Genomic DNA, 144,179 nt, shown 5'->3' on the forward strand with positions numbered 1-144,179 from the left:
GCGTACAGTGACAGAGCAGCGGTATATCAGCAGCGTACAGTGACAGAGCAGCGGTATATCAGCAGTGTACAGTGACAGCAGCGGTATATCAGCAGCGTACAGTGACAGTAGCGGTATATCTGCAGCGTACAGTGATAGCAGCGGTATATCTGCAGTGTACAGTGACAGCAGCGGTATATCAGCAGTGTACAGTAACAGCAGCGGTATATCAGCAGTGTACAGTGACAGAGCAGCGGTATATCTGCAGTGTACAGTGACAGAGCAGCGGTATATCAGCAGTGTACAGTGACAGAGCAGCCGTATATCAGCAGCGTACAGTGACAGCAGCGGTATATCAGCAGTGTACAGTGATAGAGCAGCGGTATATCTGCAGCGTACATGACAGAGCAGCTGTATATCAGCAGTGTACAGTGACAGCAGCGGTATATCAGCAGCGTACAGTGACAGAGCAGCGGTATATCAGCAGCGTACAGTGACAGCAGCGGTATATCAGCAGCGTACAGTGACAGCAGCGGTATATCAGCAGCGTACAGTGACAGAGCAGCGGTATATCAGCAGTGTACAGTGACAGAGCAGCGGTATATCTGCAGCATACAGTGACAGCAGCGGTGGTATATCTGCAGTGTACAGTGAGAGAGCAGTGGTATATCTACAGCGTACTGTGACAGAGCAGCGGGTGATGCCCACAAGTCACTCTAAAGGTACCTTCACACTAAGCGACTTTGCAGCGAGAACGATGACGATCCGTGACGTTGCAGCGTCCTGGATAGCGATCTCGTTGTGTTTGACACGCAGCAGCGATCTGGATCCCGCTGTGATAACGTTGGTCGGAGCTAGAAGTCCATTACTTTATTTCGTCGCTGATCACCCGCTGTCATCGCTGGATCGGTGTGTGTGACACCGATCCAGCGATGTGTTCACTTGTAACCAGGGTAAACATCGGGTTACTAAGCGCAGGGCCACGCTTAGTAACCCAATATTTACCCTGGTTACCATTGTAAAAGTTAAAAAATAAACAGTACATACTCACATTCTGATGTCTGTCACGTCCCCCGGCGTCCACAGGGTTACGTGCTGCTGCTCAGAGCTTCCTGCACTGACTGTGTCAGTGCCGGCCATAAAGCAGAGCACAGCGGTGACGTCACCGCTGTGCTCTGCTTTACTGCCGGCGCTGACACAGTCAGTGCAGGAAGCTCTGAGCAGCAGCGCGTAACCCTGTGGACGCCGGCGGACGTGACAGACATCAGAATGTGAGTATGTACTGGTTTTTTTTTTACTTTTACAATGGTAACCAGGGTAAATATCAGGTTACTAAGCGCGGCCCTGCACTTAGTAACCCGATGTTTACCCTGGTTACCCGGGTGCTGCAGGGGGACTTCGGCATCGTTGAAGACAGTTTCAACGATGCCGAAGTCGTTCCCCTGATCGTTGGTCGCTGGAGAGATCAGGTCGTATCGCTGGTCGTGATCGTTGGTAAGTTGTTTAGTGTAACGGTACCTTTACGGTACCTTTAGGGTATGTGTCCACCTTCAGGATGGCCGGCGGTATGGATGGAGCGGCAAACCCGCTCCGTCCTAAGCCCCGCCCCCTTCTGTGACGCGATGATGCCGGATGTGTTCATTGCACACATCCGACATCATCGCACCCCACACATATGGCCCTGTGATATACCTTGCGGCAGCGCAGCGTCGCCGCAAGGTACACAGACATGCTGCGATCTTAAAAGATGCGCAGCATGTCCAGAATCGCAGGGCCGCCGGGTTCGTGTTACCACGCATAGTGGAGACGGGATTTTATAAAATCCCCTGCACTATGCTGTAACATCTGGACGCTGCGTGTTTGACGCTGCGTCTCTGCGCAGCGTCAAACACGCAGCGTTTCCTGCACGTGGACACATACCCTAATGCTGTGGATGTAGGATTTACATGGGTTACCTCATTCATTAAAGGGAACCTGTCACCCCCAAAATGGAAGGTGAGCTAAGCCCACCGGCATCAGGGGCTTATCTACAGCACTCTGTAATGCTGTAGATAAGCCCCCAATGTAACCTGAAAGGTGAGAAAAAGAGGTTAGATTATACTCACCCAGGGGCGGTCCCGCTGCTGGTCCGGTCTGATGGGAGTCGCGGTCCGGTCCCTCCCATCTTGTTACGATGACGTCCTATTCTTGTCTTCACGCTGCAGCTCCGATGCAGGCGTACTTTGTCTAACCTGTTGAGGGCAGAGCAAAGTACTGCAGTGCGCAGGTGTCGGGAAAGGTCCGAGAGGCCCAGCGCCTGCGCACTGCAGTACTTTGCTCTGCCCTCAACAGGGTAGACAAAGTACGCCTGCATCGGAGCTGCAGTGTGAAGACAAGAAGAGGACGTCATCGTAAGAAGATGGGAGGCCCCGGACCGCGACGCCCACCGCCCTGGGACCGCCCCTGGGTGAGTATAATCTAAACTCTTTTTCTCATCTTTCAGGATACATCAGGGGCTTATCTACAGCATACAGCCTCTGATGCTGGTGGGCTTAGCTCACCCTCGATTTTGGGGGTGACAGGTTCCCTTTAAGAACAGATTTACTTTCCAATGATCGGTTCCTTTTCCCCATCATTATTAGTATCTCTGCCTTGTGTACCTGAGGGGATGTGCTGCCGACCAATATCCATGCTTAGGCCTGCCTTTCGGATGGGATCAGGACCATAGTTGCTTGTTTTTTAGCTCATCAATGATCGTTTATACAGGAAAATTATTTGTAACAAGCTTTCTTATAAGGCTATGTGCACACGTTGCCGATTTGCCTCTGGAATTTTTTGTGTGGATTCTGCATCTCTTGGCAGAAAACGCAGGTGCGGATTTGATGCGTTTTTTATGCGGATTTACTGTGGACTTTGTGTGGATTTCATGCGTTTTTACCCCTGCGGATTTCTATAATGGAAAGGGTACAAAAACGCTGCAGATCCGCACAAATAAATTACATGCTCCTTCTTTTAATCCGCAGCGTTTTTCGTGCTGAATTTTCCGCACCATTATCACAGTTTTTTTTTTCCATTGATTTCCATTACCTGGCCCCTTTGCAGAGAAACAGCCCCAAAGCATGATGTTTCCACCACCATGCTTTACAGTAGGTATGGTGTTTGATGGATGCAACTCAGTATTCTTTTTCCTCCAAACACGACAAGTTGTGTTTCTACCAAACAGTTCCAGTTTGGTTTCATCAGACCATAGGACATTCTCCCAAAACTCCTCTGGATCATCCAAATGCTCTCTAGCAAACTTCAGACGGGCCCGGACATGTACTGGCTTAAGCAGTGGGACACGTCTGGCACTGCAGGATCTGAGTCCATGGTGGCGTAGTGTGTTACTTATGGTAGGCCTTGTTACATTGGTCCCAGCTCTCTGCAGTTCATTCACTAGGTCCCCCCGCGTGGTTCTGGGATTTTTGCTCACTGTTCTTGGGGTCATTCTGACCCCACGGGGTGGGATTTTGCGTGGAGCCCCAGATCGAGGGAGATTATCAGTGGTCTTGAATGTCTTCCATTTTCTAATTATTGCTCCCACTGTTGATTTCTTCACTCCAAGCTGGTTGGCTATTGCAGATTCAGTCTTCCCAGCCTGGTGCAGGGCTACAATTTTGTTTCTGGTGTCCTTTGACAGCTCTTTGGTCTTCACCATAGTGGAGTTTGGAGTCAGACTGTTTGAGGGTGTGCACAGGTGTCTTTTTATACTGATAACAAGTTTAAACAGGTGCCATTACTACAGGTAATGAGTGGAGGAAAGAGGAGACTCTTAAAGAAGAAGTTACAGGTCTGTGAGAGCCAGAAATCTTGATTGTTTGTTTCTGACCAAATACTTATTTTCCACCATAATATGCAAATAAAATGATAAAAAAAACAGACAATGTGATTTTCTGGATTTTTTTTTTCTCAGTTTGTCTCCCATAGTTGAGGTCTACCTATGATGTAAATTACAGACGCCTCTCATCTTTTTAAGTGGTGGAACTTGCACTATTGCTGAATGACTAAATACTTTTTTGCCCCACTGTGTATATATATATATATATATATATATATATATATATATATATATATATATATATATTGTGTGTGTGTGTGTGTTAGTATATATATATATGTATGTGTGTATAAACCCTCAAAAACCTGGAGCCACCTGGTGGCTTCACTGATTGGTCACACCCAGCCACGAACAATCAGCGACAGTCGCAGTCCGCCCGCGAATTGGCACGGAATTTGAACCACGCTTCGCTAATTGGTCGTGCCCGGACGGCCGAATCCTGTGTATAAATTGCATTATTCTGAAAACTTCATAAATAAACTACATACATGTTCTAGAATACCTGATGCATTAGAATCGGGCCACCATCTAGTTAAGAATAAGTCAGTAGGCAGGGGATGGAAATTCCAGCAAGACAATGATACTAAGCACACATCCAATTTAGTAAAAAATTGGTTAGCAAAGAAAAATGTTCTTCTGTTGCAACGGCCAAGCCAATCACCTGATTTAAACCCTATAGCGCACGTTTGGGATGAGTTAGGGTGAAGAGTTGGGTCCTGTACCCATTACGATAAAGACGAATTGCTTGCAGATTTGCAAATGGAACGGAGCAAGATCCCTCAGGATGGCTTGAAAACCCCAACAAGAGGTAATGCTACACAATGGTAAGTTATGGCATTGTACACAATGAATTATTCTCAATGTTGTTATCAGTAAATAAACTGTTGGTCGTCAGCTTACTTTCATTAAAGGGAACCTGTCACCCCCAAAATAGTATATGAGCTAAGCCCACCAGCATCAGGGGCTTATCTACAGCATTCTGTAATGCTGTAGATAAGCCCCCGATGTATCCTGAGAGATGAGAAAAAGAGGTTAGATTATACTCACCCAGGGGCGGTCCCGATGCGGTCCGGTCCAATGGGTGTCGCGGTCCGGTCCGGGGCCTCCCATCTTCATAGGATGACGTCCTCTTCTTGTATTCACGCTGCAGCTCCGGCGCAGGCATACTGATTTGCCCTGTTGAGGGCAGAGCAAAGTTCTGCAGTGCGCAGGCGCCGGGAAAGGTCAGAGAGGCCCGGTACCTGCACACTGCAGTACTTTGCTCTGCCCTCAACAGGGCAAATCAGTACGCCTGCGCCGGAGCCACAGTGTGAAGACAAGAAGAGGACGTCATCGTAAGAAGGTAGGAGGCCCCGGACCGGACCGCGACACCCATCGGACCAGAACTGGACCAGAACCGCCCCTGGGTGAGTATAATAAAACCTGTTTTTCTCATCTTTCAGGATACATCGGGGGCTGATCCACAGCATTACAGAATGCTGTAGATAAGCCCCTGATGCTGGTGGGCTTAGCTCATCTTCCATTTTGGAGGTGACAGGTTCCCTTTAAATACCCCAAACTATATTCTGAAGCATTTTGGTTAAAATGAAGGTGTACGATGACAACGTCATGCACTTTTAATTCTTCACCAGGAAAATGGCCTCAGACAGAAGTAATCACACTCTATTAAAAAATGAAAAACTTTTGGTTGCTATTGTATGTGCAAGTATGTGCGTATATATGATACATACATGTGTGTTAGGCTGTGTGCACATGCTGAAGACAATCTCTGCATCTACTGGCAGGAAAAATGCAGTTGCAAAACCATGTGTGAACTTTCTGGTGCGTTTTTAATAATTTGAATGAAGTGAATGGTAAAAAATGCACAGAGCATTGACATGCAGCAGATTATTTTCCAAATGTGCAAGTTAGAAATAAACGTGTGCAATTGTGCATGACTCTTTTCTATAAAATCAGAATGGAAAAACGCACAAAATCTGCAACGTGCTAGTATGTGTGTGTGTATATATATCTGTGCTAGTATGTGTGTATGTTAGATATATATGTGTGCACATCAGGGCCGGACTGGCCATCTGGCCGGTGCCAGTAGTGGGCCGCTGCACTAACCCCCCCCTCCCCCCGCCAGTGCCGCCGCCACCGCCACATTCAACTATGCCAGTTCAATGCAATGATGGAGGAGAGAGCGTCTGCTGATGCTCCCTCTCCTGTTGTGAATTCCGCTCTTTGGCTCCCTCCGGTGGTTGTAAGTGGCACTTTTGTGAGATCTGCTCTTGGGCTCCCTCCGGTGGGTTTAAGTGGAACTGCTGCTTCTTGGATTTAGCATTCAGCAGCTGCTTCCACTGATCATCTATTCTGGCTCGGCTATTTATCCTGGCTCTGTCCTTCAGCCTGTGCCAGTTGTCAATGGTTCCTGGTTGGATTTACATCTCTCTTGGATTTCCCTGATATTCTGTCCAGTTCACCAAAGATAAGTCCTTGCTTTGTTCTTTTGCAGTTCACTTGTTGTGGACTTAATCGTTCAGCACATTCTATGTTTTTTCTAGTCCAGCTTGTCAGTATGTTTTGTTCAGTTAAGCTGGAAGCTCTGGAAAGCAGATTTACCCTCCGCACCTTTAGTCAGGTGTGGAGATTTTTATAAACTCTGTGGTGGATTTTTCTAGTTTTTAATACTGACCGCACAGTATTCTGTCCTGTACTATCTGTCTAGCTAGATTGGCCTCCTTTGCTACATCCTGGTTTCATTCTGTGTATGTCATTTCCCTCTCCACTCACAGTCAATATTTGTGGGGGGCTGTCTGTCCTTTGGGAATTTTCTCTGAGGCAAGATAGCTTTCCTGTTTCTATCTTTAGGGGTAGTTAGTCCTCCGGCTGTGACGAGGTGTCTAGGGAGTGACAGGAACATCCCACGGCTACTTCTAGTGTTGTGTTAAGCTCAGGAACTGCGGTCAGTACAGGTACCACATCCTCCAGAGCACGTCCCATGTTGCTCCTAAACCACCAGTTCATAACAGTACAACTGGCCACAAATGAATTAAATGCATCTCAAAAGAAGGAAAAAAAAGTTCTGAACCATTTTTTTTTTTTTTTCAGTCTGTTTTGTCTTTTTTTTTCCTCTTAATCTCTGGGTGGTTCAGGATTTTGGTGCTGGCATGGATGTTCAGGGTTTGTTTTCTCATGTGGATCAACTTGCTGCAAGAGTACAGAGTATCCAAGATTATGTTGTCCAGACTCCGGCTTTAGAGCCTAAAATTCCTACTCCTGATTTGTTTTTTGGGGATAGATCCAAGTTTTTGAACTTCAAAAATAACTGCAAATTGTTTTTTGCTTTGAAACCCCGTTCCTCTGGTGATCCCATTCAGCAGGTTAAGATTGTCATCTCTCTGCTGCGTGGTGACCCTCAGGACTGGGCATTCTCCCTTGAATCAGGGGATCCGGCATTGCTTAATGTAGACGCATTTTTTCAAGCACTCGGATTATTGTATGACGAACCTAATTCTGTGGATCATGCAGAAAAAACCTTGTTGGCCCTGTGACAGGGTCAGGAAGCGGCAGAAGTATACTGCCAGAAATTTAGAAAATGGTCTGTGCTCACTAAATGGAATGAGGATGCTCTGGCAGCAATTTTCAGAAAGGGTCTTTCTGAAGCCCTTAACCCCTTCACCCCCAAGGGTGGTTTGCATGTTAATGACCGGGCCAATTTTTACAATTCTGACCACTGTCCCTTTATGAGGTTATAACTCTGGAACACTTCAACGGATCTTGGCGATTCTGACATTATTTTCTCGTGACATATTGTACTTCATGATAGTGGTAAAATTTCTTTGATATAACTTGCGTTTATTTGTAAAAAAAACGAATATTTGGCGAAAATTTTGAAAATTTTGCAATTTTCCAACTTTGAATATTTATGCCCTTAAATCACAGACATATGTTGTCACGATTCACACCGTGACTGTCACCAATTGTCAAGGTCCCTTAGCCGCTGCCCACAATATGTCACGGATTGGGGTGACTTTAGACCAGCAGACGGCTATCACATGTGCAGGGGCTTATCCTAGTTATCCCTCCACTGCCACAATGTGATGAAAAAACACCCACGAGGCTATTGACCTCTTAGTTTACAGCAGGGGCTTATTTTAGGTATCCCACTGCTCTTCAATATACCATGAACTGCAGGGATTTGTGTCTATCCCGCTTACAGTTCCACTTAACACTTGCAGCTCTCTGGCGCCCCCCTTTCTCTCAGGTCAGATTAGGTACTGCACCTGGGGTAATTAGTTGCCAGAAAGGCTGCCTGCTATGTACTGGCTATTGGGCGCACTGCAGCAACGCGATAACTACTCACACTCAGGCAGGAACAATAATTATCAAGCCGCAGTCGCTACAGTGACCCCCCCAAAAAGCCGGCACACGGTAAGCTGCCACCAGCGCCGATTAAACGGGTTCGGCTGCTAACCCCCAAAATAGTAGCGTAATTCCCTTCAGAGACAGGGTACGGTTTAGGGCAGGAAGAACGAACTAGTATTCAAGAGTATACCCCATAAATGATTTTTAGGCAGTGTTTATAAAATATTTTACAAAGATGTTACAAATGAGACAATTGCAAATATGTACAAGGTAATTATGAAAATAAAAGGATTAAAGGAAGAAACGGTAACACTCACATATTCTCAGATCATTGCATTGCAGGCTAGGCTAGGAGAGCTTTCCATCTATCCCAGTGCATTGGCACTCGCAGTCTGGTCGCTTCAGGTAAAAACTCCCAACTCTCCTACCTCTTTGGTTTCACTAACTGGGCATTAAATATATCTGATGCCCGTAACTTCGCTACAGAACATAAAATAATCGCACCATACCCATCGTTCATCTCATAGTATCGTGGGCATTCCGATGAGATCAAATATGTCCTATTTGTCACGCACACTGACAGAGAAATCCCTACCTCTGTACCAGATGGAGCTACAAGCCTGTGATTAGAGTGATGCGTAGATCCTCCGAGTGTGATTATGACGATATATTTTGGTGTTCGTAACTTAAACGGTTTGCATAATATCTTCCAAAAACAGAACAAAGACCTTCCATGCGTTCTAGAAGTTTCTCTAACAGTTCCTGCTAACACAAATTTCTCTTGCAGCTATGCTAGTCGTAAATACCTTTCGTCAATAAAACTCCCCCACAAGGCAAGCTCTTCTACACAGACAGATAGAAACACAGGGAAGGAAAGAGAACCAGAGAGAGGGGGGGGGTTTTAGCCCCCGCATGCTAGCAAGAAAACTAACTTATGATATTTCATACCATATCGTGACACCTCCCCCTTTTGGCGTGCGCTACGGCGGCAGGACCTCTCGGTATGCCTCCATGCGCACCTCCGTGGGTTCACCCTGGCGGGAGAGTCCATCTGCATTACCATGCTCTTTGCCCGCTTTGTGTTTAACGGTGAAGTCAAATTGCTGAAGGGCAAGGCTCCAGCGTAGCAACCTGCCATTGGTTCCACACATGGTGCTTAGCCAGCGCAGAGGGTTGTGGTCGGTCACCACCGTGAAGGTGCGACCGTACAAGTAGGGCTGCAAGCGCTGCAGGGCCCAGACTATGGCCAGGCACTCCTTCTCAATGGTGGAGTAGGCCACTTCCCTCGGCAAAAGTTTCCGGCTCAGGTACAACACGGGGTGCTCTTGGTCCTCCGAGTCAACCTGGCTGAGCACAGCACCAAGGCCAAACTCACTGGCGTCAGTCTGTACCAAGAACGGTCGACTGCTGTCGACGGCTTTCAACACAGGGGCGTTGCACAGTGCTGTTTTCAACGCCTGGAAGGCCCCCTCACAGCCATCTGTCCAGTTGACGATGTGGGGTAGCTTCTTCCTGGTGAGGTCCGGCAAAGGTTTTGCCAGGCTACTATAGTGCTGCACGAAGCGCCTATAGTACCCTGCAGTGCCCAGGAAGGACATCACCTGTTTCTTGTTCCTGGGAGTGGGCCAGTTCACGATCACGCCCACTTTGTCAGGCTCTGGCTTTAGGGTGTTTCCACCTACCCGGTGCCCCAGGTAGTGAACCTCCCTCATGCCCATCTGGCACTTTCCCGGCTTGATAGTCAGTCCTGCTCGGTGAATTCGCCCGAGCACCTCTTCGAGATGCTGCAGGTGTTCATCCCAGGAGGGACTGAAGATGGCAATGTCATCTAAGTACGCCACAGCGTACTTCTCCAGTCCCTGAAGCAGGAGATTGACCATCCGCTGGAAAGTGGCAGGGGCATTCTTCATGCCGAAGGGCATGACCGTGGACTCGTACAGTCCAAAGGGTGTGATAAAGGCGGACTTCTCCTGCGCCTCGGGGCTCAGGGGAATCTGCCAGTATCCGCGACTCAGATCCATTATTGTCAGGTATTCTGCGCCAGCTAACTTCTCAAGCAGTTCCTCGATGCGCGGCATTGGGTGCGCGTCAGAGGCTGTAATGGCGTTGAGCCCCCTGTAGTCCACGCAGAACCGGGTGGTCCGGTCCTTCTTTGGCACGAGAACTACAGGTGAGGCCCACGCGCTCTTTGACCGTCGAATCACCCCCAGCTGTAACATCTCATCGATCTCCTGGCGCATAATCTGCTGCACCTGGTCAGAGATTCGATAGGGTGTTGTTCGCCGTAGTGGGGCGTGATTCCCGGTGTCCATCTCGTGGACGGCTAACTCAGTCCGTCCAGGCCGGTTGGAGAACACGACCCGGAAGGGTTCCAGCATGGTTTGCAACTGCAACCGCTGTGGTTCATCTAGCGAGGCGCTTACCTCCACGTCCTCAATGGACCCACGGGCCTTGGCTTGGGCCAGCATGTCCAGGAGGGTGTCTTCCTCCCCGTCCTCGGGTGCGCTGCAGACCGGTAGGATGAAAGGTTCACGTTCGTGATGAGCCTTCATCATGTTGACGTGAAAGGCCTTTCGCCTACCCCGAGTGTGGTCAAGGGTGACCACGTAGGTGACCGGGTTGAGCTGTTGGTGGACAACGTACGGGCCGTCCCAGGCTGCCTGAAGCTTATCCGTTGGTACCGGAACCAGCACCCACACCTTTTGACCCACGTGGTAGGTCCGCTCCCGGGCGTTCTGGTCGTACCAGTGCTTCTGATCAGCCTGAGCCTGCGTCATGTTGTCATGCACCAACTGCGTCAAGGTCTGCATCTTGTCACGGAAGCGCATGACATACTCCACTATGGACACTTCGGAAGGGTTCGGCTCCTCTTCCCAGGATTCTCTTACCAACCCAAGGGGTCCCCGGACTCGCCTGCCGTACAGGAGCTCGAAGGGTGAGAACCCCGTCGAGGCCTGCGGAACCTCTCTGTAAGCGAATAGCAGGTGTGGGAGGTACCGCTCCCAGTCGCGCCCTTGTGTCTCAACCAGCATGCGTAGCATCTGTTTGAGGGTACCATTGAAGCGTTCACACAAGCCATTGGTCTGTGGGTGATACGCACTCGATACCAGGTGCTTCACCTGCATTTTCTTACAGAGAGCCTCCATTAGGTGAGACATAAATTGGGTCCCTCGATCAGTAAGCATTTCCCTGGGAAATCCTACACGTGAAAAGATGGCCAACAGGGCATCCGCCACCTTATCTGCCCTAATTGACGACAGAGCTACTGCCTCTGGGTACCGGGTAGCGTAGTCTACCACAGTAAGAATATATTGCTTTCCAGAGCTGCTGGTGACGGCCAGCGGGCCCACAATGTCCACCGCAATCCTCTGGAAAGGCTCCTCTATCACTGGCAAAGGGATCAGGGGAGCCTTAAGAGCAGGCCCCGCCTTCCCCACTCTTTGGCAGGTGACACAAGAGCGGCAGTAGTTTGACACATCTGTCCCCATCTTAGGCCAATAGAAGTGTTGAGACAGCCGGGCCTTAGTTTTGCTGATCCCCAAGTGTCCAGCTAGCGGGATCTCATGGGCAATCCGCAACAACTCACCCCGGAATTGCTGCGGGACGACCAGCTGTCTTTCCCTCAACCACTCCTTTTGTGATTCTCCGGGTACTGTCTCCCGGTACAACCTTCCTCCTTCCCAGAACACCTTCTCCTTATCAGTCTCGGAGAAGCGCGTCTCGGCGAGTTGTCTCAAACTCTCTAGGCTCGCATCTGTGTGCAGAGCGGCCTGAAACTCCTGGCTAGGGGAAGCCAGAAGCGACGTCAGGGTCCCTTCCCCACGGGAGCCCTCTGGGACCTGCACTGGGTCCACCTCTGGTTCAGTCATACTGATGACTGAGGAGGGTCCGGAAGGCAGACAGGTATCTGTGTTCCGGGCACTCTGACTGCGGGTGACAGCAGCTACGTAGGCTGTCTCCCCGGGGATTTCTACAGACCCAACAGCCGACGCTGCTATGGGCTCTACCTCCCCATCCACCCCCGTTACCTCAGGAGCATTGCTACTTATGGGCCAGTTACCTTCCTCGGTGGCACTGGTCAATTTCATGGCGTCACCTGTCTCACGGTTCCCATGTATCTCCCCATTTCTTGTAGCACCGACACTTGCCCCTGCTAGGGGTTCCTCAGCCGTCTCACTCCGCAGAGCAACGTGGCTGAGCACTCCTGTACCTATGGACACATCAACTTTTACAGAAACATCATTATCAGATACAGTTGGCAGAGGTACAACATTTTCACCATCAATCCTAGGGAAAAAATGGTTAGCAGATGCATCACTACAAGATAAAGCATGGTCAGGTAACACATGCGATTTCCCATCATCATCATCATCATCATCCCCAGGGTTAACTTTACCCTCATTAGTAGATTGGGGAGGAGGGTCATCCACGAAGTATGCAACCAATCTCCCCAAATCAGTCCCCAACAAAACATCAGTGGGCAAATTATCAGACAGCCCCACTTCCTTCACCCCGCTCCCAGCACCCCAATCAATAAAAACCCGGGCCATCGGTAAGGGACAGCTGATGCCCCCAATCCCAGTGACAGTTAGGGTTTTCCCCAGAATGATTTCTTAAGGGGCCGCCAGTTCGGGTCGGATGAGGGTTCGTTCAGCCCCGGTGTCCTTGAGGCCTGTAGCAACACGACCTCCCACAGTGACATGCTGTACGTTATCACACCCCCTCCCAACCACACCACCCACCAAAAGAACGGCTGCATTAGGCCCTGGGGCCTGGGATGAGGGGTTCTTCTGCTTGGCTGGACATTGGTGACTGAGGTGTCCAGTCTGCCTGCAGTGGTAACACTGGCGAAGTTCGGTGGTAGGTCTGGTGCTGTTGGCCACGGGGACAGGACCTCTGGTGTGTTGGCTGGCAGGGGTACTGGCGTTGGATGCAGGCTTACCCCCTCTCCAGCTGGAGGTGACTGGCTTCCGCACTTCCGATCTACGGTTGGCCTCATAGGCATCGGCAATCTGCGCTGCTTTCGTCACGTCTTTGGGTTCTCTGTCCATCACAAACTGTCGCACCTCAGTTGGGCAAAGACGGAAGAACTGGTCTTTGATCATCAGGTCTCGCAGCTGTACAAAGGTGGTCACTGACAGTCCTTGGGTCCACTGGTCAAAGTGGGTCCCCAGTCCATGCACCACATCACTGTAACTGTCGTGTGGGCCACGTAGGAGGGTCCGAAACTTTTTACGGTACACCTCGGGTGTAAGCTGGTACTTAGCTATGAGAGCCTGCTTGATGGCCTCATAGTCACCATCTTGTTCTTGAGGGAGAACAGCAAACGCCTCCAGAGCTTTTCCTCTCAGCCCTGGTGTCAGGTACCGTGCCCATTCTTGTGTAGGCAGCTGGTACTGTCTGCAGGCCTTCTCAAAGGCCCGCAGAAAAGTGTCCAAGTCCCCATCCTTTTCCATAACAGGAAAGTGGTCGGGCCGGGGCTTTGGCGTCTGAGCGCTGCTGGGCTCACGGCTGGACTGGGACGACCCCTGCATTTGCAGTTGGGCCATCTGCAGCTGGTACTCCCGCTCCGCTTGGGCCTCTCGCTCGGCTCGCTGGGCCTCTCTCTCAGCTCTCTCGGCCTCTCGCTGGGCCTCTCGCTCGGCTCGGGCCTCAGCCTCCTGCCGGTATTGCTGAATCAGCTGCCGACGTCCCTCATGGTCGTCAGTGGGGAATTCTTTCAAGGCTGCCTGCAGGTGGGGGTCCAATTCGCCCGGATTGCTAACGGGGCGAGCATTCAGTGGTTGGACCTCTGCTGCAGCACCATGTTCGCTGGTGCTGGCATCTGCGGCTTCTGGGCTCTGTGAGTGGTCTAGCGCGGCTTCCCATTGCATCAGGACTGCGACCAGTTGGCTTTTGTTTTTGTTTGCATAGTCAATGTGCTGTGACTTGCACAAGGCCACAAGGGTGTCTTTGGTCTGCTGCTCATAAAAGGTTTCTCCCAGCACAACCATGGTTGCCAAATAAAAGATAGGATAGAAAAACGAAGAAAAAGGGAAGGGATAATTACCAGTACACAATTGTCTCACAACTAATAAACACTGAGTTCGTTCTCCAAACTTATTTGCGCAGAGTTCTCGCAAGAACTTTCTGCAAGTTTTTAGTGAAAGGAATGATTGCTCAAACCAAATCACTAATGCTCTAATATCCCACCGCCTTGCCACCAATATGTCACGATTCACACCGTGACTGTCACCAATTGTCAAGGTCCCTTAGCCGCTGCCCACAATATGTCACGGATTGGGGTGACTTTAGACCAGCAGACGGCTATCACATGTGCAGGGGCTTATCCTAGTTATCCCTCCACTGCCACAATGTGATGAAAAAACACCCACGAGGCTATTGACCTCTTAGTTTACAGCAGGGGCTTATTTTAGGTATCCCACTGCTCTTCAATATACCATGAACTGCAGGGATTTGTGTCTATCCCGCTTACAGTTCCACTTAACACTTGCAGCTCTCTGGCGCCCCCCTTTCTCTCAGGTCAGATTATGTACTGCACCTGGGGTAATTAGTCGCCAGAAAGGCTGCCTGCTATGTACTGGCTATTGGGCGCACTGCAGCAACGCGATAACTACTCCCACTCAGGCAGGAACAATAATTATCAAGCCGCAGTCGCTACAGTGACCCCCCCAAAAAGCCGGCACACGGTAAGCTGCCACCAGCGCCGATTAAACGGGTTCGGCTGCTAACCCCCAAAATAGTAGCGTAATTCCCTTCAGAGACAGGGTACGGTTTAGGGCAGGAAGAACGAACTAGTATTCAAGAGTATACCCCATAAATGATTTTTAGGCAGTGTTTATAAAATATTTTACAAAGATGTTACAAATGAGACAATTGCAAATATGTACAAGGTAATTATGAAAATAAAAGGATTAAAGGAAGAAACGGTAACACTCACATATTCTCAGATCATTGCATTGCAGGCTAGGCTAGGAGAGCTTTCCATCTATCCCAGTGCATTGGCACTCGCAGTCTGGTCGCTTCAGGTAAAAACTCCCAACTCTCCTACCTCTTTGGTTTCACTAACTGGGCATTAAATATATCTGATGCCCGTAACTTCGCTACAGAACATAAAATAATCGCACCATACCCATCGTTCATCTCATAGTATCGTGGGCATTCCGATGAGATCAAATATGTCCTATTTGTCACGCACACTGACAGAGAAATCCCTACCTCTGTACCAGATGGAGCTACAAGCCTGTGATTAGAGTGATGCGTAGATCCTCCGAGTGTGATTATGACGATATATTTTGGTGTTCGTAACTTAAACGGTTTGCATAATATCTTCCAAAAACAGAACAAAGACCTTCCATGCGTTCTAGAAGTTTCTCTAACAGTTCCTGCTAACACAAATTTCTCTTGCAGCTATGCTAGTCGTAAATACCTTTCGTCAATAAAACTCCCCCACAAGGCAAGCTCTTCTACACAGACAGATAGAAACACAGGGAAGGAAAGAGAACCAGAGAGAGGGGGGGGGTTTTAGCCCCCGCATGCTAGCAAGAAAACTAACTTATGATATTTCATACCATATCGTGACATATGTCATGCAAAATACTTAATAAGTAACATTTCCCACATGTCTACTTTACATCAGCACAATTTTGGAACCAAAATTTTTTTTGTGACGGAGTTATAAGGGTTAAAAGTTGACCAGCAATTTCTCATTTTTACAACACCATTTTTTTTTAGGGACCACATCTCATTTGAAGTCATTTTGAGGGGTCTAAATGATAGAAAATACCCAAGTGTGACACCATTCTAAAAACTGCACCCCTCAAGGTACTCAAAACCACTTTCAAAAAGTTTATTAACCCTTCAGGTGTTTCACAGGAATTTTTGGAATGTTTAAATAAAAATAAACATTTAACTTTTTTTCACACAAAATTTATTTCAGCTCCAATTTGTTTTATTTTACCAAGGGTAACAGGAGAAAATAGACCCCAAAATTTGTTGTACAATTTGTCCTGAGTACGCTGATACCCCATATGTGGGGGTAAACCACTGTTTGGGCGCATGGCAGAGCTCGGAAGGAAAGGAGCGCCATTTGACTTTTCAATGCAAAATTGACTGGAATTGAGATGGGACGCCATGTTGCATTTGGAGAGCCCCTGATGTGCCTAAACATTGAAACCCCCCACAAGTGACACCATTTTGGAAAGTAGACCCCCTAAGGATCTTATCTAGATGTGTGGTGAGCACTTTGACCCAACAAGTGCTTCACAGAAGTTTATAATGCAGAGCCGTAAAAATAAAAAATCATATTTTTTCACAAAAATGATCTTTTCGCCCCCAATTTTTTATTTTCCCAAGGGTAAGAGAAGAAATTGGACCCCAAAAATTGTTGTGCAATTTGTCCTGAGTACGCTGATACCCCATATGTGGGTGTAAACCATTGTTTGGGCGCAGGGCAGAGCTCGGAAGGGAAGGAGCGCCATTTGACTTTTCAATGCAAAATTGACTGGAATTGAGATGGGACGCCATGTTGCGTTTGGAGAGCCCCTGATGTGCCTAAACATTGAAACCCCCCACAAGTGACACCATTTTGGAAAGTAGACCCCTTAAGGAACTTATCTAGATGTGTGTTGAGCACTTTGACCCAACAAGTGCTTCACAGAAGTTTATAATGCAGAGCCGTAAAAATACAAAATCATATTTTTTCACAAAAATGATCTTTTCGCCCCCATTTTTTTATTTCCCCAAGGGTAAGAGAAGAAATTAGACCACAAAAGTTGTTGTGCAATTTGTCCTGAGTACGACGATACCCCATATGTGGGGGTAAAGCACTGTTTGGGCGCATAGCAGAGCTCGGAAGGGAAGGAGCGCTATTTTACTTTTCAATGCAAAATTGACTGGAATTAAGATGGGATGCCATGTTGCGTTTGGAGAGCCCCTGATGTGCCTAAACATTAAAAACCCCCACAAGTGACACCATTTTGGAAAGTAGACCCCCTAAGGAACTTATCTAGATGTGTTTTGAGAGCTTTGAACCCCCAAGTGTTTCACTACAGTTTATAACGCAGAGCCGTGAAAATAAAAATTCTTTTTTTTTTTCACAAAAATGATTTTTAGCCCCCAGTTTTGTATTTTCACAAGGGTATCAGGATAAATTGGACCCCAAAAGTTGTTGTCCAATTTGTCCTGAGTACACTGATACCCCATATGTGGGGGGGAACCACTGTTTGGGCGCATGACAGAGCTTGGAATGGAAGGAGCGCCATTTGGAATGCAGACTTAAATGGATTGGTCTGCAGGCGTCACGTTGCATTTGCAGAGCCCCTGATGTACCCAAACAGTACAAACCCCCCACAAATGACCCCATATCGGAAACTAGACCCAGCAAGGAACTTATCTAGATGTGTTGTGAGAACTTTGAACCCCCAAGTGTTTCACTACAGTTTACAACGCAGAGCCGTGAAAATAAAAAATCCTTTTTTTCCCACAAAACTTATTTTTTGGCCCCCAGTTTTGTATTTTCCCAAGGGTAGCAGGAGAAATTGGACCCCAAAAGATGATGTCCAATTTGTCCTGAGTACGCTGATACCCCATATGTTGGGGTAAACCCCTGTTTGGGCACACGGGAGAGCTCTGAAGGGAAGGAGCACTGTTTTCCTTTTTCAACGCAGAATTGGCTGGAATTCAGATCGGATGCCATGTCCCGTTTGGAGAGCCCCTGATGTGCCTAAACAGTGGAAACCCCCCAATTATAACTGAAACCCTAATCCAAACACACCCCTTACCCTAATCCCAACAGTAAACCTAACCACTCCTCTAACCCAGACACACCCAACCCTATTCCCAACCGTAAATGTAATCCAAACCCTAACCCTATCTTTAGCCCCAACCCTAACTGTAGCCCCAACCCTAGCCCCAACCCTAGCCCTAACCCTAGCAATAACCCTAGCCCTATCACTAGCCCTAACACTAGCCGTAACACTAGCCCTAACCCTAGCCCTAGCCCCAACCCTAGCCCTAACCCTAGCAATAACACTAGCCCTATCACTAGCCCTAACACTAGCCCTAACACTAGCCCTAACCCTAGCCCTAACCCTAGCCCCAACCCTAGCCCTAACCCTAGCCCTAACCCTTGCCCTAACCCTAACCCTAGCCCTAACTCTAGTCCTAACTCTAGCCCTAACCCTAATGGGAAAATGGAAATAAATACATTTTTTAATTTTTTTATTTTTCCCTAACTAAGGGGGTGATGAAGGGGGGTTTGATTTACTTTTATAGCGGGTTTTTTAGCGGGTTTTTATGATTGGCAGCCGTCACACACTGAAAGACGCTTTTCATTGCAAAAAATATTTTTTGCGTTACCACATTTTGAGAGCTGTAATTTTTCCATTTTTGAGTCCACAGAGTCATGTGAGATCTTGTTTTTTGCGGGACGAGTTGACGTTTTTATTGGTAACATTTTCGGACACATGACATTTTTTGGTCGCTTTTTATTCCGATTTTTGTGAGGCAGAGTGATCAAAAACCAGCTATTCATGAATTTCTTTTGGGGGAGGCGTTTATACCGTTCCGCGTTTGGTAAAATTGATAAAGCAGTTTTATTCATCGGGTCAGTACGATTACAGCGATATCTCATTTATATCTTTTTTTTATGTTTTGGCGCTTTTATACGATAAAAAGTATTTTATAGAAAAAATAATTATTTTGGTATCGCTTTATTCTCAGGACTATAACTTTTTTATTTTTTTGCTGATGATGCTGTGTGGCAGCTCGTTTTTTGCGGGACAAGATGACGTTTTCAGCGGTACCATGGTTATTTATATCAGTCTTTTTGATCGCGTGTTATTCCACTTTTTGTTCGGCGGTATGGTAATAAAGCGTTGTTTTTTGCCTCGTTTTTTTTTTTTTTTTTTCTTACGGTGTTTACTGAAGGGGTTAACTAGTGGGGCAGTTTTATAGGTTGGGTCGTTACGGACGCGGCGATACTAAATATGTGTACTTTTATTGTTTTTTTTATCTTATTTAGCTAAAGAAATGTATTTATGGGAATAATATATTTTTTTTTCTTTATTTAGGATATTTTTTTTATTTTTTTTTTACACACATGTGGGGATTTTTTTTTTTACTTTTTTACTTTGTCCCAGGGGGGAACATTACAGATCATTGATCTGACAGTGTGCACAGCACTCTGTCAGATCGACGATCTGCTGTGCAGGGCTGCAGGCTTACCAAGTATCTGCTCTGAGCAGGCACTCGGTAAGCCACCTCCCTCCCTGCAGGACCCGGATGCTGCGGCCATCTTGGATCCGGGACCTGCGGCGAGGAGGGAGGTAGGAGACCCTCGGAGCAACGCGATCACATCGCGTTGCTCCGGGGGTCTCAGGGAAGCCCGCAGGGAGCCCCCTCCCTGCGCGATGCTTCCCTATACCGCCGGTACACCGCGATCATGTTTGATCGCGGTGTTCCAGGGGTTAATGTGCCGGGGGCGGTCCGTGACCGCTCCTGGCACATAGTGCCGGATGTCAGCTGCGATATGCAGCTGACACCCGGCCGCGATCGGCCGCGCTCCCCCCGTGAGCGCGGCCGATCGGCTATGACGTACTATCCCGTCGAGGGTCAGATAGGCTCAGGTCACCTCGACGGGATAGTACGTCTAAGGTCCCAGAGGGGTTAAAGATGTTATGGTGGGGTTCCCCACGCCTGCTGGTTTGAGCGAATCTATGTCTCTAGCCATTCAGATTGATTGGCGCCTGCGCGAGCGCAAAGTTGTGCACCATATGGCAGTGTCCTCTGAGCAGAGTCCTGAGCCTATGCAATGTGATAGGATTTTGACTAGAGCAGAACGGCAGGGATTCAGACATCAGAATAGGCTGTGTTTTTACTGTGGTGATTCTGCTCATGTTATTTCTGATTGCCCTAAGCGTACTAAGAGGGTCGCTAGGTCTGTTACCTTCAGTACTGTACAGCCTAAATTTCTCTTATCGGTGACCCTGATTTGCTCATTATCGTCCTTTTCTGTCATGGCATTTGTGGATTCAGGCGCTGCCCTGAACTTAATGGACTTGGAATTCGCCAGTCGCTGCGGTTTTTCCTTGCAGCCTTTGCAGAGCCCTATTCCTTTGAGGGGCTTTGATGCTACACCGTTGGCCAAGAATAAACCTCAGTATTGGACTCAGCTGACCATGTGCATGGCTCCAGCACATCAGGAAGATTGCCGTTTTCTGGTGTTGCATAACTTGCATGATGTTGTTGTACTGGGTTTTCCATGGTTACAGGAATATAATCCGGTGCTGGATTGGAAATCTATGTCTGTGACTAGTTGGGGTTGTCAAGGGGTACATTGTGACGTTCCTTTGATGTCAATTTCCTCTTTCCCCTCTTCTGAAGTCCCTGAGTTTTTGTCGGATTTCCAGGATGTATTTGATGAGCCCAAGTACAGTTCCCTTCCTCCACATAGGGACTGTGATTGTGCTATTAACTTGATTCCTGGCTGTAAGTTCCCTAAGGGCCGACTTTTCAATCTGTCTGTGCCAGAGCATGCCGCCATGCGGAGTTATGTCAAGGAGTCTTTGGAGAAGGGGCATATTCGGCCGTCTTCGTCACCATTGGGAGCGGGATTCCTTTTTGTTGCCAAGAAGGATGGCTCCTTGAGACCCTGAATTGATTATCGCCTTCTTAATAAGATCACGGTCAAATTCCAATACCCTTTACCTTTGCTCTCTGATTTGTTTGCTCGGATTAAGGGGGCTAGTTGGTTTACTAAGATTGACCTTCGAGGGGCATATAATCTTGTTCGTATTAAACAGGGTGACGAATGAAAAACTGCATTTAATACGCCCGAAGGCCATTTTGAATACCTTGAGATGCCTTTCGGGCTTTCTAATGCTCCTTCTGTATTTCAGTCCTTCATGCATGATATTTTCCGGAATTATCTTGATAAATTCATGATTGTGTATTTGGATGATATTTTGATTTTTTCCGATGAGTGGGAGTCTCATGTGAAGCAGGTCAGGATGGTATTCCAGATCCTTCGTGATAATGCTTTATTTGTGAAGGGGTCTAAGTGCTTATTTGGAGTTCAGAAGGTCTCTTTTTTGGGTTTTATTTTTTCTCCCTCGTCTATAGAAATGGATCCTGTTAAGGTCCAAGCCATTAATGACTGGATTCAACCCACATCGGTGAAGAGCCTTCAGAAATTTTTGGGCTTTGCTAATTTTTATCGCCGTTTCATTGCCAACTTTTCCAGTGTGGTTAAGCCCCTGACCGATTTGACGAAGAAAGGCGCTGATGTGACGAATTGGTCCTCTGCGGCTGTTGAGGCCTTTCAGGAGCTTAAACGCCGATTTACTTCTGCCCCTGTGTTGCGTCAGCCGGATGTTTCTCTTTCTTTTCAGGTTGAGGTTGACGCTTCTGAGATTGGGGCAGGGGCCGTTTTGTCTCAGAGGAATTCTGATGGTTCTTTGATGAAACCGTGTGCTTTTTTTTCCAGAAAGTTTTCGCCTGCGGAGCGCAATTATGACGTTGGCAATCGGGAGTTGTTGGCTATGAAGTGGGCATTTGAGGAGTGGCGACATTGGCTTGAGGGAGCCAAGCACCGCGTTGTGGTCTTGACCAATCATAAGAATCTGATTTACCTCGAGTCGGCCAAGCGGCTGAACCCTAGACAGGCTCGATGGTCCCTGTTTTTCTCCCGTTTTGATTTTGTGGTCTCGTATCTTCCGGGATCTAAGAATGTTAAGGCTGATGCCCTCTCTAGGAGTTTTTTGCCTGATTCTCCTGGAGTCCTTGAGCCGGTTGGCATTCTTAAAGAAGGGGTGATTCTTTCTGCCATCTCCCCTGATTTGCGGCGGGTGCTTCAGGAATTTCAGGCTGATAAACCTGACCTCTCTCCTGTGGGGAAGCTGTTTGTTCCTGATAGATGGACTAGTAAGGTAATTTCTGAGGTTCATTGTTCAGTGTTGGCTGGTCATCCTGGGATTTTTGGTACCAGAGATTTGGTTGCTAGGTCCTTTTGGTGGCCTTCCTTTTCGCGGGATGTGCGTTCTTTTGTGCAGTCCTGTGGGACTTGTGCCCAGGCCAAGCCTTGCTGTTCCCGCGCTAGTGGGTTGCTTTTGCCTTTGCCGGTCCCTGAGAGGCCCTGGACGCATATTTCCATGGATTTTATTTCAGATCTTCCTGTTTCCCAGAAGATGTCTGTTATCTGAGTGGTTTGTGACCGGTTCTCTAAAATGGTCCATTTGATACCTTTGCCTAAATTGCCTTCCTCCTCTGATTTGGTTCCATTGTTTTTTCAGCATGTGGTTTGTTTGCATGGCATTCTGGAGAATATTGTGTCTGACAGAGGTTCCCAGTTTGTTTCTAGGTTTTGGCGGGCCTTTTGTGCTAGGATGGGCATTGATTTGTCTTTTTCTTCGGCGTTCCATCCTCAGACTAATGGCGAAACTGAGCGAACTAATCAGACCTTGGAAACCTATTTGAGATGCTTTGTGTCTGCTGATCAGGATGATTGGGTGGCTTTCTTGCCGTTGGCCGAGTTTGCCCTTAATAATCGGGCTAGTTCGGCTACTTTGGTATCGCCTTTCTTTTGTAATTTTGGTTTTCATCCTCGTTTTTCTTCGGGGCAGGTTGAGCCTTCTGATTGTCCTGGTGTGGATTCTGTGGTGGACAGGTTACAGCAGATTTGGACTCATGTGGTAGACAATTTGACGTTGTCTCAGGAAAAGTCTCAACGTTTTGCTAACCGCCGTCGGTGTGTTGGTCCCTGGCTTCGGGTGGGGGATTTAGTCTGGTTATCTTCTCGTCATGTTCCTATGAAGGTTTCTTCCCCTAAGTTCAAGCCTCGGTTTATTGGTCCTTATAAGATTTCTGAAATTATCAATCCGGTGTCTTTTCGTTTGGCCCTTCCAGCCTCTTTTGCCATCCATAATGTTTTCCATAGATCCTTGTTGCGGAGATATGTGGTGCCCGTTGTTCCCTCGGTTGATCCTCCTGCCCCGGTGTTGGTTGAGGGGGAGTTGGAATATGTGGTGGAGAAAATTTTGGATTCTCGTTTTTCGAGGCGGAGGCTTCAGTATCTTGTCAAGTGGAAGGGTTATGGCCAGGAGGATAATTCTTGGGTTGTTGCCTCCGATGTCCATGCCGCCGATTTGGTTCGTGCCTTTCACTTGGCTCGTCCTGATCGGCCTGGAGGCTCTGGTGAGGGTTCGGTGACCCCTCCTCAAGGGGGGGGGGGTATTGTTGTGAATTCCGTTCTGAAGCTCCCTCCTGTGGTTGCTAATGGTATTTTTGTGAGTTCTGCCCTTGGGCTCCCTCCGGTGGATTTAAGTGGAACTGCTGCTTCTTGGATTTAGCATTCAGCAGCTGCTTCCACTGATCGTCTATTCTGGCTCGGCTATTTATCCTGGCTCTGTCCTTCAGCCTGTGCCAGTTGTCAATGGTTCCTGGTTGGATTTACATCTCTCTTGGATTTCCCTGATATTCTGTCCAGTTCACCAAAGATAAGTCCTTGCTTTGTTCTTTTGCAGTTCACTTGTTGTGGACTTAATCGTTCAGCACATTCTATGTTTTTTCTAGTCCAGCTTGTCAGTATGTTTTATTCAGTTAAGCTGGAAGCTCTGGAAAGCAGATTTACCCTCCGCACCTTTAGTCAGGTGTGGAGATTTTTGTAAACTCTGTGGTGGATTTTTCTAGTTTTTAATACTGCTAATTAAACAAGAAAAGTAGCCACCCATAGAAACTGCACACCACCACTGAATGGTGAAAAAAGGAACAGCTTTACTGATAAACAATGATTAAAACCAGAATAAAAACATGAAAAATACCCATATCCACCCATATGTCCGCTCATAATACATACTAAGAGTATAAATATGCATGTAGATATCTGTCATAACAAACAGCCACCTGGCATGAGCAAATACTGCAGTACTAGCAAAGAGATATATATATATATATTACAGTACAGTGCTAAGTATAATAAACAAACAATTGCTAAATATTGCTAGAGAAGATAACGCAGTAGTCCCTAAACCCCTGTGGGTAATGATCTCGGTCCAATCAAGCAGGGCCCCAAACACAATAAACGGTGGCCCACAATGTGAATCAATACTCACAGCAAGTGACAATACCTCAGAACCTAGGCAAGTCAAAGACCAAAACACGGGTAACCTACAGGTAAATAGGGAAGCCTAGGTAGCCGGTGGAAAGAGCCAGACAACAGGGTGGAAGGACCCAACGCGTGTCGCGGTATCAAAAGACCGCTTCGTCAGGAAGTCCCCTGACGAAGCGGTCTTTTGATACCGCGACACGCGTTGGGTCCTTCCATCTGTTATCTGGCTCTTTCCACCGGCTACCTAGGCTTCCCTATTTACCTGTAGGTTACCCGTGTTTTGGTCTTTGACTTGCCTAGGTTCTGAGGTATTGTCACTTGCTGTGAGTATTGATTCACATTGTGGGCCACCGTTTATTGTGTTTGGGGCCCTGCTTGATTGGACCGAGATCATTACCCACAGGGGTTTAGGGACTACTGCGTTATCTTCTCTAGCAATATTTAGCAATTGTTTGTTTATTATACTTAGCACTGTACTGTAATATATATATATATATCTCTTTGCTAGTACTGCAGTATTTGCTCATGCCAGGTGGCTGTTTGTTATGACAGATATCTACATGCATATTTATACTCTTAGTATGTATTATGAGCGGACATATGGGTGGATATGGGTATTTTTCATGTTTTTATTCTGTTTTTAATCATTGTTTATCAATAAAGCTGTTCCTTTTTTCACCATTCATTGGTGGTGTGCAGTTTCTATGGGTGACTACTTTTCTTGTTTAATTAGCTGTCATATTTTAGCCACTCTGCTGCACCCCCGCTCTTTGTGTATTACGCATAATTGTAGTGCGCCAGCTATATTGGTTGTTTATTAGTTTTTAATACTGACCGCACAGTATTCTGTCCTGTACTATCTGTCTAGCTAGATTGGCCTCCTTTGCTACATCCTGGTTTCATTCTGCGTATGTCATTTCCCTCTCCACTCACAGTCAATATTTGTGGGGGGCTGTCTGTCCTTTGGGAATTTTCTCTGAGGCAAGATAGCTTTCCTGTTTCTATCTTTAGGGGTAGTTAGTCCTCCGGCTGTGACGAGGTGTCTAGGGAGTGACAGGAACATCCCACGGCTACTTCTAGTGTTGTGTTAAGCTCAGGAACTGCGGTCAGTACAGGTACCACCTCCTCCAGAGCACGTCCCATGTTGCTCCTAAACCACCAGTTCATAACACTCTCCCATCATTCCCCGCCCTGCCTCTGACACTGCGGGTGCGCAATGACCTCATATCATCGCGCACCTGCTGTGTCCCGGGCAGACTGTAGCCGCCGAGACAGGAGCAGGGAGCAGCGCGGGGCGTGAGGAGAGTGTTTTTTTTTTTTTTTACTGGACTGTGGGGCCATTATCAGGGGGGGGGGAGATGAGATGTGGGCTGTGCTAGTCTGTCATTGCCTCAGTTACAGTTGTGTGGGCTGTGCTGTATATACCACTGTGTGGGCTGTGCTGTATATACTACTGTGTGGGCTGTGCTGTATAGACTACTGTGTGGGCTGTGCTGTATAGACTACTGTGTGGGCTGTGCTGTATAGACTACTGTGTGGGCTGTGCTGTATATACTACTGTGTGGGCTATGCTGTGTATACTACTGTGTGGGCTGTGCTGTATATACTACTGTGTGGGCTGTGCTGTATATACTACTGTGTGGGCTGTGCTGTATATACTTCTGTGTGGGCTGTGCTGTATATACTACTGTGTGGGCTGTGCTGTATATACTACTGTGTGGGCTGTGCTGTATAGACTACTGTGTGGGCTGTGCTGTATAGACTACTGTGTGGGCTGTGCTGTATAGACTACTGTGTGGGCTGTGCTGTATAGACTACTGTGTGGGCTGTGCTGTATAGACTACTGTGTGGTCTGTGCTGTATAGACTACTGTGTGGGCTGTGCTGTATATACTTCTGTGTGGGCTGTGCTGTATATACTATGGGGGGCTGTATTAGATTTTATGAGGGATGATTGCATCATACTCTTTGATGGGGCTGCATTATATTCTGTGGGGAGGTGGGCTGTATTCTATTCGGGGCTACATTATATTCTATGGGGGGCTGTATTATATTTATATTCTATGAGGGGTGATTGCATCATACTCTATGAAGGAGCTGCATTATATTTTATGGGGGTTACATTATATACTGGGGTGGCTGCATTATATAATGTAGGGTGGTGGCTGCATTATATTGTATCGAGGACTATGGGGAATACATTATACTATATGAAGAACTATGGGGTGCACTATACTATGGGAAGTGAATTGTATTACATGGATGACTATGGCGGTGTATTATGCTATATGGAGCACTATGAGGAGTGTATTATACTATGTGGAGCACTGAGCAGTGTATTTTAATATATGGAGGACTATAGGGAGTGTATTATACTATATGGAGGACTGAGGTGCACATTATAATATATGGAGGACTGAGGAGTGTATTTTAATATATGGGACTATAGGGAGTGTATTATACTATATGGAGGACTGAGGTGCACATTATAATATATGGAGGACTGAGGAGTGTATTTTAATATATGGGACTATAGGGAGTGTATTATACTATATGGAGGACTGAGGTGCACATTATAATATATGGAGGACTATGGGGTATATTTTACTAAACAAGTAAAATGCTGCATATTCAGATTGTTTTTGCCGGAACAAAAATCATTGTTCTCAGCAGCACATAGCCAGCAGAAACTGTAGATGTGCTGCTGATAACATGATACTGTATGGGGATCTGTTGGTGATCTATTAGTGATCCTTCTGTCCCATCATTCTTTCTCAGACGGTGGAAAGAGGCCGGGAAACAAACGTTGAGCAACTTCAGTATTGTCGATCAAACTCATTTAGCGGCCTGAGATCAGCGCATGTAAATACAACCGAAATGCTTCTGTATGATGTGCAATATGTTAGCATTTGGGGCCCCATTATAAACTTTGCCTAGGGCCCCACTTTGCCTAAAACCGGCCCTGGCTACAAGTGTACAAAGATATTATACAGTCACCATGTGACAAGTGGGCCTGTGTAACTTCAAATGCCAGGGCTGAATTGTAGTCCCAGTCCGGCCCTGGTGCACATGATGGACGGGTGTGTGTACCTATGATAAATGTGTAGTTCAGTTGCCACCTGCAATATGGCTGCTTCCATTCTATCAGGGGAGTGACGTCACGGCGAGCTTCCGGTCCCGCCCCTCTCCGGCAGTCATTGAGCGGTGGAGTTCTCTTTTCACTCCTGAGCGTCAGTGTCATTCCGGAGGACAAAATGGCGGACAAGCTGGGTAAGTGAGCGCGGCGTGTGTGTCCCTGCACCCTCCATGGACGCGGGGGCTGCACTGCCCGGCGGTATAATCATGGTGGAGTCCGGCGGCTGCAGGCTCACAGTAACGGAGGGTCAGCGCTCTCCTACCCCGCATACAGTAATGCCGCAGCCCCCGGTGCCCGCTCCTGCGCTGGGTAACGTGGTGGTGACGGCATTCTGGGACTCAGGGTTATGCTGCACCAGGCAGGAGCGGCCATAGCGCGGGGTCACCTTGTCCTCCACTGCAGGGGCAGCACGGGCCCATCTCCTGTGTGGGAGATTCTCATTACAGCAGAGGCCTCTCCTTATTATCACCCCTGTATGGCTGTACAGGAGCTGTATGTGGGGGGCTGCCCAGTGGGGTCACCCCTGTATGGCTGTACAGGAGCTGTATGTGGGGGGCTGCCCAGTGGGGTCAGCCCTGTATGGATGTACAGGAGCTGTATGTGGGGGGCTGCCCAGTGGGGTCAGCCCTGTATGGATGTACAGGAGCTGTATGTGGGGGGCTGCCCAGTGGGGTCAGCCCTGTATGGATGTACAGGAGCTGTATGTGGGGGGCTGCCCAGTGGGGTCACCCCTGTATGGATGTACAGGAGCTGTATGAGGGGGGCTGCCCAGTGGGGTCACCCCTGTATGGCTGTACAGGAGCTGTATGTGGGGGGCTGCCCAGTGGGGTCACCCCTGTATGGCTGTACAGGAGCTGTATGTGGGGGGCTGCCCAGTGGGGTCACCCCTGTATGGCTGTACAGGAGCTGTATGTGGGGGGCTGCCCAGTGGGGTCACCCCTGTATGGCTGTACAGGAGCTGTATGTGGGGGGCTGCCCAGTGGGGTCACCCCTGTATGGCTGTACAGGAGCTGTATGTGGGGGGCTGCCCAGTGGGGTCACCCCTGTATGGCTGTACAGGAGCTGTATGTGGGGGGCTGCCCAGTGGGGTCACCCCTGTATGGCTGTACAGCAGCTGTATGTGGGGGGCTGCCCAGTGGGGTCACCCATGTATGGATGTACAGGAGCTGTATGTGGGGGGCTGCCCAGTGGGGTCACCCCTGTATGGATGTACAGGAGCTGTATGTGGGGGGCTGCCCAGTGGGGTCACCCATGTATGGATGTACAGGAGCTGTATGTGGGGGGCTGCCCAGTGGGGTCACCCATGTATGGATGTACAGGAGCTGTATGTGGGGGGCTGCCCAGTGGGGTCACCCATGTATGGATGTACAGGAGCTGTATGTGGGGGGCTGCCCAGTGGGGTCACCCATGTATGTACAGGAGCTGTATGTGGGGGGCTGCCCAGTGGGGTCACCCCTGTATGGCTGTACAGGAGCTGTATGTGGGGGGCTGCCCAGTGGGGTCACCCCTGTATGGATGCACAGGAGCTGTATGTGGGGGGCTGCCCAGTGGGGTCACCCATGTATGTACAGGAGCTGTATGTGGGGGGCTGCCCAGTGGGGTCACCCCTGTATGGCTGTACAGGAGCTGTATGTGGGGGGCTGCCCAGTGGGGTCACCCATGTATGTACAGGAGCTGTATGTGGGGGGCTGCCCAGTGTGGTCACCCCTGTATGGATGTACAGGAGCTGTATGTGGGGGGCTGCCTGTCGCGGGTCACCCCTGTATGGCTGTACAGGATCTGTATGTGGGGGGCTGCCTGTCGGGGGTCACCCCTGTATGGATGTACAGGAGCTGTATGTGGGGGGCTGCCTGTCGGGGGTCACCCCTGTATGTACAGGAGCTGTATGTGGGGGGCTGCCCAGTGGGGTCACCCCTGTATGGATGTACAGGAGCTGTATGTGGGGGCTGCACAGTGGGGTCACCCCTGTATGGATGCACAGGAGCTGTATGTGGGGGGCTGCCTGTCGGGGGTCACCCCTGTATGTACAGGAGTTGTATGTGGGGGGCTGCCCAGTGGAGTCACCCCTGTATGGATGTACAGGAGCTGTATGTGGGGGCTGCACAGTGAGGTCACCCCTGTATGGATGCACAGGAGCTGTATGTGGGGGCTGCCTGTCGGGGGTCACCCCTGTATGTACAGGAGCTGTATGTGGGGGGCTGCCCAGTGGGGTCACCCCTGTATGGATGCACAGGAGCTGTATGTGGGGGGCTGCCTGTCGGGGGTCACCCCTGTATGTACAAGAGCTGTATGTGGGGGGCTGCCCAGTGGGGTCACCCCTGTATGGATGCACAGGAGCTGTATGTGGGGGCTGCACAGTAGGGTCACCCCTGTATGGATGTACAGGAGCTGTATGTGGAGGGCTGCCTGTCTGGGGTCACCCCTGTATGGATGCACAGGAGCTGTATGTGGGGGGCTGCCCAGTGGGGTCACCCCTGTATGGATGCACAGGAGCTGTATGTGGGGGGCTGCCCAGTGGGGTCACCCCTGTATGGATGCACAGGAGCTGTATGTGGGGGGCTGCCCAGTGGGGTCACCCCTGTATGGATGCACAGGAGCTGTATGTGGGGGGCTGCCTGTCGGGGGTCACCCCTGTATGTACAAGAGCTGTATGTGGGGGGCTGCCCAGTGGGGTCACCCCTGTATGGATGCACAGGAGCTGTATGTGGGGGCTGCACAGTAGGGTCACCCCTGTATGGATGTACAGGAGCTGTATGTGGAGGGCTGCCTGTCTCGGGTCACCCCTGTATGGATGCACAGGAGCTGTATGTGGGGGGCTGCCCAGTGGGGTCACCCCTGTATGGATGCACAGGAGCTGTATGTGGGGGGCTGCCCAGTGGGGTCACCCCTGTATGGATGCACAGGAGCTGTATGTGGGGGGCTGCCCAGTGGGATCACCCCTGTATGGATGCACAGGAGCTGTATGTGGGGGGCTGCCCAGTGGGGTCACCCCTGTATGGATGCACAGGAGCTGTATGTGGGGGGCTGCCCAGTGGGGTCACCCCTGTATGTACAGGAGCTGTATGTGGGGGGCTGCCCAGTGGGGTCACCCCTGTATGGATGCACAGGAGCTGTATGTGGGGGGCTGCCTGTCGGGGGTCACCCCTGTATGTACAGGAGCTGTATGTGGGGGGCTGCCCAGTGGGGTCACCCATGTATGTACAGGAGCTGTATGTGGGGGGCTGCCCAGTGGGGTCACCCCTGTATGGATGCACAGGAGCTGTATGTGGGGGGCTGCCTGTCGGGGGTCACCCCTGTATGTACAGGAGCTGTATGTGGGGGGCTGCCCAGTGGGGTCACCCCTGTATGGATGCACAGGAGCTGTATGTGGGGGGCTGCCTGTCCGGGGTCACCCCTGTATGTACAGGAGCTGTATGTGGGGGGCTGCCCAGTGGGGTCACCCCTGTATGGATGCACAGGAGCTGTATGTGGGGGGCTGCCTGTCGGGGGTCACCCCTGTATGTACAGGAGCTGTATGTGGGGGGCTGCCCAGTGGGGTCACCCATGTATGTACAGGAGCTGTATGTGGGGGGCTGCCCAGTGGGGTCACCCCTGTATGGATGCACAGGAGCTGTATGTGGGGGGCTGCCTGTCGGGGGTCACCCCTGTATGTACAGGAGCTATATGTGAGGGGCTGCCCAGTGGGGTCACCCCTGTATGGATGCACAGGAGCTGTATGGGGGGGGGCTGCCTGTCTGGGGTCACCCCTGTATGGATGCACAGGAGCTGTATGTGGGGGGCTGCCCGTCGGGGTTGACCCCTGTATGGATGTACAGGAGCTGTATGTGGGGGGCTGCCCGTCGTGGGTCACCCCTGTATGGATGTACAGGAGCTGTATGTGGGGGGCTGCCTGTCGGGGTTCACCCCTGTATGGATGTACAGGAGCTGTATGTGGGGGGCTGCCTGTCGGGGGTCACCCCTGTATAGATATACAGGAGCTGTGCAGGGCACGGGCTTGCGTATGTGATGGGGTGTGGGGGCTGCATATTGGGGGTCACCTGTGCGTCACGTGACCTTTAAGAGGTCCTGGGCTGAGGTATTAAACCAATACCTCATATAGTGTATGTGTTTATCATATGCATACATTTTTTGCACTATATCATATCCTTTTTTGCAGGATGTGGCCAGGCCTCTTTATGTTGGTTAGGTTTTTCTGGGGCGTCTGTCACTGTGTGCTGCATATTATAGTGCTGGGCAGCCCGCCTGTTAATACAAGGGGCGTCATTAATAGGTTGCATACCAGACAATGTGCACCACACTTATCAGTGTGACTGGCGTCCTATGTGAGTTATATCAATGTGCATTTTTTCTACTAGGCAGCCAACCCCTGCAATGTTTGGAGGATGGGGGTGGTTGTTTGTATCAAGTAGTGTGCACATGTGCCGCTCCTAGCCTTTATCAGTGGAGGCCTGCTGCATCCTGCTAAGTGTGCATTTGTCATCAGACAGGGTTTTGGGAAGGCCGTATCTCATTGTATGTATTTTGTCCTGGGCTGTGACCATTCACTTTTGGCTGGGGGGGGGGGGTCTCCATTATATTTCTCTGGCCTGTGTATATCCTTGCTATGATGTCACTAAACACTTTTAACCCATTGTGTTGCAGTTCCCCTGGCAGAGAAGCGCCTCCTGGATGTGAAGCTCGGCCAGCTGCCCACCTGGCTCTCCACCTGTAACTTCACTCCCAATGGGATTTTTGCTTCCCTTCGCAGAGGTGAGTCGGGGCTGCAGAGACCTCCGCCTCCCATTTGTCTCCTTGGAGAGTAACCGTGAATGTGCAGCTGCCGTTTTGCTCCTTGGTCTCATGATCCCTGGGGGACCAACCAATCTGTGGGGTATTTCCAAAGACCAGAGCATAAATGTGTGCTAGCTGGAAGTTGCACTCTGGGGCCGGCATATCTGTGGAGCCCCCTACCAGCCTGGATGGGAAGGTGTCTGCCTCATACAAGCGGAGGAGGGATGCAGAGTGGGGCTTCGGGAAGCTGAGAAGGCCACCTCTAGGACACACACACCCATGGCAGATTAACCGGAGATGTTAGAAAGTGAGAAGAAAGCTTCTTGGCTGATGGCGGCAGCCGTAAGGCCCCTTTCACACATCAGTTTTTTGCCGTCAGTCATAATCCGTTGGCTCAGCGGATCCGTCGCAGATTGTGAAAAACTGATGCGATGGATCAGACTAGCGGATTTGGCTAAGTGGATCGGAGCATGCTCAGTTAAAAAAAAAAACAAAAACGGAATCCGTCGCCGGATTCTGTCATTTGACGGATCCGGCACCATAGGCTTCCATTCTAGCAAACGACAGATGGCAACAGATCCGTCGCTGTCCGTTTTTTTGACGTACACAAAAAACTTTACTTTGTCCATTGTCTCCGGCTGCCGGACAAACCATTTTCGACGGATCCGGCGAACGACGGATGAAACGTGAGGCCATCCGTCGTAATCCGCCACTAATACAAGTCTATGAGAAAAAACCGGATCCGGCAGCAGCAGACGCTGGATCCGTTTTTTTTTTTCAAAATTCAACGGATTGTGACTGATGGCAAAAAACTGACGTGTGAAAGGGGCCTTAGGCTACGTTCACACGATCAGGATTTCCATCCTTTTTTTTTCCTGCCCGTTTTTGGAAAACGGCAGCTAAATTCCGCAGTGAATTTGAGCTGCGTTTTCTGATCCTTTTTCTTCAGCGTTTTCCACTGCGGGTTTCCAATAGCAGTTTCCTATTGGAGCTGCTGGAAAACCGGTGCGGAATCCGCTGAAAGAATTGACATGCTACTTCTTTTTTCCGCTGGAAAATCCGCGCGGATTTTCCAGCGGAAAAACGGATCGTTAGCACAGCGGTTTTGGTTTTCCATTGGGTTACATTGTACTGTAACCAACATGGAAAACTGATCCGGATCCGCAGCTGAAAATCCGCTACGGATCCGGATCAAAATCCGGATCGTGTGAACGTAGCCTAAAAGGGTTTTTCAGGATGATTTGCAGTTGGCCCTAAAGCAGAAAAAGTTCTAGTAAAGAAACACCGGTCGCCTATACCAAGAATTTGCTGCCGTCTGTTATTCCACCACTGACATAAGTGATGACATCTTGTCCATCAGGCGCCTGACTGCTGCAATCTATCACCCAATCTGGCAATGTTGTAGGGTCCTGAATCCCCCTTTCTTGATATTATAAATAGAGGGAAGCCGCCTGATTCCTGCTGCCCACACCACAAGCATTGTGCATCAGATTGGCAGCCACAGATTTTTTAATTCTCCAAAACACTTCTACATTCCAGAGGCAACATAGTGTGACTAGCTGATCTGCAGTACCTGGCAGCAGCCACTCAAGTGTGCGGCGCTGCTGCACTCCAGTCTGTACCGTGTCTGCATCCATCTGCAGCTGATCAGTGGGCAACAGGCTTCAGACTTGTCAATCTTATAATGAAGACTGAGGATGGGTCATCTGTGTAAAGAGTGTAGAAGTTACCAGGACCGCTGCAGCCTGTGACTGGGCTCAGTGGTCAGCTGATTAGAACAGCACATTATCAGGGATCATCTGATGACGCGCTCTTAGGGCCCAGTCAGACAGCCACATAAATGGGCTCTCCTGAGCGTGATGGCTTCATGTATTTCTGTGCAGCTATCGCGCTCTGGTTGGGAGATCGGCCGGCCGGCCTATGCGCTGTGTTCCGATCTCGGTCCCATTTATACGGCTGTCTGACTGCGCCTTATAGTCACATGGACACTGCAGTGGTCCTCTGACTTCAGCCAATCATTGCTCCCGGGGCTGGTGCACGCCGCATCCATGCTTATAATAAACTACCTATCCCTATAAAATGAAGCTAAGTAACAAATGTCATGTTTGATGAATACCAGAGACTGGAAAGAAAAGCTCTTACAAACGAGTACAAGTGTCACTAAACCGTTTTGTATTCCGCAGGTCACGACCGATATTATAACAAGTACATCAATGTGAAGAAGGGAGGAATCGGGGGAATAGCCATGGTGCTGGCTGCGTATGTAGTGCTGAGCTACACCTGGGAATACGATCACATTAGTAAGTGGTTATAGAGCAGGACGTATACATTACTGTGCAAGCGTAGACCGTCCCAAAAGGCGCCACATTTACTTGGGTGGTTCAAAATCTATATGCACGATGTTGCATGGTAGGCCACACTGCATTATGCCTGGCCTTGATTCTTCACACAAAGCCATACCCCTTTGTTGGACAAGGCGTAGAACTGTTGGAAACACATCATACATATGGTAAAAGTTCTGGCAGACAGCTTTATTTAATACATAGCTCTATAAAACGCCAATAATTACTACCCATTATGCCTCCCCTTACTAAGGCTGCCTTGAACTCATAAGGACAAAGCCAACTTTAGTTTTTGAAAAGATTCATAACTTATTTATTGTCGTGGCTATATAGTCTTTTTTTTTTGTGTGTGTGTGATGAGTTGTTGTTTTGAAAAACAGCATTCATTTTACTGTACAGGAAAATAAGGGAAAAAATCCAATTGAAGTGATACAGTATACAATTCTGCCATAGTTTCCTGGGTCTCAGTTTTCAGGGTTAAATTAATTGTGCAGTAACAATGACCTGGCAGTATGATTCTCCAGGGCAGTACAATTACTGCGATTCCAAACTTTAGATGTGTCGCCATTTTCCGAGACCCATAACTTAATTTTTTAATGCAGCCGGGTGATGGCTTATTTTTTGGGTTGGAAGCTGTCAATACCATTTTGTATGAAATACAATGGCTCCACTTCATTGTGTTTTGTACTCCAGTATTATTGAGGGGCACACAGGAATAAGATGCCCCAAATTCACTAACAGGCACACACCTGTCATAGCGCTGTCAGCTCAGCTGAACTCCGCAGTGTGATCAGGAGAGCGGCCATCGCACAACACACTGGTAATGCCTCCTTGTGAAATAATCTCTGGAGGCAGAGTCTCATGCAGATTAAGGTTCCTCCCATAATCCTGAACTGCTCATTTACATATAAGAAATACAGGGATTTCTCTGGAATTAGACATCCGATGGCAGCTATTAAGGTGTCATTTTATTCAGCTTCCTTTGACCTGATTGTTTCCCTTTAAATTCGTTTGTACTACTATTAGATTACCCAAATTTCTATTTGTTATTGGCGCCCCCTAGTGTTCTTTTGATTTCCTTCCAGAAAGTCCATCTCATGCAATGTTGGTAAAAAGAAGTGTTATTGTTTTGTCTGCACAATATCCTTCAGTTTGCTTTTGTAGATGGGTGGCATCTAGTTGATGAGACTGGGCATTTTTGACCACCGGAACTGGCTATGAGGTGGAAGTTCTAAAAAGGAGTGAAAAAAAAAAACCAAAACAAAAACCAGAGGATTCCATAACAAGCACGTAACAGTAATATACAGGCACAAGTGTTAGTTTAAATGATTCCTTATCTTGTTCTGTTTTCTGATTTAACCCTTTACGGCCATATGATGTATTGGGCATGTCATATGCTAGCCCTGTGACTGATGTGGGTTCACAAGCCGCATCTTTGCCAGCAGATGACCACTGTTACAATCAGCCATCATCTGCTAACAGCCTCGGGTGGAGCAGAGCTCCACCTGCAATGATCCTGTGACCTGAATAAAAATAATAAAAAATCGTCATTCTTACCTTCCGGCGGCCCCCACAGCCTTCCCGATGCTCGCGAGACCGCTATGTCATTGTCTCGCAAGGCACTACTGGGAATGAGAGCTGCCGGCATCGGGAAGGCTGCGGGGGGGGGGGGACACCGGAAGGTAAGAATATCACGATTTTTAACCTGGGTTGTGTATGCGTTTTCGCAGCGGAAAAACGCGGCGAAGACGCATATACAACGTGTGCACATATCCTCGACGGATCCGTCACAAAAACGGGACCCAGTGCATCAGTTTTTTACAATCTGCACAGGTTCCGTCTTTTCAACATTTTGACGGATTGTGACTGATTGTAAGAAAAACGGAAGTGTGAAAGAGGCCTTAGTGAGCGGGGCCATGTGATCACTCGGCTGGAAATGCTGTTGGCTCCGGAACCAATGAGATGCATCGAGGGCACGCTGGAGATGAGTAGGATGTCTTCTGGAAGCCGGTGGCTGCGGGTGTCACTGTGCGCGCTATAAGAGAAATGAATATTCATTTCTCTTTAGCAGCGGGCACCGTTCCAGCCACCGGCTCCTGCCTCCTGTGACCCGCTGCTCTGCCGTTCCTCGTCCCCTGCTGGCCCCCTGGGACAATTGACTCGTGTATAAGCCGAGGAGGGTGATTTCAGCACAAAAAAGTGCTGAAAAACTCGGCTTAACGCGAGTATGTACGGTATTTTCAGTATAGTTTTTACATGTAAGTTAGTAAGGCCACGTTCACATGTTCAGTATTTGGTCAGTATTTTACCTCAGTATGTGTAAGCCAAAACCAGGAGTGGAACAATCAGAGAAAAAGAATATAAGAATCACATCAACACTTCTGTATTTATCACCCACTCCTGGTTTTGGCTTACACATACTTAGGTAAACTACTGAATGTGTGCACATGGCCTTATTTTGCTTATGTTGCCACAACATATTCTAGAGAGAGCCATGGCTGCATGCTGCGATTGGCAGGGAGACTCTACGCACTCGCACCCATACAAGTTTATGAGGAGTGCATGTGGAACATTGGACTGCAGTTGGATGTCGTCCGAGTGCAGTCCGATATACGTCAAGACAGGCAATGGAGAAATTACTTTGTCTCATCCGCACTTGTGCTCTGATTCTCACATGCAAGAGGATTGGAGCACTGACACTGGGATCACACTCGACACTGGGATCACACTCGCAGCAGAGTGTCATTAGCATATCTGATCTCATACTAGTGATTCCAGCCATTTCAGTGATTATCTTTCACGATCAGTGTGGTGTCTTGGCTCCTTGCTCCTCTACTGGTCAGCCGACTGTAGCCCCGGTGGACTGAGCTAGAATACAACAAAGGGTCACTATGGTTCTGTGCTTGGAAAAAGTGATGGGAAGTTCCTGATTGAGTCCCTGAGTCTTCTAATTAGTGGTGCTCTGACTGCAGGCTTCCCCAGCGATCTGTTTTTTTTATGGTGCACCCAAAATTCTAGCAAGTCCTCTTTAATTGTAATACTTTAAAACACCTTGCTAATATTTTTCTTGTTTTCTATAGAGCACGACCGCTGGAGAAAGTACCACTGATCACAGGAGTCCTCGCACACTACACAAGACGCTTCTGTATCTGTTCTGTATTAAAGTTATTAAAACCGTCCTGGATGTGTGGTCCTTCTGTACATAAGGCCTGATCTTGGGTATTCTGGAGCGTAACAGACATTTCATATTGCATTCAGTATGTAATCTCGATAGTACTGAAACGCACACCTCCACTTTGAAGAGAACAGCTGTTATAGTGCAGGATTTTGCACTATAATCATTTTTCTAAATCATTTGATTTAAAGGTTTTATTGTTAATCTGCTGCAGGGGCCACCCGGGGTCTGGGCTGCTGACTGTCCTGATCCTCCTGCTAGGCTGTAGTCCTCAGTGCGGGTGTGCTAGTCATAGGCTCTTCCAGAGCTCACTCCGGCACCAGAAATCACAGACAATAGCTAGCAGCATCTGCTTTTTCATTTTTTAATCGGATGTTTTTGATTGAGAATTTTTTTTCCCATATAAAAATAAAAAGCAATGTACCCTCACATATCCCCAATCCCTCGGAACCCTGAGAAAGTATACAGAGACATACCAAAGTGCAAAATCAGCAGTAAAATAAAATCATGGTTTAGTCAAGGAAGAAATGAATTATTTGGTTAATAATATTCAATTTGTCAGAGTACATAGTAGAGACAAAATAGTGTGTCTATAAACATCCCTGCTAGTAGCCTTAACATCAGCTGCAGAGTAAGTGACATCCAAGCTTTATCAGCAGATGCTCCATTCACTCAGGTTCTGGATGATAGGTTCTGAAATTAGACCTGGGTAATCTACCTAAGGTAGTTTCAATATTCCATAGGTCACAGAAGATTGTTTTGCCATTTCTCTGCTCTAATCCTAGGAATCCTAAGTAAGAAACTACATACCTTAGATGTTAGAAGAGGTTTACTGCGGAATTTAACACAAAGAACCTTGGAGGAAAGATAGAGGCCCTTTTTGCATCATTTCAGGGGTCTAGAAATGGCCTTAAAGAGAACCTGTCGCCCCCCCCCCCCCCCTAGGTGTTGGTAACTAAAAGAGCCACCTTATGCAGCACTAATGCTGCATTCTGACAATGTGGCTCTTTTACTTATTGTTGGTTGCACTGCAGAAATAATCGCTTTTTAAATTTGTCCCTCATACATTCAAATTGTCTGGGGGGCAGGTCTTTCCCCTCTAATTCAGACGCACCACATCCATCACTCTGCGAGCCGGGCACCGCCTCCTCAGCGTTATTCAATTCTCCAGGCGCCTGCGCTGTCATATTCTGCCTTGGGCATGCGCAGTTCGTTCTGCCCAACCACTGACATCACTTAATGTCTTGCTTACTGCGCCTGCACGCACGTGAGGCCCGAGATCCCGCCCCGCAGTCTCTTATGATTTATTCACCCTGCGTGGCTGGCTGGGATTCTTGGGCCACATGTGCACAGTAAGCAAGACATCAAGTGATATATTTTAATTGACAGAAAAGTGACCTGAGTGAGGACTTGCTTTTTTGTGGATTGATTTGAAGCTTTAGTTGGGAACATTTACATATCGTTTCGGATCACATTTATCTGACGCTCTACATTGACCACTTACATCGGGGTTTCCATCTAAACCTCTGAGTGATGTGATTCAGTTGAAATCGCCGAGGGATCCATTCACTATGGTGAGGCAGCAGAGTTACACTGAATTGATCTCTGTTCAGAGTTGTCCTTTTTAGAGGTGCACAAAACTGTGGAGGACCGCACATTTATACAATCTTAAAGACAGACACCACCGGATCTCAGGTCAGACTGCGTCCACAGTGCATCAATCTGCCTCATTATATGGAATCTTCGGCTAGTGGTTCCGTCTGCATCACATATTTCAGATTTACACAGAAACCTCGTTTTAAGCTCTCAGCGCTGACTGCGGGTTAAATGCAAACTGACACAGTCTTGGAAGAAAAAAGTGTAGCAGCACTGCCTCATATGTGAGATAAATCGTGGAATTCAGAATTCACATGAGAAGCCCAATATATCCAGGAGGTGCTCGCATCCAGAAAGAAGACAATGGTATACAATGAAAAAATAGAAAAGAATGCGGCAACACTCACCGGACCTGTGATACAAACTTGTCCTTTTTATTGACGCAATGTGAACATATCTTCACGGCACAGGGGAGACAACGACAAGTGAGGTGAGCGGGGAGAGGACGACGGCCGTTTCACGCCAACACCGGCGCTTCCACGGGTCCATTGCTTCAATAAAAAGGACAAGTTTGTATCACAGGTCCGGTGAGTGTTGCCGCATTCTTTTCTATTTTTTCATTGTAAATGCAAACTGAGCCTTACTGCGTGTGGCAACCATGTGCCACACTGGAACCATATGTACTGGCGCCTGGGAAGCAGCGCTACGGTTTGTGCTGTTTTCCAGCACCGGGAGCTGAAGACAGCTATATCATCATTCCCTGCTCGTACTGTGATCAGCACTAGCAGTGGAGAATGTTGAGAGTTTTATTCAACTGATACCAGTGAGAGCAAGCGGTGGCTGATGGGAGTATTCATCAGTTGCTGCCTGCGTTATAAATAAATTAAAAAACCGGTGTGGGTTCCCTTGTATCTTTGATAACAAGCTAGGCAAACCTGACTCCTGCAGGCTGCAACCCTCAGCTGTCAGCATTAGCAAGGGTGGTTATGAAGAATAGAGGGGTCCAACGCTGTGTTTTTTTTTTTTTTTTAACTATTTACATTGTCAAAAATGGGGGAGATTCCACGTTTTTTATAACCAGCCTCGCAAAATCAAGACAGCTAGGGGCTGGTATTCTCTGGATATTGGTCTCCCCCAGCCTAAAAATAGCAGCCCGCATCCACCCAGAAGAGGCACTTTGCTTGGCTCTCCCCACTTGCCCTGTGGCAGTGGCAAGTTGGATTCATATTTGTGGAGTTGATGTCACCTTCGTATTGTCAGGTGACATCAAGCCCACGGCTTATTAATGGAGAGGAGTCTATAAGACACCTATCCATTACTGATCCTATAGTTATATGGTAAATAAAGACACAGCCAGAATAAAGTCTTTAATTTGAAATAAAAACAAGTTACTTTTTTATTTAAAAACAAGTTATACTCACCTAACTTCTAAGTCCATTGAAGCCCTCGTCTCCTGTAATAAAGCAAAAATTAAAAAAACAACAATATCCCTCACCTCTCCGTTGTCCTGTTACATGTCGCAATCCATTTCTGTGGATAAATAGTTTTCAACCTGGACAGTGCCAAAATGTGACCGTCCAGGCTGACAACCACTGATGAATGAGCTGCTGCGAGCTCAGCCTGAGTGACCAGCGGTGACCTCATCAAGGTTACCGCAGGTCACTGAGGCTGCGTTCCCAGCTGGGCACCTAAACTGCGGTGGACTCACTGACTTTTTCCTCAGGGCTGAGGTCACCGCAGTTCAGCCCGGCTGGGAACGTAGTCCCATCAGCCGCCGTCTGCTCTCGCTATTATCAGTTGAATACAACGCTCAACATTCTCCCCTGCTAGCACCGATTGCAGGGGAGAATAATGAGCTGTCTTCAGCACTGCAGAACAGCATGAAAAGTACCGCTGCTTCCCAGGCGCTGGCATGTGTCACACGGATGTCATCTGTGTGTCATCAGTGTGTGTTTTGCAACCTGTGCTGCTGTTAAAAAACGGACATGTCAGCATATTTTGCCCACAGACACGCGGTATGTGGAAACACTGACGGGCACAGACTTGTTCACTTGAATGGGCCTATGTGTGTAAATGTTTCCGGTATGTGTGAAAACCGTCACCAAACGTACCGGAGACACTTGTAGTATCTCAGTACCCATTCTACTGCTGCTGAGTAAGGCAGTTGTCGTGTGGCAGTAGATTTGTTCCAGTGTGTCAGAATTAGTTTGGGCACTGAGTTAGGAGATGTAATACATTGCATTGTATAGGGACGACTCAAATGTTCTTTGCTGCCATCTACTGGCCAAAGTGTATATGAAAGTTAATGTTTCTCCTTATGGACATACCAGCTCTGGCTTGTCAAGGTAAGGAGGCTTATTCGCCTTGCAATGCTCCTCTGGGAAATATTTGCATATGAAAGTTAAGTCATTATTCTCCTCACAACAAGCTGTTATAGAAACGGTTGGGAGGAGCCTCCCAGCTCAGGGCTCACAGACTTCCTGAGGTAATTCCCAGCTCAGGACTTAGGCTATGTGCATATGTTGCAGATTCGTGTGCAGATTCTGAAAAATCCGCAGTTTTTGTGCAGTTTTCACATGCAGTTTTACACCTGTGGATTCCAATTATGGAGTAGGTGTAAAACGCTGCAGAATCCGCACAAAGAATTGAGATGCTGCGGAAAATAAACCGCAGCGTTTCCGAGCGGTATTTTCCGCAGTATGTGCACTGCGGATTTGGTTTTCCATAGGTTTACATGGTACAGTACAACGCATGGAAAACTGCTGCGAATCAGCAGCGTCAAACCCGCTACGTGTGCACATAGCCTCACAGTTCCTGAGGTAACTTCCAGTTCTCGACAGATCAACCACTACTGCTCCCATCATAGTTTTCCATGCGAGTCCACATTGAGGGGACATCTTTCTCCACAAAGGAATGACGTCATCCTGTCAGGAGAGATAATGCTGCACATGTGCTCTCTTGCATGCTGGTTATCCTGTTTGCTTCTAGCCAGGACCAGATCCACATGGCTGCCACATCACTGACTTTGCTTAACCTACCCCCTGCGATAGGGAACGGTAGGCTCGAAACCATGAGTACTTCCACACCTTAGTGTGTTTCCACAGAACCAATCTGTGAAGATCCCTCCATCAGTGTAATATTTCTTGGACTGAGCATAACACTTCCTCTAATAGCAAGTGAAGAGAACTCTGCTCCAGCCGCTCTGAGAGGCCATAACCTCGCTTGTCTCATGAGGAGAGAATCATTACCTTCATATGAATCTGATCAGTTATTCAATACTAGATGGTGGCCCGATTCTAACGCATTGGGTATTCTAGAATATGTATGTAGTTAATTTATGAAGTTTTCAGAATAATGCAATTTATACACAGTATTCGGCCGTCCGGGCACGACCAATTAACGAAGCGTGGTTCAAATTCTGCGCCAAGTCGCGGCCGGACTGCGCCTGTTGCTGATCGTTCGCGGCCGGGCGTGACCAATCAGTGAAGCCCGGGCCGGCTCAAGGTTTTTGAGGGCCCCCCTCTTTAACACATACCACGATTCATGATGCACAGATACAGCAGAGAAATATACCACACAGGGTTAATAGCAGCGTTAACGGACTGCGTTACACCGCGGCATAACGCGGCCATTAACCCTGTGTGAGCGCTGACAGGAGGAGAGTATGGAGGGGGCACTGACAGAGTAGGAAGGGGCGAATTCGCGGCCGGACTGTGCCCGTCGCTGACTGGTTGCGGCCTGCCGGCCGCGACCAATCAGCGACGCGGAATTTCCGTGACAGACAAACAGAAAGACAGACAGACAAACAGATGGAAGTGCCCCTAAGACGATTATATATATAGATTGAGCCATTAATTTCCTAGCTATATACAACATTTGAGACACAGCAGTTTTACCATATTCATCAATAGCCAAAGCTTCAGTGTACCCTGATATGGAAACCAAAGGGTGGTATCCGTACTAAATAGGTTCTCTATGTAATGTCTAGTACGCCCTTCCAAAAATATTCTAGGTTAGGGCAGACCAAAGCATATGTAGTAAGTCTGCTGAGTGTATAACACATAGTGAATGTAGTCTAAGCCCAATATCAAATAGGAATGTAGGTGTTCTATAGACTTCATGTATCACATATAGGTGGGAGAGTCTGTAATAATTGGGTTATCCTATCTAAAAGTATTTATAAAATTGGGAATGAAGTAGCCCAAACTCCGTTTGTAATTTGGGAGAATTGCTTGATTAGATTGTCTATATGAGGTAGTCTAAGGGTACCGTCACACAGTGCCATTTTCATCGCTACGACGGCACGATTCGTGACGTTGCAGCGTCGTATGATTATCGCTCCAGCGTCGTAGACTGCGGTCACACGTTGCAATACACGGCGCTGGAGCGATAATTTCATGACGTATTTGCGATGTAGAAGCCGTTGGTTACTGTGCGCACATCGTATACAACCTGTGTCACACGATGCAATCATGCCGCCACAGCGGGACACTAGACGACGAAAGAAAGTTTCAAACGATCTGCTACGACGTACGATTCTCAGCGGGGATCCGGATCGCAGTAGTGTGTCAGACACTACGATATCGTAACGATATCGCTAGAACGTCACGAATCGTGCCGTCGTAGCGATGAAAATAGCACTGTGTGACGGTACCCTAAGTATCCCTCTGGATTTCCAGTTCCCAAATCCTTGTAATCTGCAAAGATTGGGTAACCATTGTGTTTCCTAAAAAGGGTAAACTGAGTTATTCCTTGTACGTTCTGCAACTTTCTCACTTTCCACCAAAGCCAGTGGATTAGCAATATTGTAGGGATTATACCCGTGAGGGCTTTCAATCTGTGTGCTTCTAGAGCTTCATAGAACCTAGGGGAGTTAAAATGGTATGTAGTATGCGGCGTGAAGCCCCCAGGATCATCCCAGCCTTGTACGTGCTGTAGCTGAGCTGCTATGAAGTAAGCCCAAGGGTTAGGAAAGACCCTATTACATTTCTCTCTTTGGAGTGTTTTCAATGTAATTCTTGGAGTGCCAACCCCAAATTAATTCCCTGTACAAACCGTAAGTTTGAAAAATATATCTTAGGGGAATCCAAATAGGAGAGTTATGAAGTGTGTATAATAGCTGAGGCATCAAGATCATTTTAATTACGGTAGGTTTCCTTTTTTTGCTTAACCCCTTCGCCCCAAAGCCTGTTTTCACCTTCCTCACCAGGCCAATTTTTACAATTCTGACCACTGTCCCTTTATGAGGTAATAACTCTGGAACGCGTCAATGGACCAAACTGATTCTGAGATTGTTTCTCGTGACATATTGCACGGTACTTCATGATAGTGTTAACGTTTCTTTGATACGACTTATGTTTATTTGTGAAAAAAGACGGAGATTTCACAAAAATTTTTAACGTTTCACAATTTTCAAACTTTTCATTTTTATGCCCTTAAATCAGTCATATGGCACAAAATAGATAATAAAAAAACCATTTCCCACATATCTACTTTACATCAGCAAAATTTTTTAAACATTTTTTTTTTGTTAGAAAGTTATAATGGTAGAAATTTGACCAGCAATTTCTCATTTTTACATTAAAATTTGCAAAACCATTGTTTTTCTTTCACAAAAAATTTCCTTTAGAGCAAATTTTTTTTATTTTTTTTTTATTTACTTTTGCAAGGATAATAGTTGAAAATTCTCCTGAGCCGGACGATACCCCTTATGTGGGGGAAATCTACTGTTTGGGAGCACAGCAGGGCTTGGAAGGGAAGGAGTGCCATTTGATTTTGTGAATGTAAAATATGCTGGAATAATTAGCAGACACCATGTTGCATTTGGAGAGCCCCTGATGTGGCTAAACAGTGGAAATCCCCCCACAAGTGACCCCATTTTGGAAACTAGACCCCTTAGGGAACTTATCTAGATGTGTATTGAGCACCTTGAACCCACAAGTGCTTCACAGTTTATAACGTAGAACCATGGAAACAAAAAAAAAAATCACGTTTTTCCCAAATAAATCTGTTTCAGCTCCAAATTTTGCATTTTTATAAGGGTAAAAGGAAAAATGTGAATGATTCAGAATAAATTCCAGAACAGCTAATCTCTTGGCAGTATCACTCAAACCTGACATTCCATGAGAAAAAAAAATAACAGTCAGCCATAGTTCTTGTCTATGCATGGATTAAAGGGAACCTGTCACCCCCCCCCCCCAGTCGTTTCAAACTAAAAGAGCCACCTTGTACAGCAGTAATGCTGCATTCTGACAAGGTGGCTCTTTTAGTCCTGGGTGCTGTAACTAGAGAAATAATCAGTTTTATAATTTGTCCGAAATACCTGCTCCTCAGTCAAGGAGGCCGGCGTTTCCCCCCTGCTTCAGACAGCACACAGCTGTCACTCACATCTTCTTGGCGCCATCTCCTCCTCACCGCTGTTTTCAAAAGTAGCCGGCGCCTGTTCTCTTTTTTCCTGCCTGGTGCAGGCGCAGTGAGCCATCTTTCCTCATATGCAGCCCAGCTGACTGCGCCTGCGCGGCCGCCCTGCCTGTGAATCCCAGCCCCGCAATGTGAATAAATCATAAGTCACTGCGGGGCTGGGAATCACAGGCAGGGCGGCCGCGCAGGCGCAGTCAGCTGGGCTGCATATGAGGAAAGATGGCCAGCGCTCACTGCGCCTGCACCAGGCAGGGGATAAGAGCGCAGGCGCCGGCTACTTTCAAAAACAGCGGTGAGGAGGCGGCGCCCGGCACCAAGAAGAAGTGAGTGACAGCTGTCCTTATGTTTATAGCCTTTTCACTAGGCACTGCTCCCAATAGCCAGTTTCCTACTCCACACTGATGAGGGGCAAATACCCCGAAACAGCTGTCTGTGGATGGATACCATGGTTTGGCATAGGTGGTTTTCCTTTATTGGATGCTGCTCTTCCCGTGGTTGTTCCTTCCCGGTGAAAGGCCTGGCTATTCATTGCTTGCGCTGAGAAACACGTGATGGTGTCTTCGCGGCTTTTCTACATGCATAAGGGGAAATTATAGTACCTGTGTGAATATATAATAGAGATAGCTAAAGTTTCCTTGAGCAGTGCCGTGGCACTAGTAGCTCAGATCAGGGCATGTCAAACTTGATATTGTCTAAAATGTTCCTAACTTCTTACAGGCTGAGCACAAAAAAAAAGGCTAAAACGCATAGAGTATGGTTGAGGTTCACTATTCCAGGGCCATATTTGGATACGGTCCTTGTTAGGGCTGAAGTTCTGCATTTGGGACATGACAGAGCACATTAGGGATTAAACTATATCACTGATCCCTGTTCTCCTGTGCTGTCTTCTGAGGGTGATCTCTAGTGAAATGGGTGAGAAACCCTCCCCCCCCCAATCTTAATTACTGCACTGTTTTCGTCATGAGCACTTTTTTAAAATGTTTAGGTCATATACTGTATTTTTCAAACTATAAGATGCAACTAGATTTTAGAAGAGGAAATTAGAAAAAAAACTGAAGCAAAAAAACAGGATTTTTGGTTGCTTACCGTAAAATCTGTTTCTCGGAGCCTCCATTGGGGGACACAGGAACCATGGTGTATGCTGCTGCCACTAGGAGGCTGACATTATGCACAAAAAAAGTTAGCTCCTCCTCTGCAGTGTACACCCCACCGACTGGCATTATGCACTTCAGTAGGAGAAAAGCAACAAGGTTGAAACATAACCACAAACATGAAAACTGTAAACGTGAGAACAGTCATAGAACAACAGAAACTGAGAAACGTTGGGAGGGTGCTGTGTCCCCCAATGGAGGCTCTGAGAAACAGATTTTACGGTAAGCAACCAAAAATCCTGTTTTCTCTATCGCCTCTCATTGGAGGACACAGGAACCATGGGACGTCCCAAAGCAGTCCCCCTGGGGTGGGAAAAACAGACTTCCATCAGGTCAGAGGACTCACCACTGCCGCCTGCAAGATCCTTCTGCCTAGGCTGGCGTCCGCCGAAGCGTAGGTATGGACCTTGTAAAATTTGGCGAATGTGTGGATGGAAGACCAGGTTGCCGCTTTGCAAAGGTGTAGGGTGGACGCCCTGTGGTGCACCGCCCAGGAGGCGTCGACTGCCTGGGTAGAGTGAGCCTTTATCCCAGGAGGGGGTACTCTGTTCTTGACCCGGTAAGCCTCCAGAATTGCCGTTCTGATCCAGCGAGCAGTAGTCACCTTAAAAGCCAGTAGGCCTCTACGTGTGCCCTCAGGAATGACGAAAAGAGAATCCGTCTTCCGGAAAGCGGACCTTCAATCCAGGTAGATCCTCACTGCCCTGACGAGGTCCAGCTTGTTCAACGATCGCTCCAGAGGAGGAGTCGGAGCTGGACAAAAGGAAGGTAGAACGATGTCCTCGTTGAGGTGGAAGGAGGAAACCACCTTAGGAAGGAAGGAAGGAAGGCGGAGGCCTGAGGACCGCCTTGTCCTGGTGAATGACCAAGAACGGAGGTCGGCAAGAGAGGGCCACCAACTCGGAAGCGTGGCGGATAGAAGTGATGGCCACAAGAAAGGCCACCTTCCACGATAGAATTGACAGGGGAATCTCCCTGAGAGGCTCAAAGGGGGAAACCCTCAGAACGTCCAGGACCAGATTTAAATCCCATGAATCCACCAGGGCACTATACGGAGGGACAGCATGGGCTGCTCCTTGAAGGAAGGTCTTAACCTGTGGCCGAGAAGATAGAGTCTTCTGAAAAAGGATGGAGAGCGCAGAAACCTGGCCCTTTAGGGAACTAAGAGCAAGGCCCGAATCCAGTCCTGCCTGAAGGAAGGCCAAGATGGAAGGCAGGGAAAAGGACATAGATGGAACGCGGTTGAACTCGCACCAACGGAAGTAAGCCTTCCAGGTACGATAGTAGATCCTGGAAGACGAAGGCTTCCGAGCCTGGATCATGGTGTGAATCACCCGGTCCGAAAGGCCGGATGCTCTTAGAACTGCGGTCTCAACAGCCACGCCGTTAAACTGAGCGACCGAGAATTCGGGTGGCAGACTGGACCCTGAGACAGCAGATGGGGCCTCTGTTGATCCTTGCCTGCCAAATCGCTATGCACTGTATATTGTGTTATAGGCTGTGGGTGGTTTGTTGCCATGGAAATGGCTGGGTCCGCGTCTTCTCCTTGTGAGCGCGTGTCCGGGGTGTCACGTGGGCTATCCGGGTCGGGGGCGTTCATTCGCCCTCTGGTGGCTCCCGTGTCTACCCGGCCTGACGCTTGCGGTGATGCCGCTTGGTGGGGACGATCGGCGCGTGCGCTCTACGCATCTCTGTGGTGGTCATGTGATCATCTGCGGTATATGTGTGTGCGCAGGCGCCGGCGTTCGCTGCCTTATGGACACCACCTCATAGGTATGTGTGGATTGGCTGACGATAGTTTAAGCACTTCTTTTTAAGCAGCATGCAATTGGATAGCGGGTTTGTTTATAATATCAACGACCGGGGATTGGTGGCAACAGTACTATGACAACGGAATAGCAATGCTATGATTGGGGCAATGATGTGGTTATGCTGTTGATATGTTCCTTTTTTGCATTTTAAACATACTATTTATATGATGTATATGTGATTGAGTGTCACGTTTGATTTGGTATGAGCACATATTGTGTTGTTTTTAACATGTTTAATAAAGGCCGCCCCTTAGTGGTGATTGGTGCCCGTATAGGCTCCACACTATTTAAGGTGGCCATATGTGGTATATTGTATACTTGACAAAGGCCATTTTGGCCGAAACGTTGTATCTTTGTGATGGCAGAATAAAGATTTTTGTGAATACCTTTCACCTGGAATGGATGCTGCTCCTTTTTCTTTTGTGAGTATTGGTCCTATTGGATCCTTGGACTTTGGAGCGTGCAGCCTACATCTGTGTGCTGTTGGTTACCTTTTTTCTATACAAGCAGATGGGGCCTGTCTGGAAGGCGCCAGGCGGTGTCCGCGAGAAGGTTGACGATCTCCGCGAACCAAGCTCTCCTGGGCCAATCCGGGGCGATCAGAATGACCGGCACCCCTTCCACTTTGATCTTTTTCAACAGTTTGGGAAGCAAGGGAAGGGGTGGGAACAGGTAGGGCAGCGCGAACTGTGACTAAGGAATGGCCAGAGCGTCGACACCCACTGCAAGAGGATCGCGAGACCTGGAAACGAACTGAGGAACTTCCTGTTCGTTCGAGACGCCGTGAGGTCCACGTCCGGAGTCCCCCATCGAAGACAAATTTGATGGAAGACTTCCTGGTGCAAGAACCATTCTCCTGCCGCGAGACCCTCGCGGCTGAGGAAGTCGGCGGCCCAATTGTCCACGCCGGGGATATGCACCGCGGATATCACCGGGACCGTTGCCTCTGCCCAGAGGAGGATCTTGGATACCTCGGCAAGGGCCAAGGAGCTCCGAGTCCCCCCCGATGGTTGGCATAAGCCACAGCTGTGGCGTTGCCGTCTGGATTCGGATTGGTAGATCCCTGAGAATCCTTTCCCAGTGGCGGAGGGACAGAAAGATGGCCCAAATCTCGAGGACATTGATCGGCAGAGTTGACTCCTGCGCCAAGCAACGGCCCTGAACCGTCAGGTGGCGAAACACCGCACCCCAGCCGAGCAGACTAGCGTCCGTCGTCACCACTTGCCAGTGAACTTGAAGGAAGGACCTGCCCTGGGAGATGAGAGGTGACATCAGACACCAGTTGAGAGACCGTTTGACCCGGGGAGAGAGTCGGATCGGACGATCCAGGGAGAAGACAGACCTGTCCCACTGAGACAGAATGGCTTGCTGAAGGGGCCGCGAATGAAATTGGGTGAAGGGAAATCGCTTCTAATGTTGCTACCATCCTCCCAAGAACCTTCATGGCCGATCGGAGGGAGGGAGGCCGAGGACCCTTGGAGCAAGCGTATGTCTCGACGAAGGATGGATCTCTTGTCTTCGGGAAGGAAGACTTTGGTCTGACGAGTGTTGAAGAGCATGCCCAGAAAGAGGATGTGCCGAGAAGGATTAAGGCAGGATTTCTTCCGGTTGACCAGCCACCCGAAACGGGCTAGGGTGTCGAGAACGATGGACAGACTTTCGTGAGCCTGAGAAAAGGACGGAGCCTTGATGAGGATGTCGTCGAGGTATGGAAACAGAACCAGGCCTCTGACCCTCAAGATGGCCATCAGCGCCGCCATGATCTTCGTGAAAACTCTTGGGGCGGTTGCAAGACCGAACGGCAGGGCGACGAACTGAAAATGTTCCTGGAGCACCGCAAAGCGCAGGAATTGGTGATGTCTGGGGAATATCGGGACATGGAGATAGGCGTCCTGAATATCTATGGAACACAGAAATTCCTGAGCCTCCATGGAAGCAATTACTGAACGAAGGGATTCCATCCTGAAGTGCTTCAGACGAACTCTCTTGTTCAGTAATTTGAGGTCCAGAATGGGACGAACCTTGCTGTCTTTTTTCGGTACCACAAAAAGGTTTGAATAGAAACCTGTTAACCGTTCTCTCTCTGGGATGGGAACGATTACCCCGGCTTTGAGGAGAGAAGCGATGGCTGCGAAGAAACCCGGAACTAGAGCGGGGTCTCTTGGAGGTCGGGATTCGAAGAAACGATCCCGGGGTCGTGAAACGAACTCTATTTTGTATCCCGACGATACAACTTCCCTGACCCATGCGTCCTCTACTGAGGAGATCCAGACATCCCTGAAGAAGAGGAGACGGCTGCCCAGCCTGGGAGGTGGGCTGGGGTCTTGCCGAGAGTCATGCTGAGGTGGATCTTCCAGTCCTGGACCTGGAGGATCTACCCTGGGAGTAGCGAGGACGCCAGGAAGGAGTGGGCCTAAAGGATACTGTCTTCTTCTCTTGACGTGCCTGTGGCCTCTGTTGCTGCTGGGAAAAGGAGTTTGACGCCGCAAAGCTACGAAAAGGCCGAAAGGACCGAAATTTCCATCTAGGAGGAGGGCGACGAGGTTTAGCCTGGGGAAGAAGAGAACTTGTACCCCCGATGGCGTCCTTAATTTGGTCCAGCTTGGAACCAAAGAGACGTGAGCCTTGAAAGGGCAGGCAGGTAAGGGACTTTTTGGAAGATATGTCCGCCTGCCAGGCCTTGAGCCAAACGGTCCTGCGGATGGCAACAGCATTGCTGGACGCCTGAGCCGCACAAGACGCGGCATCCAGAGAAGCGGAGACCAGGTATTCACCTGCGTGAGAAATCTGGTTGGCAATCTCCGCCAGCTGTCCGGGTGGCGCCCCGTCCAGGATATCTCGACGGAGTTCTTTGGCCAATTTGGATATGGATTTCAAAACCCAAGTGGAAGCAAAGGCTGGGCATAGAGCAGCTGCAGCCGCTTCAAAGGCTGACTTCGCAAAGGATTCTATAACTCTATCCTTAGAATCCTTCAGAGATGCTTCGCCGGACAGTGGAAGCACCGTGTTGGTAGACAGCTTGGAAACGGGGATCCACCGAGGGAGAGACCGTCCCATTGGCAGTAAGTTCTGGAGAAAAAGGATATAAAACACCAAGGCGTTTTCCCCTCTGAAAACGTCTGGTCGGGTTCTCTTTCTCTGTTCATGATCTCCTCAAATTCAGGGTGAGGGGCGAAAAACTTGGAAGGTGGTTTAGCCCGTCTAAACGAAACCGCCTGATCTGCGGGTTCCGTAGAGGAATCCTTGATGCCACAGGTTTGGTTTATCACTCCAATGAGATTCTGAACCATATCCCTCATGGTAGCGATTTGGTTAGAATCCAGCTCCGAAATATCCTCCGAGAGCGCATCAGAGAACGCCTTGCCTGACTCAGGGGATGAGGATCGGGGGGAAGCAGACTGTAGAGGAGGCCCGTGTGGCGAGATGGAGCGAGAAGAGGACTCAGACCGTCATTCCTGTCTGGACCTTTTGCGGCTTATCATGGAGGGCTCGGATGGAGGCTCCTGCGACCCGCTAGCTACTGCGGGGGTCTGAAGAGGTAATCGATCCAGCACGGACACCAGAGTTTGAGACACCCGTGTTAGATCGGCCACCGATTGTGACAAAGAGGAAGGTCAGCCTGGGGTGGGGGTATCACTCTCGGGCGGATCTGCCGGGGGATCCTGGGCGGTGGAAACAATAGAGTTGCTGCAGGCCTGACAGAGTGGAGAGGACTGACCTGAGGGAAGTTTGCAGTTACAAGACGAACATGCTAAGTACTTGACTAAGGCAGAAGAGGAAGAAGTAGGAGGACGAGAGCGGCCCCCTTTAGAGGTAGACATTTTGAAGAGGTCCCTGAAGAAAATGCCAGAGGGTTAGGGGACAGGAGAGCAGAGGGGGGGTGTCAGTCTGCAGTGCAGAGCTACTCACGGCCGACGAAATACCAGACGGAAGACGCAGCCCAGGTTGTAGTCCCTCAGGGAAGATAGCCTTTCGTGGAAGGGATGTGAATCTGCAGCAGTCCAGCCAGGGGAATCTGAAACCCTAGTCATCCCCTGCAGCGCACAGATATAAGGGATGTGCATGGCTCAGGAGTACTAAGATGGCGACGGTGGGTGGAGCAACACCTCATGCCGAGGTGGGGATGGTCGTGCGGGAAAAAAGCCCGCCCAAGTAAAGGGGGAAGTGGGCGGAGCGGCGTCGCCAGCAGTAGGCCCCGGGAAAACCGGGGCCTAAATTAGGAGCCAGCGACCGCCGGAGAAAGCTGCGGTGCCGGCGCTGCCCGGCTGGAATGTGAGTGGCGCGGCAGCCTGCAAGGTTGCCGCATAGAAGAGGGGAGCGCTGCCGCAGGCTAGCGTGTCGCCGGAAGTAGGCCCCGGGGGAAGCCGGGGCCTAAATTAGGAAAGCGGCGACTGCCAGAGAGGGCCGCGGCGGTGCACAGTGCGGTCGCAGGAAAGGTAGCGCGGTTGCCTGTAAGACCGCCGCGCCAGACAGGACCACCGCGCACTGAGCAGAGAAAGTGCTGCAAATGCAGCGATGACCCCTGCAGATTCCTGGGACCCCTTTAGGAACGCCGACCAGGCCAAAAGGTGGCCTGGAACACTGTGCCGAGCAAGAAAAGGGAACCCAAGGGATCCCCGGGACTAGAGGAATACTCACCTAAAAACATCCCACGTCGTCCGTTACTAACCTCAAACCTTGGGAAAGGTATCAGATGTCCATGGAAGCTGGTGATGGACATCCTCGTCTCCTCCAACCGACTCTGGTGGGCGAGTGGGTGAGGGACGGAGCCAGGACCGGACTTCTGAGCACGCTTGTGTGCTAGGCTCTTGGTCCTGGAGAGGGATCTATGAGGATACAGGGTGGCAGTACACGCCGTACTCATAGTCCGCCTTGTGGGAATACAGGTGTGACTGTTCACCCTGTATCCCTTCCGGGAAAAACCTGAAAAGAAACAACGCACATTGAGGTAGATAAGGGTCTAATCAAAGACCTGTGTCCACCTCCTACTGACACTAAGCTAAACTGAAGTGCATAATGCCAGTCGGTGGGGTGTACACTGCAGAGGAGGAGCTAACTTTTTTTGTGCATAGTGTCAGCCTCCTAGTGGCAGCAGCATACACCATGGTTCCTGTTTCCCCCAATGAGAGGCGATAGAGAAATGTGGCCAATTCTGTACCAATATCCCCTAACCTGGTATATATAGCTCCCCAATACAAGTATATATGGCCCCCTCATTCCTAGCCTGTAGGCATGGTCCCCCTCATCCCTAGCCCGGTAGGCATGGTCCCCCTCATCCCTAGCCCGGTGGGCATGGTCCCCCTCATCCCTAGCCCGGTAGGCATGGTCCCCCTCATCCCTAGCCCGGTAGGCATGTTCCCCCTCATCCCTAGCCCGTTAGACATGGTCCCCCTCATCCCTAGCCCGTTAGACATGGTCCCCCTCATCCCTAGCCCGTTAGACATGGTCCCCCTCATCCCTAGCCCGGTAAGCATGGTCCCCCTCATCCCTAGCCTGGTATGCAGGACCCTCCCCCACATCAGGAAAAACAAAAACATAAACCATTGCATTTACCTTCCAGCGCTCCCTCGCAAATTTCCTGTTCCGGCTTCAGCAGCTGATTTATGCTTGTAAGCAGCACATTGCAGTGACATCATGCACTGCCTACATGCAGAGGACAGCTGCCGGAATACTTACTGCTCCCCACGCCGGGACTATTGGCATGTGGTGCAGTGAATATTCACTGAAATAGTGGGCAGAGTGTTTGCCACAGCCACTGGCTTCCTGCAGCTGCCGGACGTTCACCTGTGCCAGCTAATAAAGGGAATGAATATTCACTAAGAGCAGTGAATATTCATTTTCTTAAGTAGTGGGCCCACATGATCATCTGGCAGCTGCAGGAGTAGTCGGTGGTGGCTGCTCCTGTGCCCACTATGAAAGATCAAGAAAGATCAATGAATATTCACTCCTCTCCATGCCTGTGGGCATGGAGGGCAGTGAATATTCATTCCCTTAAGTAGCGGGCACACGTGAAAGCCCGGCAGCTGCAGGAAGTCGGCGGCTAACAGCGTGTACGCTAATAAAGAGAAATTAATATTCACTGCTCTACACTCTCATGGGTGTCGAGAGCAGTGAATATTCATTTCTCTTTAGCAGCGGGCACAGAAGTTAGCTGTAGCAACCGGCCCCTGCCTCCTGTAACTCGCTACTGCTCCCCCACCTCCCCACCACAGCCAGAGCAGGTACATCTGGACTATAAGACCCCCCCCCCCTCCCATTTTCCAAAGATAAAAAGTGTGCCTTATAGTCCAAAAAATATGGTATTTGGATTATTGCTGCTTGAAGTTTTAGTCCTTATATATTAAAAGTTAAGTTTTATGGGATCCTATATTATACCCCTTCAAAAAGACAGCCACATATTATAGAGCTGTAATTCCAGAATTCCAATTAGGATGTGAATATTCTCAAGGTAAAGCTGGGAGTCTGTACTTAAAGCCCGTATTGATTATTTAACTGTATCTTGAATATGTTTTGTACACAGCTAAAATACCAAAACTTATGTCACTGTCCAAATATTTGTCCCAACTGCATATATTACAGCTGGTATGTGCTCTGTGTGGTGTGGACTCTGCTTCTGAGCCTGACCCAAAGTCCCAGACACGCTCCGTGATGGATATATCCATTAGGGGATGTCAAAGGATAATCTGACTCTGCTTCATGAACTCGTTTATACCCATCAGCTCCCTCTATGTAAAATTGACATTAGTGTTACTTAGCCTTTGCTCAGTTTTTGTTGAATGGTTGAATTACAGAGCACATAACCACTGCGGTCAATCTATGAATGCCATAGATGCGGATGGAGAAAAACCCTTTAAAGGCCAAGACCCAAACAGGCCTGGTCGCTGAAAGGTTATTAAAGCAATTATTTCACAGTGATTACTTGTGACATGAATATTGGTGCAATCAAATACAGACATATATTGTGCTCTGCTTATCTCCTTATACATTAAAAAAAAGTAAAAGTAAAGCAATCATCCATAGCAACCAATCAGATTCCAGCTTTTATTTTTCCGAGGACCTTATTTATGGTAAATGAAAGCGGTTTCTTGATTGGCCGCTATATTGCTCTGCTACTTTTGCTAAATCTTCCCCATGTATATGTTTTTGCTTCTCGATCTTTGAAGGAAATAGAGAATTTGTTCATCATGATTAGAAACAGGTGACTGTGGTGATGGGACGCACTCATAGAAATATAAAATAAACGCAGTAGATCAGTACAAAAAAAATGTACATTTTATTTAAAAAAAAAAAAAAAAATATATAGAAAAAAATTAAATCGTCAAAATATAATTTTGGAAAGTGACTGGACAAGGGAAAATGTTCTTAGAAATTGCAAACTAATTGAGGTTTGGCCCGCTATTTACAGGAGAGAGAAAAACCCTGACGTTTGAAAAGTTAAAATTATATTTATATATATATAAAAAAAAAAAGCCAATGGTCCTTTGCCTTTTCCACCGAGCAAAATGCCTTCACTACTTATACGAGCAGATCCTCCACTTCTGGTCTTCAGTCACTGACCGCTCAGGAACGCCAAGTGACCCTTTGTACATCTGTTGGCGTAATGTCCCTTCTCACCGCACTGCAAAGGCAAAATGTTGTACTTTAGTGGAGTTCTTATAGCTGAGAAAAGAGCACAGTGTCCCTTACAGAGAAGCGAGCCAGAAGACTGCCCCACGTGGCCATATTAATCGGATACGTGCTCCATTTTCCACTTAGTTTTTTTTCTCCTTGCTTTATACAGATACTGTGAGCACAATTTTGCAATGTAAAGTGAAGACCTGGCTGTAATACATATTACATTGATACTTAAGGTGAAGAAATCCACTTTGTTCTTCTTCGGAGCACAGGGGGCCGGACTGTACACTGGGTCTTCTCGGCGATCAGTCACTAGATTTACACACTTACACTATATACACAAGTAGGACCAAGAAAACTTTAAACAGGAGTGTTTCTATGGGTCCGCACATTTCATGCGTGCAGGAACTAAGCACCTCAATGCCGCCTATTGAGCCATCTACAGGGGTCTCAGGGCCCTGGCACCAGTGATCTGCAGCACCAATAAGGCTATGTGCACACGTCCGGAATTGCCGTGGAAATAATTCCGGAACTCCCTGCTTCCTGTTTCCCACTAAACACTAGTGTTTTCCAAGCGTAATTAGCTTGCAGAATGCTAGCGTTTTCCAAGCGATCTGTAGTATCAATTGGAAAACTGATTGACAGGTTGGTCACAGTTGTCAGAGTGTTTGACAAGTGTGACCAACTTTTTACTATTGATGCTGCCTATGCAGCATCAACAATAAAAAGATCTAACGCACTGCGGTATCGCGAGACCCACGTCATCACAGGTCATTGCCGCAAAGCAACCTTGGGAAAGGAAGCATCGCGAGGAGCGGGAAGACTGCCGGGGACGCCGGAAGGTGAGAATATCATGATTTTTTGTTTTAATTCTTTTTTTTTTTTTTTTTTTTTTTACAATTATATGGTTCCCAGGGCCTGCAGGAGAGTCTCCTCTCCTCCACCCTGGGTACCAACTGCATATGATCTGCTTACTTCCCGCATGGTGGGCATAGCCCTATGCAGAAAGTAAGCGGATCAATGCATTTCTATGTGTGCGGAATCCCCGCGATTCCGCACAAAGAATGAACATGCTCCGTTTTTCCGGAATGCGATTCTGCTGCGGAAAAAAACACAACATGTGCACAAAAAATGCAGAATGCATTCTAATAGGATGCTTAATGTATGCATTTTTTTTTCGTGGTTTTATCGCGTTTTTATAGCGAAAAACAACGCAAAAATTCCTGAAAGAGTGCACATAGCCTTACAGAAAAAATGGAAACAATAGCTACCCTTTAGCCCCCTAGTGATCAAGCCAATTTGAACCTTCCTGATTGGGCCAATTTTTTTTAAAATCTGACCAGTGTCACTTCATGTAATAACTCTGAAACGCTTCAGTGTATCCCAGTGATTCGGAGATTGTTTTTTGTGGCATATTGTACTTTATGTTAGTGTTAAATTTAGGTTGATATGTTTTGCATCTATCTGTGAAAATATCAGAATGTTGGCAAAAGTTCAGAAAAACTTGTAATTTTCAAACTTTCAATCTTTAACCCCTTTATGACCTTGGTCGTCTCCGGCGCTGAGCCCACATCTTTCCCGGCACATGTCAGCTGGTTTGATCAGCCGTCATGTACCTCTATCAGCTGCAGGTGGAATCGCAATCCACCCACGGTTGTTAACATGTTAAATGCCAATGTCAATCTTTGACATAGGTATTTAAGTCACGCAAACCGCATGCGCATCATAAGGCACACCCATGGGTCACATGATCTCAGGGTACTGATGGTCATGACAGCCGAAGGTCTGCAGATGAACCCAGTGCCTATCATTATGAATCTCCTGTGAACGCCGACCAGAGGCCAGTGTTCAGAGGAAATCCACATTTATGCTACGCATAGTATGACTGAAGCCCTGCTATGTATAGCACAGGCGATCGGATGATCACTGCTGCAAGTCTCCTAAGGCAACTATGGAAGCAAGTAAAAAAAAAAAAAAAGTTTTTTTTAAAAAAAATAATATAAAACTTCTTTCTTTAGGGACCTAAGATTAAATGGACTTTGGGGCCCTATATATTGGAAACTCCCCAAAATTGATACTATTTTAAAAACCGCACCCCTCAAAACTGCTGTCAGAAAATGTTTTAACCCTTCAGGTGCTACACAGGAATTAACCCCTTCACCACCTTACGAATTTCCATTTTTGCGCCCCATTTTCCCAGATCCATAACTTTTTTTTATTCTTCCGTCAATATGGCCGTGTATGGGCTTGTTATTTTGCGAGACGAGTTGCTCTTTTGAACACCACCATTGGTTTTAACACATCGGGTACTGAAAAATGGGGGGTATTCCAAAAAAAAAGTGCAATTCAACAATTTTTTTATTTTTTATTTTATCTACCATGTTTACTAAATGCTATAAAACTGACCTGCCATTATGATTCTCCGGGTCATTTTTTCTTTTTTATTTAAGCGGTGGAAAAAAGATCCAAAGTGATTGTCTCTAGTGATCCCATTTTGGGGTATATATGATGTTTTGATCACCTGTTATTGCATTTTATTGCAATGTTGCAACAAAAACAAACCATAATTCTGGCAGTTTGATTTGTTTTCTTATTACACTGTTTACAGATTGGATTAATTTATTTTATATGTTGATAGATTTTATGTCTTTTAAATTTTTTTTTTTTTTTTTTTTTTACTTTTTACTGTCTTCAATAGTCACCTTAGGACTTAGTCCCCGATCGCCTGTGCTACACATGGCAGGGCTTCAGCACTGCTATATGTAACATAAATTATAATCTCCTATGAAAGCCGGCGGCACCGATAGGCGTGTCTTATAACGTGCTTCCAGCTTGAGCTAATTAAATGCCACTGTCAGAGATTGACACTGGCATTTAAACTTGTTAACAGCAGAGGGTGGATCGCATATCCATTCGCGGCTGTTAGGGGCCCAAGACAGCTGATCAAATCATGTGCCGAGACAGACGCAGGCGCAGCGCCCGAGCCCGCATCGAATACTGGGATTAGTAAATGAGCTACTGCAAATTTGAATGTAAAAAAAAGTTGTAATTTTTACTCTAAAATGTTGTTTTAGCTCCAATTTTTTCACTTTGACAAAGAATAGCAGAAGAAAAATGGACCCTACAATTTATTACACAGTTTCTTCTGAGCATGCTGATACCACACATGTGGTCATAAACCTTTGTTTGGCAAACCGCAGTACTCAGAAGGGAATTAGTCTGAAAGAGATTGCACGCGCCGTGTCGCATTTGAAGTGCCCCTAAGGCACTAGATTACATTTGAGGGGGCAGAAGCCATGTCATTTTTCTAGTCTTCATTCTACCAGTAAAATGGGAACCCCCTATAGATCCAGTGACATATCGGACCTGAGTGGGGGCTGGCTTTGTGGTAACATTTTGGGGTACGTAATATTTTTCAATCGTTTCTAGAATAAGGCTGGGATCACATTCTTGTATTCTACACTGAGCACTTACGTCTGCGTTTCCATGTAAATCCAACAAAAATGTTATTCTGACAAAACCCCCAACGGAACCACCCACCACAATGAGGCACATAGAGACACTTTCGACTCCGTTTGGCATCTGCTCTAGTGATTGCCATATTTTTAGGAGTTCACAGAATGGTGGTTGTCCACACTTGTGCTCTAAAAAGACGTCTAAAATGATGGGAAACCGCCAAAACAGAGACCAGTCCAAAGTGACTCCATCTGCCTCATAAGTGAGTGGTTCCTTTGAGGTTTTGTCTGAATCGCATGTTTTGGGATTTACAAGGAAAACCCAATCAATGTAAGCGCTCAGTGGAGAGCGCAGGATAAATGTGAGCAGAGCCTTGTTCTAATTTTTTGGGAGGCAAAATGAGTAAATAGACAAGAGTACAAGAATAGTTCTTATTTTTATTTTTGCACGTTTCTCTGTGCGGTATAAGTCATAAGACGACTATTCTTCAGGTCTATACGACTACAGCGATAGCAGATTTATAGTTTTTTTTTTCCAAAATGTTTTTTTCTAATATCACAGTAAAAATACTTTTCTTTATTAAAAAATAGTTTGTATGTTTCTTGCCGTTCTGAGAGCTGTAACTTATTTGGCAGAAAGCTTATTTTTTTCCGCTGGGCAATTTTTTGGGTCCCATTTTGGGACAACGTTTTTGATCACTTATTCAGTTGTGGTTTTTTATTTTTTATTTGTTTTACACAGAATGAACAAAATCTAGCAATGCAGATATAGTTTTTAATTTTAGCGTGGTTCACTGTGCGGTAAAAGTGATAAGGCAGTTTTATTTTCTCCTTCGCCTCATTGGGGGACACAGACCATGGGTGTATGCTGCTGCCACTAGGAGGCTGACACTAAGTGATACAAAGAAAGTGATCTCCTCCCCTGCAGTATACACCCTCTGCTGGCTCTCCGCTAACCAGTTCTTGCTTAGTGTCCGTAGGAGGCACACGGACTGGTCTGCTATTCAGACCCAAAGAACTCTTTTTACTTTTACCTTTTTACCTTTACAAGGGACGAAGGGGGCGACGGATTCTTTCATGTTCTGATCTCCACCGAACCAACAACAGGCGAGCACGGGAGTTTTACCTCTCCGTATCCTCTCCTGCGACGTGGGAAGCCACTGCCTGAGCTGATTCTAGGGGCGACGGGCCCCTTCAAGGGCACCGATCTCCCCCTCCCTTATCAGACGAGCACCGGAGTGTCACCTCCAGTATCCTCTTCTGCAGCCAGGCCCATTGCTGGACATCAGCCCTGACCACCAGGTTATACCCTCAGCTGTTCAGAGGCACTCTACAGCGTGGCGTCCGAGCAGCCCCCACTGCACCACCACTATTAAGAGCGGATGGTACAAGGAGGCGGACGGTTCCTCTCCACCTCCCTGCTAAAGGGACGATGGATTGAGGACTTTTCTTATCCCTGCACCGTCCAAACAGCAGCGACAGCAGAGGATCTTTTTCTACCTTCTGACCTGCTGAACAAAGCTGCATACTGGGGTAAGTGCCGGGACTCGAGCGGTTGGAGGGCTCTGCGCATTTTTCCTCGTTCGGCGCCGGCTGGCTTCAAAATTTAGCCTCTGGCTTCGGGTTTGTGTAGGCCTCAACCTGGAACTCCTGCTAGGCCGCACTTCAGGCTCCGCCCCCCCATTCAGGCGCCTCTCATTCAGGACGAGAGCTCTATTCTCGGCGGCCATCTTCTTCCTCCTGCCATTTCCAGACACGAGCTCATCCGGAAGTGGCTGCTGCATCGCACCGGTGGTACTCAGCGCTGAAGACAGCGCTATTCCAGACGGGGGACTCAGAATCTCGGTAAGGAGAATCCTCCCTCCGCACCCCTCCCCCGCACGCACCCCGGCAGCATAAAGGGACTAGCGTTCACTATTTTTTAATACTTAAGACCTGCAATCTCTGGTTGTCCAGCAAGCTCCGGTCTTAAAGGCACGGGTCTTAAGGGTACATGACTGCATTCCCTGGTCTTAAAGATGTATGCCCAGTAATCGCTGGGCTTATAGGTACATGTCCAGCTTTCCCTGGCTTTGTTAAAACACATGACCAGCCTAGTTTAAAAGGGGCACTTTACCAGCATTCTCTGCTCTTTAAGTAATGACTCACCAGAAGCCGTTCACCTTTCCCAGAGTACTTAGTTCAACTGAGCTCAGGAGCCCTCTGCCGCCGCCGATCCCGGCTCTTCCCAGAGTACCTAATTCCCCTCAAGGGGCTTCACCTCTGGCGTAATCCTTGAAAAATGCCCCAGTCTTAAAGGCACATGACCAGTATGCCCTGGTCTTAAAGGCACATGACCAGTATGCCCTGGTCTTAAAGGCACATGACCAGTATGCCCTGGTCTTAGAGGCACATGACCAGTATGCCCTGGTCTTAGAGGCACATGACCAGTATGCCCTGGTTCTTAAAGGCACATGACCATTTAAAGGCACATAAACAGTATGCCCCCCTAAAGGCACAAGACCAGTATTCCCTGGTCTTAAAGGCGCACGACCAGTATTCCCTAGTCTTAAAGGCGCATGACCAGTATTCACTGGTCTTAAGGGCACATGTTCAATCCGAAGCTGGTCACCCTAACTGAGCTCTGGAGCCCTCCGCCGCTGATCCCAGTTTATCTCAGAGTACCTAGTCCCCCTCAGTGGACTTTGTCACTAACCGCAACCCATGGCTTCTCTGACCAAGAGATTGGATCCCTCTGTGAACCCTCTGTGGCTCGGAGTGCTCGTAGGACCGATATACATATACATATATATACATATATATATATATATATATATATATATATATATATATATATATATATATATATATATATATATATATATATATATATATATATATATATATATATATATATATATATATATATATATATATATATATATATATATATATATATATATATATATACACACAGTCATATGAAAAAGTTTGGGCACCCCTATTAATCTTAAGCTTAATGTTTTATAAAAATAGTTTTTTTTGCGACAGCTATTTCAGTTTCATATATCTAATAACTGTTGGACACAGTAATGTTTCTGCCTTGAAATGAGGTTTATTGTACTAACAGAAAATGTGCAATCTGCATTCAAACAAAATTTGACAGGTGCATAAGTATGGGCACCCTTATCATTTTCTTGTTTTAAATACTCCTACCTACTTTTTGCTGACTTACTAAAGCACTTTTTTTGGTTTTGTAACCTCATTGAGCTTTGAACTTCATAGCTAGGTGTATGCAATCACGAGAAAAGCTACTTAAAGTGGCCACTTGCAAGTTGTTCTCCTGTTTGAATCTCCTCTGAAGAGTGGCATCATGGGCTCCTCAAAACAACTGTCAAATGATCTGAAAACAAAGATTATTCAACATAGTTGTTCAGGGGAAGGATACAAAAAGCTGTCTCAGAGGTTTAACCTGTCAATTTCTACTGTGAGGAACATAGTAAGGAAATGGAAGAACACAGGTACAGTTCTTGTTAAGGCCAGAAGTGGCAGGCCAAGAAAAACATCAGAAAGGCAGAGAAGAAGAATGGTGAGATCAGTCAAGGACAATCCTCAGACCATCTCCAGAGAGCTGCAGCATCAACTTGCTGCAGATGGTGTCACTGTGCATCGGTCAACTATACAACGCACTGTTTTTTGCCGCCATGCATAACGCCTTTTTGTATTACCAAACAACTCAATCTTGGTTTCATGAGTCCACAGGACCTTCTTCCAAAAAGAAATTGGCTTCTCCAAATGTGCTTTTGCATACCTCAGCCGACTCTGTTTGTGGCGTGCTTGCAGAAACGGCTTCTTTCGCATCAATCTCCCGTACAGCTTCTCCTTGTACAAAGTGCGTTGTATAGTTGACCGATGCACAATTACACCATCTGCAGCAAGTTGATGCTGCAGCTCTCTGGAGGTGGTCTGAGGATTGTCCTTGACTGATCTCACCATTCTTCTTCTCTGCCTTTCTGATGTTTTTCTTGGCCTGCCATTTCTGGCCTTAACAAGAACTGTACCTGTGTTCTTCCATTTCCTTACTATGTTCCTCACAGTGGAAATTGACAGGTTAAACCTCTGAGACAGCTTTTTGTATCTTTCCCCTGAACAACTATGTTGAATAATCTTTGTTTTCAGATCATTTGACAGTTGTTTTGAGGAGCCAATGATGCCGCTCTTCAGAGGAGATTCAAACAGGAGAACAACTTGCAAGTGGCCACTTTAAGTAGCTTTTCTCATGATTGCATACACCTGGCTATGAAGTTGAAAGCTCAATGAGGTTATAAAACAAAAAAAAAGTGCTTTAGTAAGTCAGTAAAAAGTAGGTAGGAGTATTTAAAACAAGAAAATGATAAGGGTGCCCATACTTATGCACCTGTCAACTTTTGTTTGAATGCAGATTGCACATTTTCTGTTAGTACAATAAACCTCATTTCAAGGCAGAAACATTACTGTGTCCAACAGTTATTAGATATATGAAACTGAAATAGCTGTTGCAAAAAAACCAATTTTTATAAAACATTAAGCTTAAGATTAATAGGGGTGCCCAAACTTTTTCATATGACTGTATATATATATATATATATATATATATATATATATATATATATATATATATATATATATATATATATATATATATATAGGGACTCTCCTACAATGGGAGCCGTCGGCTAGCAGGGGCCGCAAGTATTCTAAAATGTACAGGCGTCTAGAAAACGGAAGGTTTCATTTCCTGATCTCTCCCCTATGATTTGTTGAGAACACCGCTCTGAATATGGATCAGATATTGCCCTGGATTGCCAGAGCTTCAGAAAAAGAGGAACTCGCCTATTTATATCATCAACAAATTGACGAGCGGTTCCCTGGACAGAAGCCTCTACGTCGGATGCCATACCTGGTCTGATTTTTAAGGGCGACGGGTCCTTTAACCCCTTCCCGACATGTGACGGAACAGTACGTCACATGTCGGGACCCCCGCTTTGATGTGCGCTCCGGCGGTGAGCGCACATCAAAGTCGCGACATGTCAGCTGTTTTTTACAGCTGACATGTGCGCGCAATAGCGGCGGGTGAAATCGCGATCACCCGCCGCTATTAACTAGTTAAATGCCGCTGTCAAGCGCAGACAGCGGCATTTAACTACCGCATCCGGCCGTGCGGCCGGATATGAGCGCATCGCCGACCCCCGTCACATGATCGGGGGTCGGCGATGCTCCTCCATTGTAACCATAGAGGTCCTGGAGACCTCTATGGTTACTGATCGCCGGTGGCTGTGAGCGCCACCCTGTGGTCGGCGCTCACAGCACACCTGCATTTCTGCTGTGTAGCAGCGATCTTATGATCGGTGCTGCATAGCAGAGCCGATCGCGTTGTGCCTGCTTCTAGCCTCCCATGGAGGCTATAGAAGCATGGCAAAAGTAAAAAAAAAAAGTTTTTAAAAATGTGAAAAAAATTAAAAAAATATAAAAGTTTAAATCACCCCCCTTTCGCCCCAATCAAAATAAATCAATAAAAAAAAAACCCAACCTACACATATTTGGTATCGCCGCATTCAGAATCGCCCGATCTATCAATAAAAAAAAAGCATAAACCTGATCGCTAAATGGCGTAATGAGAAAAAAATTCGAAACGCCAGATTTACGTTTTTTTGGTCGCTACGACATTGCATTAAAATGCAATAACGGGCGATCAAAAGAACGTATCTACACCAAAATGCTATCATTAAAAACGCCAGCTCGGCACGCAAAAAATAAGCCCTCACCTGACCCCAGATCACGAAAAATGGAGACGCTACGAGTATCGGAAAATGGCGCAATTTTGTTTTGTTTTTTGCAAAGTTTGGAATTTTTTTTCACCACTTAGGTGAAAAATAACCTAGTCATGTTAGGTGTCTATGAACTCGTAGTGACCTGGAGAATCATAATGGCAGGTCAGTTTTAGCATTTAGTGAACCTAGCAAAATAGGCAAGCAAAAAACTAGTGTGGGATTGCACTTTTTTTGCAATTTCACTGCACTTGGAATTTTTTTCCCGTTTTCTAGTACACGACATGCTAAAACCAATGATGTCGTTCAAAAGTACAACTCGTCCCGCAAAAAATAAGCCCTCACATGGCCAAATTGACGGAAAAATAAAAAAGTTATGGCTCTGGGAAGGAGGGGAGCGAAAAACGAAAACGGAAAAAGCTCCGGGGGTGAAGGGGTTAAACGGCACCGATTCCCCCCCACACCATCAACAGATGAGCACATGCAGTGTCGCCTCCATGTATCCTCTTCTGCATCCAGGCCTATCGCCAGACAACCAGCCCTGGCGTCCGAGCACCCCCCTTTGTATCACCACTATTTAGCGGCTGATGCAAGAAAGTGGACGATTCCTCCCTGTTAAGAGGATGGTGGATTGAGGGTTCCTAATTTTCTACTCTGTACGACGATGGCAAGTGACTGTATTTTCCTGACCTGCTGGATGCAGCCCCGCATTCTGCCACTTGGCAGACTAACCGGGTAGAATTTCTTGTGGTATACCTACCAGTGTCCCTGCCCGATGTATCATCAATTAAAATACCACAGACGGTCGGATAGCAAATCTGGTTCGTTCCGTCTTGTGGCTTCGGGTTCAGCGCTCTACCCTTCCTTAGCCGCCACATGGGTTGCTGGACCAATAGGCTCCTGGTCAGGGACCTTAACTACTTCGATTCACACAAGTAACCTTTCCCCGAAGACAGTACAGCTGGCCAATCTAATCTTCTGAGCGGGAGACTAACAAGGGATCGTATCTTTTCTACAGACCCAACCAGCAGTGGAAGCGTTGTCCAGGACAGTCTAGATCTAAGGGATCTCGGTTCCAAAAAAGGGAATGAAAAGACCGATCCTGGACTTTAAACTTCTAACAACCTTTGACAAGGTCCTCCTTTTTCAAATGGAGTTCCTCCGCTCAGCCATTACTTCAACAGAAACATGTGCAGTTTCTGGCATCCATCGACATTCGGGATTTTTACCCTCACATTCCTGGTTTTCCCCCTCTACAATAATCCCTTCGCCTTCCATTCGCGAACAGCACTTTCAAATCACGACCTTACCCTTCAGCCTGGCTACTGCACCAGAGTGGTCGCAAGGGTCATGGCGGTTGTCATGTGCCTCTTGGCACCCCAGAAGCATGGTTGTCCTGCCCTATTTGGTCGACTTTCTAGCCGCTCTTCCAGGACTACGCTGAGTCGTCTATATCACTTGCAATACCCTCTCACTTGGGCTAGCAACTAAACTTAGACAAGTTTTTTCCTCATTCCCAGCCCACCAGATAATTTTTGAGGATGATCCTGCACAAGAAGGATGGTAATCCTCTCTCGAGTCAAGGTCGTGGCCCTTCAACAGGGAGCTCGTGCACTTGGTCACTCATTCCCTCGGTTCATTCAATTCGCTAGGAGGGTTCTGGGGAAAAAGACGACAATGGAAGCAGTTTCTTTCGCTCCGGTCGTTTTCAGCAAGTCAATCAGGCTTTCAAAGGGAAGTCTCTGAGCTCCTTCCTCATCCAGAGCCTTCGCCTCGTCCAATGGTTATTAGTGAATTCCAATGCCAGTCTTCTTCTCCTGATCATTGCTCTGGGGATTCGAACGGTACGGCTAATCCTACAGCAGGTCCACTGCCTTCAGGCAGGTCAACCATACGTCTTCAATTGGATAATGCCACGACTGCGCTATACGTCAACCATCTAGCAGGTACGCACAGTCAAGCGCCATGGCCGAGGTACCTCGCACTCTCTCATGGGCCGAGATCTATCACTCGGTGATCTCAGCAGTACATATCCCTGGAGTAGAACACTGGGCGGCAGACATATTCAGCCGTCAGGGTTTCTCCTCAAGTGAGTGGGAACTTCACTCGAAGTCTTCCATCAGATCTGCCTTCCCTGGAGTACTCCAGATATAGGTCGGATGGTGTCCAAATTGAACACCAATGTACTCCAGTTCATGGTTTGACCTCGAGATCCAAGACCATCGCAGTGCATGCTCTGTTCTTCCATGGTACCAATCTCCATAACCCCTCTTCCACTACTTCTGAGATCTTTTTGGAAGCAGGAAGGGCCCCAGTGATCCCGGGAGACTCGCACTGACAATGTCAGGTTCTCTCGCTTGCCATACTAGTTTTTTTTTCCGTCCTATTGCGACAAAACTGCGAATATGGAATTTCTAGCAGGGAGTCTTCACCTGTAGTTCTTCCCTACCGCGTACCGTTAGATCTGTGGGACAATGGTCCTGGGGATCTTACAGTAGACTCCTTTTTTGACCCGGATAGACTTTACTATCAGGGAAGGTTGCTCCCCTTTTTTCTCTGCGTTCCTGTCATCCTGATGAGTCTTCAGAGCTCGCCGCTCTGTTCTTTCAGACTTTTTTCCTTATTACCATCAAGGCAAGGTCGCCCTCAGGCCATTTCCTTCCCTCGTTACCAAGGTGGTATTGTATTCCCTCTGTCGCAGGGGCATCATCCTTCTCTCATCTCTTTCGGCTCCAGTCCACAAAACGGAATGGGTTCTCCATAATCTGGAAGAAGTGAGTGCTCCGAGTGGGTACGTATCGAGGACGGCGTCCTTCCGAAGGTTGGACACTTTACTTGGGCTTCTCGATGGTAAGACGGCTTACTGACGGTCACAGGAAGGGTTTAGCCATTTCATCAGCCATGTTAGTCTGGTGGATTCTTTTCACCATCCAGGAGTCCTTCCGTGCTAGATGTCAGCCTATCTCCCTGTTTGAGGGCTCTACACACCAGACGTCGGCAAGCACAGCCGCAAGCTTGCGAATTCCTCCAGTCCGCATGCATTCTTGAAGCACTATAATTCCCACACTTCCACAGATGTGAGTCTGGGCAGGCAGACTCTGCAGACCGCGGTGACGCACTTGTAAGTAGTGGTTACACCGGCTTGATCTGATGTTGGCCCCACCCAGGGACTGCTTTGGGACGTCCCACGGTCTGTGTCCCCCAATGAGGCGAAGGAGAAATAGGGATTTTTGTGTACTCACCGTAAAATCCTTTTCTCCGAGCCATTCATTGGGGGACACAGCTCCCTCCCTATTATTAGTTTGTGCTTGTTTCTATAATTTGACATGCTATACTCTCATATGTAATGTGACATGCTATACGCTCATATGTTGTTCTTGATCTCCTACTGCTTTTGTACCGAATTGGTTAGCTGAGAGCCAGCAGGAGGGTGTATACTGCAGGGGAGGAGCTAACTTTCTTTGTATCACTTAGTGTCAGCCTCCTAGTGGCAGCAGCATACACCCACGGTCTGTGTCCCCCAATGAATGGCTCGGAGAAAAGGATTTTACGGTGAGTACACAAAAATCCCTATTTTCAGGACAGTACGATCACAGCGATACCAAATGTATAGTTTTTTTAATGCTTTGCTACCTTTACAGACCAAAAATAATATTTTACAAAAATTTATTTGTTTTGGCATCATTATATTCTTAGAGCTGTAACTTTTTTTTTTTTTTTTTTTGCCGAATGAGCCATATCAGGGTTTGTCTTTTGCAGGACAGTTTGGAGCTGTCATTTATACAATTTTTTTTTTTTACATAGGTCTCTTTGATTGCTTTCTATTCATTTTTTTGTGTGTCAGTATGATAAAAAAAAGTTTCATTTTTGGAATGTTTTTACTATTTTTTTTAATTTTTTTATTTTTTAAGGTGCTCAGTGTACAGAATAAATAATGTGCCAGCTTTATAGATCAGGTTATTCTGCATGCAGAGATATCAATTGTGTACTTTTTTATTTTTGTTTTAATGTAAACGCTATGTTTTTAGTGGCGAAACAGCTTTTCGTGATTTGTGTGTGCTTTTTTTTGTACTTTTTACACATGAAGTCATTTTTTTATTTTACTTTTCACTTAGTTCTACTATGGGACATGTGAGTCAGTGAGCCGCCTGTTAGATGCCGAGTCGTCAGTGAGATCCAACAGACCACCGTACCCTGGGGTCATCAGATGACCTTAGGGTACCATGGCAATGATCGACGACATCGGCTATTATGATCGCGAGGGGGTCAATCCTGTCAAAGGAGGTCTTTTAACCCCTTATATAGGTATTTAAGGGGTTAATTGGCCCTGATTGGTTCCAAAACTGGCTGGGGCAAATACCGTAGGGTGTCCGTTGTCATCCGCAGGAATTGCGCCAGTGGCAGGGCGCTATTCCTATTCTCTTATTCCAAATCGCTATTTTACAATGGCAATCAGAAATAAGGCACCTTAACGGCCACCGTTTTAGGGTATGTGCACACGCTGCGGACTGGTCTACGGATTTTTCCGCACTGATTTTGATAAATCCGCAGGGCAAAAACACTGCGTTTTTCCTGCGGATTTATCGCGGTTTTACCGTGGTTTTTGTGCGGATTTTATCGCGGTTTTACACCTGCGTTTTTTTAATATGGAGCAGGTGTCAAACCGCTGCGGATTCCGCACAAAGAATTGACATGCTGCGGAAAAAAAACCTGCAGCGTTTCCGCGCGTTTTTTTCCACAGCATGTGCACAGCTGTTTTTGTTTTCCATAGGTTAACATTGTACTGTACACCGCATGGAAACTGCTGCGGATGCGCAGCAAAACCCGCAACGTGTGCACATGGCCTTAATGTGTATTGGCAGTTAAGGGGTAAAAAATAGTAGGCGACTGTGCAAAAAAATAAGTACAAGTATAAGTTACAAGCAAGGAACAAACTAAAGTAAAACACGTGGCCTAAACGTAACAATGTACATAGAGCCACAAAGTCTGGAGCAAAGTGGCCCATTAGTAGTGATGGAAACACGCAGCCAGCATCTTACCTTATAACAGGTGACCTGATCCAGTGGTCTGGGCCCCCGATTTCCTATATTATTGTTCTGTGATTGCATGACCCCAATAGTCTGTGGAGACCGCTGCTGGCCGATGGGCGAACTCTGGCTGGTTAGCTGGATGAGGGAGGACGATCGCTGTAAAGGCTGGTTGTTATTCTGCTGCAGGCGAGAATGGAAGATTAATATGTATTAATATTATAATTAAGTGCACATATTTATACATAAAGGAGGCAGCACGCCGACAAGCTGGCCATCAGAGGACCTTTGTAGCTCGCGGTGAGGACTTTTTGCTGGAGTGCTGCCTCCTTATCTTTTTTAGCATATTTGGAAGATTGGGGCTTATGTCGGAGAGGTCATGCACCCACAATACACAGATTTTGGTGGCGATTTTCATATTCTATACATGCACCCACATTTTACCCAGGACAGTGAATGAGGTCACCTTCTGCTGGTTCAGGCCCTGCTGAGGTAGAGGAGGTTGTTCTGTGGCTCCCATAGGCAATTCAAAGCGGGGGCTGAAAAATAACAGAGTTTACTGTAAACGGCATTGCTCCAAAAACAGAACGGTGACCTGTGCCTGCACCAGAAGGAAAACATGGCAGACTTGCATATCATTCCAAATACCATATTATCTTACTAAGACTAGGGTCAGATGGCCGCAGGGTCTCATCCAGGAGAATGGGGTCCATTATGCTAAGGACACTGATCAGAGTTTATTCCAATGTCGGCAAAGTGACCCATTATCTTGGATCGAGAATCTGAGCACACTGGGAGGAGAAAATGGAGAACGTTTCTCAATCTTCTCTTTCCTGTGAGTCCACGGTAATCGGACTGCACTTTAATTTACACGCACCCATTGACATGAATGGGCGAGTCTCGTCCGCCTTATGAGACAAATCGCCGCGTGCTGTGATATTTTTTATCATGCCGAATCAGTATGAGAAATAAACGTTTCTAAGCACTGCCCCATTACATATCATTGGTCTGAGTCCTATCTGATAAAAACGAGCGAGCCCAGGAACAATTTCCCTGAAGGAGAAGAAATACACAGGCATTGTCCAGTGCGGATTCATGGGGAAGTGCAGAAAATGTGAGAACCAGTGGCACAGAAAGCTCCGGGAATGATCCCGGCGGAATCCGACAGTCTCAGTCCACAGCAGAAAGTATTATGTCAGCATTCGACATGAGCAATCCGTCCGCTGCCTTTTTCTGTCCACTGCGGCTACCATAGCATTTTACTTCTCTACTTTCCAAAAGAAATACTTAGTAGCCAAAGTAGATGCCTAATTTTAAGAATTTTTTATTTTTATTTTTTTAAAGGGAATCATTCACCATGAAACTGCAGACCCCTTCTCTTAAGAGCTTACAATCTACAGTGAGGTGGGGGTGACAAAGTACAGGTGCTTATTTACAATGATGGTCCAGCCATTTTGAGGGAATGGGGATAAAGGCTACATGAGGTAGTTACCAGCCACTATTTGTAGTGCTGTTGGGTGCGCTGGAGTATGATGGAGGGTTATCCTCAGATAGATAGTGAATGGGCCACACACTCACACGAAAGGGCTTTGATTAGGGAACTCGATAGCACTCTAAACAGATGTGTTTTTAGGGAGCCCCTAAAAATGTGTAAGTTGTGGTTAGTTCTGAATTCTTGGGGTAGAGCATTCCAGAAGATTGGTGCAACTCGTGAGAAGTCTTGGAGCCGGGAGTGGGAGGTATGGAGTAGTGCAGATGTTAGTTGAAAGTCGCTTGCAGAGGGTAAAGAACGAGTAGGCTGATAAACAAAAATGAGGCAGGAGATGTAGGGGGGTGCCGCACTGTGCAGAGCTTTGTGGGTGAGAACAAGTTTAAATTGGATCCTATAATGTATGGGCAGCCAGTGTAATGACTGGCACAGATCAGAAGCGTCCGAGTAAGGATTAGCTAGATGGACGACCCTGGCTGCTGCATTAAGGATGGACTGGCGAGTGGAAAGTCGAGTGAGGGGCAGGACAATTACTAGAGCGCTGCAGTAGTCCAGGCGGGAGTGGATCAGGGCAACAGTGAGGGGTTTTGTTGTTTCCATGGTGAGGAAGGGGCGAATTCTAGAGATGTTCTTTAGGTGTAAGTGACAACAGAGGGCAAGAGATTGGATACAGAAGGCGAAGGAAAGATTGGGGTCAAACATAACACCCAGACAGCACGCCTGCTGCCGGGGTGTTATTATGGTGCCACCCACGGAGAGGGAGATGTCAGATTTAGGGAGGTCAGTATAAGGTGGAAACAGACGAAGTTCAGTTTTGGAAAGGTTGAGTTTCAGATAGAGAGCAGACATGATGTTGGAGACTGCAGACAGACAGTTAGTCGCGTTCTGTAGTACAGAGGGGGTAAGGTCAGGGGATGACGTGTATAGTTGTGCAACATCGGCATAAAGATGGCACTGAAAGCCAAGTCTGCTGATGGTCTGTCCAATTGGGGCCGTGTAGAAACATACCTTATAGACATAGATATAACAGGTTTAGATACAGTAAAACTGAATCTGTGCTTTAGGGGAATTGCACCTTCCACGCCGGCCTCGGGCGGGGGGGGGGTCACCTTCCACGCTGGCCTCGGGCGGGGGGGGGGGCACAGCAGGTAACTTAAGCCTATTAATGAATTTGGCACATCCTATTCCAGCATGGAATTTGTCAGTCCTGAAGAATCGGGCCTAAATGTTCTTCAGCCAAATTACTATCAAACTGCATTACTGAGAATTAAATATTTCTTCTTTACTAAAATATTTTTTAGAAATGCTAAGGGAAGTATTTCTACTTTGTTCTGAATATAATATTTTGTGTGAAGCGTGATCCCAGCAGGGACTCTGCTTTGTGCATACAGTAGGTATCACTGCATAGATACTAGCAGTATACACCCCGATCACACACACTCCCGCTGTACCGGCGGCTGAGCTACCTGTGGCCTCCTGACTGCAGTAACCAGCCTTTCCAATGTATCCATATACTTACCGAGCACTAAATACTGAGATATTATATACTCACTGCATGAATTTACAGCTCGGACCGTCCAGACAAAATCCTACTAGATAGTTGACACAAATGACTCTCCGTGTATGCCGATGTCTGCACAGGGGGCCTATGAGACAAGCAAAGCTGTTAGACACGGACATCTCCATCTGCAGCAGACAGTAAGGGTAATGTGGGGTTAGCAGAATTCGCATACGTCCCCCTTACCGTGTTTACAGAAGCCTCGATCATACCAAGGACAGTCTTTTATCTTTGATTCTGGGTCAATATGTAAAAACGGGCACTCCTTGTTACTGCACTCACCTGCAACAGAAACAGAGTTCAAGCAAAGCGGATCTACTTCATGTGGCAGTACCAATACGCATAGTGCTGCATGTCTCCTGAGCCCGTGAGAGGCGTCTTCCCTGGCAGCACACAGACGTACTGCTTGTAGTGCCTGTAACCAAGGGAGAGGGGCTGCCCTGACATCTGTTAGCCCATGTACTGCAATTCACCATGATTTAGCCAAAACTACAGAGAAAGAACATACGGTGTTCACTTGTAAATGGAAACGATAACAAGTGAGAGTCCTCAGTAATTAATAGTTTTGTAATGGGAGCTGAGCTTGCCCTGTAGAAGGCTAGTAGGACCCCATGCCTGTCATTACAGTCCTCCTGTGAAAGCTAGCCCGTGATCTTCTCTACACATTGCATTGTTGAAGGTTTTCCAGAATTAAAAAGAACCTGTCAGCAGGATTGTGCTGACTAAACTACAGACACTGTCAGGTTGCTGCTCCTGTACGGATTCAAATGATACCTGGATGAAGAAATCTGTCTTGTGGTTCTTGTGCAATCAGTTGTGTGCCAGAGAAACCAAGGAAAGACCAAGGAGATATCTGTTCACAGGCCGCCACGAAGCACAAACATTTTCCTCATCATAGAGACAGAGAGAGACAGACTTTGTGTTTTGGTGCGGCCTGTGGGCAGGTCTTTCCTTGGTTTCTCCAGCTCAGAGCAGGAAGATAAGACCCTGCCTACAGTCCCGCTCCGGAGCATGGGCATATCATTAACTGAAAACTTCTAACACTGATTACACAACAACCACAAATCAAATTTTCTTCACCCCAGATATCATATTAATCAGTATAACAGTGCCAACATGACACTGTCTGTAGTTTACTTAGCAAAATCCTGCTGACAGTTTCACATTAACTTATTATGTTCACAGGCTTGTCCAGTGTTAAAATACAGACAGTTTCCTTCATCCAATGCTGCTCCAGTGGTGACTTCACAGGTATAGTACATGACCGCTGCAGCCAATTGCCTGGCTCAATTGTCTGTTCCCAACTACAAAAACATCACAGCTGAGCCCAGTGATTGGCTGCAGCGCTCACATACTCTAGCTGTGACGCCACCACTGCAGCCTATCAACACAGATTAAGGGTAAGTGTATGCACACAAGGCTGGTCCTATGAAGCCCTGTAACTGAAGGAGTGCTTCATACTACATAGGTGCAGGCTCACACACAGGGATAACGTAACTTACCAAACTTGGAGTAGAAGTAACACTCAGGCATCTTGGTCATATCGTACTCATGGAGGAACTCACACTGGTCTCCTTTCTTACATAGTCCTCGTAACCAGTGCTTACAGACCACGGTCTTCTCCCCACTAATATGCCGAAATGGGCACATACCCCCTAAAGTCAAACAAACCGGATTTTACATCCACAGAGTAGAATGAGTATGAAATAACCTTACATTAGTGCTGTTCTTCTAATGTCTATAGAAACTAGAATTGTGCCTAGAAACTCCAGCGTACAATAGCAATCTGGGTACAAAGTGTATTGTATGTATTGTTGTACTGCAGTAATGTCCAGAAGACATGCCCATGGGTCCTCAGTCACTTACTCACCTTTGCTGCAGGCCGTCCTCAGGTAGAATTCACAAACAGCTGCCCCGGACTCTGGAAAAGAGAGAAGCAGCAAATATCATCATCTGCACAACATGAAGAAAATAATGTCATCCATTTGTTCAATCACACACAGGTTACAGGATAGGGGAGCAGAGCCACACCACTGAGGGATAGTGTCAGAAATCCCCATGTGCTTAATGTCACAGTGCATCAGGTATACAGAGAAACGTGCGTCGGGTCCCTGGTGGGCGAGTTCCCCTATCTATACCTATACTATATCACTGTTTACCTGATGCACTGTGACATTAAGCACATGGGGATTTCTATACCCGTTCAATAGTGATTTGGATACTTTCATGGGGCATTCAGCTATCTGCTATATTATACTATATGATCTATTCTGTGGGTTATATACCGTATTCCTCTCTCTTTGATGCAATTCTTTTTAGATGACCAGTGTATAATCTTAAATGTGAATATTATTATATTTCTGGTGAACTGCTGCATCTATGTACTCCCAGGGTACCCACAATTAGCAGGGCTTTCTCACCCACCGGGCTGTTCTATGTGTCTGTATGTTTTGGAATTTTTTTACCTATGTATTTTTGTATTCAGTAAAATAAAATGTTATATGTATTATTTTGGATATATATTCTTTCTTTCTAGCACAATCTTTTTGTCGGCATTGCTTTGGTATTAGTGCATTATGGGACACACTACCAGTATTGGGATTTATAAGCTTTTGATTTATATTTTACTACAAGTGATCGGCAGCTGACAAGTCAGCAGATCCATCTATCATGTGTTGTGCCCTCCTGGTGCCAGGCTGCTCATGTGCTCATGCCCCTGGGTAACACCGTGTGCCCTGCTGGTGCCAGGCTGTTCATGCCCCTGGGTAACACCGTGTGCCCCTGGGTAACACCGTGTGCCCTGCTGGTGCCAGGCTGCTCATGCCCCTGGGTAACACCGTGTGCCCTGCTGATGTCAGGCTGCTCATGCCCCCGGGTAACACCGTGTACCCTGCTGGTGTCAGGCTGTTCATGCCCCTGGGTAACACCGTGTGCCCTGCTGGTGCCAGGCTGTTCATGCCCCTGGGTAACACCGTGTGCCCTGCTGATGTCAGGCTGCTCATGCCCCAGGGTAACACCGTGTGCCCTGCTGATGTCAGGCTGCTCATGCCCCCGGGTAACACCGTGTACCCTGCTGGTGTCAGGCTGTTCATGCCCCTGGGTAACACCGTGTGCCCTGCTGGTGCCAGGCTGTTCATGCCCCTGGGTAACACCGTGTGCCCTGCTGATGTCAGGCTGCTCATGCCCCAGGGTAACACCATGTGCCCTGCTGATGTCAGGCTGCTCATGCCCCTGGGTAACACCATGTGCCCTGCTGATGCTAGGCTGCTCATGCCCCTGGGTAACACCGTGTGTGCTGCTGGTGTCAGGCTGCTCATGCCCCTGGGTAACACCGTGTGCCCTGCTGATGCTAGGCTGCTCATGCCCCTGGGTAACACCGTGTGTGCTGCTGGTGTCAGGCTGCTCATGCCCCTGGGTAACACCGTGTGCCCTGCTGATGTCAGGCTGCTCATGCCCCTGGGTAACACCGTGTGCCCTGCTGATGTCAGGCTGCTCATGCCCCTGGCTAACACCATGTGCCCTGCTGATGCTAGGCTGCTCATGCCCCTGGGTAACACTGTGTGCCCTGCTGATGTCAGGCTGCTCATGCCCCTGGGTAACACCGTGTGCCCTGCTGATGCTAGGCTGCTCATGCCCCTGGGTAACACCGTGTGCCCTGCTGATGCTAGGCTGCTCATGCCCCCGGGTAACACCGTGTGCCCTGCTGATGTCAGGCTGCTCATGCCCCTGGGTAACACCGTGTGCCCTACTGATGCTAGGCTGCTCATGCCCCTGGGTAACACCGTGTGCCCTACTGATGCTAGGCTGCTCATGCCCCCGGGTAACACCGTGTGCCCTGCTGATGCTAGGCTGCTCATGCCCCTGGGTAACACCGTGTGCCCTGCTGATGTCAGGCTGCTCATGCCCCTGGGTAACACCGTGTGCCCTGCTGATGCTAGGCTGCTCATGCCCCTGGGTAACACCGTGTGCCCTGCTGATGTCAGGCTGCTCATGCCCCTGGGTAACACCGTGTGCCCTGCTGATGCTAGGCTGCTCATGCCCCTGGGTAACACCGTGTGCCCTGCTGATGCTAGGCTGCTCATGCCCCTGGGTAACACCGTGTGCCCTGCTGATGCTAGGCTGCTCATGCCCCTGGGTAACACCGTGTGCCCTGCTGATGCTAGGCTGCTCATGCCCCTGGGTAACACTGCTCTGCAGTCACTGCCAGTAGGGCGGCCTCCGCTGTACGTTTGCTTCTTTATAGTTACTGATCTGTTCACCAAGGTTACCGTTATAAGCCCCATACACACTAGAATTATTTGGCTGCACCTTCCGACCATCTATCGTATGGGGGTCCGACTCTCACTGACAGATGATGTTGGGGGAGACGAATCAGACACATTCAGTTACAACGCCTGATACTCTGCTTCCCCAGAGAGCGGCTGCCACCAGCACACTTTGGCCTCTTTATTGGAGAAACGATGAGAGACAGATGTGACTGGTGGTCAGATGCCACAATGTATCAGAAAAACAGTCAGCATGGCTGACACAATCTGAGAGCTGGAAACGCAGATGTGAACGCAGCCCAAGAACCCACCCAGCTCCTAAACCAGTGGCCCCCACGCCAGTAGCCACGTCTGTAGCCCCCACACCAGTAGCCACGTCTGTAGCCCCCACACCAGTAGCCACGTCGGTAGCCCCCACACCAGTAGCCACGTCGGTAGCCCCCACACCAGTAGCCACGTCGGTAGCCCCCACACCAGTAGCCACGTCGGTAGCCCCCACACCAGCAGCCCCCACACATCGGTAGCCGCACGCCTTTCCAGGCACAAATCGCACAGTAGAGGCACCAGACGGATCTATTTGGGGGGGGTTTAAGCCGGTCTCATAAAGTTTGGAGCCAGGATTATTCCGGTTTGCTGCCCGCAGGGAGGGATGAGTGCTCCCGGCCACCATCACTTACTGTCCATGCCCGGGAAGGGCAGAGGTTGCGCCCCCAGCTGCTGCTCCACAGCCAGCTCCAGGTCGAAGCGGATATGATCCACACACGCGATTAGCTCCTGCATGGTGACCGGAGCGCAGGGCCGCACACACACCGGGAACCAGCATCAGCCCCGGCCGGGACCGCGCAGATAATTGCCGTGCAGCGGCTGAACGAGCTGACGCAAGGCACTGTGGGAAAAGGGAAGCGTGAGGCCGCGGCAGTGCATGCTGGGTAACGTGACCTGTGACAGAGGACGGCATGGCGGCACGCAGGGGCTGCCGGTACGTGGCGGTGTGTGCCGGGGGGCACGGCTGGGACTAGTGGCCGCAGGTACGTGCCAACGGTTCTCTTATCTCACACTATTGCTCGCTGTTATCAGCCTCAGGGTGACTACTGGGGTTTGTATTGGCATTAGCAATAGGAACTGCAAAAATCCCAGTGTCTGACATAATATTTAGGATTGAGAGTCCTCAGTGGTGAGACCTTGTAATGGCTAAGTGAGAAGATGGTAACAAATTGCAGCTTTCCAGACTACTCAGGTCTCTTCATCAGGCAAAGCAGGGGCGTAGCTAGAGCTTTTGCCGCCCGGGGCTGTTCCCGAGTTTGGCGCCCCCCCCCCCATGTGATTTTCACACTCAGTCATGTACCGACGAGCTCCTCTCCCTTAAGCTCCCAATGTTCAGTGAAAAACTGAGAGAAGCAGAAGAGAAGCTCGTTGTCACAGGACCATGAGTATGAAAATCGCATATGAGTGACGTGTCCATGTGTCGACGACTGGAACCTGCGGAGCTGAATCCTGACATCGCAGCTTCTGAATTCTCACAACTAATGCATTGCACACTTTTAGGATTCTCCCTTGCCGGTGGACGGTCATGTCAGCACAAGTATGCGATTTGTATACTTCTGACCACATTCCGACTAGACGTGCCCGGCCTCGCTCAGTTCATTTTCATTGAGTGAGGCCACACATGTCTAGTCAGCACATGACCGCATGTATGTAAATCGCCAGCACCAGAGAATCCTGACAGCGTGCAGTGCGCACTGTGAGAACTCAGAAGTCTGCAGTCACAAAGAATGACTGCAGACTCATCACAAACCAGGACATCCCCTTTAATGCTCCTAACATAAATAAAAACATGAGTTAGTCAGTATCACAAATAACATTTACATCCCGGTACCTTAGAGATGACGTCGCCTCTGGAGTTGTTCTCCTTCATTTCTTCATCTTGTCCAGACCCCATGATGCGTTTTCTCACCCACAGCCGTCTCTGCAGACCTCCATCTTCTCCGCTCTTTTGCAGAAAATCTCCACATGACGCCCTTAAAGATACAAGTGTCATTATAATGCTCCTGAATAAAAAATGTCCCCTCACTATATTGTCTGCACAAAATATGACCCCCACACTGTCCCTCTTATGGTACACGCTCTTTACACGGACCTCCCCTTTCCATACCGGCCCCCATTTTCACACTGTCCTCTCACACTGTGTCCCCCCTATAGGGCCCAGTATTTATACTGAACTCTCTCATCACACTCCCCATCCTTGGTATACTGTCCCCTCCTGGCTGTGCCCTTACACTGTCCCCCATGCTACGCATGCACACATCCCAACACCCTCACTCCCCGTACTCTGTCCACATACGTTTTTCACATCGCTACTCATACTGTGTCCGCATACAATCCCCCGTTTGACCCCAAACTGTCTGCACCCATCCCCCATACTGTTTCCTCATATATGCCCCCCATCTCCCCCTTTGCTCTTCATTTTGTGTCCTTAGATCTCCCCCACACATTAAATCCCCCCATCCCCATGACAAATCTCCCCCCACACACATTAAATCCCCCATCTCCACTCCAATTCTCCCCACACACAATAAATACCCCCATCTCCACTCACATTAAATCTCCCCCCACAATAAATCCCCCTTCCCTACTCACATTAAATCTCCCCCCCACAATAAATCCACCCATCTCCACTCATATCCAATATATCCATATCTCCATCCAATAATATATCCCCCACCCCCACTCACATTAAATCCCCCCACAATATACCCCCCATCCCCACTCACAGTAATCCCCCCCACAATGTATGCCCCCCATCCCCACTCACAGTAAATCCCCCCCACAATGTATGCCCCCCCATCCCCACTCACAGTAAATCCCCCCCACAATGTATGCCCCCCATCCCCACTCACAGTAAATCCCCCCCACAATGTATGCCCCCCATCCCCACTCACAGTAAATCCCCCCCACAATGTATGCCCCCCATCCCCACTCACAGTAAATCCCCCCCACAATGTATGCCCCCCCCCCCCCCATCCCCACTACAAATGTATGCTTCGGTGTCTTCAGCTCCACTGGAGCACTTACCACCGCTCTCTGTCTCCTGCTCTGCCGCGCAGGTGAGTGACATCAGCAGCGTGATCACATGACCTGATCACGCTGCTGCCGTCGCTCTGACCCGGCAGTCAGAGCTTCAATTGTACTCGCATCACAGATACGAGTACAATTGAACACTGGGAGCCGGCGCGCCGCAGCTTCTGTGTGCCGGCTGTCAGCTTGACAGTCGGCACAGAGAACAGCCGACTCCCAGTGTGGGGGGTGACATAATGCAGCCGCTGGGGGAGACACTGCGGACCGCCGCTTTAGGCGGCCAACTGCGCCCCCCTGCCGGCTGCAGCCGCGCACTGACTCACCCCCGCATTGTGCCGCCCCCCGCATTGTGCCGCCCGGGGCGGACCGCCCCCCCCGCCCCCACCTTCCTACGCCACTGAGGCAAAGACTAATAGAAATTCTAAAGAATCACATATTATACACAACACAGCACAGAACTGTCATTATGGGGGACTGATAATCAGCCGTGTCCATAAATATTGGGGCACTTCGTACCAGAGGTGTAGCTAGGGTTTTGGTTCAGGGGGGCGAAGCTTCTGAGTGGGCCCCTAACCAGGTAACCTTTATTATAACTGGGTGACGCGTCCTAATAGTGGAGGAGAACCTCAGCAGATGACCGCTCTGTTACTGAAGATAATCTCTATATAAAGACCAATATAGATATTACCGCCATATGGTCAGTGGTAGATACCAGTCCTACAGAGCATATAAGAGATCACAGCACAGTTATAGATAATGTCTTAGGCTACGTTCACATTTGCGGTCAGCGCCGCAGCGTCGGGCGCCGCAGCGTCGCCGCATGCGTCATGCGCCCCTATATTTAACATGGGGGCGCATGGACATGCGTTGTGCTGCATTTTGCGCCGCATGGCCGCAAGCGTTGGACGCAAGAAACGCATCAAGTTGCATTTTTTTTGCGTCCAACTTTCGGCCAAAAAGGACGCATGCGGCGCAAAACGCAGCGTTTTAGCGTGCGTTTTGCCGCGTTTTTGTTTGCGTTGTGCGCTGCGGCGCCGACGCTGCGGCGCACAACGCAAATGTGAACGTAGCCTTACTGCTGACGTCCTTTCTGATGGAATCGTTTATTTTTCCGATCTTTTCCATCTGGCCCAGACCGACATGACAACTTCTTCCAGCTACAACTCGTCTGCAGAGAAAACAACAAAGACAGGTTTCACTTCTCACATTCCAGGCATCACCATCTATTTCCAACCTATACAAACCCCTCATCCTGCTGATACCCCAATACTGAGCCGCTGCTGCCGTATGTGTCCCTATTACTGCCCCTGATACCCCAATACTGAACCGCTACTGCCGTATGTGTCCCTATTACTGCCCCTGATACCCCGATACTGAGCCTCTGCCGTATGTGTCCCTATTACTGCCCCTGATACCCCAATACTAAGCCGCTGCTGCCGTATGTGTTCCTATTACTGCCCCTGATACCCCAATACTGAGCCGCTACTGCCGTATGTGTCCCTATTACTGCCCCTAATACCCCAATACTGAACCGCTACTGCCGTATGTGTCCCTATTACTGCCCCTGATACCCCGATACTGAGCCCCTGCTGCCTTATGTGTCCCTATTACTACACCCAATACCCCAATACTGAGCAGCTGCTGCCGTATGTGTCCTTATTACTGCACCTGTACCCCAATACTGAGCCACTGCTGCCGTATGTGACCCTATTACTGCACCTGATACCCCAATACTGAGCGGCTTCTGCCGTATGTGACCCTATTACTGCACCTGATACCCCAATACTGAGCCGCTGCTGTCGTATGTGACCCTATTACTGCACCTGATACCCCAATACTGAGCCGCTGCTGCCGTATGTGTCCCTATTACTGCCCCTGATACCCCAATACTGAGCCTCTGCTGCCGTATGTGTTCCTATTACTGCCCCTGATACCCCAATACTAAGCCTCTGCCGTATGTGTCCCTATTACTGCCCCTGATACCCCAATACTAAGCCGCTGCTGCCGTATGTGTTCCTATTACTGCCCCTGATACCCCAATACTGAGCCTCTGCCGTATGTGTCCCTATTACTGCCCCTGATACCCCAATACTGAACCGCTACTGCCGTATGTGTCCCTATTACTGCCCCTGATACCCCGATACTGAGCCCCTGCTGCCTTATGTGCCCCTATTACTACACCCAATACCCCAATACTGAGCAGCTGCTGCCGTATGTGTCCCTATTACTGCACCTGATACCCCAATACTGAGCGGCTTCTGCCGTATGTGTCCCTATTACTGCACCTGATACCCCAATACTGAGCGGCTTCTGCCGTATGTGACCCTATTACTGCACCTGATACCCCAATACTGAGCCTCTGCCGTATGTGTCCCTATTACTGCCCCTGATACCCCGATACTGAGCCCCTGCTGCCTTATGTGTCCCTATTACTACACCCGATACCCCAATACTGAGCAGCTGCTGCCGTATGTGTCCCTATTACTGCACCTGATACCCCAATACTGAGCCTCTGCCGTATGTGTCCCTATTACTGCCCCTGATACCCCGATACTGAGCCGCTGCTGCCTTATGTGTCCCTATTACTACACCCGATACCCCAATACTGAGCAGCTGCTGCCGTATGTGTCCCTATTACTGCACCTGATACCCCAATACTGAGCGGCTTCTGCCGTATGTGACCCTATTACTGCACCTGATACCCCAATACTGAGCCGCTGCTGTCGTATGTGACCCTATTACTGCACCTGATACCCCAATACTGAGCCGCTGCTGCCGTATGTGTCCCTATTACTGCCCCTGATACCCCAATACTGAGCCTCTGCTGCCGTATGTGTTCCTATTACTGCCCCTGATACCCCAATACTAAGCCTCTGCCGTATGTGTCCCTATTACTGCCCCTGATACCCCAATACTAAGCCGCTGCTGCCGTATGTGTTCCTATTACTGCCCCTGATACCCCAATACTGAGCCTCTGCCGTATGTGTCCCTATTACTGCCCCTGATACCCCAATACTAAACCGCTACTGCCGTATGTGTCCCTATTACTGCACCTGATACCCCAATACTGAGCCTCTGCCGTATGTGTCCCTATTACTGCCCCTGATACCCCGATACTGAGCCCCTGCTGCCTTATGTGTCCCTATTACTACACCCAATACCCCAATACTGAGCAGCTGCTGCCGTATGTGTCCCTATTACTGCACCTGATACCCCAATACTGAGCGGCTTCTGCCGTATGTGACCCTATTACTGCACCTGATACCCCAATACTGAGCCTCTGCCGTATGTGTCCCTATTACTGCCCCTGATACCCCGATACTGAGCCCCTGCTGCCTTATGTGTCCCTATTACTACACCCGATACCCCAATACTGAGCGGCTTCTGCCGTATGTGACCCTATTACTGCACCTGATACCCCAATACTGAGCCGCTGCTGGTGCCGTATGTGTCCCTATTACTGCACCTGATACCCCAATACTGAGCCGCTGCTGCCGTATTTGTCCCTATTACTGCACCTGATACCCCAATACTGAGCCGCTGCTGCCGTATGTGACCCTATTACTGCACCTGCTGTGTGGTTCTCTGTGCCCTCTAAATTCTAAAGCAACCCTCTATAATATAGTAATGCCGGGTGCAAGTGCCCTAGAAAATAATGCCCATATTTTGCCCCCTAGAAAGTAATAATGCCCTGTGTGCCCCTTTGATAGCCACAATAACATTAGTTCCCCTATAACAATAAGTGCCCACTTTACATTTAATAATGTCCTGAGTCTCCCCCCGTACAGCTCCCCTATACACAACATGGTGCTCTCTTATACACAGTATAATGCCCCCTCACTGTATAGTACCACCCACACGGTATACTAACTCCTTAGTAGCCCCCAAACTGTTTGATGGCTCCAACAATGTATAATGACCCCCACAATGTAATCTCCATACTGTATGATGGCCCCCTAGATAGCCCCATATACAGTAGCATAATGCACCAAATAGTCCAGAATATAGTATAATGCACTCCCCATAGGCAGACTCTAGAGCATAAGGCAGCCCCCATAGGCAGACACTATAATAAGGCAGCACCCCCATATAGGCAGAACCTGTAATAAGGCAGTGCCCCATAGGCAGACTCTGTAGTATAAGGCAGCACCCCCATAGAGAGACCCTGTAATAAGGCGGCACCCCCATAGGCAGACCCTATAATAAGGCAGTGCCCCATAGGCAGACCCTGTAATAAGGCAGCCCCCATAGTCAGACCCTGTAATAAGGCAGCCCCCATAGTCAGACCCTGTAATAAGGCAGCCCCCATAGTCAGACCCTGTAATGAGGCAGCCCCCATAGCCAGACCCTGTAATGAGGCAGCCCCCATAGCCAGACCCGGTAATGAGGCAGCCCCCATAGTCAGACCCTGTAATGAGGCAGCCCCCATAGTAACCCAGTAATGAGGCAGCCCCTATAGTCAGACCCTGTAAGAAGGCAGCCCCCATAGTCACACCCTGTAATAAGGCAGCCCCCATAGTCACACCCTGTAATAAGTCAGACCCTGTAATAAGGCGGCAGACCCTGTAATAAGGCAGCCCCCATAGTCAGACCCTGTAATAAGGCAGCCCCCATAATCAGACCCTGTAATAAGGTGGCAGACGCTGTAATAAGGCAGCAGCACCCATAAAAATATAAATAAATATTCACCTCTCATCTTCCTGGTTCCTGCGCTGCTCCCACTGATCTCTGGACCGCGGGCGCTGGGCAGTGACGTCATCGCGCCCGCTGTCAGTGTCGGCGACGTCATATGCCGACACTGACAGGGGGATGATGGGAGAAGGAGCACAGCGCTTCTTCTCCCATCAATGCGATCACCTGTATCGGCTAAATGCCTGTACAGCTGATCTTCCAATGATGGCGGGGGGCCCACTGCTGGCACCGGGCCCCCCCGCCTGCTCAGGGGCTCCATAGCGGCAGAGCAGGGAGATTGATTCTCCCTGCTCTGCTGCAGAATGTCACTGTATCGGCACGCGCAGTAGTGTAGCTCTGGGTGAGCCCCCTCAGAGCACCGGGCCCGGGGCGCCCGCACCCTCTGCCCCCCCCGGTAGCTACACTACTGGTTTGTACATAAGGAGTGACATGTCAGACATAGAAGCCCCACACATCGGCAGATAGAGGTGTAAGATGGAGCTGCAGGACAACACTGCAAAGTAACCGGCAGCCGGGTCTGGGCCCCTACAGCTCACCCAGGAGGGGCCACATGATGGATGTGTCACTGTGCATGGGAACATGACTGGCGAAGCCTGCATACGTGTACATCATCATCATCATCTCTCTATATATCTGTACATCATCATCACCCCTATATATCTGTACATCAGTAACATCACCCCTATATATGTGTTCATCATCATCACCCCTATATAAAGTACATACCAAAAGTTTGGACACACCTTCTCATTTAAAGATTTTTCTGTATTTTCATGACTATGAAAATTGTACATTCACACTGAAGGCATCAAAGCTATGAATTAACACATGTGGAATTATATACTTAACAAAAAAGTGTGAAACAACTGAAAATATGTCTTATATTCTAGGTTCCTCAAAGTAGCCACCTTTTGCTTTGATGACTGCTTTGCACACTCTTGGCATTCTCTTTATGAGCTTCAAGAGGTAGTCACCGGGAATGGTTTTCACTTCACAGGTGTGCCCTGTCAGGTTTAATAAGTGGGATTTCTTGCCTTATAAATGGGGTTGGGACCATCAGTTGTGTTGTGCAGAAGTCTGGTCTTTAAATGAGAAGGTGTGTCCAAACTTTTTGGTTTGTACTATATGTGGACATTATCATCACCCCTATATATGTGTACATCATCATCACCCCTATATATGTGTACATCATCATCACCCCTATATATGTGTACATCATCATCACCCCTATATATTTGTTCATCATCATCACCCCTTTATATCTGTACATCAGCATCACCCATAGATACAGTTGGGGAAATAAGTATTTGATCCCTTGCTGATTTTGTAAGTTTGCCCACTGACAAAGACATGAACAGTCTATAATTTTAAGGGTAGGTTAATTGTAATATTGAGAAATAGAATATAAAAAATAAAATCCAGGAAATTACATTGTATAAATTATATAAATTTGCATTTTGCAGTGAGAAATAAGTATTTGCTCCCCTACCAACCATTCCGAGTTCTGTCTCCTACAGAGCAGTCACCGGGTACCTGCACACTGGCACGCGCAGCTCCAGAGCAGTGAGGCGACATTGCTGACCATGGAGCCACCGCGCTGTTTAGAGCTGATGTTTTCTTGTTTTTGTGAATTGTTTCAGTTGCATGAAGACCATTGCTCGTGAGGTACCATGGGCATGCTGACGATCCTCGCTAAGTTGCCATCTTGCTCCCTGGCATCAGGCTGGTTAATAACTTTGCAACCCTTGTGCAGACAGATTTGTCTGACTCCTTACCGGACTCCATCCCAACAGAGAGTCCCGCGATTCAGGACTATCTCTGACTATGCTGGTGCTGGTCAGAACTCACCAGTCCCAGAGGAGGACAACTTTGGGACATTGTCCAAAACATACTCCTCAAAAACTGTGTTTAGGAAATCATCTCCAGATCTCCAGGACTTGAGATATGAGGAGGATGAGGAAATTACTGAGGGCACGCAACCCGCTCATAATAAGTACAGGGGAAGACGAAACACTCCGTACTGGTACTTCCTCCAGTGTAAGGCCAAAATTAAGGAGGGCAAGGTAAGAATGTCTGTAATGTCATTGTACTGGGGATCCGCAGGGGAGGGATCTTACATCACAATGCTGGTTTATAATGAGGCAATGTCTGATTATGGCAAACATTGTCCGAAATGATGGCGGATAGTAACCTAAGAAAGGGCGGTAGAGTCACCACTAACACCTAAGAAACACAGCGAAGCCTGGCAAGTGCCCGGATGGAGCGGATAGCCGCCATTATTGTTTAGGACCGTAGCCATGACTAAAAGGGCATTTACAGAAGTCGCTCTTGTGCCGTGTTTTTTTTTTTCAAGTGCTGTTTGTAATCACAGTAAAACTATTGCAGTTGTCACTACACGGCCCAGCGATCCTGCGATTAGGAAAATCACATCCAAGACCAATAAAGTAGTTACAAGTGTTTTTAAGAAATAGCTGTTGTCTTTGCTTAGTCTTTTCCTTGTGTTTTTATTGCATTCTCCGTCTTTTTGCTTCTTTTGTTGCATCTGTGCGTTTTTTACAGTTTTTCCTTTGTTACTAGTCGCAAAATGTTCTAAGTTATGTGATTTATTAGATTTTTTTTTCCTCCTTTCCTTTTCTGGATTCCTTGTGTAAGCCCTCCATTGCTGTTCTCTGATGATGTGCCCCTCTTGTGTGCAGCTGGCCCAGGCCCTGGAGCTCTTCGAGGTACAGATGCTGAAAGCCGAGCGGCTGCCGCCTGAAGAACGCAACTACACTGTTCTCATCGGAGGCTGCGGAAGAGCGGGATATGTGAAGAAGGCCTTCACGCTCTATTCAGATGTATGGACCGGGGGTCAAGTCTGTGGGTCCATCATTGTGCCGTCCATGGTTAAAGGGGTTGTCCGGGCCAAATGAATAAGTCTGCAGTCACTATGTGTGACTGTATAAAAATAAGACTTGGCACTCAAGAGGAATCTGTGAAGAAAATTTTTAATGCAGTCCGTATAACATACATAAACGTTTCGGTCTTACACAGACCTTCATCAGGCAGACTGATGTATTAATGAGCTCTGTATATCCCCGCCCACACCAATGATTGGCATCTTAGTGTACACTGTGCATAGGCAGAAAACTGCCAACTAGTTGTGTGGGCGGGGTTACACAGAGCTCAGCATTCAGAGAACCTTTAGATCTGCAGCAGAGAAAACAGGGATTTTTATCAAAATAATAAGCAGCAAAAAGAGTGACGCATCGCTGGGATCGGGGTCTCACCCCTTCTATCCTGGCGCTCTCAGATGGGGTATCTAAAACCGTGTGAGGATTCCCTTTATGAGTTACCTGCACTTTCAGATGGCTTCTTAGAATAAGGAATACCACATGAGAATAATTGCCCCTGATTATACACTCATGGGGGTAGATTATATGATTCTGTGTATCCTGCACTTTTAGCAGTCTTTTGTGCTCTGCTTTTTCTCCTTCCATCTCCCTCTTCCATAGGCTTATAGGGGCATTGCAGACAGTTTTGTTAAAGGCAACCTGTCGCGTTCCTCCCGGTAGCGTTCGAGTTACAGTCATGGGAGGTGGCACCTCTCTGTGTATAGAGAGCGATGGCTGTAACTGCACCTGCTGCCGTGACTGACAGCAGCTCAGCATTAGGGCCGGCTGTCAGTCAGGGCCAGCGTGTGGTTACAGCCGCCTCTATCTATTCACAGAGTAGTGACTGAGCCTGTGCCGGCACCACCCCCATGACTGTGACCTCCTGGCAGCGGGAGTCTAAATGCCGCCACTGGGCAGGTTCAGAACACTAGTAACCTGCAGGTCAACCCCATATATGTAGGTTAATCACATTTTTTCTGGTGACAGGTTCCCTTCTCCCATAGATTTAGCAGTTATGGGAAGTGAATGATTAGTGCAAGAGACCAGAAATTATTATTACCGTATTATTTATTTATATAGCACCATTAATTCCATGGTGCTGTACATGAGAAGGGGTTACATACAGGGTTATAGATATCGTTCACAGTAAACAAATTTACAATGACAGACTGGTACAGAGGGGAGTGACAAATTGATTAATGAAACAAAGTGGAGATACTATTTATCTGGTAACTGTCATTTCAAAAAACTTAGCATAAATCAATAATATTACCAAGTCTGTCTAATCAGAGAGATACGCTTCTTTCTCTACTCAAGAGCCACTTCTCCTTCTTCCTGAAGTCATTATTTAGTCAGACATACAGCTATAATCCATCTATATAAAAATTAGATGGACTTCCAAGTCACTGAGGGATCAGATTAGAATGGAGCAGGAGCACAGTGATAGAACAAGAGGGAGAGACGGGCAGAACGTGCTGCAGCTTCTAGTCAGGGGGTTATCTCCCCTCAGTGCTCAGCTCCTACACAACCATTCTCTACCCACTAGCTGGAAGGTAACTGAAGCTTAGCGCTGGTGACAATTGCAGGACACGAAGGGGCCCGAGTAGTGTTATTCCTCTTACATACACCTAGCAGCAGCCACCTGATAGGACTGTTGTGCCTTAGGAGAGTGTTCCTCAGTGTAACATTCATTGTCCATCAGTGTAGAAGCTGTGGGGATCTGACCGAGGCAGCGCACACTTGTATGTTTCTTGCTGTGAAGGCATCAGCGCCCCAGTGAGCACCACGGACCATTTGTTCTGTTAGTTGGGGGGACCAATGACGTAATGCCGTTATCTGATCATGCCCTGGGTCTCATGTTCCTCAATCAGTACATACAGTTATTATAATACAGACTCATTTCTTGTTACAAAATTTAGATGAAAAAGAGAGGTCTGATTCCCACAGATGCCACGTACACTGCCCTGTTCAATGCCTGCGCGGAGTCCCCATGGAAAGACTCGGGTCTACAGCACGCACTGAAACTCCGGGAAGAATTGATGGACAAGAACGTTCCGCTTAATCCCATCACTTACCGGAGTTTGCTGAAGGTCTCCACGCTGAGCTCAGGGCTACAAAGCGGTGGTGAGGTATTCAAGGTAAGTCACAGTCCTGGTCACCCACAATGGAGTCCTTATAACTAACCCTAAGTAGGTTAACTGGGAGCGAATCATTCCATAGGGAATCCTTCAGCCTTCTCCTGAATCACCTGTGCACTGTGTCTGGGCAGTGACGTGGCAGCCATAAGAAGACCCCACCAGATTCAGTGCTTCTGTGGGGACCAGTGGGGTCACTGACTAATTCTGAGACATGTGGGCGGCGTTGTACTATCTGCTACCAATACATCCACAATACATGGGAAGATGGTGCTGTGGTGTCAACGTCAGCTAGTTACTATGTCTCGTATTATGGTGGCACACGGACCCCCACAGATCCTTGCCACCGGTGTAGCTCTGCGTCCCCCTCACTGTTTTTCTGCAGGGCTCTGGCCACTCAGCTGTGCTGGGAACTGCCGCGCTGTCCCACTGAAAAGACCATATTGCCTGACTCCTAGCAGCGCTGGTTATATTTCTCATAAGCTGGAGAATAACAAGCTAATATTGTCTTCTTGGATTTTAGGAAATTGCTCAAAAATTTCGTGTCATCGGCCCTGAAACATACAACATTCTGTTTATGGGATGCATAAAGGATGAAGAGCTGGGCTTTCTACAAGCTCTGCAGGTATGGATTGGTGCGTACACCCTCACACCCTACATCTGCCGGGCTTTACCCTAACACCGCACACTTACCTGGGAATTTTCTGCAGGTATGGATTGTGCATACACCCTCACACCCTACATCTGCCGGGCTTTACCCTAACACCATACACTTTCCTGGGAATTCTCTGCAGGTATGGATTGGTGCGTACACCCTCACACCCTACATCTGCCGCCCTATACCCTTACACCGCACACTTACCTGGGAATTTTCTGCAGGTATGGATTGTGCACACACCCTACATCTGCCGCCCTATACCTTACACCACACACTTACCTGGGAATTCTCTGCAGGTATGGATTGGTGCACACACCCTCACATCCTACATCTGCCGCCCTATACCCTTACACCGCATGCTTACCTGGGGATTCTCTGCAGCTATGGATTCTGTATAGCGAGAATGGGGAAACCTGTGGGCAAGTGTGGCGACACGGGGTAGGGTCAGCGGGTGCTGTAGTCCACTGCCTTGAGACCGCATGGACCAGGGATCATCCCACTTAACGCCCACTCACCTTTTATTGTGAGCATAATACTACTCAGACAACACAGGGTAAGGGTAAAACAGCATTGCAATACTGTATTTATCCACAAACAGACAAAAACCCATAGAACAGTCCCAGGAAATTACCCAAGATGGTGCAAAATTACAGTCTCACCTTTCCACTGACTTGCCCGGTTTAAAGCAGCTGCAGCTTCCAAGGCCAACTTCCCCCACCTGTGGCACACACAGAAAGGAGATAACGACAAGCTTAGGAATCTGACAGTCCATTGAGGTACCAGGCCAGGTGACGGGAGGGTCACAACCAGGCTTTTACAAACATCTCCATGAGCGAGGTGACTGGTGGGGCCCAATCCTGGCTTTCCCAAACATATCCATGGGACTCAGGTGACTGGCGGGTCCAAATCCAGGCCTCCCCAAACTTATCCATGGGTTCAGTGATGGTCAATGGAGCAGATCTGTATAATTTCAGCCAGGGCCGTGGTCCCCTAAGCTGGTATCCTGTAGAATATGTTAAATATGTGTCCCTCATAATGGAGCCATGTTGTCCTGGCTCTTTTCCTGGCTGCTGTCCTGCAAAGTGCTCCTGGCTGTGGTTTTGTAAAGAGTCTCTTGTTACAGAGGCATATCCCCTTTATATAGTTCATAACTGTTGATCTTCAAGCCATCATCTAGAGGTCAAGAGGAAGGAGTGATCAGATTAACTTGCATTGTTTGAGTAATTAATCAATTTGCATAGTTTTTACTCCCCTGTTTTGCAAGTCAACAAGTCACAGGGTACCACAGAATGGTCATTCAACATATTAAGCAAACATCCATTGTTCAATTACCCCATATCTTTATCCCTCAAAGATAGCAGACAATAAGCTTGCAGCAATCAGCAACTCCAGAGTCGGGGTATGTGCACACGTCAGGATTTCTTGCAGAAATTTCCTGAAGAAAACCGGAAATTTTCTGCAAGAAATCCGCAATTTTTTTTTTTGCGTTTTTTTCGCCTTTTTTTTTAGCATTTTGCAAGCTAAATTGGCTTGCAGAATGCTAAAGTTTTCCAAGCGATCTGTAGCATTGCTTGGAAAACTGACTGACAGGTTGGTCACACTTGTCAAACATAGTGTTTGACGAGTGTGACCAACTTTTTACTATAGATGCTGCCTATGCAGCATCAATAGTAAAAGATAGAATGTTTAAAAATAATAAAAAAAAATAAAAAAAATGGTTATACTCACCTGCAGACAGCCGATCTCCTCAGCGGCGTCCGTTCCTATAGATGGTGTGTGTGCGCAGGACCTTCGATGACGTCGCGGTCACGCGACCAATCACAAGACCGCGACGTCATCGCAGGTCCTTCACAGAAACCAGCTATAGGAACGGAAGCGGCGGCATGCACCGGAGAGGCGGGAAGACTGCAGGGGCCATCGAAGGTGAGTATATGACTATTTTTTTTAACTTAAATTCTTTTTTTTTTTTTTACCAATTATATGGTGCCCAGTCCGTGGAGGAGAGTCTCCTCTCCTCCACCCTGGGTACCAACCGCACATAATCTGCTTACTTCCCGCATGGTGTGCACAGCCCCGTGCGGGAAGTAAGCAGATCAATGCACTCCTAGGTGTGCGGAATCCCCGCAATTCCGCAAATTTAATGAACATGTTGCTTTTTGTCCACGATGCGATTTTTTTCGCGGAAAAAAATGCAACATTTGCACAAAAAATGCGGAATACCCTGAAAATAATGGGAGGCTTATGTTAGCGTTTTTTTTCGTGGTTTTTTTTTTGCGTTTTTATCACGTTTTTATAGTGAAAAAACGCAAAAAATACATGGCCTCACAGTCAGGCTAGTACGAACAATAGTCTGTGTTTCTTGACCAACTAAAGAAAGACACACAAATTCAAAAGTCATCATAAAGATAATAACGTATGTCTCCTGGCCTACTGAATTTACATCTGGATATTTATTATTATCTGATGTGTCGTCATAGCAAGGCTTTACAGATACTGAAAATAGCTCAGAACGTGTAAGAATGTACTACTAGAAGTTGCCTAGTATGTGAACATGAATTTGGAAATGGTATAAGTCGATGGGCCAAGCCCTCTACAAAGCTTTTTATCCTGGAAATCACAGGCTTTGCCAATGTGATCCTCTCTGACCTATCGGAACATATTTATACTTAGATACTGCCGTTACATGTCAACTAGTCAGTGTCCAGTTAATCACTGCTTTCTTTGTGACGGGATGTACATACTTTTGCAGCTTACCACACTTGCATGTATTATGCTTCTCTGGTCCTGGGATAATGAATGTATATGCCCTCTTGTGCTTCAGGTCTGGAGGCAGATGCTCCTCATGGGGGTAAAGCCGGATGTAAACACCTATAACTTGCTTATTCGTGCCACCCGAGATTGTGGAATTGGAGATGCAGCTGAAGCCCTACATTTACTCACGCAGCCTATGGATCTGGCAACCCGGACTTTAAGTGCAGGCAAAGAGGAGCAGGACAAGAAAAGCCGTCAAGACAAGAAAAGCCATCAAGACAAGAAAAGTAAGGATAGCCCTAAAGAGATGGGGCAGCAGGTGCTCCTGGACGATTCTTCAATTACCAGTGCCACCTATAACACAGCTGTGGGCTTGGCAGGCTCACAGACCCTGGCCGTGGTAAGGAAGGCTGACCATTTTCCCAGCGGGCCCTCTTTTGATGCCAGTAGTGGGCCAAACCTCTTGGACCTGTCTATAAATACAGAAAAAATTGTTTCACTTGCAAATGTCAATACCCCGTCTGACAGATTGGCACTGATTGGCGACTTAGGGGGCATTCTTCAGAAGATGAAAGAAGACAACGTCTGTCCTACAATAAAAACGTTCACGCTGCTAGCAGAAGTGGTGAGACCAGAAGTGGGGTCAGAATCGGCCATACTGGCCATCATGGATGCCTATGGAGTGCAGCCCGATCTCACCTTTTTTAACACATTGGTGTTGAAGAGGAGTAAAACTCTGAATCTGCAGTCAGCTTTGGTAAGGGAATGTTTTAAGTCATTTTAAGTGATAAAACTGCATCATAAAATTGTTACCACCGCTTGTGAGAAAATCCACGATATCTGACAGCACAGAGGCTGCAGTAGGTGCCCGGTGTTACAGCATTGTGGGATTATATTTGTAGTGTGAAATCATTTGTAAAGTTGGTGACAGATCTGCCTGACTTTATATATTTTTGTTTTCTTAAAAGAAAAAGTGAATAATGTTTTTTATTATTGCTTAATAAGACCCCAAAAAATTGTTGCAACCAATTGATGTAGAAATGACTCTTAGATATGTCTATCATTACAAAGTAATGGGGCAGATTTACCATTGTGAGGTGACCTTCACATTGTCAGGAATTGTCACATCTAGATTTAGATCTATACATTACGGCCCTTGGCTCATTAATCTCTTTTGGAATAAAAGTTTGGATTTTTAGGATTTTTTTGCACGTTTTAGGCATTTCAAATTTTTTATAAAAATGCCACTGATGAATTGGGGCATACAGTGATAGAAACATTTTTTGGCCCATGCAGACAGGAGGTATGGGTTAACATGAAAAGGGGCATGGCTTTGAAGCAGGGGCATGGCTTTGAAGACAGGGCATGGCTTTAAAGAAGGGACATGGTTTTTTGAAGCAAGGGCATGGCTTTGATGCAAGGGCATGGCTTTGAAGCAGGGGCATGGCTTTGAAGCAGGGGCATGGCTTTGAAGCAGGGGCATGGCTTTGAAGCAGGGGCATGGCTTTGAAGCAGGGGCATGGCTTTGAAGCAGGGGCATGGCTTTGAAGCAGGGGCATGGCTTTGAAGCAGGGGCATGGCTTTGAAGAAAGGGCATGGCTTTAAAGAAGGGACATGGTTTTTTGAAGCCAGGGCATGGCTTTGAAGCAAGGGCATGGCTTTGAAGCAAGGGCATGGCTTTGAAGCAGGGGCATGGCTTTGAAGCAGGGGCATGGCTTTGAAGCAAGGGCATGGCTTTGAAGCAAGGGCATGGCTTTGAAGCAAGGGCATGGCTTTGAAGCAAGGGCATGGCTTTGAAGCAGGGGCATGGCTTTGAAGCAAGGGCATGGCTTTGAAGCAGGGGCATGGCTTTGAAGCAAGGGCGTGGCTTTGAAGCAAGAGCGTGGCTTTGAAGCAAGGGCATGGCTTTAAAGGGAACCTGTCACCCCCAAAATCAAAGATGAGCTAAGCCCACCGGCATCAGGGGCTTATCTACAGCATTCTGTAATGCTGTAGATAAGCCCCCGATGTATCCTGAAAGATGAGAAAAAGAGGTTAGATTATACTCACCCAGGGGCGGTCTCGATCCGATGGGCGTCGCGGTCCTGTCCCGGGCCTCCTATCTTCTTACGATAACGTCCTCTTCTTGTAGTCACGCTGCGGCTCTGGCGCAGGCGTACTTTGTCTGCCCTCAACAGACAAAGGTCAGAGAGGCTCGGCGCCTGTGCACTGCAGTACATTGCTCTGCCCTCAACAGGGCAGACAAAGTACGCCGGAGCCGCAGCGTGGCTACAAGAAGAGGACGTCATCCTATGAAGATGGGAGGCCCCGGACTGAGACACCAATCGGACCAGACCGCAGTGGGACCGCTGGTGAGTATAATATAACCTCTTTTTCTCATCTTTCAGGATACATCGGGGGCTTATCTACAGCATTATAGAATGCTTAGCTCACCTTCGATTTTGGGGGTGACAGGTTCCCTTTAAAGAAGGGGCATGGTTTTTGAAGCAAGGGCATGGCTTTGAAGTAAGGGCATAGCTTTGAAGCAGGGGCATGGTTTTGAAGGAGGTACAGCAAAAGAGCCTAAAATGTGACAAATTTTCTGACCATCTAGTCTAATTCAGCAAAATCTAAATATGGTCTTTTAGGTCTCATTCACATGTCCTTATTTAACCATGTATGTGGAAAAATGGCACTGGTGTCATCAGTTTTACACCAGTGTGTCCATTTTTACCATCAGTGTGCCATCAGTGTTTTTTATGGATGGATGAATAAATACATAAATTACTGAGCTTCTCCTATTCTTTGCCATCCGTGTGCTGAACGTGTTATTCATGGACCCATAGACTTGTATGGTTTGGACCTTTTTGTCTGTGATTTCAGAAAATAACGAACACATGGACATGTGAATAGCACCATAGATTATAATAGGTACGTGTTGTATGCATAAAAAAAAACGGATACAACATCCACGTGCAGCACAGACATGTGAATGAGGCCTTCTGCTTCTTCTGGCAGCACCACCAAGAATGATTGATTAAGATCCTACATTTGAATTTTTGGCCTGTGTGATGTCCATGTTGCCCAATAATAGTCCACATGAATGTAATGACCACCAGACTGTGGGGAAAAATGGCAGCAGCACTTCTCATCATCCATTTTATAAATGAGATTCAACCATAGATTTCGATGGGTGCACAAGAATCAGCCGCCATCCGTGGGGCACAGTCCGTGGGGCTTTTAATGGATGCGTTGTATAGATTACATAGAAAAGTGTACTTGGCCATTTTTATTACTTTTTACTCTGTCGCCTCATTGGGGGACACAGGACCATGGGTGTTATGCTGCTGTCCACTAGGAGGCGACACTATGCATAATCTGAAAAAGATTAACCGTGGCTCCTCCTCTGCAGTATACACCCCTGGATGGCGTCAGCCTTCTCCAGTTTTTGCTTAGTGTCGCATAGGAGGCACACCAAAAATTTTTTTTACTCCGTTTTTTTCCGATGGGATTACAGATGAAGAAAAGTGGGTCTCCTGTGAGACTCCCGGCATGGCTCCTTCCTCGGCCCCCTATTACGGGGTGCCCAGTTGAAGTTGAGATGGCTATTCCCTATGTTGCTCCTTCCCCAGTCCCTCGGGTGCTGGTTCGAAGTCGAGACCCCCCCTCCTTCCCCAATTCCTTTTGGTTTCTGGGTTGAGGTCAAGGCGAGGATAAAGCCCCCTGATGGTCACACAGCACCCTCCCTAATCCCCCTCTGGGGGCATTAGGTTGAGACGCCTCAGGTAGGGCCTGAACAGGCAGCACTCTGCAGCTCCCAGCAATGGGCCAGCACACTGCGCCTGCATCCAGGGACCCCAGCCCAGCTGCGGGCTCCTGTCTGGGCCAGGGGGGAGTGCAGGCAGGCATGGCACAATAGAGACACAGGGCTCCCTGTGCCCCTGTCTCTGCGGCAGCACCAGCTCTATACTGCCTCAGGGGGACCCCGGTGTCACCGGGCTCCCCCTTCCGCTTAAAGCCCCACCGCTATCCTGCCCTTAAATCCGGGGGGGTCCGGTTCAGATCCGACCCCCTCACGGACTTTCACGCCGGCCTGGAGCCCTTCTGGGCATCAGGCATCTAATTTAGGCCCTGGCTTTGGCCTAGCTGAAGCCGCCGCCACCTCTCTGCCCCCCTGGCCCGCCCCCCCCGGATGACAAATATGACACCCTACAGTGTCATAGAGGGGGCAGATCGAGACAGAAAGGGCGCATTTTTACACAGTTCTGCTGCCTTTTTCCAGCTCTCCGCCCCCTTCTCCCCCTTCCTCTTCTCAGCGGCCATTTTTGCTGCACAGGGATTAACCCTGCACCTCCCGGTCAGCGGGACCAGGCCAGCCAGTCTCCGGGGGGCACAGGACTGTGGATCTTCGGCGCTGGACCTAGGGGCACACTGGTGGGGTAAGATCACAGCTGTTTTTTTTTTACTCAGCTGGGAATCCATATTCCCTATAAGGCTCCCCTATAGGCTTCTCTGCATAACTATAGGGTCCCCTGCATAGCCAGCCCTTCTGCACTCTGTGCACTATGCCGGGCTCAAGGTCCAAGAGAACCAGGCAGAACTGCTATTATGCATTCTGCACAGCCTGCGGGACCGCTCTCCCCAGTGGCAGCACGTACCCGCACTGCCAGGACTGTATACAGACTAATGTGTCAGAGTCCCAAGAAGCCCCTGCCACTACTTCGGTGTCTAATGCCACGCCGGAATGGGCTACTCAGATGTCGCAATCTATGACACAGTCTATAGATAACCTAACCTCCACATTGCTTCAGGCTCTGCAGGGTCATGCCTCGGCTATGTCCATTACCCAGCAAAGGGAGCTTGACTCAGGAACAAGACGACCCTGGCACATCCACGTCTAGGTCAGGACGCAAGCGGACCCATAGATCAAGTCCATCTGTGTCATCCCATAGCACACGGTCATCCCCCTCTAGGGAGAGACATCGTAGCTCCAGGTCATCTACACCGTCCCCTTCCAGGGACAGACAATGCAGATCTCCGCAATCCCCGACCAGAGAGGGCCTCCTCCCCAGCTCACCCAGCAGGGGATGCCTCAGTGATGAACAGGATTCGGAAGGTATCTGCGACTCTGACTCAGACAGGGAAATGGAGGGATCCCTGATCCCAATCCCCCCTAGCAATACAGCGCTAGTTGAGGACATAATCTCTTCCATCGGGTGTTGGACATTTCTGATCTGCCACCAGAGGCCCCAGAACACAAGATTTCCTTTGAAGGACCTCTGAAGCCGCCTAAGGTTTTCTCTAACCACCCAGAGTTTAAGGTGATCCTTAAAAGCAGCTCTCACAGCCTGAGAAAAAATTTGCTAATCGCAAATATCTGGAGGTGAGGTACCCCTTCCCGCAGAAGGACACCAAGGAATGGACCCCCCAGTCTCTAGGCTAGCAGCACAGACCCTCCTTTCGCTACCAGATAGCTTAACCCTCAGGGACGCAGCAGACCGGCAGGTAGAACGCATGGCTCGTTCAATTTTCGAGGCAGCAGGGGCATCCCTGGCTCCCGCGTTCGCCTCAGTTTGGGCTGTCAAGGCCTTTCTGGCCTGGGCAAAAAATTTACAAGCTCTCCAAGCATCCGCTCCTGAGCTGTCGGACCAGGCGGTTCAAATAGCAGTTGTAGCAATTACATGCTTCATGCAGTTCTGGATTCAGCAAGGGGAGTAGCGGGGATAGCATCAAACGCCATCACAATTCGGCGTATCCTCTGGCTGCGGGAATGGAAAGCGGACGCAGCCTCAAAGAAGTCTCTCACGCACCTCCCCTACCTCAGTGGGCGACTTTTCGGTGAACAGTTGGACACGATGATATCCAACGCTACTGGGGGTAAGAGTACTTCTCTTCCCCTACTAAGACCTAAACGCACTTACAAGAAGCGTAACCAAACTCGATTCCGATCCTTTCGGAACTCCTCGGGCTGGTCCGTCTCGCGTCCAGCACAAAATGTAACCGTTCCCCACGCAGGGACAACTCACCATCGACGCAAAGGTCGGACAAGACCTGGCAGTCAAAAGCAGGCCAGCCTAAGCCCAGAGGAGAAAAATCTCAGACTTTCTCCTCGTCATGACTCACGGACTCCGGAAGACACCACACCAGTAGGCGGCCGACTTTTGCTCTTTCATCAAGTCTGGCTGCCTATTACAGAAGATAGGTGGGTCAGGGAACTAGTGTCTTCCGGATACAAAATAGGCTTCACCTCCAACCCACCGGACCGATTCTTCCTCTCTGTCCCCCCAAAACCACCAGCCAAGGCTCATGCCTACCACCAAGCGGTCTCCTCGCTTTTTCAAGCAGGAGTCATAGTACCGGTCCCCACGACCGACCGCTTACGAGGGTTCTACTCCAATCTGTTTGTAGTTCCCAAGAAAGGAGGCAGCGTACGGCCCAAACTAGACCTAAAACAGCTCAACAAATATGTACGGGTTCGTCACTTCCGCATGGAGTCCCTTCGGTCCATCATTGCGTCCATGGAGAAGGGAGAATATCTCGCCTCCATAGACATACAAGACGCATACCTGCATATACCTATTGCACCTGCCCATCAGATGTTTCTCAGGTTCGCAATAGGCCAGGACCACTACCAATTTGTGGCTTTCCCATTCAGACTCGCCACGGCTCCCAGAGTGTTCACCAAAGTCATGGCAGCCACCATGGACGTCCTGCACTGCAGAGGCATAGTAGTCGTTCCATACCTGGACGATCTACTCATCAAGGCTCCCACCTTCAAGGATTGGGAGCTCAGCGTCTCAATCACAACCGATACTCTGTCGCAAGGGCTGGTTAATCAACCTACAAAAGTCATCCAACCCAGAGTCAGTCCCTGACCTTCCTGGGAATGCTATTCAACACCTCCAGGGGTCTAGTGCTCCTTCCCAAGGACAAGGCACTGGCTCTCCACCTAGGAGTTCGCACCCTCCTCCGCAAACCCCCTCGATCTCTCCAGTTTGCCGTGAGTCCTCGGCAAGATGGGGGCAGCAATAGAAGCGGTCCCATTTGCCCAGTTTAACCTCAGGCCTCTCCAACTAGCCATTCTCAAGTCCTGGGACAGGAATCCCTTTTCTCTCGACAGGGAGTTCCAGCTAACGTCGTCAACCAGGAGGTCCCTGCACTGGTGGCTCAAGCCAACCTCGCTAGCAAAGGGGAAATCCTTTCTCACAGGTCAGTGGAAGGTTCTGACCACCAACGCGAGCCTGACGGGTTGGGGTGCGGTGCACCTACACCACAGGGAACAGGGCAAGTGGTCCCCAGTGGTAGTGACCATGCCCATCAACATCCTGGAAATTCGTGCCATCCTCCTGGCATTGAGGGCCTTCCATCACTTACTGGCAGCCTCTCACATCAGAATCCACGGCCGTGGCATATGTGAATCACCAAGGGGGGACCTGCAGTACACAGGCGATGCGAGAAGTGTCACACATCCTCCACTGGGCGGAGGACACAGGGTCGGTTCTCTCGGCGGTCCACATTCCGGGTGTGGACAACTGGGAAGCAGACTTCCTCAGCCGACAAGGAATAGACTCGGGAGAGTGGTCTCTCCATCCCGAACTTTTTCGCCAGATCTGCCACCACTGGGGGACCCCGGATGTGGACCTAATGGCATCCCACTTCAATGCCAAGGTCTCCAACTTCATGGCCAGAACACACGATCCGCCGTCGCTCGGAGCAGACGCTCTGGTTCAGGACTGGACCCAGTTCCAGCTTCTGTACATTTTTCCACCTCTCCCCCTGATACCCAGGGTGGTGAGGAAGATCAAGCAAGAGGGAGTTCCAACCATCCTAATCGCACCGGACTGGCCCAGACGTACATGGTACGCCGACATCGTACAACTTACAGCAGCGTCTCCCCGACCGCCCTGATCTTCTATCACAAGGCCCGTTCTACCACCAGAAACCAGGGGCTCTCAATTTGACGGCGTGGCCCTTGAGACCTGGGTTCTAACCCAGGCAGGGCTCTCGCCGGACGTCATTGGAACCATGATCAGGGCACGGAAGCCAGCCTCTGCTAAGATTTATTACCGTACCTGGAAAGCTTTCTTTACTTGGTGCGAATCTCGTGGCCAGACCCCATTCCCTCCCCAAACTACTTGGTTTTCTTCAATCGGGTCTGGAGGCCAGGCTGTCCCTGGGCTCGCTTAAGAGCCAGGTGTCAGCCCTCTCAGTGCTTTTTCAAATGCACATTGCTACCAAGCCGCAAGTAAGGACATTCCTTCAGGGGGTTTCCTGATTGGTTCCCCCCCCCTACAGACGACCACTAGAAACGTGGAACCTCAACCTGGTCCTGACAGCATTGCAGGGACCACCCTTCGAACCCCTTAAGGAGGTCCTGCTCCGCCTTCTATCCCAGAAGGTGGTTTTTCCTGGTGGCAATCACCTCGCTACACAGGATGTCTGAACTGACAGCACTCTCCTGCAGACGGCCCTTTCTGGCCTTTCACCAGGACAAGGTAGTCCTCTGTAAGGTCCCATCCTTCCTTCCGAAGGTTGTGTCCACATTCCACCTCAATGAGGAAATTTCTCTGCCTTCCCTTTGTCCGATCCCGGTTCATAGAGTGGAGAAGGCTCTGCATACGCTTGAACTTGTCAGTGCATTGCGTATATGTGTGTCTAGGACTGCGTCCTTCCGGAAATCTGATTCTCTTTTCCTTCTTCCGGAAGGTGGCCGCAAGGGTCTGCCGGCTTCCAAAGCTACCCTTACCAGGTGGATCAAATCCACCATACAAGAGGCCTACCGCCTTAAGAATTCTCCTATTCCAGCCGGTATTACTGCTCACTCTACACGGGCGCTGGGGGCCTCCTGGGCCATTCGGCACCAGGCTTCGGCACAACAAGTGTGTAAGGCGGCCACTTGGACTAGCCTACACACTTTTACGAAACACTACAGAGTTCATACCCAGTCCTCAGCAGACGCGATCCTAGGTAGACGGGTTCTGCAGGCGGCGGTGCCCCAAGTTTAGGGGCCTGTTTGCACAATATTCGTCCATTGCTTCCCACCCAGGGACTGCTTTGGGACGTCCCATGGTCCTGTGTCCCCCAATGAGGTGACAGACAAAAACGAAGAAAAGCGCGACAAAAAACTCCAAGAAATAGGATATATAAATATGAGGTAACTTTATTAGATAAGACCAAGTACACATAATACACGGAAGAGGGGGGGACAAAGAACACCCACTCGCACATGTCCAGAACAAACCGCCCACAGAAAAAACTATAATGGATAAAAGTGCCAGTAATCATGATATAAATCTATTGCACATAATCCCAATAAATCCGTAGCATAGTACTCCCTCTAGGGAGATTAATGCAATGTTAGGAAGATATATATATAAGATAGCCTCAAAGAGTCATATATATTACCTATGTCCCGCAGAACGCCCGCAGGATTCTTTTCACCGGCATAGGTAATATATATGACTCTTTGAGGCTATCTTATATATATATCTTCCTAACATTGCATTAATCTCCATTATAGTTTTTTCTGTGGGCGGTTTGTTCTGGACATGTGCGAGTGGGTGTTCTTTGTCCTCCCCCTCTTCCGTGTATTATGTGTACTTGGTCTTATCTAATAAAGTTACCTCATATTTATATATCCTATTTCTTGGAGTTTTTTGTCGCGCTTTTCTTCGTTTTTGCCAGTAGTTTTGCGACTTTTCAATGTTATGTCCTCAGACATCACAGCCCTTTATATACTAATTTTATGTGAATACTGCTGTGATGTGCTCTTTCAATAGGTGTTCTAAATAAATGAGGTGACAGAGTAAAGGAGATTTTTGTGTACTCACCGTAAAATCTCTTTCTCTTAGCCTCTAATTGGGGGACACAGCTCCCACCCTGTTGCCCTTTACGGGCCGTTGTTACTGTTGAGTTCTCATATTGTTCCTTGAGCCCGTGCTTAGTGGCCTTCTTATAGGCATGCCTATGTTATTCATGTTACGTTCCTCCTAATGCTTTTGCACAAAACTGGAGAAGGTTGACGCCGTCCAGGGATGTATACTGCAGAGGAGCCACGGTTAATCTTTTTCAGATTATGCATAGTGTCGCCTCCTAGTGGACAGCAGCATAACACCCATGGTCCTGTGTCCCCCAATTAGAGGCTAAGAGAAAGAGATTTTACGGTGAGTACACAAAATTCTCCTTTTTGCTTATGGATGACAAATGAACCACTGTACGGATCAAAGCTGTCCCTTTGTTTCCTGAGCGGTAAGCAGCCAATTATTCATGCATTGTGCTTGTGTGAATTTGCGCTTAGACAGGGAACTGTGCTCTGAGCCTCTATGTAGGCGTTTTGTGTGCTGCCGCCAAAATACAACATTCAGTTGCCCGCAGCAATATTTTGTGTGATTACTATTTAATACAGATTTTAGCATTTCCCTTTTTTGAGAATATGTTGGGCCTCATGCATAAGCTGACTTTATGAAAAAATGGACAGAGATACCCAGAATAACCAATCAGAGCTCTTCTTTTATTGCCCTGGAAGGATGAAATCTGGCATCTGGTTGGCTGCCGTGGAGAACACTGATACATTCGGAAACCTCGTGCCGATTGTTTCACACTTGATGTCACACGTACAGTCTAAAATCTGATCATCTGAATGGTTTCTTTACAGGAGCTGTTGCCTATGATGGCACAGAGAGGAATTGCGCCTAACGTCCATACCTTCTGCAATCTCGCTAGGGCATGCCTTAAAGAAAAAGATGGTTTACAGCTCCTGGAAGACATGGTGGTAATAACATATTGCTAATTTACATTGTTTATTTAGTGTATTGGCTTTTTTTACTCTTACTTGATAAAGTCTAGAAAGCAATAAAATGTTTTCACTGATTTGCCTTTTTATATAAACCAAGTCACAAGGATCTTCTTGCATATCTGATCGGTAACTTACTTTACAGATTTGTGGATTCCATCCAAATGTCAATGTATATAGCACATTGATTAATGCGGCCATAAAGAGGTTGGATTACGTCTACTTAACCAATATTCTGCGGGATATGAGGAACAGAAATGTGGCTCCTAATGAAGTGGTGATCCGTCAGCTGGAGTTTGCAGCACAGTACCCACCAAACTTTGATAAAGTGAGTATACAAGCTGATAAAACCAATAATATTCGAGGCTGGTGAAGAGGAGTGAATCGGCCTCCATTTATGTAAAATGGATTGTTTTTTTATCAACATGGAAACTTGTGTTTGGTAAAAAAAATAATCCACAGCGCACTCAGTCAACCAAGAAGGCCAGTAAAACTAGTAATCCAATAGAAACAAGCATTTGCAGAAGTTTTCTGTTGTGAACATGATCCTTGAAGTTAAAAAGGAACCTGTCAAATAACGCTATTAATCTGCAGATATGGGGTTAATCTGCAGGGCAATACTGTCAGGAAGGTGCCCGTCCGCTATATTGAATGTGCAGCATCTTAGAGAAAATTAACATTAGTCCTCCCGTGAGCCTCCAGCTTTCAGTCATGCAGACGTGCCTTCAGTCACCACTCCATGCACAATGAGCAGTGGCAATAAGCACGCTCCAGAACTTTGACTGACAGGTTGCTCTGCACTGATGCCCTGTTAAGCTGGCTGTCAGTCAAAGTGCCGGGGTGTGCTTACCGCCACTGCTCGCTGTGTACAGATTGGTGACTAAAGGCACACCTGCATGACTGAAAGCCAGCGGCTCAAGGGAGGACTAAAGTTAATTTTCTCTTGGGTGCTGACTCCCAGTAAGTCAGCCAGTCACCTTCCTAATGCTATTAACCAGGTGATTAACCCTATGTCTGCAGATTGATAGCGTTATCCGAGTGGAAAGGTTCCCCTTTAAAGTTACTAGGAATTTGTATATAACAAAAAATATATAACCGGGTGGAGGAATAAAGCGGCTGTCCGAAACTAATGCTTGTATTTAGACAACTGCAGACTCTCACTGATTGGATCAGGTATGTGTCATATACAGTTAAAACTAGAAGTTTACATGCACTATATAAAAGACCCATCTGCATGTTTTTCTCAATATCGGACATGAAATCAGAATAAACCTTTCCCGTTTTAGGTCAATTAGGATTACCATAATTATTCATATTTGCCAAATGCCAGAATAATGAGAGAGAGAATGTTTTAAGACATTTTTATCACTTACTGCAAAGTCAAAAGTTTACATACACTAAGATTACTATGCCTTTAAACAATTCTGGACTGTCCATATGATGATGTCATGTGTTTGGAAACTTCTGATTTTTGGCAACATCTGAGTTAGAGACACAACTGTGGATGTATTTTAATGCACTCCTGAAACACACTGCTTCTTTGTGTAGCATCATGAGAAAGTCAATAAATCAGCCAGGATATCAGGAAGAGAATTGTGGACTTGCACAAGTCTGGCTCATCCTTGGGTACAGTTTCAAGATACCTGAAGGTGTCTCATTGGTCTGTACAAACAATTCTACGCAAGTACAAACAAGATGGCAATGTCCAGCCATCATACTGCTCAGGAAGGAGATGGATTCTGTGTCCCAGAGATGAACGTGCTTTTGTCCGACATGTGCATATTAACCCGAGGCCAAAAAGCAAAAGACCTTGTGAAGATGATGGCGGCAGCTGGTAAGATTGTGTCAATATTCACAGTGAAACGAGTACTGTATCAGCATGGGCTGAAAGGCCACTCTGCCAGGAAGAAGCCATTACTCCAAAATGAACATAAAGAAGCCAGATTAACCCCTTCATGACCCAGCCTATTTTGACCTTAATGACCTGGCCGTTTTTTGCAATTCTGACCAGTGTCCCTTTATGAGGTAATAACTCCGGAACGCTTCAACGGATCCTAGCGGTTCTGAGATTGTTTTTTCGTGACATATTGGGCTTCATGTTAGTGGTAAATTTAGGTCGATAATTTCTGCGTTTATTTGTGAAAAAAACGGAGATTTGGCGAAAATTTTGAAAATTTTGCAATTTTCACATTTTTAATTTTTATTCTGTTAAACCAGAGAGTTATGTAACACAAAATAGTTAATAAATAACATTTTCCACATGTCTACTTTACATCAGCACAATTTTGGAAACAAAATTTTTTTTTGCTAGGAAGTTATAAGGGTTAAAATTTGACAAGTGATTTCTCATTTTTACAACAAAATTTACAAAACCATTTTTTTTAGGGACCACCTCACATTTGAAGTCAGTTTGAGGGTTCTATATGGCTGAAAATACCCAAAAGTGACACCATTCTAAAAACTGCACCCCTCAAGGTGCTCAAAACCACATTCAAGAAGTTTATTAACCCTTCAGGTGTTTCACAGCAGCAGAAGCAACATGGAAGGAAAAAGTGAACATTTAACTTTTTAGTCACAAAAATGATCTTTTAGCAACAATTTTTTTATTTTCCCAGGGGTAAAAGGGGAAACTGGACCACAAAAGTTGTTGTCCAATTTGTCCTGAGTACGCTGATACCTCATATGTGGGGGTAAACCACTGTTTGGGGGCTCGGAAGCGAAGGAGCGCCATTTGACTTTTTGAATGAAAAATTGGCTCCAATCTTTAGCGGACACCATGTCGCGTTTGGAGAGACCCTGTGTGCCTAAACATTGGAGCTCCCCCACATGTGACCCCATTTTGGAAAGTAGACCCCCCCAAGGAACTTATCTAGATGCATAGTGAGCACTTTAAACTCTCAGGTGCTTCACAAATTGATCCGGAAAAATGAAAAAGTACTTTTTTTTTCACTAAAAAATTCTTTTAGCCTCAATTTTTTCATTTTCACATGGGCAACAGGCTAAAATGGATCCTAAAATTTGTTGGGCAATTTCTCCTGAGTACACCGATACCTCATATGTGGGGGTAAACCACTTTTTGGGTGCACGGCAAGGCTCGGAAGGGAAGGCGCGCAATTTGACTTTTTGAATGGAAAATTAGCTCCAATCGTTAGCGGACACCATGTCGCCCTTGGAGAGCCCCTGTGTGCCTAAACATTGGAGCTCTCCCACAAGTGACCCCATTTTGGAAACTAGACCCCCCAAGCAACTTATCTAGATGCATAGTGAGCACTTTAAACCCCCAGCTGCTTCACAGAAGTTCATAACGCAGAGCCGTGAAAATAAAAAATAATTTTTCTTTCCTCAAAAATGATTTTTTAGCCCGGAATTTTTTATTTTCCCAAGGGTAACAGGAGAAATTGGAACCCAAATGTTATTGTCCAGTTTCTCCTGAGTATGCTGATACCCCATATGTGGGGGTAAACCACTGTTTGGGCGCACGTCAGGGCTCGGAAGGGAAGGAGCGCCATTTGGCTTTTTGAATGGAAAATTAGCTCCAATCATTAGCGGACACCATGTCGCGTTTGGAGAGCACCTGTGTGCCTAAACATTGGAGCTCCCCTACAAGTGACCCCATTTTGGAAACTAGACCTCCCAAGGAACTAATCTAGATGTGTGGTGAGCACTTTGAACCCCAAAGTGCTTCATAGAAGTTTATAACGCAGAGCCATGAAAATAAAAAATAATTTTTCTTTTCTCATAAAAATGATTTTTAGCCCGCAATTTTTTATTTTCCCAAGGGTAACAGGAGACATTTGACCCCAAAAGTTGTTGTCCAGTTTCTCCTGAGTACGCTGGTACCCCATATGTGGGGGTAAACCACTGTTTGGGCACACGTCGGGGCTCGGAAGGGAGAGAGCACCATTTGACTTTTTCAACGCAAGATTGGCTGGAATCAATGGTGGCGCCATGTCGCGTTTGGAGACCCCCTGATGTGCCTAAACAGTGGAAACCCCTCAATTCTAACTCCAACACTAACCCCAACACACCCCTAACCCTAATCCCAACACACCCCTAACCCTAGTCTTGACCCTAATTCCAACCCTAACTCTAATTCCAACCGTAACCCTAAGGCTATGTGCCCACGTTGCGGATTTGTGTGCGGATTTTTCCGCACTGTTTTTGAAAAATCTGCAGGTAAAACGCACTGCGCTTTACCTGCGGATTTCCAGTGTTTTTTGTGTGGATTTCACCTGCGGATTCCTATTATGGAGCAGGTGTAAAACGCTGCTGAATCCGCACAAAGAATTGACATGCTGCGGAAAATACAATGCAGCGTTTCCGCGCTGTATTTTCCGCACCATGGGCACAGCGGATTTGGTTTTCCATAGGTTTACGTGGTACTGTAAATGTGATGGAAAACTGCTACGAATCCGTAGCGACCAATCCGCTGCGGATCCGCAGCCAAATCTGCACCATGTGCACATAGCCTAATTCTAACCCTAATTCCAACCCTAGCCCTAACTCTAACCCTAATTGTAACCCTAATTCTAACCCTAATTCTAACCCTATCCCTAAGTGCAACCCTATCCCTAAGTGCAACCCTATCCCTAAGTGCAACCCTGTCCCTAAGTGCAACCCTGTCCCTAAGTGCAACCCTGTCCCTAAGTGCAACCCTGTCCCTAAGTGCAACCCTGTCCCTAAGTGCAACCCTGTCCCTAAGTGCAACCCTGTCCCTAAGTGCAACCCTGTCCCTAAGTGCAACCCTGTCCCTAAGTGCAACCCTGTCCCTAAGTGCAACCCTGTCCCTAAGTGCAACCCTGTCCCTAAGTGCAACCCTGTCCCTAAGTGCAACCCTGTCCCTAAGTGCAACCCTGTCCCTAAGTGCAACCCTGTCCCTAAGTGCAACCCTGTCCCTAAGTGCAACCCTGTCCCTAAGTGCAACCCTGTCCCTAAGTGCAACCCTGTCCCTAAGTGCAACCCTGTCCCTAAGTGCAACCCTGTCCCTAAGTGCAACCCTGTCCCTAAGTGCAACCCTGTCCCTAAGTGCAACCCTGTCCCTAAGTGCAACCCTGTCCCTAAGTGCAACCCTGTCCCTAAGTGCAACCCTGTCCCTAAGTGCAACCCTGTCCCTAAGTGCAACCCTGTCCCTAAGTGCAACCCTATCCCTAAGTGCAACCCTAAGTGCAACCCTATCCCTAAGTGCAACCCTAGGTGCAACCCTATCCCTAAGTGCAACCCTAGGTGCAACCCTATCCCTAAGTGCAACCCTATCCCTAAGTGCAACCCTATCCCTAAGTGCAACCCTATCCCTAAGTGCAACCCTAGGTGCAACCCTAACCCTAAGTGCAACCCTAACCCTACCCGTAGCCCTACCCGTAACCCTAACCCTACCCCTAATTCTAACAGAAAAACAAAAATAAATATATTTTCAGTATTTTATTATTGTTTCTACCTATGGGGGTGATAAAGGGGGGGGGGTTTATTTACTATTTTTCTATTTTGATCGCTGTGATAGAACCTATCGCAGCGATCAAAATGTGTAAGGAACGAATCTGCCGGCCAGCAGATTCGGCCGGCGCACTGCGCATGCGCCCGCCATTTTCCAAGATGGCGGCGCCCATGCGAGAAGACCGAGGACACCGGGACTGACACCGGGACTAGGTGAGTATGGGGGGGTGCGATCGGACAGCGGGGGGGGGCAGAGGGGAGGACAGGGGAGGGTCGGATGGCAGAAAAAGGCACTTAGGACAGGACAGAGGGGTACGGAACACTGACGGCAGCTGCAGATCGCCGCCGTCAGTCGGTGGGGGGGGCCAGATCGGGGTCTCCAGCCATGGCAGGGGCTATTGCAGCATCGGCCATGGCTGGATTGTAATATTTCACCAATTTTCATAGGTGAAATATTACAGATTGCTCTGATTGGCTGTTTCACTTTCAACAGCCAATCAGAGCGATCGTAGCCACGAGGGGGTGAAGCCACCCCCCCATGGCTGAAGTACCACTCCCCCTGTCCCTGCATGTCGGGTGAAATTGGAGTTAACCCTTTCACCCGGCCTGCAGGGACGCGATCATTCTGTGACACAGCATATGCATCACAGGTCGGATTGGCACCGACTTTCATGACGCATACGCTGTGTCACAGGTCGGGAAGGGGTTAATGTTTGCAAATACACACAGGAACAAACACCTTAATTTTTGGAGATGTCCTGTGGTCTGATGAAACTAAAATTGAGCTTTTTGGGCATAATGACGATCGTTGCATTTGGAGGAAAAAGGGAGAAGCTTGGAAGCCTAAGAACACCATCACAACTGTGAAACACGGAGGTGGCAGCATCATGTGGTGGGGTTGTTTTTCTGCATGAGGAACTGGTGCACTTCACAAAATAGATGGCATCATGAGAAAAGAAGATTATGTGGCAATACTGAAGCAACATCTCAACATCAGCCAGGAAGTTAAATCTTGGGCGGAAATGGGTCTTCCAAATGGACAGTGACCTGAAGCATACTGCTAAAATGGCAACAAAGTGGCTTAAGGATAACAAAGTAAATGTTTTGGAGTGGCCATCACAAAGCCCTGATCTCAATCCTATTGAAAATGTATGGGCAAAGCTGAAAAGGTAGTAGGTGCGAGCAATGTGACCTACAAACCTGGATCAGTTACACCAGTTTTGTCAGGAGGAACGGGCCCAAATCCCGACCGACTATTGTGAAAAGCTTGTGAAAGGAGATCCCAAACGCTTGACCCAAGTCATTCTGTTTAAGGGTAATGGTACCAAATACTAATGAAATGTATATAAACTTTTGACTTTGCAGCAAGTAATAAAAATGCCTCAATACATTTTCTCTCTCTCTCCTCTCCTCTCCTCTCCTCTCTCTTCTCTCTCCACACAGTTTTTGGGTTTATTTTTCTTCAGGTGTTTTTTTTTAGCAGGTCTACATTGCAAACCTCAAAAAACTGTCTGGAAGACACTTCCTGTTTTTTTTCTATTGTAAAACCACTTTTCAGTTCATATACTCAGGCTTAACAGAGTTGGAAAAAAAAAATTTTTGAGCAAGTAATTACATTGTATATGATTACATATCATTACAGTCTTCTTAAAAAGGTCTTTATTCTTATTTAATATGATTGTGAGGTCTAATCGAAGGTTGCGGAACCCTCAAGAGAGCATGATGGTCTGACGAACCTTCCCACCTCTTCCCCGCATTCCTGTGTTAATGCGTCTCCATCTTATCATCTTATATTATTTGTTCTAGTGTTAGTTGCTGTATGTAGACCAGGGGTGTCAAACTGCATTCCTCAAGGGCTGCAAACAGGTCATGTTTTCAGGATTTCCTTGTATTGCACAGGTGATCATTTAATCACCTGCACAGAATGATTCCAGCACCTTGTGCAATGAGAAGGAAATCTTGAAAACACGCATGGTTTGAGGCCCTCGAGGAATGCAGTTTGACACCCCTGATGTAGACTGCTAGGATTCATAATGAAAGCCATGATGCCTCCCTCCCACTGACACACCAATCCAACATTCAATGATGACTGTTAGTTCTCTTTTGGTTATTTCCATTGTAGTACCTTAAGAAGAATGTGTTCTTGGAGAAGATAGACGGCTTCCGTGGCTACTACAACCGCTGGCTGGGATGGATGAATGCTGAAGAAACCGAACATCCATGGCAGAAATTCCGCACTAAACCTCACAGTGATTCCAGTTAATGATTTTTACATGTGTGACTGTGTATATACTGTAATGTAGATCAACGATAATGTACATTCTTCATGAATAAACGCTTTCACAAAAATATTTTTCACCCTTTTTGTTTTTACCTACCCACCTACAAGGGGTCTTTCAGCGGCTTACTCCCTTCTCCCAACTGGTAACCAATATACACTTTTCTGCACATGTGTGGGGGAATAGCAGGTGTATGACCAACTTAACAAAGCACTCCAACAATATTGTTTTGCACTTATAGTCCCAATTATTCAAACTGTTCTCTCCAGGATTCTGACAAAAACTGTTTGAAATGTTACATCATTGTGTCCAACTTGTAGAGATGAAAATATTTTGCAACCTTTTTTAGTTTTCACCACCTAGCTAGCTTAGAAAACTTTGTGGACAGAGCTTAGTGTGAAAAGGGTATGAAATAGCGTGGCTGGCAAACTAATCATAATTTATGGCTTCCCTCCACCCTCGCAGTTCCTCTGTATGTCCTCCCATGTTCAGGATATTAAATACTCTGTTGTATGCATCGCATAGGATACACTGAGACTGCTGTATATAAATCACGTAGGGTACACTGAGTCTATGATCTATGATTCCTAAAGAGATGTAAGGACAGCTCCAAGTGGCAACTTTATAGATTGTGTATAATATTGCTGAAACATTATTTTATCCCATGGTGACAGTAAGCACAATGGCTCCAGTTTCTTCATTCATTGGCCCCCTGATTTGCAGTTGAGATCTTGATCTAAGTTTAAGATGTTTCTCTTGTGGGAGTGTTTCTATCAGTTATTTAGGCTGGATGTGAAGTATGCGAGTCCCTTTTGGTAATATAGCTGAATGTGAAGTCTGTGAGTCTCTCACAGTTGGATAGCCTAGATGCGAGGTCTGTGTCTCTCTCTCACTTCCAGTATTATAGTCTGGAAGTGTGCTGCTACCATTAATATAGGCTGGATGTGAGGCCCTCCCAGTAATACAATCTGGACGTGAGGCCCTCCCAATAATATAGGTTGGATGTGAGACCCTCCCAGTAATACAAGCTGGACGTGAGGCCCTCCCAGTAATATAGGCTAGATGCGAGACCCTCCCAGTAATATAGGCTGAATGTGGGGACCTCCCAGTAATATAGGCTAGATGCGAGACCCTCCCAGTAATATAGGCTGAATGTGGGGACCTCCCAGTAATATAGGCTAGATGTGAGACCCTCCCAGTAATATAGGCTGAATGTGGGGACCTCCCAGTAATATAGGCTAAACGTGGGGCCCTCCCAGTAGTATAGGTTTCATATGAAGTCTGTGTATCCAGTGTGTTCCTTCCTGTTTTCACTTGATTTCATATATCAGCACAAGTTGTGAGCCGTACTTATATCCTTGTCTATAGTCTACTTTCTGTGCACTCTGATATACTCTCCACTGCAGATTTGTGCACAGAGCCTCCCAACTCCTGCTATCTTTAACCCCTTCAGAATCTTGGGATTTTGCATTTTCTTTTTTTTTTTGCTCCCCCTCTTTCCAGAGCCATAACTTTTTTATTTGTTCGTGAATATGGCTGTGAGAGGGCTTTTTGTGCCTGCTGAGTTGCACTTTTCAACAACACTATTGTTTTTACCATGTATTGTACTGGAAAGCGGGAAAAAAATTCCTAGCGTTGTGAAATTGCAAAAAAAAGTGCAAATCCACAATTGTTTTTGGGGATCTTTTTTTTTTTTAATTACCTTTTTCACTAAATGCTAAAACTGACCTACCATTAAGATTTTCCAGGTCATTATGAGTTTGCAGACACCAAACATGTCTAGGTTCTTTTTACTTTCAGTGGAGAATAAAAAATCCAAATTTTTTTTTTTTTTTTTTTTTTTTTTTTTTATAAAAGCGCCATTTTCCAAGATCCATAGCGTCTCCATTTTTCGTGCTCTGGGGCTGAGTGAGGGCTTATTTTTTGCATGCTGAGCTGGCACTTTTATTGATACCATTTTGAGATAGATACAATGTTTTGATCACCTGTTATTGCATTTTATATGATAACTCTGGAACGCTTCAGCTTACCCAGGAGATTCTGAGATTGTTTTTATGTGACACATTGTACTTAACCCCTTCACGACATGCATCGTACATATGCTGCTCTGCGGGAGCTGTGTTCCCGAAAAGAGAAGTTTATGTATGGTGCATTGATCATGTGGCCTCACTCTGTGCGCCACTGCAATCTCTATATGAGAGCTGACACCCTGCAGCAACCCCCATAATCAGTGCAAGCACCGATCGCAGGCGATTAACCCCTTTGATGTCTCTGTCAATAGTGACAGCGACGTTGAGGGGATCGCACACAAGGAGGAGGCTCCCTGTGTGCTCCCATCAGAACTACGCAATGCGATTGCATTGTTCTAATGGTCTCCATGGAGATCCCCAGCCGCAAGATGGCCCCGAGGTCCTTCAGGGAAGGTGGCTTCTCAGTGCCTGCTAAGAGCAGAAGCCTTGCAGAGTATCAAATCAGCGATCTGATACTACAGTGATGTACCATCCTGGCACAATGTAAAAAAGTAAAAAAAAAAAAAAAAAAGTTACTAAAGTGTAAAAATATTTTTTTAAAAATCCCAAATAAAAAATATTATTCCAATAAATGCATTTATTTATGTAAAAAAAATAAACAAAAAAATACACATATTTGGTATCGCCACGTCCGTAACGACCCGCTCTATAAAACTATCTCACTACTTAACACCTTCAGTGAACACCTTAAAAAATAAAAAACAATGATTTATCATCTTACTGCTGAACACAGTGCAATAAAACGTGATTAAAAAGACGAATGTAAATTCAAATGGTACCACTTAAAACGTCAAAAAAACAAAGCACCATACAGCTCCATCTGCAGAAAAATAAGTTATAGCTCTCAGAACAAAGCAATGCAAAAATAATTTTTCTATAAAATAGTTTTTATTGTGTAAAAGCTCCAAAACCTAAAAAAAAATATACCGTAAATGTGATATCACTGTTATCATACGGACACAAAGAATAAAGCTACCTTATCAATTTTACCGCACACGGAACGGTATAAAAAATAAAACAATTCCTAAATTGTTGGTTTTTGTTCATTCATCTCCCAAAAATCGGAATAGAAAGCGATCAAAAAATATCATGTGCCCGAAAATGGTACCAATAAAACGTCAATTTGTCCTTCCAAAAACAAGACCTCACATGAAAAATTATAGCTTTCAAAATATGGGGATGCGCAATAAAAAAGCGTACTTTAGTGCGTGACAGCAGCTAAACATAAATCCCCGATATAAATCTGGTATCCCTGTAATCGCACCAACCCAAAGAATAAAGTTGTCTAATCACTTATACTGCACGAGAAACGGCATAAAAATAAAAAAACAATTCTTCACCTGCTATTGATTTGTTCATTCTACCTCCCAAAGATCGCAGTAAGGCTCGACGCATATTTATCCTGCGCTGTCTACCGAGCACTTACACCCGGGTTTCCGTGTAAATCTCTGAAATACATGATTCAGATGGAACCCTCCACAGAAGATTTCCTATAATGAGGCAGATGGAAACACTGTGGATGCCATCTGACCTGTAATCTGGCAGTGTCCGTCTTTTTAGGATTGCATAAAAGCGCGATCGACTAGTTTTGTGCACTTCTGAAAAGAAGAACAACTCTGAACAGAGGCCAGATGGAGTCTAGAGTAACTCTTCAGCCTCATTAGTCAATGGATCCCTCAGGGGTTTTCATCTGAATCCAGTCACTCGTAGATTTAGATGGAAACCCCAAAGTAAGTGCTCAGTGTTCCCAAATGTTTTGTAAAATATTCCTAACAAAAGCTTCAACTTAATCCACAAAAAAAGCAAGTCCCTACTCAGGTCCGTCATCTGTTAACAGAAATATAGGGGCTTCAATGTTCCTGGTAGCACAAAGGCTCTAGAAAAGCAAAATGGCTTTCGCCCCTCAAAAGAAATTAGGCAAATTCTGCGCTCCCAAATCCAAATACCCCGGGGGAGCACGGGTCACTTCCAGTCCTGTGCGTTCCACGGTGGAGCACGCGCCGGCCGGCGCTTTCCTCCCCGGTTTGGCGGCAACATCTGGGGGCGTTCCAAGGTGGTTTATCCCCCCATTGGGCCAAGAAAGGGGGAGGAGGAGCACAGATGTTGCTGGACCCTCGATCCTATAAAAGATCCTGGTGGGGAGTCACCAGGTAAGACACCTTATCTGGCACTGACTATAGACAGATAGACGGTGACAAGCCCCCTTCCTCTGCGGAGCCCAGCGTACCCCCTCCTACTGTAAGTAGCAGGTGTCGGCCCCGGCTATCCAGTGTTTATTCCTTCAAGTGGCTTAGCAAACCTCTCTCTCTCTGAAAAGGTCTCTGACCCTAAGAGGACCAGCCGCTAGTGTAAAATATGTAGTGCCAGGCTCCCCTCTACATATGGTAAAAAGGTCTGCCAGTCCTGTACAGATGAGGTCTTACACTCCGAGCAGCCCTCTCTCCTGGATAGCATCAGATCCCTCAATAAAAAGAGGTCCAGACCTCCATGGCTACCTTCTCCCAGGTCCCGTTGCCTCAACCACCTCTTCCTAAAAAGAGGAAGAAGGCCCCGGTAGAATCGGACTCGGGCGAGATTCAGTCCTCGGGTTAGAGGACGTTTGAGAGAATGAGGGTTCCACTTCTACCCCTAAATCAGAGAACAAAAAATACTGCTTTAGTTCTGAAGATATGGGTGAGCTGATCAGTATGGTGAGATGCACCATGGGGGTGGAGGAGGAAGAAGTTAAATTCACTGTACAGGACAAAATGTTTGGGGGTCTGAAGCCCAAAGATCAAAAGGGGTTTCCTGTGCACAAAAATATACAGGATCTGATCCTCTATGATTGGGGCCTCCCTGAAAAAGACCTTAGTGTGCCCTCAGAGCTAAAAAAACCTTTTCCCCCTGGACGGGGATAGCTCCTTATGGGAAACCCCAAATGTAGATGTACAAGTGTCCAGGGTAACTAAAAAAAACAGCCCTTCCCTTTGAGGACTCTTCCCTGCTCAAAGATCCAATGGATCGAAAAATAGCTGGTTAAGGAAGTCCTGGGACACCTCTACAAATTTACTGAAAACTAACATAGTCTCTAAATGCGTGGCCAGATCCCTGTTTCTCTGGTTACGCACACATGAGGATCATCTGACACGGCACCTCAAGAGAGGAGATACTAGACTCCCTACCACTACTACAGAAGGTAGCGGGGTTTCTAGCCGACGCCTCCGTTGAATCTGTCCGAGTAGCTGCAAAAGCCACCGTCCTCTCCAACTTATCCAGGAGACCACTCTGGTTAAAATCTTGAACTTTTTATTTCAAAATTCAAATTATGCCGCATCCCCCTCCAGGGCCACTATGTATTCAGGCCCGTCCTGGATAATGTCCTGGACAAGGCTTTGGACAAGAAAAAATCTCTTTCCAAACACAAAAATCCTAAAAAGCGTGTTTTTCACCCCCCCATGACCAATCCTCACAGAGAGACTATAGGGGAAAAGGCAAAACTGGGAGATGGAGTTATCCCAAAGGAGGCAAGGGCAGGAACATCCTTGTCCCTCAACCACAACAGACCCCAGACAAGCAATGATGGTGCCCCGGTCAGGGGTCAGCTCTCGCTCTTCCTTACCCAGTGGCAGTCCATCTCCATGAATCAGTGGGTCCTCCGTACCATACGAGATGGACTAAAGATAGAGTTCGAGAGGCCTCCCCCGCAGTGCTTAAGGGTGACCTCCCTGCAAACCCCACATCTCCAAGACTCCTTATTAAAGGACCTACAAAATCTGCTTCAGTCAAAAGTGATCTCACAGTTGCCAAGACAGGAGTAATGACGTGGCCATTACTTGCATCTCTTCCTGGTAACAAAATCGTCGGGGAAAAACAGGATCATCATAAATCTGAAGCCATTAAATGAATCAGTCTGGTACAGGCAATTCAAAATGGGAAACAATCAGAATGGCAATCCCGCTCATCGGGCAGAATTGGATAATGGAAACAGTGGATCTGAGGGATGCATACTATCATGTGCTGATTCACCCAGAACACAGGAAATTCCTCAGATTTGCAGTGTCCCAGGGGCAGCAGGTCAAGCATTTCCAATTCAATGTCCTACCCTTCGGCATCTCATCGGTACCGCGGGTCTTTACCAAAATTATGGCGGAAGCTGTAATTTTCATCTGTCGCCAGGGGATATGCATTATCCCTTATCTGGACGATTTTCTCATCACTGCACCATCTATTCCCTGTCTGAAGATGGACGTAGCAAAGACCCTGGAGATATTAAGATCCTTGGGCTGGATCCCAAACCTAAAGAAGTCAGAGATCCATCCTTCCACAAGGAGGAAGTTTCTGGGGATTCTTCTAGACTCAAAGGAAAGGACATCCTTTCTACCCAAGGATCGTCAGACCGACCTTGTCCGCAGAATAACCAGGTTCAGGGACCAGTGGGCACTAACTCTCAGAGAATCAATGTCTGTTCTAGGATTTCTGACCGCATGCATCCAAGCGGTTTCCTGGGCTCAGGCTCATACAAGAATCTTACAGACCCATGTGGTTCTACATTCCAGAAGACAACAGATTCCATTGACTCAAAGGATTTCCCTCTCGGCCACATAAAATCGGCCCTGAGGTGGTGGTTAAACTACCAAAACCTTTAAAAGGGGGTCAGCTGGGATCAGCTTCCCCTGAAAACACTCCGCTCAGATGCCAGCCAACGAGGTTAGGGTGCAGTGGTGGAGGGATCCTACTTCCAGGGACGATGGTCATCAAGCATCAGCACCAGTTCCTCAAACTTAAGGGAACTAAATGCTGTAGAAGAGGCCCTAAAAGCATCTTCATCGCTGATTCAAAATCACCATGTCCACTCGGACTACATGACCACTGTGGCCTACCTCCGGGACCAGGGAGGCACGAAGTAAAAAGGTAATAGCAGCCAGGATTTTTTCCTGGGCAAAGAAAAACCTACTATCAGTCACAGCGGTACATCTGAGTGGGTCATACAATACCCAGGCAGACTTCCTCAGCCGGAAAGACATCCATCCAGGGGAGTGGTGTCTGGACCAAGCAGTTTTCTTGTCCTCCTAACCTCAAGATGGGGGCTCCAACAGGCAAAATGCGAAAGCGGAAACTTTCTTCTCTCTCTACTACACGGACGGGGCGCAGGAAACAGATGCGTTCACGCAACTGTGGAATTTCAACCTCGCATATGCCTTTCCACCCATACCCATGCTGGCAAAGACGTTACAAAAACTCCGGAAAGACCAAGTCCCCACAATCCTAATCGCCCCTCTGTGGCCCTGGAGGAGCTAGTACAGTGCCATACTGGACATGGCTCAGGAAGGCCCCTTGCTTCTACCTCAAAAAGTCGACCTCCTTCACCAAGGTCCTCTACTATACCCGGACCTACACAAACTGAACCTGGCAGCATGGTTACTGAGGCCGAAATTCTGAGAGCCAAAGGTCTCTCGGATAAGGTAATCCAGACCCTCCAGAAAAGCAGAAAGCCAATAACCAACGCCATTTATGCCAAGGTGTGGAATAGGTTTTCGTCCTGGTGCTCCCCAAAACCCCCTGATCCCTTCCATCCCAATATAGCACAGGTCTTAGACGGTTTACAGAAAGGTTTAGAAATGGGCCTTACTCCTAGCACATTAAAAGTGCAAGTATCATCTTGACTTGGCCAGCCACCGCTGGATCAAACGCTTTATGGTGTCGGCAGCCATGATTCGTCTTAAACTCCGTAGTCATGTGCCTCCTTGGGATCTCAATATCGGGCTTAACCAGAGGCGTAGCTAGAGCTTTGGCCGCCCGGGGGTGTTCCCAAGTTTGGCGCCCCCCCCCCCCCTCTATAATACTATCTACAAGGCACAAATACCGCCACACCATGACCAGATGACATATTACCACCACAGTGATCGAATAATATCAAATACAAGGAACAAATACCAAAACATCATGACCAGACCACATATTACCACCACATAGTGACTGAATACTATAGTACTGATGAATAATAAAAAAAAACCCCACAATACTATCACCATAAGTGCCATTATACACAGGAGATCTGTACTTAGTATGCAGTGTCTGTGTGCAGGTAATCCAGTGATCACCAGTGACATTATACACAGGAGCTCTGTATATAGTGTATAGGTAATCCAGTGATCACCAGTGACATTATACACAGGACCTCTGTATATAGTATACAGTGTATAGTGTCAGTGTATAGGTAACACACTGACTCACCAGTGACGTCTCTAGGTGAAGTCCTTCATCTTTCATCCAGCACAGACCGCCATCACTTCATCCAGCCAGGACTCGTCTCTGCAGGAAATAACACAGTTATCTCGAGTTCCACTTGCAGAACACATTACTTAATTTTCCCAACTTTTACATTACACCACACGAAGAAGGCGACATAGTGTCACTGTACACAGTAATAGGACCGCCCCTCCATTTAAAACAGTATACTCAAAAAATAAAATAAATACATCACTGCAGTATTAATATCCCTTAATTAGCCCCTATGGTAATAATATTCGCCATCCTAGCCCCTGTGTGTCTCATTCCTGGCGTCAGCCATATGTTCTCCCATCCTGCCCTAATGAGTATCCATCCTGCCCCATATGATCTTCCCATCCTGCCCCATCTGTCTCCATCGTATCCATCCTGCCCCATGATCCTGCCCCATCTGTCTCCAATCCTGCCTCCAGTGTCTCCAGTCATGCCGCCATGTCTGTCATCCTGCCCCCTGTGTCTCCAATCATGCCCCGTTTCTCCATTCTGCCCCTGTGTCCAGCAATCTGCCCCTGTGTCCAGCTTTCTGCCCCCGTGTCCAGCTTTCTGCCCCCGTGTCCAGCTTTCTGCCCCCCTGTGTCCAGCTTTCTGCCCCCCTGTGTCCAGCTTTCTGCCCCCCTGTGTCCAGCTTTCTGCCCCCCTGTGTCCAGCTTTCTGCCCCCCTGTGTCCAGCTTTCTGCCCCCCTGTGTCCAGCTTTCTGCCCCCCTGTGTCCAGCTTTCTGCCCCCCTGTGTCCAGCTTTCTGCCCCCCTGTGTCCAGCTTTCTGCCCCCCTGTGTCCAGCTTTCTGCCCCCCTGTGTCCAGCTTTCTGCCCCCCTGTGTCCAGCTTTCTGCCCCCCTGTGTCCAGCTTTCTGCCCCCCTGTGTCCAGCTTTCTGCCCCCCTGTGTCCAGCTTTCTGCCCCCCTGTGTCCAGCTTTCTGCCCCCCTGTGTCCAGCTTTCTGCCCCCCTGTGTCCAGCTTTCTGCCCCCCTGTGTCCAGCTTTCTGCCCCCCTGTGTCCAGCTTTCTGCCCCCGTGTCCAGCTTTCTGCCCCAGTGTCCAGCTTTCTGCCCCAGGGTCCAGCTTTCTACCCCAGCGTCCAGCTTTCTGCCCGTGTCCAGCTTTCTGCCCCCCTGTGTCCAGCTTTCTGCCCCAGTGTCCAGCTTTCTGCCCCAGTGTCCAGCTTTCTGCCCCAGTGTCCAGCTTTCTGCCCCAGCGTCCAGCTTTCTGCCCGTGTCCAGCTTTCTGCCCCCCTGTGTCCAGCTTTCTGCCCCCCTGTGTCCAGCGTTCTGCCCCCGTGTCCAGCTTTGTGCCCCCCTGTGTCCAGCGTTCTGCCCCCTGTGTCCAGCGTTCTGCCCCAGCGTCCAGCTTTCTGCCCCAGCGTCCAGCTTTCTGCCCCAGCGTCCAGCTTTCTGCCCCAGCGTCCAGCGTTCTGCCCCAGCGTCCAGCTTTCTGCCCCAGCGTCCAGCTTTCTGCCCCAGCGTCCAGCTTTCTGCCCCAGCGTCCAGCTTTCTGCCCCAGCGTCCAGCTTTCTGCCCCAGCGTCCAGCTTTCTGCCCCAGCGTCCAGCGTTCTGCCCCCCTGTGTCCAGCGTTCTGCCCCCGTGTCCAGCGTTCTGCTCCCGTGTCCAGCTTTGTGCCCCCCTGTGTCCAGCGTTCTGCCCCCGTGTCCAGCGTTCTGCCCCCGTGTCCAGCGTTCTGCCCCCGTGTCCAGCTTTGTGCCCCCCTGTGTCCAGCTTTCTGCCCCAGCGTTCTGCCCCAGCGTCCAGCGTTCTGCCCCAGCGTCCAGCGTTCTGCCCCAGCGTCCAGCGTTCTGCCCCAGCGTCCAGCTTTCTGCCCCCCTGTGTCCAGCGTTCTGCTCCCGTGTCCAGCTTTGTGCCCCCCTGTGTCCAGCTTTCTGCCCCAGTGTCCAGCTTTCTGCCCCAGGATCCAGCTTTCTGCCCCAGGGTCCAGCTTTCTGCCCCAGCGTCCAGCTTTCTGCCCCCGTGTCCAGGTTTCTGCCCCCGTGTCCAGCTTTCTGCCCCAGTGTCCAGCTTTCTGCCCCAGTGTCCAGCTTTCTGCCCCAGCGTCCAGCTTTCTGCCCCAGCGTCCAGCTTTCTGACCCCCTGTGTCCAGCTTTCTGACCCCCTGTGTCCAGCTTTCTGACCCCCTGTGTCCAGCTTTCTGACCCCCTGTGTCCAGCTTTCTGACCCCCTGTGTCCAGCTTTCTGACCCCCTGTGTCCAGCTTTCTGCCCTGGGCCCCCCCCCCCCCCCCCCGATCGCCGCTCTCAATAAAAAAAATAAAAAAAAGTTCTGCTTACCTGACCGCGATCCTGCTCTCTCTGGTTATCGGTGGGGGCGGCCATCTTCCTGAGGCCGCGCGTGCGCAGGTGGAGTGCTCTGCTGCCCGGGGCTTCAGGAAAATGGCCGCGGGATGCCGCGCATGCGCAGATGGAGATCGCGGCGGCCATTTTTCTGAAGCCGAGATGCGAACAGGTAAATTCTGCGCCGCCGGCGACCCACCCCCCGTATTGTGCCGCCCGGGGCGGCCCGCCCCCCCCGCCCCCCTCTTCCTACGCCACTGGGCTTAACAGTCCTACCAAGGATCCATTTGAGCTTTTAGAATCTATGACCATAAAGAACTTGACCGTTAAAACTGGGAGAATTACAGGCCCTATCAATACAGGAACCTTATCTGACGCTCACTGCAGATAGTATTATCCTGAGACTAATTCACTCTTTCCTACCTAAAGTGGTTTCAAACTTCCATAGGGGTCAGATTATTGTGCTGCCCTCATTCTGCCCAAACCCCTCCAACCCTAAGGAAGAGACCTTTCACACCCTCGACGTTCGCAGAGTGGTCCTTTTTACCTACAACAGACTGAAGCCTGGCGAATTGATCAGAATCTATTTATCCAGTTCTCAGGACGGAATAAAGGCAAGAAGGCGGCAAAGAACACAATCGTTAATTGGATCAGTCTATTTGCCTGGCCTTCTCATCACAGAAGCTGGATCCGCCTGCTTCACTGAAAGCACATTCTATCCGTGCGATGGCAACATCAAGGGCAGAGAGGGGGAATGCTTCGTCAGAGCAGATATGCAGAGCCGCCACCTGGTCGTCTATCCACACGTTCACCAAACAGGAACCTTCCTCGACAGCACTAATTTCCCTCCCTATCTGATGTTCGTATTGAATGATTCCTGCACTTTTTGTGGTAACTATACATGCAAGTGTGTCCAGGAAAACACTGGTGGTTGCTGGAAGGGGAGGGGTATTTAACATCTTTGTTTTCTTGTCCCCTATTAGGGCGAGGAAGACAACCTCCAAAGTGGCTGTTGTGGAAGGTTCCTAGAAACCGAATTACCGGTAAGACTAATTCTATTTTTGTGTGACATGACTCTCTCTGATTTTAAGGGCATAAAAATTAAAAGATTGAAAATTGCTAAATTTTTGCCAAACATCCAATTTTTTTCGCAGATAAACGTAAGTCATATCAAAGAAATGTTACCACTATCATCAAGTACAATATGTCACAAAAAATTCTCAGAATCAGTGGCATCCATTAAACATCTGCAAGGAGTTTGTATGTTCTTCCCGCGTTTCCGTGCGTTTCCTCTGAGTTCTCCGGTTTCCTCTCACGCTCCAAAGACATACTCATGGGGAATTTAGATTGTGAGCCCCATCAGGGACAGCGATGATAATGTATGTAAAGGGCTGCGGAACAGTCTTCGGGGTGAAGGGGCTAATGTTTGTCACACTGGAGCAGGGAAATGCCTAGCATGCGGTAACAAAAGAGGGGGGACAACCCCGGTAAAAAGGTAAAGGGGCCTTGACGATAGGGAGAGGGGAGGAGGGAGACCCCTAAATACTCACCTGAGACTGAACCCTGCGCTCCCTATCCTCCCTAGATGGGTCCCCCTGAACCCCACCTCCTCAGCTCACTTATCAGAGCTCGTGCCTGCTGTTTTACACTTTTCTTTTCACAGACATTTTTTTCTCCCTGGTTCTTTTTTCCTTTTAGCTTTTTTGCACCAAGCACTATTATCCTCCCTCCCCCCCCCCCCCACACACACACACGCACACACATACACAGTTAAAAATAAAGTACTTGACACAAGCACCATATTTCATTAAATAAATGTCCTGACCATCACGTTTGTCCCAACAGCGCTATTCAATGGAGGAGGCATATGCTATCCTTGCCTCCAACACTGATAACGAGAGAGAGGATCCCACATTTCTTTAATTTTCAGATTCTTAATCCTCATCTTCCTCCTCCTCATTTTTCTCCTTAGGTATTGCGGAACCGCCACGCAGACATCCTAGGACAGAAGATGAGGCAGCGCCCACCATTCCAGACATGTAGATGAACCAGCGCACCCCATTGCGGACCCCGTATGGACCTCGCCCCCTGAAAAATACCAGCCACTGATTCCTGATTTTGTGGCAGAATCAGGAATCAAGTTTGACACCACCGGCCTCACAGAAATAGACTTTTTCAAAGTCTTTTTCTCTGAGGATTTTGTTAACCTCATCGTGTCCCAAACTAATTCATATGCTCGTCAATTTTTGAAACAAAACCCCAGTTCATCATTTTCTAACTGGCCTCCTGTAGACACAGTTGAAATGATGCAGTTTTGGGGCCTGGTCCTTCACATGGGGATCCTGAAGAAGCCAGAAATTCAGCAATATTGAAGTTTTGATATTTTATACAACACTCCAGTGTTCCAAATGGTCATGGCCCGGACGCGTTTTGAGGCCATCCACAAATTCCTTCATTACCGATAATGCACAGTGTCCCCCACGAGATAACCCCAACTTTGACCATCTGTTCAAAGTTCGGTCGGTCATGGACATTTCAACAAAAAGTTTGCTGAAGTATACGTGCCCCAAAGGGACAGCTGTGTGGATGAGTCCTTAGTTCATTTTAAGGGAAGGCTCCGATTCCGTCAGTACCTACCCACCAAGAGAACCAGGTACAGAATTAAACTCTACAAACTGTGTTAGAGTACCTCAGGGTAAACCCACAGGTTTAGAGTTTATGAAGGAAAGAACACCAGGATTGAACCCCCTGAATGTCCTCCTGTCCTGGGAGTGTGGGAATATTGTGTGGGATTTGGTGCAACCACTGCTGGATAAAGGTTATCACCTCTACACCGATAACTTTTATTCCAGCATTCCACTCTTAAAAACCCTCTGCACGAGGTACCACAGCCAGCGGTACTGTCCACAAAAATCAGAGAGGCCTCCCGAAATCGCTACTTGGGCAAATGCTCAGAAGGAGTGACAGCAGAGCCCAATGTAGCGACCACCTGCTGGTGGTCAAATACAAGGACAAGAGGGATGTCCTTCTCTTGACCACCATACACTGTGATGGCAGCGCCCTCCACACTGTATGAGGTACCTCTACACAGGTCTGCAAACTGGACTGTGTACTGGGGTACAACAAAAACATGGGGGTGTTGAACTCCCTGATCAACTCCTCCAACTGTACAGTGCTTTGAGAAAGGCCAAGGTGTGGTACAAAAATCTGGCCGTGCACATTGTACAAATGGCAATGTTCAACGCTTTCTTGCTGTCACAATATGCACGCCTCACCGATACGTCATACCTTCAGTTCCAGGAGGTAGTGGTTAAGGCCAAGATATTTGGCACTCAGGAAGGAGCGGGCCCAAGTACTTCTCGTATCGTACCAGGTCAGCATTTCCCGGGGGTGGTCCTGCAAACTGGAAAAAAGGTAAGACGCAAAAAAGGTGCCAAGTGTGTTACAAAAGGGGAATACGCAAGGACACCAATTATCAATGCAACACCTGTCCTGTGTATGAAAGATTGCTTCAAACTACCACATCTCCATGGACTACTAATTTACTTAAATTTACGTAAAAGTAAACAGGTTAGTTTAAAAAAGGAGGCACATTTAGATAAGTTCATTGGGGGTCTAGTTTACAAAAAGGGAGCCCTTGTTGGGCATTGCCAGTGTTTAGGCACATCTAGATAAGTTCCTTGGGGGTCTAGTTTCCAAAATGATGTCACTTGCTCTGCAAATGGAATATGACGCCCGCAGACCATTCCATCAGTCTGCATTCCAAAATGTCACTACTTCCCTTCCGAGCCCCGACGTGTGCCCAAACAGTTTTTCCCACATATGGGGTATCAGCGTGCTCAGGACAAATTGGACAACAACTTTTGGGGTCCATTTTCTCCTGTTCCCCTTGGGAAAATTAAAAATTGGGGACTAAAAGATGATTTTTCGTGGGAAAAAATAGGATTTATTATTTTCACGGCTGGGCGTTATAAACTTTAGTGAAACACTTGGGGGTTCAAAGTTCTCACCACACACCTAGTTCCTTAGGGGGTCTAGTTTCCAAAATGGGATCACTTATGTTTTTTTTTTTTACTGTTTAGGCACATCAGGGGCTCTCCAAATGCGACATGGCGTCCGATCTCAGTTCCATCCAATTTTGGTTTCAAAAAGTCAAACGGCGCTCCTTCATTTCCGAGCCCTGCCGTGCACCCAAACAGTGGTTTTCCCCCACATATTGGGTATCAGCGCACGAAGAACAAATTGGACAACACCTTTTGGGGTCCAGTTTCTCCTGTTACCTTTGGAAAAATAAAAAATTGGGGACTAAAAGATAATGTTTGTGAAAAAAATATGATTTTTAATTTTCACGCCCGAGCGTTGTAAACTTCTGTGAAGCACTTGGGGTTCAAAATACTCACCACTAGTGATGAGCGAATATACTCGTTACTCGAGATTTCCCGAGCATGTATTTTTTAGTGCTCAGAAATTTAGTTTTTATTGCCGCAGCTGAATGATTTACATCTGTTAGCCAGCATAAGTACATGTGGGGGTTGCCTGATTGCTAGTAAGTTGCGAGTAACGAGTATATTCGCTCATCACTACTCCCCACACATCTAGATAAATTCCTTGGGGGTATAGTTTCCAAAATGGAGTCACTTGTGGGGGGATTCCACTGTTTAGGCACATCAGGGGCTCTCCTAACAAGACATGGCGTCCGATCTCAATTCCAGCCAATTTTGGCGCTCCTTCCCTTCCGAGCCGTGCCGTGTGCCCAAACAGTGGTTTTCCCCCCACATATTGGGTATCGGCATACTCAGGAGAAATTGCACAACAACTTTATCTATCTATTTTCTCCACTTACCCTTGTGAAAATAAAAAAATGTTGCTAAAAGATCATTTTGACTAAAAAGTTAAATGTTCATTTTTTCCTTCCACGTTGCTTCTGCTCTGATGAAACGCCTGAAAGGTGAAATCTTCTTGAATGTGGTTTTGAGCACCTTGAGGGGTGCAGTTTTTAGAATGTTATCACTTTTGGGTATTTTCTGCCATATAGACCCCTCAAAGTGACTTCAAATGTGAGGTGGTCCCTAAAAAATGGCTTTGTAAATTTTGTTGTAAAAATGAGAAATCGCTGGTCAAGTATTAACCCTTATAAATTCCTAACAAAAAAAAATTGTTTCCAAATTTGTGCTGATGTAAAGTGGGCGTGTGGGAAATGTTATTTATTAACTATTTCTCTGTTTTAAGGGCATACAAATTCAAAGTTTGAAAATTGCAAAATTTTTGCCATATTTCCGTTTTTTTGTAAATAAACGGAAGTCATATCGAAGAAATTTTATCACTATCATGAAGTACAATATGTCACGAAAAAAACAATCTCAGAATTGCCAAGATCCGTTGAAGAGTTCCAGAGTTATTACCTCATAAAGGGACAGTGGTCAGAATTGTAAAAATTGGCCCGCTTATTAACGTACAAGCCACCCTTATTATTATTTTTGCAAATATGCGTAATGATGCAGAATATTTTGTTATGCCAATTTTCTGATATTTATTTAGAGGAAATTGAGCAACAATTCAAATAACTAAAACATATCTAAACACCAATGCGAATTATAAACCATTACAGAAATTGCACTACAGAACTTGGTTTCAATTCAGTGACGACGCTTTTTGCCTGTCTCTTAAACTCCTGTATTGGATTATCTTTTTGAATTGTCCAACAGTAATCGGCTTTTAGGTTTGTTTTGGACAAATCGATGAAGAGCCTCCATTCCTCTGGATTATGTCTTATCTTCAGAGCTTCCATTAAACTGTTTATATTGTTGAATGCCACAAGATCACCATGAAGTATTGGCCAAGATCTTTATCACGCTTGCGGAACAAAGATATCCGAACATCGCTTCTACTAGATTCCATGCTGTTGCCTGGGACCTAAGAGCTCAGCCTTAGGCTATGTGCACACGTTCAGGATTTCTTGCAGAAATTTCCTGAGCAAAACTAGACATTTTCTGCAAGAAATCTGAATTCTGCGATTTTACCGCATTTTTGGTGCGGTTTTTTTTTGCGGATTTTTCTGGAGGTTCCCAATGCAATAATATAGTGGGAAATCCGCAAAATTAATGAACATGCTGCGTTTTTTACCCCGATGCATTTTTTTCGCATTTTTATAGCGAAAAAACGCTAAAAATCTGCAACGTGTGCACACAGCCTGACTCTTGAGCAAATCCGAATCTCTACCAAGATCGTTCAGTTCACTTTGTGGTACAGGTGTGGTTCAGTTGAGGTTCCTGACAGAATGTCTGGATCCTGAGAGGAAGATGCATCATGGCACCAAGTGCCCTCTTCTTCCTCACTTGACTCAACAGAATTTTTTTCTGGTGCAGCAGTTCTTCTGTATGTGGTACTGGGCGTATTGCAGATGGAATGTTTGGATACTGTAAAGTCCACTTCTTCCTTGAAACTCCTTTCCTTATGGGGGACACCATGCAGAAATAGCAATTGGTTGTGAGATTGGTTAGCACTCTCCAGATCATTGGGACTGCAAAGGCATAGATTGCCTCTGTGGAAAAAAAGGGAATCCAGCTCCAAGAGATAAAATCACTTAACTTTAATAGTATTCATTTAAAATAGAAATAGGCTATAAGACATACAAGAACCAGATATACCGGAAGGAGAGTGCCTGTATAAACTGTATGCGTTTCGAACACACAAGTGCTCTTAGTCCTGTGCTGTGTTCTCCCCTTATGTGCTGTCCTATTTGAGCTGTCTCCCCCTGCCCTCTGTCTCTCTCACCCCGTGTGCTTTCTGTCTCCCCTTCTGCTGTTTTCTCTTCTCATGTCCTCTCTTCTTTGACCTGTGTACCCCATGTGCTCTCCCCCTTGTGTGCTTTCTTTTTCTCCACCACTGTGCTGTCTTCTTTCCTCATGTGTTCTCTCGTTTGAGCTATCTCCCCCGTGTGTCCTCTTTCCTATGTGCACTCACCCCTCCCCTGTGTTAAAATGAAAGCTAAGTAGGCAAAGGTAACATTTCATTAACATGGAAAAATTTATGACAAAGGTGCTTTAATTTACATTGTATCCACACAAGGACAAAAAAAACTTATTTTATTGTATAATCTATGTCTATCTTTGCTTTTTAAAGGGGTTTTCCCACAAACGAAAGTTCATTTTAAAAATTGTCTGCGTCTGTCCGTATACAGAACATACCACATTTTCTGGGCAGGGGAGGAAGCAAAAGACAATACTGACATTACAGCAGGAGATCGCAGAGGATACATTTTGTCAGGTAAAATATTTCACAGACTGTTTTTAGTCTGTGAAATATTTTACCTGACAAAATAAATCCTCTGTGATCCCCTACTGTAATGTCAGTATTGTCTTTTGCTTCCTCCCCTGCCAAGGAGATGTGGTATGCTCCGTACACTTTTTAAAATGAACTTTCATTTGTGGGAAAACCCCTTTAACGTGACCGGCTTTCTCTGCCTGTAGACATGTCGCGCATCTGCCGCCGGGATCAGCCAAATGATTCACTGCGCCTGCGAGAAATTCGCTCGTGTACAAAGATGGCGGCGGTCAGTGAATCATTCAGCTGATTCCGGCGGCGGCGTGTTTGCGACGGTGTTCCATTCGTGGTACCATGCAAGAGGCTGCGTACGGCATATACAGTGTGTGTATCTGTGTGGTGCGTACGGCGTATACAGTGTGTGTATGTGTGTGGTGCGTACTGCATATACAGTTGTGTGTGTGTGGTGCGACAGTGTTCTGCTGGTGGTACTGCGCAAGAGGCTGGTACCACCAGCAGTTTCCATATTGAGACACCCATCACTTGGGTGTCCCAATATGGCGGTCAGTGAACTTCTGCTGCTTGGAATTCTGGGATCTGGGCACATCTGGACAGAACAGGATGTGAAGACATTTCAAGGTAAGTATATATTAAGATTACTTTCTCTATTCACCTTCCACGACAGCATAGGAGGTTGTCTCCACGTCCTAATGGGGGACAGGAAGCACAAAGAGATTAAAAGCCCCTCTCACCTCCTATTCACCAGTGTCTTTCCTGTACTCCATGGGGCTTGAGGTTTTTGCTTTTTTCTGTATGCTGGAGAGGAAGAAGCTGTATTTTAATTTTGAAGCTCAACTTTGGTTAAAATAGACTAATCGTGACATGGCATCCACAAAGAGCCCCTGACATGTCAAACAGCAGAAACCCCTCACAAGTGACCCCATTTTCCAAACTACACCCTTCAAGGAATTCATCTAGGGATGTGGAGAGCATATTGAACCCACAAGTATTTTATAGAATTTTAAACCATTAAAACATGAAAATGAAAAATTACATTTTTTTCTGCAAAAATGTTACTTTAGCCCACCATTTTTTATTTTCACAAGGGTAACAGGAGAAAATAGACCAAACAATTTGTTATGCAATTTCTCCTGAGTAAGCACATACCGCATATGTGGTGGAAAACTACTATTTGGGGCGCACAGCAGAGCTTGGAAGGGAAGAAGCACCATTTGAATTTTGGAGCTCAAAATTAGCTGGAATAGGTAGCGGACACCATGTTGCATTTGCAGAGCCCCATATGTGCCTAAACAGTGGCATCCCCCCACAAGTGACCCCATTTTGGAAATTACACCCCTCAAGGAAGTTATCTACAGGTGTGGTGAGCAACTTGAACCTGCGGACGTGCACAAAACTGTTGACGACTGCACTGTTATGCACACCTAAAAGAACGGACACCGCTGGATCATAGGCTCAGAGGCGTATCTACGGTAGCGCAGTCGGGCTGCCTAATGCAGTGGTCAGAAGTGTCTTCCTCTGTTTCTGCATTTTGCTGCCCCCTGCACTGGGATTCGGCCATTCTCTGAGCCGTCTTGCAGTGAACAATTATATTTGAATCTTACAGACAATTGAAGTTCTGACCGCCAGGTCAGAGCGACGTCAGCAGAGAAGATTCAGCATAAAGATTTATTCTGTATGGATGGGGGAGATTTATTCTGTGTATGTGTGGGGTGGGATTTATTCTGCGTGTGAAGGGGAGATTTATTTTGTGTTGGGGAGATTTAGTGTGGGGGGCTGTTGTGGATTCTGTTTGCGGGCTCCCTCTGGTGGTTACTGCTGGTACTGGGTGACTTTGGTGGGTTGCGGCCTTTGGTTTCCATCTGTCCATCAGAGGCTGGGTGTTTCCTATTTTACCTGGCCTCTCTGTCATTTCCCTTGCCGGCTATCAATGTGTTCAGATGTGCTCTGTTTGGTTCCTGCCTACCTGCTCCCAGATCTTTCAGGATAAGCTAAGTGCTGATTTTCAGTTGTTTGGTTTTTTGTCCAGCTTGCTTAGAATGTCTCTTTGTTAGCTGGTTGCTCTAGTGGACTGAGGTTCTCCCCATGTGCCATGAGTTGGCACATGGGTTCTTGTAATCTCAGGATGGTTTTTTTGATTAGGGTTTTTTTGCTGACCGCTCAGTCCCCTTTTGTGTCATTCTGCTTTCTAGTTTTCAGCGGGCCTCTATTTGCTAAAGCTATATACATCATCTCTATGTATGTGCCTTCCTCTCATTTCACCGTCAATACATGTGGGGGGCAACTATATCTTTGGGGTTAATTCCTCTGGAGGCAAGTGAGGTCTTTGTTTTCTCTGCAGTACTAGTTAGCTCTTAGGCTGGTGCGTGGCGTCTAGAACCAACGTAGGCACGCTCCCTGGCTATCTCTAGTTGCGTTTGTCAGGTGTAGGGCAGCGGTCAGCCCAGGTTCCATCACCCTAGAGCTCGTCCGATATTTATTATACTTTGCTTATCCTGTGCTATCCCTAGCCATTGGGGATTCATGACAGGGGGCATGGATGGTGGCGATTTAGAATGTGTGCACACGTTGTGGATTATGATGCGTTTCTGCAGCGTTTTTGCGGAATTGCATCAAAACAGCAGGCAAATCCGCACATCAAAAAACGCATGACATCCGCAACAAGTAATCCGCATCAATTCCGCATTAAAATCGCAAGCATTTTGGCCTGCGTTTTCTGCCAAGAGATGCAGATTCTGTGCGGAAAATTCCGCAGACCAATCTGCAACATGTGCATATACCCTTAGTGTAACGGGGTGGGGAAGATTTAGTCTTAATTGGGAAGATTTGAGGACTCAAGTTTGGGGAGCAAGGAAGAGACAGATGTAGACACAGTATGGTGAGTGTGGGTGGATACGGACACAGTATGGTGAGTGGAGGGGGCTGTATGAGATGGGGATGGGTGTAGACATGGTATGATGAGTGGGGGGATTGCTGCAGACAAAGAATTGGTAGGATGGGTGCGAACACAGTATGGGGAGCGAAGGGGGAATGTATGTGGACACAGTATGGGGAGTGAGTGGGGGATGGGTACAGACACAGTATGAGTAGTGAAGGGAAAAATGTATGCGGACACCGTATTGGGAGCGAGGGTGATGGGATGAGTGCAGACAAAGTATGGGAAGTCAGAGGGATGTGTGAGGTGGAGGAAGCATGGAGAGCGATGGGGTAAATATGTGAGGAGACAGTATTGTTAGCAGGGGGACTTGAGAGGAGACAGTATGAGGATGTGGAAATGTGTGAGGAGACTATTGAGGGGAATAGTCGGGGGGAGAAAAGTGTGAGTGGGCACAGAATAAAGACTAGTATGGGCAGGGGTAGCGTGGGGGAACAGTGTAAGGGCACAGCCAGGAGGGGACAGTATGCTAAAGAGTACGAGTGTGATGAGGGAGCATAGTATAGAGACTGGGCTCTATGGGGAAACCCAGTGTGAGAGGACAGTAGGAAGAAGGGGCCCAATATGGAAAGGAGAGGGCAGAGTGGAGGGCATGTACCATAAGCGGGTAGTGTGTGGGTCATATTTTATGCAACGAATATAGTGAGGGGCAACTATTTATTCAGGGGCTCGGCATAGGGCAGATATTTTTATTCAGGAGCATTATAATGACACTGCATCATGTGGGGACATGCTGCAGAAGACCGGAGAAGATGGAAGTTTGCAGACTGCTGTAGTTGTCAAAAGTCATTATGGCAAATGGAAAAAGATAAAGAAAAGAAAGAGAAAGACTCCAGAGACAATGTCAATATAAGTGTTATGGTCCGGTGGTAGGACCTCAAAACTGACCTGACACATATGACCAGAATATAGGACAAGTTCTGGGGATGTGGCAGCTATACTGACCGCAATCCTGATCCTATCCACACACACTAAAGGCAGCCATGGAGCGTTCCTAAAATCCTAGACGCCACGTTCACAGCCTGAGAAACTGACTACCCCTAGAGAGAAAGCAAAGACCTCACTTGCCTCAGAGAAATAACCCCAAAGTTATAGATAGCCCCCACAAATAATAACGGTGAGTTAAGGGGAAAAGACAAACGTAGAAATGAAACAGGTTAAGCAAATGAGGCCCGCTAATACTAGATAGACAGAAAATAGATAGGAGTCTGTGCGGTCAGTACAAAAACTATCAAAAAATAAACCACGCAGAGAATGCAAGAACCCCCACACCGATTCACGATGTGAGGGGCGCACTGTGCACCCCAGAACTAACCAGCCAGCAAAAAAATCACATAAAAGCAAGCTGGACAGAACTCATTATATACTGAGAAACGTTTTCAAGGAAATAATGAGCAAACAAACTTAGCTTCTCCAGCAGGAGACTGGTCACAAGGAATATTCAGTAGAACACAGAAACAGGACTGAATACACCGACAGCAGGCAACAAATGAAGGGCCAGGTGAATTAAATAGGCCCAGCATAGCAGGAAATGAAGAAGCTGAGCCCAGCCAAGACCAGCCATATCGCTAAAGGCCACCAGAGGGAGCCCTAGAACAAACTCACACAGTACCGCTCATGACCACAGGAGGGAGCCCGAGAACGGAATTCACAACATATAAGGTACCTTGATGTAAATGTTATTTGTGATACTGACTAATGCTCATGTTTTTATTTGTTAGGAGCATTAAAGGATTGTCCAAGTTTGTGATGATTCTGTAGTAATTCTATGTGACTGCAGACTTTTGAATTCACACAGTGCATGCTGTCAGGATTCTCTCGTGTCAGCAATTTATATACATGCTTTCCACTGAACATTGAGAGAGTTAGGGAGAGCAGCTTGTCAACATGTGATTAAGTGTGTAAATTACATATGTGTTTATGGAAAGGAGGGGGCGCAATACTGAATTCTTGGCTCGGGTACCAGAAAACCTAGATACACCTCTGCATAGACCAGACGACATCAGGAGTGTCTCCATCGCTAAATGTGAGTCAAGCCTTACTGTGATCTTTGGGAGGCAGAATGATCAAATCAAAAGCAGGACAAGAATTGGTTTTATTTATTTTTTACGCCATTCCTCATGCTGTATAAGTGATTACTCTAATGTACTCTGTGGGTTGGTGTGGTTGCAGCCACACCAGATTTACATAGTTTTTTTATGTTTGGCTGTTGTCACGCACTAAAACATAAAATTTAAAACATATTTCTGCCAACAGAGTCATGTGAGGGCTTGTTTTTGTGGCATGAGTTGACATTTTTACTGGTAAAATTTTCAAGCACATAACATTTTTTAAATGCTTTCTATTCAGAGGCAGAATGAACAATATCCATCAATTCAGGATTTTTTTTTGCCATTCACCGTATGGCAAAAGTGATAAGGCCACTTTATATTGCAGGAAAGTATGATTACAGCGACACCACATTTATATAGTTTTTTAATGTTTTGGCGCTTTTACACAGCAAAAAGCTGGGCCTCGATGGCTTTCCTCCTTCCAACCGAGTGGCTGCCTGGTCAGACAGTGTCCAGGAGATAGGTCCCGGGAAACTGACAGAAGACATGGCAGTCTCGTCTATTCCGGTCATGTTCAGGCAGCGTTGGAAACTGACAAAAGCCTGAAAGCCCTCAAGGAGCAGGTGGCACAGCCTTCTCGGACTCAGACCTCAAGTGGGTGGTCTGGGACCAAGGACGGCTGTATTGGGTAGTGGTCCAGCATGGTTTACTGAAGGCATGGCCTAGGAACTGGCAGTTAGTGGAACCTTATCCATTCAGGGCTTTGTTGTTGTGGATTGCGCATGAGATTCCGATGGACAGACATCTAGGGATCACGAAGACAAAGTCCAGGCTAGCCCAGCATTTTTACTGGCCAAGGATGGGGGCCGATGTGGCTGCCTACTGCTGTTTGTGCGACACCTGTCAGAGGGTGGGGAAAACGGGGCGGCACCCCAAAGCCCCACTGGTAACTTTGCCCACTATTCAAGAGCCTTTCAAGAGGCTGTGGATCTGGTTTACCAATGTACCAATGGTCATTCCCAGCAGCTCCAGAAAATGCTTCATACTGATGGTAGTACACTATGCCATCCCGTACCCCAAAGTGGTAGCCTTGCCCTCCATTCGGGCTGACAAGGTGGCCACCGCCTTACTGGATATTTTCTCCCTAGTCGGCTTTTCCTAGGAAATGGAAATGCTCAACGACAGAGGGACCTGTTATGATCTGGTGACCTTGGAGCCGCATGAGACTTTCTCTGGAGTAGGTGGTACCTGTACTGACCGCAAACCCTAAACTGACACCGCAACTAGAAGTAGCCGTGGGGTGTACCTAACACATCCTAGACACCTCGACACAGCCGGAGGACTAAATACCCCTATTGATGGAAATGGGAATTCTATCTTGCCTCAGAGCAGAACCCCAAAGGATAGGCAGCCCCCCACAAATATTGACTGTGAATATAAGAGTAAAGACACACACAGGTAGAAAACAGGATTTAGCAAAAGAGGCACCTCTAGCTAAATAGAAAAGGATAGGACAGAGTACTAAGCGGTCAGTATTAAAATCCTAAAAATATCCACAGCAGATAATACAAAAATACCACATCTAACTAAAGACATGGGATGTATATCTGCATCTCCTGAGAATCCAACATGACTGAAAAATCCAAATGCAGTCTAAGCTGGACAAATAAACACAATGAATTGCACTCAATTGTAAAGCACACAGCATGTGTGCTGCAGAGAAAAAAACAGGAACTTATCTTAGCTGAATTGGCAGCAGAGCAGGAGGAACCAGACAGAGATGTAACACCTCCAAGAACAATTGACAACTGGCAAGGGCTAATGGATCCTGCACACCTAAATAGCCCAATCAGAGCTGCAATCAGCAGAAACACCTGCCCAGGATTGCAACCCAGAGGCAACTGCACTACCACCAACAACCACGGGAGGGAACCCAAGAGCAGAATTCACAACAGGGACCCAGTTCACATCGCAACTGATGGAGTCCCTCTGTAAGCAGATACAGGTGCAACATCTGGTGACCAGCCCTTACCACCCACAGACTAATGGCCTGTATGATTGGTTCTATGGCTCCCTGAAGCAGATGCTTAAGATGTTGTTCAACTCCCACGGGCACGACTGGGAATGGCACCTCCCACACCTGCTATTTGCCTACCGTGAGGTTCCACAGACCTCAACGCGGTTCTCCGCCTTTGAGATCCTGTACGGGCGACGTTTGTGGGAGACCATGGCTCTGGTGAAAGAGGCCTGGGAAGGAGACTTAGCCACCCCTGGAGTGCTGGTCATCAAGTATGTCTTGCGCTTCCAGGACAAGATGCAGGCATTGGCACAGCTGGTGAACAATAAAATGACACAAGCCCAGGCCCACAAGAAGCGATGGTATGAACAGAATGCTTGTGAGAGGACCTGCCAGGTGGATCAAAAGGTGGTTGGTCCCCGTCTCCGTACCCCAGGACAAGCTTCAGGTGGCCTGGGAAGGCACATATCTCGTGTATCAATGGCCCAACGCTGGAACGTACTTGGTCACCCTTGACCACTCCCGGGGAAGGTGGAAGGCCTTCCATGTGATCATGATGATGGCACATCATGAGCGGGAGGCCTGCAACCTGCCAGAATTTGGAGAGGCGGAGACCCTCCCAGATATGCTTGCCCAGGCTAGGGCAGGTGGGACCATCGAGGATGTGGAGGTTTGCCACCAGCTCTTATCGGATCAACGGTCCCAGCTGTGAGCAACACTACCCTTCTTCCGGGATTTGTTCAAAAACAAGCCCAGATGGACATAGTCAGCCGTCCATCATGTGGACACGGGGATCAACCCCTATTCCAGCATTCAGCATATCAGTTCTGCCTGGAGTCGTGGCAGCCCATGCGCCAGGAGATAGACGAGATGCTGAAGCTCGGGGTTATCCTAATATCCAGCAGCGCTTGGGCCTTGCCCATAGCCCTCGTCCCAATGCTGTCACAGTCTCTGATGCGTACCCCAAGCCACGCATCGATGACTTGATCGATCAGCTGGTCGGGGCCAAGTATATGACCATCATGGCTCTGAGCCGGGGATATTGGCAGATTCCCCTGACCCACGAGGCACGGGAAAGCTCTGCCTTTATCACCCCATTCAGACTGTACAAGCACATAGTGATGCCATTCGGCATGAAGAATGCCCTTGCCACTTTTCAGTGGATGGTCAACATGCTGCCCAAGGGACATGAACGGTACAACATTGCCATTTTTAGTCCCACCTGGAAGGATCAGCTAGAGCAGTAATGGCAAACCTTTTAAATACCAAGTGTCCAAACTGCAACCAAAAACCCGCTTATTTATTGCAAAGTGCCAAGATGGCAATTTAACTTAAATACTGAGGCTTTAGTTTAGAAAAAAACAACTCATACAGAGAGCAGACATGGGCAACAGAGCAGGCAGAGGCAACAGAAAGCAGCCACAGAGCAGACTGCAGATATAAAGAAATATGCTTCCTATCCTGGTATATGCTCCCACCATCCTGGATATGCTCTCACCATCCTGGTGTATGCCCCTCATCCTGGTATGTGCACCCACACCCTGGTATATGCCCTTCATCCTGGTATATACCCCTCATCCTGGTATATGATCTTCATCCTTATATATGTACCCCATGTGGGTATACATTCACCCATCCTAGCATATGCACTCCATCCTGGTATATGCTCCCCCAATCCATGTATATGCCCTTCATTCATGTATAGGACCTCCAATCCATGTATATGCCCCCATCATAGTATATGCTTCCCCAATTCATGTATATGACCCCATCCATGTATATGTTCCCCATCTTATTATATGACCCCCTTCCTTGTATATGCCCCCATATCCTTGTATATGCTCCCCCATTCCATGTATATGCCCCATCCTTGTATATGCTCCCACAATCCATGTAAATGCCCCCATCATAGTATATGCTCCTCAACCTTGTATGATTGCCCAATCACGTATATTCTCTCTATCCATATATATATATACTCCCCATCCATGAATATGCCCCCATATATTTGTATATTCTCCCCCCATCCTTGCATATGCCTCCCATCCTTATATATGCCCCCATCCTAGTATATGTTCCCCCATCTTTGTATATGCTCCCCCAATCCATGTGTATGTCCCCATCCTAGTTTCGGCTTTCTATTCTGGTATATGCTCCCTCATCCTTGAATATACCCCCATCCTAGTATATGCTCCCCTTCCTGGTATATGTGCCCCCATCGTTTTATATGTTCCCTCATCCTTGAATATGCTCCCCCTGTACTGGTATTTCCCTCATTATTGTTTTTGTTCCCCCATCCTTTGAATATGCTCCCCTCAACCCATTTATATACCCCCATCCTAATATATGCTTCCCATCCTGGTTTATGCTCCCCTATCTTTGTGTCTGCCCTTCATCTTTGTATATATACTCCCCCATCCTTGTATATCCTGCTGTTGCTGCTGTTGAACGCATAGCCAGAAAAATAAACAACACAATAAATACTGCTACTCAACTTCCTTCCTCTCCCCCGCCGCATAGTTTTCTGAAGCTGACAGCTGATTTCAGCGTCCAAGCAACGGTGGTGCATGACGTCACTGCCATGCGCGAGTAGCATGTACACCAATGTCAGCTGCTGGCCTCTGATTGGCCAGCATCGTGTATTGTGGCACACGGACCTGGCAAGCTTGTGCGTTGCAATTCACTTCAGCTGGATGTGCGTGCATCCTCGGGTGCACATTTACCTGAAGTAGAGTCTGGTGTCGCCGGGCTTCCTCACCTGCCGGCCCGGGTTCACTGATGTGCAATGGCGAAGGCATGCATGAACACAGGGGGGGCTCTGTGTGTCATAGGTTCGCCACCACTGACCAAGGGCATCTGGTGCAGGTGCTCAGGTTGATCAACTCGGCAGGCTTCACCATTAAGCCAGAACACTACCTCGGAAAGTGGGGGCTCTGAAGCCGGAGCCCGGGAATGTGGAAGCCATCGCATCCTGGCCCACCCCCAGGACCAAGAAACAGGTGATTTCCTTCCTGGGCCGAGAACTATAGGATATTCGTACCATTATAGTAGCCTGGCGAAAGCCCCTGATGGACCTCACCAAGAAGAAGCTGCCCTCTGTAGTCGATTACACAAACGACTGTCAGACGGCCTTCCGGGCACTGAAAACCGCCCTTTCCAGCTTCTCGGTACTACAAACTGCCGACTTCACATGGCCGTTTGTAGTGCAGACTGACGCCAGTGACTTTGGCCTTGGTGCTGTGCTCAGCCAGGTGGACTCTACAGCCCAAGAACACCTCTTTTGTACCTGAGCCGGAAGCTCCTGCTGAGGGAGGTGGCCTACTCCACGATGGAACAGGGATGCCTGGCAATTGTGTGGGCCCTGCAGAATCTGCAGCCCTACTTCTACAGACACCATTTCACAGTGAAAACGAACCACAACCCCTCAGCTGGTTACACACCGTATCTTGAGGGACGTTGCTACACTGGAGACTTGCGCTCCAGCCGCTCCAGCAGTACTACTTCGCCATTCGCCACAAGAAAGGCTGTGACCACGGTAACGCTGACGGGGTTATCCCTATGAGGGGAGGTTGCGGACGGGCGTGGGAGAAACACCAGAATTGCTGCTCCTAGTGCCCTTTAAAAGGGAGGTGTGAAGAATATGGGGGCTATAATTTTTTGCCAATCAACTGTCATATCCAGTTAAAGATTATAGTCCTCTTATAAAGTGTGAAGCTATGACAGGAAATCATTCTCATCTTTGACATCCCATGTAACGTTTAAATGTACCGCCAATTTCTGTCTAAAAGCTCAGTCGTAACTGAGCCAGGCCATGACTCCAAAAATTACGATAAGCTTCAAGAATTATGTCGATATACTGAAAAAGCCCGCTGCACAAATTAGGAAATTTCTCACCGAGGACAGCAGAGTAAATAGAAAAGGCCTGGAGCCAGTTATTAAAAGATTTAAGAGCTCCATGCTTTCTGTCGTCTGTATCAGACTTGTCATCCTTCTTTTCAAATTTACTATGCTGCTCCCTCTGGGTTAGTAATAATGAAAACAGATCAACATAATTCCTACTCCAGATAAGATCCTTGATGGAGGCGCTCAGATGGAAACCCAATGGGGATAGCTCGCAAGTCACAGCCTCCTTCAAGAGTCTGTGGTACAAGATTGCTGGCATTTGTAGTGCAATTCGCCTAAAGCCTCAGCTAACAGCTTTTTAACTAAAGATCTGAGCTCAGATCTGAGGTTGCTTTAGCATGGTTGGTTATCAAGAATAGAGGGGTCCCCAGGTCCCCACACTGTGTGTTATTTTTAAATAAAAAAGTGTGTTGGTTTTTTTTTAATTTCAAATAAAATATTTTATTCTTGCTGGGTGTTTATTTACAATATAACTATAGGATTAGTAATCTACAGGTGCTTCTCACAAAATTGGAATATCACCAAAAAGTTAATTTATTTCAGTTCTTCAATACAAAAAATGAAACTCATATATAGAATCATTACAGAGTGATCGATTTCAAGTGATCATTTCTGCTATTGTTGATGATTATGGCTTACAGCCAATGAAAACCCCAAAGTCATTATCTCAGTAAATTAGAATACTTTAACACACCAGCTTGAAAAAAATGATTTTAAAATGCGAAATGTTGGCGTACTGAAATGTACAGCCAACTGAGGTGTTATGGAAGCCCAGGTTGCTTTGATAGCAGCCTTCAGCTCGTCTGCATTGTTGGGTCTGGTGTCTCATCTTCCTCTTGACAATACCCTATAGATTCTCTATGGAGTTAAGGTCAGGTGAGTTTGCTGCCAATCAAGCACAGTGATACTGTTGTTTTTAAACCAGGTATTGGTACTTTTGGCAGTGTGGACAGGTGCCAAGTCCTGCTGGAGAATGAAATTTTCATCTCCAAGAAGCTTGTCGGCAGAGGGAAGCATGAAGTGCTCTAAAATTTCCTGGTAGACAGCTGAGCTGAATTTGGTATTGATAAAACACAGTGGACCTACACCAGCAGATGACATGGCTCCAAAAACCATCACTGATTGTGGAAACTTCACACTAGCCCTCAAGCAGCTTGGATTGTGGCCTCTCCACTCTTCCTCCAGATGCTGGGACCTTGATTTCCAAATGAAATTTAAAATTTACTTTCATCTGAAAACAACACCTTGGATCACTGAGCAACAGTCCAGTTCTTTTTCTCCTTGTCCCAGGTAAGACGCTTCTGGCGTTGTCTATTGGTCATGAGTGGCTTGATACAAGGAATGCGACACTTGTAGCCTATGTCCTGGATACATCTGTGTGTGATGGCTCTTGAAGCAATGACTCCAGCAGCAGTCCACTCCTTGTGAATCTCCCCCAAATTTTTGAATAGCCTTTTATTAACAATCCTTTCAAGTTTGTGGTTATCCCGGTTGCTTGTGCACCTTTTTCTACCGCACTTTTTCCTTCCACTCAACTTTCCATTAATATGCTTGGATACAGCACTCTGTGAACAGCCAGCTTCTTTACCAATGACCTTTTGTGGCTTACCCTCCTTGTGGAGTGTGTCAATGACTGCCTTCTGGACATCTGTCAAGTCAGCAGTCTTCCCCATGATTGTAGAGCCTACGGAAACAGACTAAGGGACCTTTTTAAATGCTTAAGAATCCTTTGCAGGTTTTGTTATTCTAATTTACTGAGATAATGACTTTTGGGTTTTCATTGGCTGTAAGCCATAATCATCATTAACAGACATAAACACTGGAAATAGATCACACTGTTTGTAATCTATATAATATATGAGGTTCACATTTTGTACTGAAGAACTGAAACAACTTTTTGATGATATTCTAATTTTGTGTGAAGCATCTGTATAAGATGCCTTTCCATTACTAAGCCGTGGGCTTGATGTCAGCGGACAATACAAAGGTAACACCAACCCCACAAATATAAACCCTACTTGCCACCGCCACAGGTCAAGTGGGAAGAGCTAGGCAAGACCCAGTGTCTTTTCTGGGTGGCTGAGGGATGCTATGTGCAGGCTGGGGGGCAATATCCATGGCCCCATACCAACCCGAGAATACCAGCCCGCAGCTGTCTGCTTTAGCTTGGCTAGTTGTAAAAAATGGGGGACTTAACGCAGTTTTTTTAAATTATTTAATTTTAAAAAACAGCGTGGGGACGACTCTATTCTTAATAACCAACCTTTCTGAAGCTGACAGCTGAGGATTGCAGCCAGCAACTGTCAATTTTGCCTGGCTGGTTATCAAAAATACAAAGGAACCCATGCCAATTTTTTTAAATTTTTTTAGATCGCATGCTGATGAATACTCTCATCAGCCACACCTGCTCTCGGTTATTAGAGGCAGCAGGCATAGGCTGATGGGAGTAGTAGTAGTAGTCCTATCAGCTGACACCAGTGCCCGGAGGTAAACTTTTTACCTACTATCACAGCTGCGGGCTCACACTGTCATTTGACAGCGTGGGAACTGCAGCTGTCTGACCAGCAGTAATGATTTTACCACCGATCAGAGGCAGTGCTTGCCGCGCTGCCATGCACTTGACAGCACGAGAAACACCGGGTGTTTTAGGTAATAATATTAATTTTTATTTATATAGCACCAACATATTCCGCAGCACTTTACAATTAAGTGGGGACATGTACAGACAATAAATTCAATACAAGTTAAGACAAATTAAACAGTGACATTAGGGGTGAGGTCCCTGCTCGCAAGCTTACAATCTACAAGGAAATGGGGGGACACAATAGGTGAAAAGTGCTTGTTATTTCAGGTCTGGCAATTACAGTAAATA

The 144,179-nt window shown here is 47.5% G+C and overlaps 3 protein-coding genes across 4 annotated transcripts; 2 read left to right on the forward strand and 1 right to left on the reverse strand.

Annotated features, from left to right (window-relative positions):
• The first annotated feature begins 27,410 nt into the window (after positions 1-27,410).
• Positions 27,411-37,713, forward strand: ATP5MF (ATP synthase membrane subunit f). Its single transcript, XM_077275366.1, has 4 exons — positions 27,411-27,556; positions 32,064-32,171; positions 34,376-34,492; positions 37,615-37,713. Exons 1-4 carry the CDS (start codon positions 27,541-27,543, stop codon positions 37,641-37,643), a joined length of 270 nt encoding a protein of 89 aa, XP_077131481.1. The 5' UTR covers positions 27,411-27,540; the 3' UTR covers positions 37,644-37,713.
• Positions 37,714-55,937: 18,224 nt separating this feature from the next.
• Positions 55,938-78,698, reverse strand: CPSF4 (cleavage and polyadenylation specific factor 4). Of its 2 annotated transcripts, none has more exons than XM_077275364.1 (8): positions 78,559-78,692; positions 75,487-75,537; positions 75,119-75,271; positions 73,803-73,898; positions 73,611-73,704; positions 71,036-71,108; positions 70,582-70,752; positions 55,938-56,305 (listed from the first exon to the last, which is right to left on the reverse strand). In XM_077275364.1, exons 1-8 carry the CDS (start codon positions 78,659-78,661, stop codon positions 56,237-56,239), a joined length of 810 nt encoding a protein of 269 aa, XP_077131479.1. In that variant the 5' UTR covers positions 78,662-78,692; the 3' UTR covers positions 55,938-56,236. The 2 variants fall into 2 exon arrangements, with proteins under 2 accessions (XP_077131479.1, XP_077131480.1); XM_077275365.1 differs by having other exon boundaries at positions 56,098-56,305; positions 70,582-70,749; positions 78,559-78,698.
• A 75-nt stretch (positions 78,699-78,773) lies between these two features.
• On the forward strand, positions 78,774-112,611 carry PTCD1 (pentatricopeptide repeat domain 1). Its single transcript, XM_077275363.1, has 9 exons — positions 78,774-78,909; positions 87,289-87,711; positions 88,345-88,485; positions 90,441-90,659; positions 91,180-91,281; positions 94,136-94,822; positions 104,699-104,815; positions 104,982-105,164; positions 112,389-112,611. Exons 2-9 carry the CDS (start codon positions 87,319-87,321, stop codon positions 112,527-112,529), a joined length of 1,983 nt encoding a protein of 660 aa, XP_077131478.1. The 5' UTR covers positions 78,774-78,909; positions 87,289-87,318; the 3' UTR covers positions 112,530-112,611.
• Positions 112,612-144,179: the final 31,568 nt, after the last annotated feature.

This window comes from Ranitomeya variabilis, chromosome 7 (genome assembly GCF_051348905.1).
Source record: "Ranitomeya variabilis isolate aRanVar5 chromosome 7, aRanVar5.hap1, whole genome shotgun sequence".
Classification (NCBI taxonomy): Eukaryota; Metazoa; Chordata; class Amphibia; order Anura; family Dendrobatidae; genus Ranitomeya; species Ranitomeya variabilis.

Excerpts from the sequence above, each read along its gene's own strand:
- CPSF4 (XM_077275364.1), bottom strand. The coding sequence starts at position 78,661 with ATGCAGGAGCTAATCGCGTGTGTGGATCATATCCGCTTCGACCTGGAG. Across the intron at positions 75,538-78,558 it reads GCCCTTCCCGGGCATGGACA|AGTCCGGGGCAGCTGTTTGT; the intron begins GTAAGTGATGGT and ends TCTCTTTTCCAG. Across the intron at positions 70,753-71,035 it reads AGGGCCTGAACCAGCAGAAG|CAGAATAACAACCAGCCTTT; the intron begins GTGACCTCATTC and ends TCTCGCCTGCAG.
- PTCD1 (XM_077275363.1), top strand. The coding sequence starts at position 87,319 with ATGGGCATGCTGACGATCCTCGCTAAGTTGCCATCTTGCTCCCTGGCA. Across the intron at positions 90,660-91,179 it reads GCGGTGGTGAGGTATTCAAG|GAAATTGCTCAAAAATTTCG; the intron begins GTAAGTCACAGT and ends CTTGGATTTTAG. Across the intron at positions 94,823-104,698 it reads TGAATCTGCAGTCAGCTTTG|GAGCTGTTGCCTATGATGGC; the intron begins GTAAGGGAATGT and ends GTTTCTTTACAG.
- ATP5MF (XM_077275366.1), top strand. Across the intron at positions 32,172-34,375 it reads TTTTGCTTCCCTTCGCAGAG|GTCACGACCGATATTATAAC; the intron begins GTGAGTCGGGGC and ends TGTATTCCGCAG. Across the intron at positions 34,493-37,614 it reads CTGGGAATACGATCACATTA|AGCACGACCGCTGGAGAAAG; the intron begins GTAAGTGGTTAT and ends TGTTTTCTATAG.